Source organism: Leptodactylus fuscus, chromosome 2 (genome assembly GCF_031893055.1).
Source record: "Leptodactylus fuscus isolate aLepFus1 chromosome 2, aLepFus1.hap2, whole genome shotgun sequence".
Classification (NCBI taxonomy): domain Eukaryota; kingdom Metazoa; phylum Chordata; class Amphibia; order Anura; family Leptodactylidae; genus Leptodactylus; species Leptodactylus fuscus.
In genome coordinates, this window is record NC_134266.1 from 258,970,008 (window position 1) to 259,114,186 (window position 144,179).

At 43.9% G+C, this 144,179-nt stretch overlaps 1 protein-coding gene and 1 non-coding gene across 2 annotated transcripts; one reads left to right on the forward strand and one right to left on the reverse strand.

Annotated features, from left to right (window-relative positions):
- Positions 1–2,069: 2,069 nt before the first annotated feature.
- Positions 2,070–105,699, forward strand: TRPC6 (transient receptor potential cation channel subfamily C member 6). Its single transcript, XM_075266119.1, has 12 exons — positions 2,070–2,350; positions 49,491–50,265; positions 60,742–60,930; positions 62,135–62,299; positions 65,157–65,373; positions 73,269–73,502; positions 77,287–77,551; positions 79,220–79,415; positions 85,500–85,703; positions 104,170–104,253; positions 104,500–104,575; positions 105,468–105,699. The coding sequence occupies exons 1-12, from the start codon at positions 2,211–2,213 to the stop codon at positions 105,605–105,607; spliced, it is 2,685 nt and encodes an 894-aa protein (XP_075122220.1). The 5' UTR covers positions 2,070–2,210; the 3' UTR covers positions 105,608–105,699.
- Positions 98,337–98,418, reverse strand: TRNAS-CGA (transfer RNA serine (anticodon CGA)). Its single transcript has one exon. It is a non-coding gene; the product is annotated as a tRNA-Ser (tRNA).
- Positions 105,700–144,179: the final 38,480 nt, after the last annotated feature.

The window sequence follows — 144,179 nt, forward strand, 5'->3', positions numbered from 1 at the left end:
GTCAGGGCTCCTAGGAACCTATGTATAAAACATAGTGTAGGACACTGTCAGGGCTCCTAGGAACCTATCTGTAAAACATAGTGAAGAACAATGTCAGGGCTCCCAGGAACCTTCAGTCCCCAGAGTATAATGGGTGTAGGAATAGGGGAGTTGTAAAAATGGAAAAAGTTAATTATCTGCCTCCTGGGTGATCTCATGCAACTAGGGTTACCACTGAGGCCTGTGATTGGGCCTCACCAGTAACATGACGTCATGACACTTGGCAAGCCCATGTGACTGTCGGTGGTGGTTTTTATTTTTCACACCTCCACTGGGCCTCCACTTATTATATTCTCGGGACTCAAGAGACCACAGAGCATAATGCGTTGGCATTTTTGTTTGGCCTACACAAATCTCCAGACAAAAAACCCCAATTTGGAATATCTGGGTCGCATCCGGCTTGGTAAGAGTTGTTTTACCCATCTCTAATAATCATTACTAGAGATGGACGATTGCAATGACATTTGGCAAATATTAATGAGATTTGACCCGTTTTGGACTGATCTTGTTTGACTTGAACTGAAAGTGCTATTATTATACTGTTGATCTTTTCGGACCCCAGAGTATAATAAGTAGTGTTCCAGGGGACCTGGGCATTCTCGCACATCCAACATCTCCTCGATGCCCTCTTCTAACCATCTGTGCACAACTATTGAAGAACAAGATCTATTATGTCCTGTCAGATTTAAGGGGTTATTCCGGGAGTGCTACTGTTCTTTAATATCTATTTGGGTTAACCCTTGGGTTTCCAGGCTTGTTCCAACCCCCGAAACTAAATCCAAAACTATGATTGCAGAAGCAGAGCGGGTGCCATATTTAAGGTGCTGTATGGATATTGGCAAGGGGTTAAATTTGTGAAGAAATCTAAAGCCAGAAAGTCACCACCAAAGATGTCTACTGAGAAAGACTTACATAAAGTGGAAATGACAGGAACGTTGGAGATCATACATGGTGGAAGCAGGTGGAAAAAGCCACAAGAAATGGTGTAGAACATTGGAGACAGATTGTTGTCATCTCCGAGAAAGTCTTTGCACAATTTGGCCTACCCCATCTTCAGGTATCCCGAGGGTCTTCGATGCATGAAATGAATGGTCCTGAGCATTTGTCGCCAACTATCCAATTATACTTGATGTCAAGTGGTTTACAGATGACGCATGGTCTCACTTAACCGGTTATGTAAACTCTTAGAGTACAGGGATGTGGGCAGCTGAGAATCCTAACGTAATCCACAACATCCCTCTTCACCCTGAAAATAATTGACATTGGCGGTCCGCCATATAATAGCGACTAATAATTTACTGCATCTTTTTTGTATGTGGAGATGTTCTTGTCTGTCCTCCTCCCCTGGAGCCATGTGTGCGTACCTTCACATAACCATTGCTCACAACAGCATAGATGGTAGACAATTTGTTGAAATACTTCTCCCAGTCCAAAGACCATCCTCTCTCAAAGTCTACATTGTAAAAATGCCTAGAAGTCAATGATGTCTCATCAAGATGTACACTACCCAAAAGTAGCCTCTGAGAACCTTATTATGGGAAGAAAATCTTTTACATCCTCTTGTGGCAAGACCCAGTTTCACACCTGATCCATAACTACATCCCCAGCTTCGCAGCAATCCAAGATTCCTATCAGGGAGCATTATTTTTATTTTTTTGTCAATGAGTGCGCACTATGAGCCCCCTGCGCACCTGCAAGCAAAAGGGGGCCAACACCATAATCATCTCTCTATTAGATCGCATGTGAAGGGTTCGTGCAGGCTCATCCTGATCCAGAATATCTCTTCACCATGCATTAGCTCTGGCCGCTGATCACAGTTTTATCTTTCCAATCATGTCCCAAATTGGGAAAAAAATAAAAACCTATTTGTGTCCATGATGGCAAAGAATAATGAGATCTAAGAATCCAGCTGCAACCAATCCCTGCGAAGGAGCTTGCAGTCTACTCTCCGCCACTAGAGGGCGCCTGGAGACAGAAAGTCAGAAATTGGAGCTGGGGGACCAGATAGAGGGAATAAAAAGCATGCAAGGGGCTTGTGGAGGAGCAGAAACTGCCTGTGCTCCTTATCTCAGGATACAGGGAGCATCACCGTCCTCTCTGGGGCTGAGGCGCCTTCTGTTATATGCCTGTGCCGGGGAGAAGAGTTTTCCAAGAGAATTTTTGGAATTACCATGAGCCACTGTGAGCCCTATGTGACCAGGAATAACAACTGTCCCATCACAGCGGTGAGAAATGAGAGCCAGGACTACCTGCTTATGGAGGTGGAGGACGGGGCGGACAACTCTTCACATCACTATGGATATTGTCACATGTAAGTGCCTTATACTATATGGGGTGAGGGATCTATAGGCGGATCTATAGGCTACTATGAATATTGTCACCGCTGCGTTACAGAACTACAACTCCCAGCAGATCCTGCCTGTAAATGCATGCTGTGACTTGTAGTTCTACCCATTGCCACTTATCTGTATTGTTCTGTACGATGTGGACCAACTGCTAAATTGATAGGCTCATGGGATAATTACACATGTCATTAGCATAAATGAATATTAATGAATGGAAGCGTGCCGCTGGGTTGTACGAGGATGGAATAGACGCTGTATAGAATAAATGAGGGGCTAAGCAGGGGTTAATAGTTAATCCGTATGTGTAACGTGACCACGATGCTATTGCCGTAAACCAACTGGAATTGCAGTCGTGTATACTGTCGAATAAAAATATATCGTATAGGATTTTTAATAGGAGTCATTGATAGGCGTGTGCAAATGTATAGGCACCTATATATGGGGGGGGGGAACACCTGAGACGTAGCGTGATTGCAGTGTAAGAGGTCTCTGTATCCAATACATTGTATCACTGGGACTTGTTGAATACATAGTATTATTGTAGCAAATTAGATATATGTTGTATGTATATACTGTATATATCCTGCATAGAGGGAGCGTCTGTCCCCGGCGCAGTCATGTACAGGGATCTGATGAATGGGAAGGTAATTCGACAAGTAATATACATGATAGAAATAGATATAACATTTGAGAATATATTCAATAACTTACAGATGTAGCAGAGCTTAGGCGTGTATGTCACATGGCACACCCATCTGATGTGATGGCGATCTTTAGGATTACAGGTTACCATACTGCATGATATTGGCCCCGCACAGACATACTTATCAACATTGCAGTCTGGGGAATACGGGTGTGTTGGTTTCCTTTTTTTTGGCTGGGACGTGTCGGAATTTGCTGGGATTGTTAGTGAAAATTTCATATAGTCTGCGCAAATTGGGACAAGTCGACAAGTATGGAAGCTGAGCTGCAGCACCAGACATGACCAAAAGTGGCGCTGTTTCTGCGGATAACTGCATTAAAGGGCCATTCACATGGAGGAATTTGAAGCTGATTTTGAGATGGTTTCCACCTCCAAATGAGCTCCAAATCCATCCAAAATCTTGTTTTGAATGAGAGTCCTGCTGAATATTTCTGTGGAGTCCGTGGCTGATCCAGCCAAAATCCCGCGGCGCGAGACTCACACCAAAGTTCTCCAACCCTGTGGTCACCACCACTTTCAGACGTATTTGGAGAGGAGTCCATGTTGGAAGACTTCCTCAAATTCCTCAACAAATTTTTCTCCCTATGAACCTAGAACAAGGCTCCAGGCACACAAATGTGCGTCCGGGGCAAAATTAAGGACAAGTCCTTATCCTGTCTGTTTAGCAGCCCAGGCTCATGGATAGAAATGAATGGGTCCGTGTCATCCATGTGCGTCCTGGGTAATTTCCCCACAGACACGTAGTTGCACACATTCATGTACATGTAGCCTTAGGCTGGGGACACATGGTGACAGATCTCAGTGGGTCAGACACCACAAGCTACATGGATAACTGCGTAGTGCAAACTGGCCCGGGTTGCAGTGCAAAAGTTGAATGCTGCTGCTAGTGGTGTAACTAGGAATTGCTGGGACGCAAGGTGAACATTTGACCTCCCCCGTACAAACCGCATTCGTGCACACACTATGATGCCCCATAGTGGCCCCTGCACACAGTATTATGCCCCTTAGTGGCCCCTGCACACACTATTATGCCCTATAGTGGCTCCTGCACACAGTATTATACCCCATAGTGGCCCCTGCACACAGTATTATGCCCCATAGTGCCCCCTGCACACACTATTATGCCCCATCGTGGCCCCTGCACACAGTATTATCCCCCATAGTGACCCCTGCACACAGTATTATGCCCCATAGTGGTCCCTGCACACAGTATAATGTCCCATAGTGGTCCCTGCACACACTATTATGCCCCATCGTGGCCCCTGCACACAGTATTATCCCCATAGTGACCCCTGCACACAGCATTATGTCCCATAGTGGTCCCTGCACACAGTATAATGTCCCATAGTGGTCCCTGCACACAGTATTATGTCCCATAGTGAACCCTGCACACAATATTATCCCCCACAGTGGCCCCTGCACACAGTTTTATCCCCCCTAGTGGCCCCTGCACACAGTATTATGCCCCATAGTGGCCCCTGCACACAGTATTATGTCCCATAGTGGTCCCTGCACACAGTATTATGCCCTATAGTGAACCCTGCACACAGTATTATGCCCCATAGTGGCCCCTGCACACAGTATTATGCCCCATAGTGGCCCCTGCACACAGTATTATGCCCCATAGTGGCCCCTGCACACAGTATTATGTCCCATAGTGGCCCCTGCGCACAGTATTATGCCCCATAGTGAACCCTGCACACAGTATTATGCCCCATAGTGGCCCCTGCACACAGTATTATGTCCCTTAGTGGCCCCTGCACACAGTATTATGCCCCATAGTGGCCCCTGCACACAGTATTATGCCCCATAGTGGCCCCTGCACACAGTATTATGTCCCTTAGTGGCCCCTGCACACAGTATTATGTCCCTTAGTGGCCCCTGCACACAGTATTATCCCCCATAGTGGCCCCTGCACACAGTATTATGTCCCATAGTGGCCCCTACACACAGTATTATGCCCCATAGTGGCCCCTGCACACAGTATTATGCCCCATAGTGGCCCCTGCACACAGTATTATGTCCCTTAGTGGCCCCTGCACACAGTATTATGTCCCTTAGTGGCCCCTGCACACAGTATTATGCCCCATAGTGGTCCCTGCACACAGTATAATGTCCCATAGTGGTCCCTGCACACAGTATTATGCCCCATAGTGGCCCCTGCACACAGTATTATGCCCCATAGTGCCCCCTGCACACACTATTATGCCCCATCGTGGCCCCTGCACACAGTATTATCCCCATAGTGACCCCTGCACACAGCATTATGTCCCATAGTGGTCCCTGCACACAGTATAATGTCCCATAGTGGTCCCTGCACACAGTATTATGTCCCATAGTGAACCCTGCACACAATATTATCCCCCACAGTGGCCCCTGCACACAGTTTTATCCCCCATAGTGGCCCCTGCACACAGTATTATGTCCCATAGTGGTCCCTGCACACAGTATTATGCCCTATAGTGAACCCTGCACACAGTATTATGCCCCATAGTGGCCCCTGCACACAGTATTATGTCCCATAGTGGCCCCTGCGCACAGTATTATGCCCCATAGTGAACCCTGCACACAGTATTATGCCCCATAGTGGCCCCTGCACACAGTATTATGTCCCTTAGTGGCCCCTGCACACAGTATTATGCCCCATAGTGGCCCCTGCACACAGTATTATGCCCCATAGTGGCCCCTGCACACAGTATTATGTCCCTTAGTGGCCCCTGCACACAGTATTATGTCCCTTAGTGGCCCCTGCACACAGTATTATCCCCCATAGTGGCCCCTGCACACAGTATCATGTCCCATAGTGGCCCCTACACACAGTATTATGCCCCATAGTGGCCCCTGCACACAGTATTATGCCCCATAGTGGCCCCTGCACACAGTATTATGTCCCTTAGTGGCCCCTGCACACAGTATTATGTCCCTTAGTGGCCCCTGCACACAGTATTATCCCCCATAGTGGCCCCTGCACACAGTATTATGTCCCATAGTGGCCCCTACACACAGTATTATGCCCCATAGTGGCCCCTGCACACAGTATTATGTCCCTTAGTGGCCCCTGCACACAGTATTATCCCCCATAGTGGCCCCTGTACATACTATTATGCTCCATAGTTGCCCCTGCACACACTATTATGCCTCATCGTGGCCCCTGCACACAGTACTATCCCCCATTGTGGACAATGCATGAACAATTACTCACATAATGATGCCAGCCTGGCCCAGGTGACATCTGGGATGTCAACAAACAGGCCTGAAAACTTCCATAGCAAAGGAGAGGTAAGTAACAGTGTTTTTTTTATGTTCCCTCCGATCATTATACTCAGGGATCTGAAAAGGCCTCAGAGTATAATGATAGCAGTGTTTGAGGGTTTCGCAGGCCTGCAGCCTTACTTACCGACCTCCGCTCCTGCTCACAGCTGCCTCCGCAGAAAGGGAAGCAAAGGCAGCCGTGAGCAGGAGCGGAGATCGGTAAGTAAATAGGGCCCGTTACTTGCTGGGGTTACTCCAGCAGGTAATGGCCTATGAAAAAAACTAACAAAAACCATCAGGCCTGCCAGGCCCCCTAATGTCCTGGGCCCTGTGGCAGCCAATATCGCTGCTACCCCGGTATTTACACCACTAGCTGTGGATACTTGTAGAACTCCCTGCAAAGGTGCTGTTGCAAAAACACTTAATTTTAGGTAGTTTTTGTTGTCTCGTCCTTCAGGGAAACATGCAGTTGACTTTCCCAGATGGGAATGAGTCTAAGGCTAAGCCCCACTTTGCAGAAAAGTTGCTATTTGCTGCAGAGTTTGCTGTGTTTTTATGTATTCCTCTTTCCTTTTGTTGCCACTCCTGGGTTTTGCTCAAAAATTGCAGCGAAATCTCCAGCAAAAAAAAAAAAAGCTGCATTTCTGCAACGTGGGACCTTGAAGTCACATGTTGTGGAAAAGCTGCATTTTTTATAGGTTTTTTTGAGCCTGGACCAGAAAGGAGACAGGGATTTTAGGCAGAATAGCGATCTATGATCCCGGGAGATCCCGCGGCTTGACTGTCCCACACAATATACAGACAGGGACTCTGGGCATAGATCACTATGGTGCAGGGAATCCGGGTCTCCAGGATGAGGTTGGGTCAGGATCCGGCCGATGAAATCTGGTCGGGATTTGTCCATGTAGATTTGTTACAGACGTTTCTCCGACAGTCCCATTCATCTTAATGGGTTAAAATATTGTATTTGGATTGCACACAGCCCTATTGTTTTTTTATGTAGATTGCGAGCCCCATATAGGGATCACAATGTACTTTTTTTTCTCCTATCAGTATGTCTTTGTAGAATGTGAGGAAATCCACGCAAACACGGGGAGAACATATAAACTCCTTGCAGATGTTATTCCTGGTGGGATTCGAACCCAGGACTCCAGAGCTGCAAGGCTACAGTGCTAACCATTTGGCCACCGTGTTGCCCCTTCACACAGCCCTGTTCTTGAACCCCTTTCACACATATGGTACTGATTTCCAGTTTCTGCAACAAAATATACCCCAAATCATCTAACATATCTACTGTATGTAGAGCCCAGGTCTTAAGAAACTGCAGCAATGTCGGTAAGCTTTTGCAAGGCCCTATAGAGCTATCAGGTTTTCATATACTTAGGTATAAAGAGATGTAGCAGAGCTGAATGAATCACTTTAGAGCTGCGTTATTTGTGCATTGTGATGACAATATGAGTGTATGACAAAGTCAGCTCTGCTACATCTGTTCAGTATATGGCGTGGTAATAGCTCTCTACCATACATGGACATGGCGGTTGTGGATACAGTGCTCTGGAGAGTCATCTATGAGATCTCTGGAAAGATTTTGTATGTCAATGGTGCAGATATAGGAGATAAAGCAGGTCCATTAGTGTGAAGAGTAGTGTACGTAACGTATGGCAGGAGTCTCGGCCTCCAGGCTAGTAGGAGATTTACTACTCATATCCTCATCTGCGCAGCCTTCTGGCGCTCCAGCAATTTACAATGAGTAGTGATATAAGTGCAGGAATAGCAGCAATGAGTGGGGCCTGGACTCTGACCCTATATGTCTATAGGGGCCCTAAATGTATCAGGCAGAGCCATTATGTACATTGCTGCACTAACGTTATCCACAGATCCTACTAATATTCTAAGTGTGAAAGTTTGTGTGTTTGGATGTTTGGATGTTTGTGAGTTTGGATGTTTGTTCCTCAATCACGCTAAAACGCCTGGACGGATTTGCATGCAATTTTCCACAAACATAGTTTTCCCTTAGGATTGAGTCACAGGCTACTTTTGGTGCCACTAAACAACATGGCTTCCTAGCAGGAGACTCACAAAAGCAGGACTCCTAGCCCCAGCTATAGACTCACACACACTGCCTGGCATTTCCTGCCTCAACCTGCCTGCACACTCCTTACTGTCACCTCAGGAGTAGCCCTCACTCTACTCACTCACATTTACATATAGCTTTCCACTATATAACACATCACATTGTCTGTATCACTACATACACAATACGACACATCACATTGTCTGACACAATACAACACATCACATTGTCTGTATCACGACATACACAATACAACACATCACATTGTCTGACACAATACAACACATCACAGTGTCTGACACAATACAACACATCACATTGTCTGTATCACGACATACACAATACAACACATCACATTGTCTGACACGATACAACACATCACAGTGTCTGACACAATACAACACATCACATTGTCTGTATCACGACATACACAGTACAACACATCACATTGTCTGTATCACGACATACACAGTACAACACATCACATTGTCTGTATCACGACATACACAGTACAACACATCACATTGTCTGTATCACGACATACACAGTACAACACATCACATTGTCTGTATCACGACATACACAATACAACACGTCACATTGTCTGTATCACGACATACACAATACAACACATCACATTGTCTGTATCACGACATACACAATACAACACATCACATTGTCTGTATCACGACATACACAATACAACACATCACATTGTCTGTATTACTACATACACAATACAACACATCACATTGTCTGTATCATGACATACACAATATAACACATCACATCACATTTGCTAGCCCACCAAACTTTTTAAAGCACTTTTACAGTTTCACACGTCTGTGTCCGCACAATTCTCAAATCACTGCAGACGAAGTCGCGGGTAAAAGCGAGTATAACTATAATGTGCAGATCTATGGTGGCATTACTGATCATTCATGAGCCCATATCTTCTGCTGTTATGGAGGTAACTACTGCAGGAGGATTGCACCAACAACTAAAGGGCCCATCGTTTCTCAGATATACAGTGACGTTACAGGGCGATGGAAAGGGTCGTTGGTCAAATGTGACATCATTTGGGGGCAACATGATGACTCAGTGGTTAGCACTGCAGCCTTGCCGTGCCTGGGGTCCTGTATTCGAATCCCGCCAAGAACAACATCTGCAAGGAGTTTGTATGTTCTCCCCGTGTTTATGTGGATTTCCTCCCATACTACAAAGACATACTGATAGGGAGGAATGTACATTGTGATCCCTATATGGAAAAAATGTGACATTATTTGCTCATAATAACTGCATGGTGACATCATTATGTTATTCCTTCTGGCGCTGTGATGTCACTATATATATATCATCACCATCTGTGTTCATTGTGCCTGTTCTATCATTGCCTGATGGGCCTTATCCCTGTTATGTGACATCACTAATTCCAGAGCTGTGATGTCACTAAGAAGGTTAGACCTGTTCTGTGACATCACTGTGTGAATTATCACACTATTATGACATCACTATATGCATTGTCCCTAATCGTATGTTTTTCATGTACAAGGTGCTGATGAAGGAGGCCATGATGGTGTTCTCCACTACTGTTGTGGAGTTGAGGCAACTCTTGAACCATGTGCAAATCCCTGATCCTGGGAATGGCTTGTGTTTTTTTTGTTTTTTTTATGTAGATTGTGAGCCCCATATAGGGATCACAATATACATTTTTTCCCTATCAGTATGTCTTTGTATAATGGGAAGAAATCCACGCAAACACGGGGAGAACATACAAACTCCTTGCAGATGTTGTACCTGGAGGGATTCGAACTCAGAACTCCAAGCCACCGTGTTACCCCTGGCTCGTGGGTTTTTTGAGAACAGTATAGCCTCTGCCACACTGCCTGCCCTCATGGTGACATCCTCCTCCTGAATGCTACCAATTAGGTGCTACCAGCAAAGGACATATACAAGGGCTAGGTGGGCACTAAGATGGACCCAGTGTGGTATTGTGGACGTCTCTATGATGACTGGCCATTGGGCAAATCTAATAGGGTTCCCCAATTCCAAATCTTCATTGAGGCTCCCGGGACATGAGCAGTTCCCACTAAAATGTGATCAGAGTGCACCAAAAATTATCAAATTGTAAGTCGAAAGGGAAAAAAAATCACTTGTAGCAGAGCAAGAAAAATAGCAAACTGAGATATTTGTGATGTGTGATCCATGGTTGTGAAGACCCCTATTGCTGGTTGAAGACCCCTCACAATCAGCTGTTTGGGCTGGATCGCTGGACAATTGACAGAACATGGAGCATATCAAATTTGGTTAAAATATAACTTTTTTTGCCAAGTCCTTGGGGTGGTTTGGTGCACATTTAATATACTTAGCTAACCTATCTAACTTCCTTTCTATAGAAAACAGGCAAAAGTTCTGCTAGCAATCTCTAAGGATTGCCATTTAGATTCTGTCCGTACACCTGTACTCACCTAGAAAACCACCTAGAAAAATGGTTCTGGCATCACAAGGAAGCTGAGACCAATGGAGAAATCACTAGTTAAAAACATAGTCGGGAATGTGATGTATATATGTAGCATGAACTATTAAAATGCTCTACATACCGGTGATACAAATGTGTACGGATTTTCCTTAGTAACAGTTCAGTTATCGGATTACTATGAGAATTCTAGAGCCTGTTTTCTACAAAAAGGAAGTTAGATAGGTTAATTATGTGTATTACAAAATTGTATATCAATCATATGCCGACTGTACTGTTCAGTCTTGTGCATGTAGCCTTAAAGGAATTTCCAGATTTAGAAACCCTGGTGGATTTTTTCATTTGTTGTTGAATAATTGGGGCTAGGCTGCAATACCGGAGACAGCCTATGGACAAAAGAGGCGCTATTTGTGAGAAAAAAGACAGCATCTAATAAAGGGGGTACGTAACCCATTTCTGTGACTATACGGCATCACTTGCTGCCCTTCTTCTGCGGTCTTGGAGTACACTATGTGGTTTTCATGTGATTGCAGCAAAGATCCCTTGAGTTTTAGATGACGCCGTCCTGACAAGTCTGTGATTTCCATTAATATTTTTATTATAAAAGCCATTATGACTTGTACACATTATACCAATTCCTGGAAGTGGGCAACCTAAGTTTTTGTGGATGTGATGTAATGTTTTTGGAAATCCACTAATTGACAATGTAGACAAGGTAATGAGCGGCTCTAATGATGTCGGTTTCGCATCTCAATGATAATTCCTGATATTAGGTTTATTATTCGTCCTGCTTTTTCCTATAATACAGTAACCTCTAACCAAAACTACAACTCCCAGCATGCTGGAGAGCCGCAGGTTACAGATCTCCTGGAACAAAAAAAGGGGAGACAATTGTCCTCTTGGAATTGCGGGCTTCATGGATTGTTCTGTGTGTCTATACAGAGTAAGAGTCGGGATCATGGTCTGAAAAAGGGGAGTGGGTTGCAATATGGGGATCTGCTTACGGAAACCAAAAATTGTTAGTGCCCTTTGAATGCAGCGTTGTTTGCCGTCCCAGGTGCTACTTTCCAAAAGTTTGCAAGTATACCTATATTTTTCCTGTTATACACTTTGCATCTTTGACCTAAGGTGGTCATGTACCATAGAAGAGGCCATAAAAAAGAGAGATCATATACTCTGGGGGGTAAAAAAGGGGTTATATAGTGTCTGGGGGTCATAAAAAGGAATCATATACTCGGGCGGTAAAAGAGCCGGTCATATACTGTAGGAGGCCATAAAAAAGGGGTCATATACTGTAGGAGGCCGTAAAAAAGGGGTCATAATGTAGGAGGCCGTAAAAAAAAGGGTATCACATATTGTACTGTAGGGGACAAACAAAAGGTAAACAAAAGGAGGTCATATACTGTTGGGGGGGCGGCATAAAAAGAGGTCATATACTGTTTTCAGGCATAAAAAAGTGGGGCATATACCATTGCGAGGGCAGAAAAGGAGATCATATACTATGTGGAAGACAGAAAAAGGTGGCTGTATACCATTTGGAGGCCAAAGAAAATCTGAGATGGGCTTAATCCTTTAAATGGTCATTAACATTTCAGATAATTTAGTCTAATTTCATAGAGGATGTGATCTGGACCAACATATAATGCACTTTAATTAAAAATGTCACTGCCTTTAGCCTGAAAAACCTGCCACTAGGTGTCTCTGTGTTGAATGCAGAGGGGAGGGGCTGATTCTCTGCACAGCCTCATATAAGTCTGAAAATTACATTGACTGAAGATTCTGCACATCTCACAGCTTATAATGTAAGAAAAAAGTCTTCTATGTACTCGTATCTACTTCTGGCTACTTGTGTGGTTACAGATGGGTTATTATTCACAAAGAGCAGCAGCTTTACTGACTGCTCATTTATTGCTCTTTTCCTGTGTCATGCCTCCATGGTAGATAATAGAATGGAGTGAGTACCTGCACATATCTGCCCTGTATTTGCAGTTCACTGTTCCTGGATCACCTACAGTTGACTTTTCTCAGCAATTTTTTTTTGATCTTGTACAGTTACTCCTGGCAGAACACACCAAACTAGTTATAATGGAGAGGGGAGGGGCACAAACAGCTCCTTGTTGTACATGCCCAGAGCCAATTAAATGAAAGTTTGTTTGTTTTTCATTGGCTTCCTCCATGTCAAAAATATACTATTAGGTTAGTTGGCTTTGCGTGAAACAACTGACCCTTGTGGGTGTTGGGGGTGAGCACCTGTGCTACTGTGCAACGCTCCCTGCACTTTGAGTCCCTTGTGTGAGAAAAGTGCATTGCAAATATTTGTCGTTTCGAAATTTTTTGCGCAAAGCCACATCCTCTTTGGGCTTGGCTATGCCCATTTAAGATATTCTATTGCCCCCTTCTGTGTAACACCATGTCCCTTTGGGCACTAAATGTGCTGACTGCGCCCCTTTTATAGGTGGGACCATATAAAGTACCTGTCACATATAAAGAGACGGCTATCCTCATGACTAAGGAGCTATATCTGCTCTTCTAGGCGGTCTTTTTCGTGAGTCTCTCGGAGGAAGATTGGCAATTTGGCAGTTTGCTACTTTTAAACATGCCGGGAAAAAGAAAATCTAATTTGTTGCAAAATTCTAAGACAACGACAGCTATGAAGGTAGCCAGAAGTCACAGAGTTCTCCTCAAGTGGAGCTGACGGAGATCATTGTCGTCAACAACACGCGTACCAGCGAGCTGCTGAGATGCTGGAACAATCACGGGCACAGCTCGAGGAATGCATTAAGTGGAATGCCAGCTTAACAGCTGCCGAAACGCTGGAGCAGGTGGATCATCAATGCCAACAACACGCTCATTATATGGCGTACCAGCGAGCTGCTGAGATGCTGGAACAATCACGGGCACAGTGCAATGAATGAGTTCAGCGACAGGCCAGCTTGACGGCTTCCGAAATGCCGGAGCAGGCTGATCCTCAACACCAACAACACGCTCATTATATGGTGTCCCAGCGAGCTGCTGAGATGCTGGAACAATCACAGGCACGGCGTCAGGAACAAGTTCAGTAGCAGGACAGTTTAAGAGTTGCTGAATATAGGTGGATCATCGACGCCAACAACACGCATATGAAGTCGCAGGCAGAGACACACACAAACGACATACAAAATAGACGAGTACAAAACTGGGCAATTCTTATGGGGCCACTACACAAACAAAAAATGAAACATACCCGTGCGAAGCCGGGTCCTCCTGCTAATATATATACAATATATATATATATATATATATATATATATATTCATATAGCCATATCTCTATATAAACATGTGTATATCTGTAGCTTGCACATTCTGGGATGTTTAGACATGGCGGCACATCAAACGTTCCTCCCCGCTCATGTCTACGTTCCGCACTGTTCTAATGACAGACTATTCCACACAACCTGCCGCTGTCTCGTGCAGACATTGCACATTCTCGTTGGGTTTTGCTTGTACATCAAAGAAGACAAATGAAGTATTTTTAGTCTTCCAAAACAGAGGCGTGCGGGGAGCTGGGGAGAGGATCTGCCGAGGAACAGACCAGTCCTAGGTCATTTACTGATAAACAGAACTAAAGAGGAAATGCAGAGTCTCCAGGCTTCTCCCATAAGACTAGGTCTGAGTTCAGAAAGGCGGTAATTTCGGGATGGGGGAAGGGAATATCCAGAGTAAATCACAATGTGCGAGTGGTGGTTTTACATGGGACTGCTGGTAAATTTTGCTATGTTAGTTTTGCACAGGGGACTGGTGTTTCATTCGCCATTGGATCCTCTGTGCGGCAGAATGGAGATGGATCGGATATATTAAAAGGTACATAAACTGGTATTCCTGGGGATAGGCGCGGCTAGTGTATAGAAAGGTCGGCTACCTGCTTCTCCCGGTACAATTCTGCCCAAATCCCCCCACCACCCTTTACTTCCTGGTGTCTCTGGTTATACGGGAGATGCCCAAAGGTGTAACATTAAGCTCTTGGGCCCAAATGCAAAATCTTTACCCAGCCCAGCAGTGCCATAGGATTGAATGGAGTATTAACGCGCATGCGCAACTGGCTGCTTCATTCACCTGGGGTTCAGGGGATCCCATTCTTGTGATTAGTGGTCCCACTGCTTGCACCCCACCGATCAGATACTGTAGCTGTCTCTTTACTACAATAATTCCATATCCTATGGTAAGTAGATAGCTTGTAATTACTAATATACTCCTTTAAAGGGGTTACTTATTGAGCTATCCTTAGGATAGATCATTAATATAGGATCAATGGGGGTCCAATACCCAATCAGCTGTTTGCAGAGGCCTCGTCCCTTTGCTGATGACATTTTCAACAGCTGCTCAGTCCCATTCAAGTGAATGGGGCTGAGCACCAAGACCAAGCCCAGCCCCTACACTATATACAATACTATGCTTATGAAGAGACCCGAATTTTGTGGCCCCTTTAACAAGCTGCTATGTCGGGGTCCTGGGTGTCACATAAAGTAAACCCCTAACGTCTGCCATGTAACGGAGCTCCAGTTTGTTTAAGCAGCTACTCTCGCTCTCCTTACACCCTGTTATATAATATCCAGTCCTCTCTCCCCATCGCAATTTCTTCCGTGTTAATGATATTTAGTGTCGCTAGCTGTACAATAACGGTGATGGATGCGCGCTGTAAAAGCTCTCACATGCACACAGGGCACTCAATGACTTGCCCTTTGCTATAATGAATATTCCTAATGCTGAAAACTTGTTTAATAACCATCATTTCTCTGCTAATAAGTGCTAAGTAAAGTCTAGCGGCCCGGCCTGCGCCCAATGATGCCGCGACGATGGCGAGTTTACACCTCACCTATTTCCTTCCGCTCATTATTACAGTCCATTAGATATACAGTGACTCCATATAATAGACAGCAACGAGAAAACTGATACAAGTAGACTATCGCATGGGCGGTGTGTAAAGTGGCGGTCAAGTTTACACTTTGCCAAAATGGTTGGGACCATAGTGGTCGAAACAGCAGATTTTTATACTTCCTCCATCGTGGCGCCGTACACTACATGGTTACAAATTAGATTACAAATGTCGCCCCCCCCTTTGCCCCCAGAGGAGATATATATCTGTTTATTTTTGCCATATATCATGTTCTACATCTCTTCCCCTATAATAGCATTACCGTTGCTATATTTAGCAGCCATGTAAATAATGTGACCACGTTAATATAATCCACTTAGCGTTCCTCGCCATCGCCATAAGTACCGTCAGACGATGTTACATTAAGCTCCATTTACTGAGAAGGAACATTTACTGATATGTTACATCTCGAATATAGATGCGGCAATTTCATTAATATGTCATTTGCTTGTTGTGTTAGTCATATGGTAAATTGTGCGCAGGCCTTAAAGGGGAAACACATTTATGGATTAGCACGGCCTGAAAGATCTTACACAATTGCAACATATGGGGAGTGAATTTTGGGGTACCGTATATCGCATGGCTCTGTAAAGGAAATGAACAGAAGACAGTTTGCGCCTCTTTGTCAAATGGAGATTGCTTTAAGGTTGCTATGCCCATCAGTCATACTTTGGCGGGGTCTGTTCAGTCAGATGTTTGAGATGAAGAGCGAATCAGGGCTGTACTTCAATGACCAGTCAAGGGTTAAAGGGGTTATCCAGGAGGTACAATTTTGCTGCAAGGAGGTTGGGGATGGGGAAAAATATAAAAAGAAAACCATACTCACCTGTCCGGGGTACTCCGGTGTGCCCTGCCGCTTTCTGATCTAGTGCATCTTCCATCGGAAGAAGCACTTGGAGCAGCAGGACCGGACCACTGTGAGAGACACGAGACCACCAAGGACAGGTGAGTATATATTCTTTTCACTGTCTCCAACCGCCTTATGAAAAACTGAATATCCTGGACATCCCCTTTAAGGCCAGGTATTTTAACCTGACAATTTCCTTACTCTGGTGCCTGTGGTTGCATTAGTTTTCTAGGCTCTGTGTTCTCAGAACTCGCTCCCACTACCTTTCCTTGTTTTTTTACTGATTCCCTGGCTTACTGATTTTGGTTTGCTTTCCTGGTTTTTACCTCTTTTGCTGATTTGGCTTTGTCTGGGGCCTCCTGAAGTTGACCATGGCTGGACTTCATATCATTAGTCTAGCCATGGTCAACTTCAGGAGGCCCCAGACAGAACAACTTCAGAAGTCCAGCCTTGGTCAACTTGGAGGTCCCCTGCTTTTGTTTTGGCCACTCTCATACGATCCACGTTTTTAGCCTTGGCTTGTGTATTACTCTCTTGCACACAGTTACCTTTCTGGTCTGGCCCTTAGCCTGTAAGTGCACATATTTTCTGGCATCTTGTTCTGGACTTGCAACCTGGGTCCGAAGCTGCAAAGTCCATCCTGCCGTGTGACTGGCTCTGGTGAATATCTTGGAGTAATGCTTAAATGGCAATTCCATAACAAATTGCGTTGTTAGACACAGTCACTGGTGATATAAGCCAGAATACAGTCTCTTACAAACTGCTCCTCATGGTCCTCTTTCTCAAACAGAGTGCCCGCACGTCCTGTATGTCAGAGGTTTCCAATGTGTACGCTCTGCTCTCCCCAGGGGTACACGTTGCAGTGAGAGCCACCCCCATAATGGTAGTTCATAGAGTTCGCCATCCACAATCTACTATTATACTCTGTAGTCTCCTCAGACCCTCAGAGTATTATTAGCAGAGGCCTGGGGATAGGGGAGTAAACATAATAAACAATGTTACTCACCTCCCCCGGGCTCCAGCGTGGGCCTCTTTTTGCCTCCTGAGTGATGTCAGGGACTACTTATTGCTGTGATTAGATCTCAGTGGTCACATGGTTATATGTCATTACACAGAGGGCAGGGGCACACGAATCCCAATTTATTAACATAGGAGCCAGTATAGGGCATTATATTGTATTGGGGCCACTATGGGACATTATACTGTACTCGGGCACTATCTAATATTTTACTGTATGGGGGTCAAAATTTAACATTATATTGTATAGGGGCCTCTATGAGATATTATACTGTATGGAGGCCAACATGGGACATTATACTGTACAGGGGTTTTATGTGATTATATTGTGTGGGGGTCACAATAGCTCATTATACTGTATAGGGGCCACTATGAGACAGTATACTGTATGAGGGCCACTATGGGACTTTATACTGTATGGGGGCCACTATAGGACATTATACTGTGTGGGGGCCACTATGTGACATTATACTGTATGGGGGCCACTATGGGACTTTATACTGTATGGGGGCCACTATGGGACATTATACTGTATGGAGGCCACTATGGGACATTATACTGTATGGGGGCCACTATGGGACATTATACTGTATGGGGGCCACTATGGGACATTATACTGTATGGGGGCCACTATGGGACTTTATACTGTATGGGAGCCACTATAGGACATTATACTGTGTGGGGGCCACTATGTGACATTATACTGTATGGGGGCCACTATGGGACTTTATACTGTATGGGGGCCACTATGGGACATTATACTGTATGGAGGCCACTATGGGACATTATACTGTATGGGGGCCACTATGGGACATTATACTGTATGGGGGCCACTATGGGACATTATACTGTATGGGGGCCACTATGGGACATTATACTGTATGGGGGCCACTATGGGACATTATACTGTATGGGGGCCACTATGGGACATTATACTGTATGGGGGCCACTATGGGACATTATAGTGTGTTGGGGGTCACTATGATATTTTATACTATATGGGGCCACCATGGAATATTATAATTTGTGGGGAGCAGTATGGGACATTATACTGCGTTGGGGGCCACTATGGGATGTCATACTGTGTGGAGGCCGCTATGGGACATTTGTCACAGGGATCTTTGGAATGAATGGGAATACATTTTGAACAATCCAAGACCATGGACGTTAGTCTGCCCTGGTGCTAAGTAATGTATGTATATTACCACCTGTTTCTGAAACATTATTGAGTGGGGGGTCATTTTATTATATGTGGGCAGGACTGTGGGGGTCATTATTTTCAAACGTGTTGGCCATTACATTACTTAATAGCCCATGGCTATCATCCAAATAACCTTAAACAACCTAAGGCCTCATTGCTTGGCGTTTTCTTTGTTTACAAGGCGCACAATGCCCCAACTCCTTGTAAGTCCCTTCCTAGGGATTACAGATAATGTAATTGATTTAAGAAAATACTGTGTCAAGTATGAAAGGTTTACTTTATGTTAAATAATCACAATCCTCGTGAGCGCCTCCCGTTGGGTTGTATAGTCATTACATGGGCCTTCCTGCTGCTCCAGATCCATTCAGGCCTTGAGCTGTCCCATATGGAGCTGCAGGGAATGAGTGGCGTGCATATTCATACCATTGTAAATGGCGCGGGCCCGCAGAGGCCGAGGGTGGCAGGATTATTACAAGCATTGATGAAGTATAGAAGCCCACAGTTGTTCTATGACTATAATCACACGGCCTGCCGAGAGGGGGGAGAAACAAACAAGCCCAAAATAAATTCACAGAGGTGGAAAATAACCCCCCAGTGAGGGGGCTTTGTATCTGCACATATCTGCTCGGGGAGAAAAGTACAATTAGCGCAAAAGCTACCAGCAACGTAGCATATGCTTTACCCGTGTGTATGCCAGGATGATATGCCAATTATTGTGCCAAGCTCGGCTTCAAAGCATATGCTGAAAAATACTGAAACACATCCAGAGGTCTGCGGTAGAGAATCCCGAACAACAGCATCAGGTAAGAAAACCTCCAGAATATTATATCCTTATATCCAAATCTTTCCGGAAGATCTTCACATTGATTATTAGGAGCAATATAGAAAGAAGATCTCAAGGCAAACTGCAGCTATGGGGATGTGACAAGTAAGATACCTGTGATCTGAAGTCTAGAATCAAGTCTATTTCATATATATCTCCTATCTATCTATCTATCTATCTATCTATCTATCTATCTATCTATCTATCTATCTATCTATCTTCTATCTATCTATCTATCTATCTATCATCTATCTATCTATCTATCTATCTATTATCTATCTATCTATCTATCTATCTATCTATCTCCTATCTATCTATCTATCTATCTATCTATCTATCTATCTATTATCTATCTATCTATCTATCTCCTATCTATCTATCTATCTATCTATCTATCTATCATCTATCTATCTATCTATCTATCTATCTATCTATCTATCTATCTATTATCTATCTATCTATCTATCTCCTATCTATCTATCTATCTATCTATCTATCTATCTATCTATATCTATCTATCGTCTATCTATCTATCTATCTATCTATCTATCTATCTATCTATCTATCTATCTATCATACATTGCTATACTGCACCTGTACATTGCTATACTGCACCTATACATTGCTGTACTGCACCTATATATTACTACACTGCACCTATACATTGCTGTACTGCGCCTATACATTGCTGTAGTGCACCTGTACATTGCTATACTGCACCTATACATTGCTATACTGTACCTATACATTAATATACTGCACCTATACATTGCTGTACTGTGCCTATACATTGCTATACTGCACCTATACATTGCTGTACTGCACCTGTACATTGCTATAATGCACCTATACATTGCTATATTGCACCTGTACATTGCTATACTGCACCTATACATTGCTGTACTGCACCTGTACATTGCTATACTGCACCTATACATTGCTATATTGCACCTGTACATTGCTATACTGTACCTATACATTAATATACTGCACCTATACATTGCTGTACTGTGCCTATACATTGCTATACTGCACCTATACATTGCTGTACTGCACCTGTACATTGCTATAATGCACCTATACATTGCTATATTGCACCTGTACATTGCTATACTGCACCTATACATTGCTATATTGCACCTGTACATTGCTATACTGTACCTATACATTAATATACTGCACCTATACATTGCTGTACTGTGCCTATACATTGCTATACTGCACCTATACATTGCTGTACTGCACCTGTACATTGCTATAATGCACCTATACATTGCTATATTGCACCTGTACATTGCTATACTGCACCTATACATTGCTGTACTGCACCTGTACATTGCTATACTGCACCTATACATTGCTATATTGCACCTGTACATTGCTATACTGTACCTGTACATTGCTATATTGCACATTTACATTGCAGTACTGCACCTGTACATTGCTATATGCTACCTGTACATTGCTATATTGCCCCTACATGCAGCACAGTCACAGAGCTTTCTTAGACACAATCCTTCCATGTTCCATATATTTTTTTACCTGTTTGCTATGTGTGAATGTGATATGCGGCTCAGCCCGTTTAGCATAATGACTGGAGCCTGAGATATCCTGGATAATGTGTTAGGTTATTACTAGTCAACACTTACACCTTAGTCATTTGCTATCGACGTCACTTCTGTGCATAAGAATGTCACAAGTATCACCTTGTAGTGTCAGATATGACACAAGTGGGCTGGTAGGATGTGTAATATGAAAGGCAGGGAGGAATCTGCTCTTATACCACCTGGTAGTTTAACACTTCATGGTAATAACATGTTCCAAAAAAAGGAGCGGAAATGTTTAGGATTTTTGTGTTTAGTTTTACCTCCCATAGAGACAAACCATGTAGTTCAGATTAAGAACATGGGACACAGAGTAGCTATAAGGGATAAAAGGCAATTGGGCTAAAAATATTGATGGACTATCTTAAGGACCGGTCATTAGTATTAAATTGGTAGCAGCTGACAGCTGACAACTTCATTCTTCGTATAGTAGTCAGAAGTGGTCCTGCAGATCAGCTTTGATTCCCTTGAATGGACACTAAGCTGCAGTGACTCAGTTCAACCACTATACAGAAAACAGCGCTGTCTGCTTCCTGCCTCATCCATGTTGTCTCATACATTATGTAAATGATGCAGGCACCAAGTCTTTTACCTTCCTGTTGCTCACCGAGATGGTGGGATAGATACCGCTGCCTTCCACTCTCCTTGTAAATAATGTTGGCACAGATAGCACTGTCTCCTTGTTTCTCAATGTAATTGGTGTAAATGATACAGGCACAGGTCTCCTCCCTTTCTGTCACTCATTGAGATGGAGAATTAGATAGTGGAACTTCTTCCTTCCATTTAAATAATGTTAGCACAGATAGTATCACCTCCTTGTTTCTCCATGTCAATGATGCAGGCAGCAGGCTTCCTAACTTTTTGTCACTCATTGAAATGGAGGAATAGATAGTGGTACTGGCGTCCTTACATGGAAGTAATGTTGGCACAGGTAGTACTACCACCTTGACTCTTCATGTAAATGATACAGGCACCAAGTCTCATACCTTTCTGTCACTCATTGAAATGGAGGAATAGATAGTGGTGCTTGCGTCCTTACATGGAAATAATGTTGGCACAGATAGTACTGGCTCCTTGTTTCTCCATATAAATCATGCAGGCAACATCTCTACCTTTCTGTCTCTTATTCAGAGAGGAGAAATAGTTAGTGCTGTTTCCGCCCTCCACGTAAATAATGTTGGCACAGATAGTATTCCTTCCTTGTTTCTCCATGTAAATGAGGCAGGCACCAGGTTTCCTACCTTTCTGTTGCTCATTAAAATGGACGAATAGATAGTGTTTCTTCCACACTCCATGTAAATAATGTTGGCTCAGATAGTACTGGCTCCTTGTTTCTCCATATAAATCATGTAGACTCCAGCTCTACCTCTCTGTCTCTTATTCAGATTGAGAAATAGATAGTGTTAGATAGATAGTATTCCCTCCTTGTTTCTCCATGTAAATGACTCAGGCACCAGGTCTCCTAACTTTCTGTTGCTCATTAAAATGGACGAATAGATAGTGTTTCTTCCACCCTCCACGTAAATAATGTTGGCACAGATAGTATTCCCTCCTTGTTTTTACATGTGAATGACGCAGGCACCAGGTTTCATACCTTTCTGTTGCTAATTGAGATGAAGGAATAGATAGTGTTTCTTCCACACTCCATGTAAATAATGTTGGCACAGATAGTACTGTATTCCCTCCTTGTTTCTCCATGTAAATGACTCAGGCACCAGGTCTCCTACCTTTCTGTTGCTCATTGAGATGAAGGAATAGATAGTGTTTCTTCCACCCTTCATGTAAATAATGTTGGCACAGATAGTATTGCCTCCTGGTCTCTCCTCTTGAGGAGAGAGCAAATGACTATAAATAAGAACAGGTGATTGCACTAGTAACCACAAGATCCAGCAAGAGCGCTATAATTCTAGATACAAGTATGTAAAGCAACAATGGGTTAAAAATCCACGGACAGAATTCGGAATCATGACCGTAATATTTCATTACAAGCTTGATGAGGCTTCTCCGCTCATGCATGGCAAAAATGTATTGCAAACAGCCAGTGCCCTGTTCACAGATAGGACCAGAAAATGAAAACTTTCTGGACAGATAATCACTTTGTGGTACGGCTGGCGCGCAGCTCCCTCCTCCGATTTATAGCAGTCTCTTAGATGAAAACAGATGAACAATACGATTCATAGAAATGGCTCGCCCAAACCGGCTAGTTACAGAGGAGAGCTGGATCAATAGATGCTAAATTGTCATCCATCATCTGCTGCTCAGCTCTTAGACGGCTTGTAGGATCATAAAAGGAAAAAAGCAGGAGAATAATACCGCCTGATTCTTTTTTGATGGACGTTTAACCCGCCTAACACGTCTGAAAGCTGGGAATTAAAGGGGAACTGATCACTGGCCCCTTATATTAGGATCATTTTATTATAGGTCTGCTGAACCAGGAGCACAATGTCTAAAGTTAAACTACCAATGTCAGTCTCAAAATGTCCTGGAGACCCCCAGAAATGAGGGTGATAATATTTCCATTATTTGGAGTCTACATCTGAAATATAGATCTATATGTTTCCATGGTAACAGACTACAGTGAAACCTTATGTCAGGGGTCCTCAAACTTTTTAAACAGGGGGCCAGTTTACTGTCCCTCAGACCATTGCAGGGCCAAAATATAGTTTTAAAAAAAACTAAGAACAAATTCCTCCCAACACAGTATTAAATGCTCCACAGTAGCCCCCTTCCCACACAGTATTAAATGCTCCATAGTAGCCCCCTCCCCACACAGTATTAAATGCTCCACAGTAGCCCCCTTCCCACACAGTATTAAATGCTCCATAGTAGCCCCCCTCCCCACACAGTATTAAATGCTCCACAGTAGCCCCCTTCCCACACAGTATTAAATGCTCCATAGTAGCCCCCTCCCCACACAGTATTAAATGCTCCACAGTAGCCCCCTTCCCACACAGTATTAAATGCTCCATAGTAGCCCCCCTCCCCACACAGTATTAAATGTTCCACAGCAGCCTCCCTCCCACACAATATTAAATGATCCATAGTAGCCTCCTTCCCACACAGTATTAAATGCTCCACAGAAGCCTCCCTCCCACACAATATTAAATGCTCCATAGTAGCCCCCTTCCCACACAGTATTAAATGCTCCACAGTAGCCTTCCTCCCACACAATATTAAATGTTCCATAGTAGCCCCCTTCCCACACAGTATTAAATGCTCCACAGTATCCTCCCTCCCACACAATATTAAATGCTCCATAGTAGCTGTACTCTCCACACAGTATTAAATGCTCCATAATAGCCCCCCCCCCACAGTATTCACATACACATACTGTATACTTACCTGAAGTCCCATGAAGAGCTGGTGGGTGTCCCCCTCTTTCAAACTGCAGGCACTGATGACTTACGTCATCACGCTTGCGCTGGGGCAAGGTCACACTCTGTAGTCAGTGTAGGCTGCTCTTGCTGAAAGAAGGGATTGCTAACTAATGAGTTTGCAAAGATTCTATTTATTTTCTTATTTTCGTGCCAGCAGAGAGGGCTCTGCCTGCCTTCTATGGGCAAACATGCCATAGGTTCACCATCACGACCCTAGGAGTTTCATTATTGGTGTGCCTCGGCCTGAAGTCACCTTTTTGATGGACAGTTGCCCTTTTTGCGGTCCAAATAACCCAGCCATACATGCATGTTTTACTGTACATAATGCAGCATTATATGACATTGTACCATGTTTTAGGATGTGGGTAACGTTTTCAATCGATCGCATTGACTTGTTACAAAATTTTTTAGACAGATGGTTATTTGGTACAGATGGTGATTGAACATGAGAATGCATTGAATAGTCGTTCTGTAATCCCGTCTATCCAGGATGTTGGACGTGAAGTCTAGTACTGCCTGTTGAACTGGAATCTGCTCAGTGAGTTGCCTCTTCCAACTCATCAAGTTGATTCTAGCCAAGAGACTAAGTCAGAATTCCTTACAAGAAACAGAACTGCAAAAATACAGTCTAAAAAGTGGAACCAAATGAAGAATTGCTTTGACAGATGGGCAGGTAGAGAGCCGCTCTATTAAACATCAGCTTTAAAGGGGATCTATTTTTTGCAACCAGTTTTAGCACGTTTGAAACAACAACAACAAAAAATCAAATGTTTTTGTATACAGCTCCTATGCTGACCTATGTGTCTCAGTGGTAATAGCTTACATATGGCACCAATCATGTTGTGGGGCCTGCGACCTTAGGTACCCAGTGGGCCCCTGCTGCTGCTTTTTTTTTCAGATAGGCTGGAATAACTCCAGTTGGTAATGGGTCCTATTTACTTAGCCCCCGTTACTACCCACAGCCACCTTTGCTTCCCTTTCAGCCCTCCAGGGGGCCCTGTGCCTATGCTTCCCTTTCAGCCCTGCAGGGGGCCCTGTACATCACATCGCTGACACTGAATAGTTTCAGGACATTGATAACAGTGATGTGATATGGCACATTGGGGGCTCCCCATGACGGCTTAAGGGGAAGAGGAGGTGGCTGAAGGCAGGGATCTGTAAGTAGGGCTGCAGCAAGAATATTTGTTGGCTGATCCTTGCGAGATTCATCTCACAAGGTTTGCCTAACAATTTCTTCAGGACTGAATGTATCCGAACCAAAACTACTTTGGACCTCAGAGTATAATGAATGGAGGCCTGGGGAAGGTGATTATAAAAAAGAACTGTTTTACTCACCTCTTCTGGGCTCTGGTGTGATGTCACAGATGTCACATGGCCCAGGCCAGAGTCACGACGCATAATGAAGCTGGTGTAGCCCTTGTCTTTGATTTCATTGAAGAGGCCCGAAGACCCGTGCAGAAGCCCAGGAGAGGTAAGTAACACTTTTTTTTTTTATGTTTGATCACCTTACCTGGGCCTCTCATTATTATACTCTGGGATCTGAAGAAACCACAAAATATAATAGTTTTTGGGTGGTGAACCACCAGAATTTTTGCACCATTTGTCTGGATGTGGGACATTATACTTTGTGGAGGAGCCACTATGAGACATTATATTGTGTAGAGGAGCCACTATGGGACATTATACTGTGAGGAGGGGCTGCTAATGGACATTATACTGTGTGGAGGGGCCACTATGGGACATTATACTGTGTGGAGCGGCCATTGTGGGACATTATACTGTGAGGAGGGGCTGCTAATGGACATTATACTGTGTGGAGGGGCCACTATGGGACATTATACTGTGTGGAGCGGCCATTGTGGGACATTATACTGTGTGGAGGGGCCACTATGGGACATTATAATGTGTGGAGGAGCCACTATGGGACATTATACTGTGTGGAGGGGCCACTATGGGACATTATACTGTGTGGAGGGGCCACTATGGGACATTATAATGTGTGGAGGAGCCACTATGGGACATTATACTGTGTGGAGGGGCCACTATGGGACATTATAATGTGTGGAGGAGCCACTATGGGACATTATACTGTGTGGAGGGGCCACTATGGGGCATTATACTGTGAGGAGGGGCTGCTAATGGACATTATACTGTGTGGAGGGGCCACTATGGGACATTATATTGTGTGGAGGGGTCACTGTGGGCCATTATACTATGTAAACAGGCCACTATGGGACATTATAATGTGTGTAAATGGGGCGTTATACCAGAAAAGGGGAAAAATGCCGTTTGGTGGTAGGGGGCCCAAGTCAAGTTTGCTATTGGGCCCAGTTACACTAGTTACGCCCCTGCATGGCACCCATGTGTAGTCTGATCTTGCAATCATGTGCTACCGCCCTATTGCCTTTCTTTCAGTGTCTACAGATAGAAAAGGGATTAGGTGGTTTGGAGTAATACATGACAACAGGATCACACAACAAAGTCGTCTGCAACCATGGGAATATAGTACTGTGCAAAAGTTAAAAACAGGTGTGGAAAAAAGCTACAAAGTAAGAATGATTTCAGAATCAGAAGGGTTAATAGCTTATTTTTGTCAATCAACAAAATGCAAATGAATGAAGAAAAGAGCAATGTAAATCCCATGAATATTTGGTGTGACCTTTGCCCTTTGCCTTCCATCAGTTCTTCTCGGTACTTGCAGACAGTTTTGGCAGAACTCGGCAGGGAGGTTGTTCCCCCCCATCTTGGAGGACTAAGCACAGATCTTCTGTGGATGTAGGCTTGCTCCAATCCGTCTGTACTTCATGTTTTCCCAGACAGACTGGATAATGTTGTGATCAGGGCTCTGTGGGGGCTGGATCATCACTTCCAGGACTCCTCCTCCAAAGGGCAAAGGTCACACCTAATAGTGTTGAGATTTTCATTTGGCAGTTTTATCCCTACACAGTTTAGCACACAAGCTGACTGTTAACCAAGGGAATAATAAGTCTAAGCTGTCACTATATATATATATATATATATATATATATATATATATATATATATATTTATATTTATTTCCAGGATGGATAACAGAGGAACAGCACAATATAGAAGTTCTATTGAAAGATGCTCCGGCATTGTTATTTCATAGGAAATTCTAGACATGTCCCCTTTAAGCTTCTGTTTAATCTTCTCTTGAGCGTTGTCCACAGTATGAGAGCTCAGCATTTCTAATTTATTCTGTGGTTATTTATCCAATTATTTGATAATGGAGAGAATAGAAAGAGGAGATGAATGATATGAAGATGACTTTACATTGTTATGTGGATTGCCAATAAATCCTGAATATCGTCCTCAGATCTCTCCATAGTCCCCTGTGCTGCATTGTACAAACATTGTTCCAAATGCTAATTTCAACCTTAAAAGAATTTCCCAACCATACAAATTAAAGGGGAGTGGGACCCTCATTCACACCAAAGATCGCACCGCGGCCCTCCACGCAGTATAATGTCCCATAGTGGCCCCCACACAGTACAAGGTCCTACAATGGTTCTGATTATAATTTTTCAAAAATTTTGGATTCAGCCAAACCTGTAATTTTTGGGATTTACCACCCACAAACTACTATTATACTCTGAGGTCTCTTTAAACTGTACATAACAATAGGCAGAGGCCCAGGAGAGGTGAGTAATTATAAAAAACAGTGTTACTCACCTCCTCTGGGGCCTTAGCTTGTGTGCGCTGGGTTTGGGTATGGGGTCTGAGCCTTGTAGCAAGCCTTGCCAGGGTGGATGGACAAAGATGTAAGATTTTGTCCAACAACTCAATAGTTGTGGATATAGCTGTGCAATTGGTCGGATTAACCAAGGCAGATTTACGCTCTTGGTGCTGATAGATTCCCACTGGGTCAAGAGTAGGGTTGACCCAATCTTGAGATTTCAGGGTCGATTTTAAAATCTAATTTCCGATCATTTTCCAGACGATCCCGATCGTGAAATCTTTTCCGATCCCGATCGCTCAACCCTAGTCAATCCTTCTCTATGGGAAAAGTCACTTTTAGGGTTGAGCTGATCTTGAGATTTCAAAATCCGATTTCCGATCATTTTCCAGCCGATCGCGATCGTGAAATTTGCTCGATCGCCGATCGGGATCCTATCTTTTCTGATCCTGATCGCTCAACCCTAGTCAAGAGATTTATTATAGCACCAGTTAGTCTATCTTCTTCTTTTAGACCTAGGACTCTCCCCTAGGATCTAAATCTAGTTCTTAATGTCTTGGTAATTCACAGAGGATCAGATACCACCTATTAAATATATGGTCATAGAAATGTGGGGTCAACAGAAATCCTAAAACACGTTTATTAAATATTATTGTTCTTAAAATCCTCATTGACAGTATACTGTATTTCTATAGCCTAGATCAGGGCTCAGCAACCTTAAGCACTGCAGCTGCTGTGAAACTACAAATCCCATCATGCTCCATTCACTTCCATAGGAGTTCCAAGACCAACAGAGCAAGTATGCATGTTGGGAGCTGTAGTATTACAACAACTGGAGTGCCGAAGGTTGCGGACCCCTAGCCTAGATAAGGCCTGCGGATAGAACATTCAGGAGCCAAAAGCATAAAACTTCCTGGATTCCTGATACAAAGGTCTATGCTGAGCTTAGATATATCTGATATTCTCCAATTCACAGTTGGCTAAGAATTCTAATATATTGGATTCCTATTCATTCTATCACGCGCACTAGTATATACAGTATATCTCATCTGAACAAGATAATTAGCCAGACAGACTCAAATCTATAATATTCTTATTTAGCCTTTCATGCACATAAACATTAATATCTCTACGCATTTTGTCAATATTCATAGGCTCAATAGGAGATATGAAGGCACTGATAAATGCCCTGCCTATGTTATAAATACAACTGCAGGTCCCGGGACCATGATGGTGGGTGCCGGTGCTTAAGGGTTAATGCCATGGTCACAGACCCCTTTGAACCTCTGGGGCCCAGTGGAGGTGAGAAAAATAAACCTCTCTTGGGCCTCCTCACGACACTCGAGACTCTTCTGTTATTGACTCCGAGCTCAGTCCTGTGATTGCACCTCGGCGGTCTTCCCATGTGACCACTGGTGGCCCAATCAAAGGCCTTAACTGTAACCTTGGGCCAATGATGTCACAGAAGAGCACCGGATGTCACAAGGAAAGTGCACGATGTCACAAGGAGACACAAGATGGAAGTTAAGTATGAAACTTTTTATTTTTTACACCTTCCCTGAGCCTCGACCCAGGGTATAATAATGTCATATTTCACTTTGACATAACTTCGATTGTGCTATAGAGAGCTTAGAGAGAAATTGGATAGTTTCCTAGGAGCCCTGACAGTGTTCTACACTATGTTTTATAGATAGGTTCCTAGGAGCCCTGACATGGTTATACACTATGTTTTATAGATAGGTTCCTAGGAGCCCTGACAGTGTTCTACACTATGTTTTATAGATAGGTTCCTAGGAGCCCTGACAGTATTCTACACTATGTTTTATAGATAGGTTCCTAGGAGCCCTGACAGTATTCTACACTATGTTTTAGAGATAGGTTCCTAGGAGCCCTGGTGGTATTCTACACTATGTTTTATAGATAGGTTCCTAGGAGCTCTGACAGTGTTATACAGTATGTTTTATAGATAGGTTCCTAGGAGCCCTGACAGTGTTCTACACTATGTTTTATAGATAGGTTCCTAGGAGCCCTGACAGTATTCTACACTATGTATTATAGATAGGTTCCTAGGAGCCCTGGTGGTATTCTACACTATGTTTTATAGATAGGTTCCTAGGAGCTCTGACAGTGTTATACAGTATGTTTTATAGATAGGTTCCTAGGAGCCCTGACAGTGTTCTACACTATGTTTTATAGATAGGTTCCTAGGAGCCCTGACAGTGTCATACACTATGTTTTATAGATAGGTTCCTAGGAGCCCTGACAGTGTTCTACACTATGTTTTATAGATAGGTTCCTAGGAGCCCTGACAGTGTTCTACACTATGTTTTATAGATAGGTTCCTAGGAGCCCTGACAGTGTTCTACACTATGTTTTATAGATAGGTTCCTAGGAGCCCTGACAGTGTTCTACACTATGTTTTATAGATAGGTTCCTAGGAGTCCTGACTGTGTTCTACACTATGTTTTATAGGTAGGTATTATCCTTGCTTCATTGTTTCAGGAAGTAGTGTGTCCTTTTTTTGCTCCAATATGAGTGTGAGGGAAAAATTGTTTCATTCACGGGTTGTTGGGAACTTCTTATTTAAATACTTAGAGGTTTCAATATCTTGGAGTAAAACTTTGCAGCTTATAGTTCAGTTCTGTGGTCCTAATAAAAGGAAGTTTTAACTCTTCCCAGTCAATAGCCGGACGGATTAAGACAGCTTTTTGTTTAGCCTTTTCCTCATCAGGTTGTCCTGTCCCTGAAGAGCATCATTAGAGCAGATTTACAAGTCTTCCCCTCTTACGTTTCTTCAGACATTATTAGCTGCATCTGCCATGCGGTGATGGGTTGTCCTTTCTAAGGACGGTGTTACAGGAGGTGTTCCATCCCTATTCTAGCCTATTTTCTCCGGGGGTGCACTCATTGCTCCTTGTAGATAGTGTGCATGTATTCATGCCATGTTAAAATTCCTTGGATTTTGCTAAAGAACAGGAGAAGAGGAATAGCCTCCCTGGTTTATAGAACTCCCAGTTCTTAAGGAGGAGGCTGTCTCTCCAAGGGTGCTGTCGTTGACTCAAGGAAAAAAGATTACCCGTAAGTAATTTCATCTTTCTATGCACATATATAATTGTACCCACTTTGCACTTTCCATCTTCCCATTTGCTGGTAGTTGTCAGAATTGCCTACCCCATTACAGGCCTGATACTTAAAGCCATAAATTACAGTCATCGATCAAGGATCGCCCCCTGCTCCGATACATTCAATCTTCCATCTCATATTGATCTTGCCCACATCTCGACCATCATTTACCCTCTCCCTATATGTGTCATTGTCTGTACGGGAAGGTCGCCGCTCTAATAAATCAACTCGTCCTATGATCCCTTATGACAGCTGGCGCCGCGCTCTGTGTGATGTTCAGCTGTCATCCTGATATCTGCCTCTATTCTGCTGAGAGGAATCCAGGATAGCTGTCAGGAGCTGTCAGGGTTGTCATCCAATAATGGGGAATCTTCATTCTGACAATAGGCGTCTATGACTCAGAAATGACCCTTCCAACGCTCGCCTCCTTTATAGGTATAGTACACGTAAAATGCTGAGCTTCTGCTTTTTATGTTGGCTCACGGCAAAGAAAGTTGTAGAAAAACTTTAACACCTATATTTTTAGTTCTACCTGACGGAGGCAGCAGGAAAATGAAAAGTCTGAGCCTTGCATTTGCTGCTGAGCTTTGCATGAATGATGTTGTTCCTAAGAATACCCCATTGTATCTAGTATGATGAAAGGGAGACTATCACCACCCAGATCTCTTCGAAGCCACTTACATGCTGTGGTGGGGGAGGTTGGCGCCATGGTGTACGTACCGATTTGTGTCAAAGTTCAGTGTTGTGGCCGACTGTAAACCCTCAGCTATACCCTGGTGGACTATCTGCTCATCTACATGTGGTTTCAATGATGGTGGTCACTCTTGAATTTTTTGTCGTAAGTCCTATAATCTCCAGCAGTCCCACCGAGAGCGGAGCGACACTGTACATGTGTGCTGGTCCATTAACATGGTGGGGCTGGAACCCTGTTCTTGTGATCGGTAGGGGTCCAACCACTGGGTCAGCCAATCCAGTGGATGGGTCATAACTAGTGATGGGTGAATATTGGTACCATCCAAGACAGTGCTATTATTATATGCTGGGATCTCTTCAAACCCCAGCGTATAATAATAGGACTCAACTCAATTCACCTCTACGCCATCCAGTCTCCTCTCAGACTCTTGGGTATTAGTGATCTGGGTAACTGTTGAGGTCAGGCTGCGTTGACATCATGGCAGACCCCAGTAATGATGTTTAGTACGCATGACCTCAAATGCGGACTATGTAGAAGATGCTGAAGAGAGTCAGATGACGCGAGAATGCCCAGACATGAGGCAAGGTTATTTTAAACTGACTCTCCTTGCATTCTTATTATTATACTCTGGGGTCTGAGAAGACCCCAGAGTATAATAATAGCACTGAAACAAAGCGGAGGGTTAAACCTCACAAATATTGGTCGAATTTTGTGGGGTTCACCTGAATCAGCTCATTATACTGTGTGGGGCAACTGTGGGGCATATTATGCTGGGTGGGGGCCACTATTGTACTGTATTGAGGGTCACTGTGGAGCATATTGTACTGAGTGGGGCCACTGGGGAGCATATTATACTATGTGTGGGACACTGTGGAGCATATTGTAATGTATGGGAGCCATTATATAGCATATGTTAATGTGTAGTGGCCATTGTGGCTCATATAATACTGTGTGGGGCCACTGTGGGAGAACATACTACTGTTTGGGGCCACTGTGTAACATATTGTACTGTATGTGGGCCCCTGTGGAGCATATTATACTTTGTGGGGGCCACTGTTGCTTATTATACTGTGTGGGACCACTGTGTGGAGCATATACAGTAATACTGTGTGGGGGCCATTGTGGAACATATTGTACTTGTGGGGGTCCCTGTGGAGCGTATTATACTGTGTGGGGGCCACTGTGAGGAGCATATTGTACTGTGTTGGGCCACTGTGGAGCATATTATACTGAATGAGATCACTGTTCAGCATTTTATACTGTGTGGGGAGTCACCATGGAGCATATTACACTGTGTGGGGCATCCTCACACGCTATCTGTTTTATAGCAAATGTGTTATTATTACAGGCTGTAATTACTTTAAACGATGACTAGAAAACAGATACTGTGCATTGTAAATAGCGAATGGGTCACAGTGCTGGCAAAAGCACTGCAAACCATTCAAAGAGTTCATTGGCAGGGGCCGTTGGTGTTGGAACTGTACTTATCCCTTAGATCTTGTAGACTGTTATGACTCCGCAGATCAAACGTTTCTCAGTACATGCAGCATCTAGGATTGTTTACATGGCAGGCACTACTCACTCATTGTATTCTTGATAACTGCCCTTTCAAGTATCTGAGATACCACAGCAGCACCCATAAGCATCACTATCATGACTATGCTCTAGAGATGCGGTAGGTGGCCCCAGACAAAGGTGGCACCGAGACTCACAAGACATTAGTTATACTACTGGGAAGGACTTATACTTCTTCCTTCTGCTAAATCCAGAGCTTTGGATCAACAAACACAGCAAAATCTGCAACTAACAGCACAGTACATATTGAATATAAGATCAGCTAGTCACATGACCTATGTTAACAATATGTGCCATGAATAAATCTGTGAAAAATAAGAAAGATAAAAAGATTGGACCGTTAAATCGCAACAAGCTCAAAATTGTATTCCAAGGTGCAACAACTAAATTTTCTATGAATATTTTTCTGGACGTGCTGGGGATACTGGAGCCTTGGGGGACGCAAGCAAGCCAATTAAATAACAAGAAAACCCCAGTCATGACTCCTGCCTGGTGGAAAAAAGCAGAGGTGTCCACAATATACAATCAAATGCTGCATATATAATTAACTCTCTGTCCCAATTATAATATAGCCCAAAGACATAAAAAATAACAAAGAGGCCCAGAGCAGAATGTACTGCACAATCATAACCATCATCTCATCAACAAGTAAGAATTTGATAAGATTATGAATTTTTGACACAGTGATGTCACAGTACAGGGATAATACACACAGTGATGTCACAGTACAGAGATAATACACACAGTGATGTCACAGTACAGGATAATACACACATTGATGTCACAGTACAGGATAATACACACAGTGATGTCACAGTACAGGGATAATACACACAGTGATGTCACAGTACAGAGATAATACACACAGTGATGTCACAGTACAGAGATAATACACACAGTGATGTCACAGTACAGGATAATACACACAGTGATGTCACAGTACAGGGATAATACACACAGTGATGTCACAGTACAGAGATAATACACACAGTGATGTCACAGTACAGAGATAATACACACAGTGATGTCACAGTACAGGATAATACACACAGTGATGTCACAGTACAGGACAATACACACAGTGATGTCACAGTACAGAGATAATACACACAGTGATGTCACAGTACAGAGATAATACACACACTGATGTCACAGTACAGGGATAATACACACAGTGATGTCACAGTACAGGGATAATACACACAGTGATGTCACAGTACAGGGATAATACACACAGTGATGTCACAGTACAGAGATAATACACACAGTGATGTCACAGTACAGAGATAATACACACAGTGATGTCACAGTACAGAGATAATACACACAGTGATGTCACAGTACAGAGATAATACACACAGTGATGTCACAGTACAGAGATAATACACACAGTGATGTCACAGTACAGGGATAATACACACAGTGATGTCACAGTACAGAGATAATACACACAGTGATGTCACAGTACAGAGATAATACACACAGTGATGTCACAGTACAGGACAATACACACAGTGATGTCACAGTACAGGACAATACACACAGTGATGTCACAGTACAGAGATAATACACACAGTGATGTCACAGTACAGGATAATACACACAGTGATGTCACAGTACAGAGATAATACACACAGTGATGTCACAGTACAGAGATAATACACACAGTGATGTCACAGTACAGAGATAATACACACAGTGATGTCACAGTACAGAGATAATACACACAGTGATGTCACAGTACAGTGATAATACACACAGTGATGTCACAGTACAGGGATAATACACACAGTGATGTCACAGTACAGGGATAATACACACAGTGATGTCACAGTACAGGGATAATACACACAGTGATGTCACAGTACAGAGATAATACACACAGTGATGTCACAGTACAGGGATAATACACACAGTGATGTCACAGTACAGAGATAATACACACAGTGATGTCACAGTACAGGATAATACACACAGTGATGTCACAGTACAGAGATAATACACACAGCGATGTCACAGTACAGAGATAATACACAGTGATGTCACAGTACAGGGATAATACACACAGTGATGTCACAGTACAGAGATAATACACATAGTGATGTCACAGTACAGGATAATACACACAGTGATGTCACAGTACAGGGATAATATACACAGTGATGTCACAGTACAGGGATAATACACACAGTGATGTCACAGTACAGAGATAATACACACAGTGATGTCACAGTACAGGATAATACACACAGTGATGTCACAGTACAGGGATAATACACACAGTGATGTCACAGTACAGGATAATACACACAGTGATGTCACAGTACAGGATAATACACACAGTGATGTCACAGTACAGAGATAATACACACAGTGATGTCACAGTACAGAGATAATACACACAGTGATGTCACAGTACAGAGATAATACACAGTGATGTCACAGTACAGGGATAATACACACAGTGATGTCACAGTACAGAGATAATACACAGTGATGTCACAGTACAGGGATAATACACACAGTGATGTCACAGTACAGGATAATACACACAGTGATGTCACAGTACAGAGATAATACACACAGTGATGTCACAGTACAGAGATAATACACACAGTGATGTCACAGTACAGAGATAATACACACAGTGATGTCACAGTACAGAGATAATACACACAGTGATGTCACAGTACAGTGATAATACACACAGTGATGTCACAGTACAGGGATAATACACACAGTGATGTCACAGTACAGAGATAATACACACAGTGATGTCACAGTACAGGGATAATACACACAGTGATGTCACAGTACAGAGATAATACACACAGTGATGTCACAGTACAGGATAATACACACAGTGATGTCACAGTACAGAGATAATACACACAGCGATGTCACAGTACAGAGATAATACACAGTGATGTCACAGTACAGGGATAATACACACAGTGATGTCACAGTACAGAGATAATACACATAGTGATGTCACAGTACAGGATAATACACACAGTGATGTCACAGTACAGGGATAATATACACAGTGATGTCACAGTACAGGGATAATACACACAGTGATGTCACAGTACAGAGATAATACACACAGTGATGTCACAGTACAGGATAATACACACAGTGATGTCACAGTACAGGGATAATACACACAGTGATGTCACAGTACAGGATAATACACACAGTGATGTCACAGTACAGGATAATACACACAGTGATGTCACAGTACAGAGATAATACACACAGTGATGTCACAGTACAGAGATAATACACACAGTGATGTCACAGTACAGAGATAATACACAGTGATGTCACAGTACAGGGATAATACACACAGTGATGTCACAGTACAGAGATAATACACAGTGATGTCACAGTACAGGGATAATACACACAGTGATGTCACAGTACAGAGATAATACACACAGTGATGTCACAGTACAGAGATAATACACACAGTGATGTCACAGTACAGAGATAATACACACAGTGATGTCACAGTACAGAGATAATACACACAGTGATGTCACAGTACAGGGATAATACACACAGTGATGTCTCAGTACAGAGATAATACACACAGTGATGTCTCAGTACAGAGATAATACACACAGTGATGTCACAGTACAGAGATAATACACACAGTGATGTCACAGTACAGGGATAATACACACAGTGATGTCACAGTACAGAGATAATACACACAGTGATGTCACAGTACAGGGATAATACACACAGTGATGTCACAGTACAGGGATAATACACACAGTGATGTCTCAGTACAGAGATAATACACACAGTGATGTCACAGTACAGAGATAATACACACAGTGATGTCTCAGTACAGAGATAATACACACAGTGATGTCACAGTACAGAGATAATACACACAGTGATGTCACAGTACAGGGATAATACACACAGTGATGTCACAGTACAGGGATAATACACACAGTGATGTCACAGTACAGGGATAATACACACAGTGATGTCACAGTACAGGGATAATACACACAGTGATGTCACAGTACAGGGATAATACACACAGTGATGTCACAGTACAGGATAATACACACAGTGATGTCACAGTACAGGGATAATACACACAGTGATGTCTCAGTACAGAGATAATACACACAGTGATGTCATAGTACAGGGATAATACACACAGTGATGTCATAGTACAGGGATAATACACACAGTGATGTTATAGTATAGGGATTATAAACACTACATGATGTCCCATTTAAAATAATGCAAAAGGTAACGGACACATGCTAATGTTAGCATCGGAAAATAGGTGTCGGACACCGACGCTAGTGTGAACCCTGCTTAACAGTAACTATGGGGTTTGATACTAAAACAAAGTTTAGGGATTGATTCACGACTCCAGACTCCTCACATCGTCATAGTTATCTCTCTGTGATCCTTACGGCTGAGTACAATGTCCCCCTGGTATTTCTGTATGTAATAAAACATTTCCTGATAAATAAAGGGCATGGTAGGGATCGCACATCATCCTACTGCGCTAAATGCAGATGGTAAAAGGTCAAGCGAGGAATGAGATCTGTCAGCAGAATACTGTGCAATGGAGTGAAAACAATAGTCGATATAATCAATGAGCCGGCCCGTGCGTGACCTCCTTCATCACACCTAATGGTCTGTGGTAGTTGCCCAATTTGTATAATGGGTCATTAGGGATTGACGCATTGATTCATCGAGGAGTCATTTGTATTTACTGCATTTACATAGACATTCAGTATCCTTAGTATAGATGTGTGCAGTGGTTCTGTAGAGAACAGGGATACTTGTATATTCACTATAGTATTTATCACTTGATGGTCGGGCACTCATAACATGGCAAAACTGCTACGTCTATTACAATAGATGTGTATGTAATGAGTCACAAGCTTTGGATACTACCCATGCTCCGACTACGCACATGCTCCGACTCCTGTTACCCTAAAGGGTCAATGCTCACCAAATGCCCCTTTTTTCAACCAATGCATAGATATTCCAGGCTTTTTTGGGACCTGTCCTCCAAAATTCAGTACTTCAGTGTTAAAGAGGAGCTTTCATGTCCTCTGGCACTAATGCTAGAAATCTGACAGTGCTGTGAATTCAGCTTTCTTGATAGGCACCTGGGTGCCGGAGATATTGGTGCCGGTAGTTTCAGCACCGATATCTCTTCACTGTCAGGGCCTTATAGCTCAGCATCTTCACTGGGCGTTAAGGAACACCCTGCCACGACAGTATTCTTCCATAGCCTTGTACAGGGGGTAGGAGTGTTCCTTACCTTACTACCATTACAAATGTCTCCGAAATCCAGGCACGTACCGTCAAAGCAGACAGTTTGCTGAATTGAGTGCGCTGTCAGCTTTCTAGTGGTATATAAAACTGATGGTACCAGAGGACATTAAAAGATCCTCTTTATGGTCACTAAGTTTTCATACAACTTAATCTTATTTCATAGAGTATGGGATTCTGGACCAAACTATAATATACTTCAATCATAAATGTGGCTGTTTTCTGCCTGAAAAACTCTGTAAAATTCCTGCCACTAGATGTCTCCCTTCTAGATAATTTGCAATTCATTCTTTTGTTACCAAGGAAGTCTGTCCGCAAATACCAGATAGAGGCAAGACAGAAAGGCAGTGAGAATAGAGATCAGTCCTTTTCTTGCTTCACACAGTGACTGGAGAGGGGAGGGGTTGATTCTCCTCAAACCCTGCACAGGCATATACGCAAACTGCTGTGTACAAAAGACTGAGTAATCTGCAAATCTCACAGATTGCAATGAAAGAATTTTTTTTTCTATACCTGTATCTACTTCTGGCTTCTTGTGTGTTTACAGATGGAATAGCATTCACAGACAGCTAGCAGCTTTACTGACTGCTCATATGTTGGGTTTTATCTGCTTGGTTGCATGTATTTGCCTTGTATTTGCAGTCGAGTGTTCCTGGATCACCTATATTATGGACACTTGGTCTTTTCTCAGCTATGTGTTTGCAATTGCAGTATGGCAGAACATTATCAGTGATGGATGGGGAGGGGGCAGACTGCTCCTTATTGTACACCGCCCCGGCTGAGAGATGAATGTAAACTGTGCTTCGGCCATAATGTAATTATTAGCAGCAAAAAAACTGATAGGACATGATGTATGAGGATTATACCGCCATAGAACAGACTGCCCAGCAAGACCCTGCCCATAGCTCAACATTCACGAAAACTCAAGTGCCCTTTAAGGTCCTTCTGGTTCCTGGAGTCAGCATTGGTATGTTTGTTCGTGTTCAGTGTATTGACCTGACTTGTATACTTGACCATGTCTTCTTCTGTGTGTGTTTTTGACTGAACTCCACTTGTGTCAACCTGTGCCCCATCTGGTTATGATTCCCGCTTGCTCTCTATTTACTACAACTGGGTGTCTACTATGGATGGGTGAATTGGTTTGTACCAAACCAGGTTTGTGTGGAATATTCCAATGTGCTTGTTTTTTTACAAAGCCGATCAATTGGAAATTCATTTGGACTAACAAAATTGGCCAATGCATTATACTCTATACTCAATATAATCTCATTACCCAGGCTCAGATCTCCTTGACATCGGTGGCCGGAAAAGTCCTGTGTACAAAACTCCCCCCCCCCACGACTTCAGACAGACCCTGCACCAGACGGACACTGGTACAGATATAAATGTAGCCTTAGTTGGAATCTATGTATTCACCATATTGCGCTATTATTTTCTGCCACTGTGTGACGCTATTATTTACGGAATGTTACCTGGAAGTTCCAAATACCTTGGTTACTCCTGATAATAATAAGCAAAGGGCATTGTATTGCTGAGTCTTCTTTGCTGATCCAGTTAGATCCAGACACGGAGAACGAGGGCGGCTCAGACTGTAAATGTTTCCCTTATTACTACAAAATTTTAATTAAAATTTAATATAATATTGTCCACGTAGTTAAAAGTCCTAAATCGTCCTTGTGCAGCCGCTATAATTTCCAGTCCTATTACACTCTCATTGTATAATAATTCCATTCCCACCGAGAAGCTTCATTGCACGATGTAATTAGCAGAAATAAAATCGTATCAAGAGGAGGCTTTTTTAATTAGGTATAAGCAGAATTACACGGAGATATTAATTCTCCGTCTAGTCCTCATACAAGATGTTGTTTGCTGGCTTATGTCTTAATTAGGATTTCCAGATTTACCCTCAATCATGGTAAGTATACTAACAATGAGCTGTTTATTTCAATTATATTTCATTTAATCTTCCTGAAATTAAAGGGGATGACTAGGATTGGAAGAAAACAGCGCCACATCGGTGTACAGGTTGTGTGTGGGATTACAGCTACTTGTCTGATCTGCAGGGAGTATGTTACAGAGGAGGAGCAGTCAACATGACTCTGCCGCTAATAAGAGCTCTGTGATGCTGAACCTATCATCAACTGCGGAGGGATATTTAAAGTCTGTTCTCAGATTGCCATGTGCCTGCTATTAGTTAATTCGATATCAGAGAGAATAGGCTACACTCCCATGAGGGTAGAAAGAAGATCCTGACCCAGACAGTATAGTAGAGAAAGGATTTCACACTCCAAAATTTTTGGGATTGAAAATTTGAACATGGTAATATCCATGTAGAGTAAGCTCAGAGCGATATTTCGTTCAACACAGTGACCTTCATTAGACTCTACAATAGGCACAAGAATACAGAGCGAATATATAGTGCCAAACATACATCCGTATACAAACAGTAATCTATACAGTAATAGACTGAAGTCGGGTGAGACGATAATCAATAGAAAATTAGGTAGAGAAAATCCAATGGTCTGGTCAACTTCCATACGACATGCGTGTCCCGATTGTATCGTAGAATACAGCGATGCTCAGTGCGTACAGTGATGTGAAGATCTCTAGAAAAACTGTAACAAATAGGGGCTAAGTAGGAGAAAATCGATCAACAGGGTCAGGAGATCATTAAATGAGGAGAACAAAGAATTACATAATGACAATAGGAATATACAAGGTGATATGTGCCACGTGTGATTAATAAATTGCACAAATAGAGTGTAAAATCCTTACATATCTGTTGGTTTACTGTACTCCTGCCCTTGGCTAGTTTACTGGATATTCTCTTTATTACTGATTTTGGCTTGGCCGTTAACTCTCGGATTGACCTTGTTAGGCTATATTCACTTTTTGCTCTTTTAGAGTCCAATATAGGACCCACCCCAATGCAGAGAATGAAGGATCACTAGTGCAGCACTGCTTCCTTTTCACTGTTTTCCCTGCACAGGAAACTGCAGCATGACCCCATTCCAGTGAAGGGTGCTCAGAAAACTGAGAAGAGACGCAATACCCTGCATCACCTCTTCATTCTCAGTACTGGTGAGGGTCCCAGTTGGACCCCAAAAGTGATGGCATATCCAATTTTCAAATACCCCTTTAAAGAGCACTTTTCACCACCTCCAACATCTCCACCTCTTTGCATCGTTTAATAGGCGCTGTTCCATTGATTCCACCATTCCTTTGAAATCAATGCTGCTAGTTTCAGTACTTAGTATGCTAAGTAGTCTATATACGGCCAGGTGGGCGGTGCTGGTCTGGAGCAGATATTTTTGGACTTCCCATATGACAGTAGAAAGTCTAATAGATCTATTGAGTACTGAAACTAATGACCCTGATTGCTCAGGAATGGTGGGGGCTAGACAAAAAATTCCAGCTGTGCCGAAATCAGTAGTGTGGAATCTATTAGTTGGATGAGGTGGTGAAAGGTCCTCTTTAACATCAGTTTTGCACCTTTCACAAGAGCCCACAATCAGTATAATAGAGAATAGGACACTCATGGCTGAGACTATATACAGATAATCTTTGGCGTAAAAATAAAAATATTCCAGTTTTCCAGTAGTTGAAATTTTGTATTAGATATAAAATGATATATAAAATTCACATTACACAGAATACTTACCATGTGTACAATTCCCGTGTCCTATCAACTTCACAGCAGATATGTCAGTAATGTATAAAGAGAGGAGCCCATATGTCTTCTTCCTGAAGGTCTTCTGCTATGACGGCAGGGCTAAGATGATAGTTGGTATAGTCAGTGACTGATTGTGGTCCATCGGGGTAGGAAATTTGTATTGCAAATCATGGAGAAGTAAAAGCTCCCGGTGTATGGTGACAGATGTATATCTAGGAGCAGCCATCATTCATGTATTCATGTAATGGGGCTGCCGGCTGGATGGTGGAAATAAGATACATGGCAGAATTCCCGGTGGACGCGACGACCATCATTTAGTATACTTCGCTTTATCAAAAAGGAGCAATCTGATAGGAGCTGAGAGCGAAATAAAAAATGATCATAGTGTACATTGAAGTCAGCTAAAAATGTCATTGCAATGACTAATGAAATAATAAACATGCTATAACATAGGTATCTGTATACTGTATATGTAAAGGGTTAACCCTCCCTTTCGGGATGCCCATTGTCCATGAGACCAATCCGTGGCCTCACCAGTCACCGGTAAGGAAAAAGTGACATCACCAGTCCCTCTCCAATGACTGCTAAGGACACTGACTGATCTCAGTGGTTAAATGGGGTCCATGGAATGAGACTGAATAATGATTGGCAATGGAGACAGGTAAGTACGTATATATTTTTTTCTTGGTTACACCTGTCCTGGCCTCCGCAATTCCTGGACAACCCCTTTAAAGGGATCCTATCATTACAATGCTATTTTTTCTGACTAACACATAGGAGTAGCCTTAAGAAAGGCTATTCTTCTCCTACCTTTAGATGTCTTCTCCGCGCCGCCATTCATTAGAAATCATGGTTTTCTTCAGTATGCAAATGAGTTCTCTCACAGCACTGGGGGCAGTCCCCAGGGCTCAAACAGCACTGGGGTCGTCCCCAGTGCTGTGAGAGAACTCTCCAGCGCCGCCTCTATCTTCGCCTGGAACGGCCTCTCCCTGTGTCTTCTTCTGGCACTGTCTTCAAACTTCTAGGCATGTGCAGTTGGCTCTGCCATTGGGCCACTTACCCCAGCGTACTGTGTAAGCAGCCACAAGAAAATGGCCGCTTACACTAGTTTACTGTGTAAGCAGCCACAGGACGGCTGCCGGCATGCGCAGTCGGCTCTGCCTGAGGTCCGATGGCAAAGCCGACTGCGCATGTGTAGAATTTTGAAGCCAGCGCTGGAAGAAGACACAAGGAGAGGCCGTTCCAGACAAAGATAGAGCTGGTCCTGGAGATTTCTCTCGCAGCATTGGGAACGCCCCCAGTGTTGTTTGAGTGCTGGGGACCGCCCCCAGTGCTGCAAGAGAACTCATTTGCATACAGAAGAAAACCGGGATTTCTACCGAACGGCGGCGTGGAGAAGACATCTAAAGGTAGCAGAAGAATAGCCTTTCTTAAGGCTACTCCTACATGTTAGGGACAAAAAATAGCATTTTAGGGGGCCACACGGTGGCTCAGTGGTTGGCACTGCAGCCTTGCAGCGCTGGAGTCCTGGTGCTCAAATCCCGCCAAGGGCAAAAAACCATGTGCAAGGAGTTTGTATGTTCTCCCCGTGTTTGCATGGATTTCCATCCCATATTCCAGAAAGACATACTGATAGAGAAAAAAAATGTACATTGTGAGCTCACAATCTACAAAAAAAAATAAAATTGCATTTTAATGATAGAATCCCTTTAACAATGTAACTAAGACTGTGCAATACACAATACAGCCACTAGATGGCCACACATATGTAGGATAGACATCTCATGACAAAATATCGTAAAAATCATGGTCATCTTGTGCGACACCTCTCAAGGTAAGCAAGGACACATCTCACTTATCATAAACAATTATTCATGTTTTGGCACGTCAAATTTGTTGAAATAATTTTTTTATTGGCCATATATTAAAAGTCCCTATAGCCACGGCTACTGAATAATTGGAATTATAATAATTCGCTAATGAAAAATTTGATCAAAACTCTTCGTAGATCACGGTTAACTATTCATGACAAGATTTATTACAGTAATAAAGGAGCTAAAATGTCCCATAAATCTGAGATGAATAATATTCTTTGGTTGATTCATTGCCGTAACACAATTTTGCTTCCGTATAGTTCATGTATTGTCGTTGGACTTGAGAATTAAATGGTGTTTTTGGCCCGATCTGCCAAGTCTTTGTCCCATATTCTTTAGCCTAATACATAATGTACCCAAGACATAACCTAACAAGTTCCGTCACTTTATGGACACGTCCTGAGATCTCTGCCATACAAATATCCAATAAAAGTTTAATATCCCTTGTAATAATATAATGAAAAAGGAAATGGAACATTTTAGGGAATATTTTAGAGCCGAATACATCAGTGTTGTTATAGATGGTATAATGACACGTGAGACGCCTCTTTACCACGTGGACCACCCTGTAATGGAAAAACACTCCGAAAAAGTGACTCCCATTCTCCGTGGCACTTATACACTGTCTACCAATAAGTATTTGGACACTTGTGGTCCGAGCGACACCAGCAGCAATTACAGCCTCAACCCTCCGGGGCATGCAAGTCCTTGTATGACGGCTAGTGGTATTTTATTCCATTCAGCTTGGAGAAGACAGGTAAGTCCTTTCACCGATTTTGGACGGCTGCTGCACCCTTTGGTTCAGCGATCCAACTCGTCCCAGAGGTGCTTGATAGGGTTCAAGTCTGGTCTCTGGGCAGGTCAGTCCAGTCGGTTAACCTGATAGTCACTGTATCAAGCTGTGGTAGACCTCGCTACATGATAGTTAGTGTTGCCATCCTGGAAGTAATATTGCGTCACCCTACTGACTGAGCCACAGGTACTTCTAGGACTACTAGAAGTACCTGTGGCTCAGTCAGTAGGGTGACGCATTAGTATGTTTGCATGCACTGTGTCTAGAACTACCTGTGGCTCATTCAGTAGGGTGATGCATTAGTATGTCTGCATGCACTCTGTCTAGAAGTACCTGTGGCTCAGTCAGTAGGGTGATGCATTAGTATGTCTGCATGCACTGTGTCTAGAAGTACCTGTGGCTCAGTCAGTAGGGTGACGCATTAGTATGTCTGCATGCACTGTGTCTAGAAGTACCTGTGGCTCAGTCAGTAGGGTGACGCATTAGTATGTCTGCATGCACTGTGTCTAGAAGTACCTGTGGCTCAGTCAGTAGGGTGACGCATTAGTATGTCTGCATGCACTGTGTCTAGAAGTACCTGTGGCTCAGTCAGTAGGGTGATGCATTAGTATGTCTGCATGCACTGTGTCTAGAAGTACCTGTGGCTCAGTCAGTAGGGTGACGCATTAGTATGTCTGCATGCACTGTTTCTAGAAGTACCTGTGGCTCAGTCAGTAGGGTGACGCATTAGTATGTCTGCATGCACTGTGTCTAGAAGTACCTGTGGCTCAGTCAATAGGGTGACGCATTAGTATGTGTGCATAAACAGCAAAGGTTTAGTTACATGTTAAAGGGGTTGTCCAGTTCCTTTTTTTTTTTACTGAAGACCGATCCTCATGGCAAATCATCAATAAAAGTGGTTAAAAGTGAAGTGGTTAATAGCAATGATGTACAAAGTAGCTCCAGATAATGAAATATACCTCCTCAGTGCGGTGGAGCCTGTAGACGAGAGTCCCTTGGGGGCGGTATGACTTCTACGTTCTAGTGTTTGCTTATGTCTGTAGTATCAGGTACGTACTGGAGATTTCACTTCATTATAATGGACGGAGACCTCTGAAGCTCTTCCTGTCGATAACTGGCTCTGCTCTTCTTAACAGACGGATTTTCTATTGATATTAAAGTAATGACTGTCAAGGGACAATAAATGTTGGAAAGCATCTCAAGACTTCAATTAAACAGAGCAGATAGTGCGGTATATATCACCGCCAGATCCCTGTGCCATGTTCCAATCAATCAGACCTATTAAGGATTTGTTATAATGAAACGAGGTAGAAACGTGACAGGTGTCTTTATATGGGATGTATATTATTTTATGTTAGATATATAGATTTTATTTATGCCATAGACTTCATAAAAGTCTACCGTTTTTTGTATACAGCTCTACCAGAGATCGATGTCTTCCAAGAATCATATTATTAACCCCCATCATAGGCCTTAATGAGTAAACCATTTTTTTTTTCGATCACTTTCCAAGACTGATAACTTTTAGAGATGAGCGAGTACTATTTGGATCAGCCGATCCGAACAGCACGCTCGCATAGAAATGAATGGACGTAGCCGGCACGCGGGGGGTTAAGTGGCCGGCCGCCGTCAAAGCGGAAGTACCAGGTGCATCCATTCATTTCTATGGAGCGTGCTGTTCGGATCGGCTGATCCGAACAGTACTCGCTCATCTCTAATAACTTTGTTTTATTTTTCTGTTAATATAATTATATAAGGGCTTGGTTTTTTTTTTGGGTTTTTTTTTAAGTAGAGGGTTCACAATGTACATTTTTCCCTATCAGTGTCTTTGGAGTATGGGATGGAGATCAACGCAAACACGGGAGAACATACAAACTCCTTGCAGGTCGTTTATTGCCCTTGGCGGAATTTGAACCAAGGACTCCAGTACTGCAAGGCTGCAGTGCTAACCACTGAGCTACCGTGTGGCCCCAGGGTTTGTTTTTTGTGGGACAATTTGTAGTATGTAATGTCACTATAGATCTCATTGATTAAGTCCGGAAATGAATAGAAAAAAAAAACAATTTTGCCATTTCCTATTTACCGTATATTCTCGAGTATAAGCCAAATTTTTCAGCACAGTTGTTGTGCTGAAAAAGCCCCCCACGGCTTATACTTGAGTCAGCAAAAAAAAAAAAAAATTTTTTTTTTTTTTTTTTTTTAGTGGGGAGGTCTATGACCAGCAGCAATATCAATGTATAGAATCTCCCATAAAATAGTGTAAAAAAAAATAAAAAAAATTAAAAGTTGTATATCCCTCCTTTCCCTAGAATAGACACAAAAGTAGAAAATGACTGTGACACACATACACATTAGGTCTCCCTGTGTCTGACAGTGCCCGGTCTACTGAATATAGGGTATCTGCAGTGCTCCTGTTCCATCAGGAAGGGGTTAATAGGAGCACTGCAGATCCCCTATTGTCAGCCAGGCTGAATTCCAAGTGGGGGAAAAAACCCAGTCCTCAAGCTCAGGGAAGGGGCAGACAGACAACCAAAACACCCCCTCCCCTTCCCCAGCAACTACTGCACCCAAAAACTCCGACCATTTTAATTTTTGAAATTCTCCAGTAGCTGCTGCATTTCCCCCCCTCGGCTTATACTCGAGTCAATAAGTTTTCCCAGTTTTTTGTGGTAAAATTAGGGGCCTCGGCTTATATTCGAGTCGGCTTATACTCGAGTACATACGGTATGTTAAAAATTTGTCCCCATTCACCTTGTAGCGTAATAACCTTATACATTTATTCACGGGGTCTACACGATTACCCTTTTGAAACCGCAATATGTAAATTATTGTATTGTTAATGACATTTTTTGAGGTCTTATTTTTTTGCGACTTTGGGGAACATAACACTTTCGATCATTTTTTTTTTCTGTTAATGGTAATTCGGGAGGAGCTTATTTTTTGCAGGAAGACCTAAAGTTTTCATCCATGGCATTTTGTGGGACATAAGGCTGAGTTCACAGTTTTTTGGTCAGGATTTTGAGGCCGAATTGTAATCAATGGGAGTCGGTCGTTTTTTTTTTCCGGGAGCTGTTTGTTCTGGCTCCTGGAAAAAAGAATTCGCGAATACGCGAATTTGCCTGAAGACACTCCCGACTAGGCCCATTCATTTGGGCCTAATCTGAATCGCAGTGCCGTGACTGCACCAGCATCCAGTCGCAGCTGCCTCTTATCTTGGACCGAAATCCGAAGTGGCCTCCGCATCAAATTTCGGTCCAAAATACTCCATCTGAACTCAGCTTAAGGGTGCATTCACACGGAGTAACGTGCCGCGTGACCTGGCACGTATACGCCGTGTGAGATTTTGAGCGCCGTATACGCTCCCATCGCAAAATCACGGCCGCAAAATAACGCGGCGTATACGATCCAGGCTCCCATTGAAATCAATGGGAACGTATACAGCGCTCAAAATCTCACTTAGCGTATATGTGCCAGGTCACACGGCACGTTACTCCATGTGAATGCACCCTAGCTCTTTTTTTATGGCTTTTTGTAATGTTTTTCAGTCTCCATCAGTCAAAAAATGGCAATTTTGGCATATTTTTTTTATATATTTTTTTTTAATATTCACCGTGCAGAGAAAACAACATTACAGTTGTATTGCTCGAATCATTGTGAATGTGGCAATACTCAAAATGTGTGTTATTTTTTTCTATCATTTATTAAACATTATGGGTTAGGGGATTAATTTGTTAGGATTTTACTATGTAAATGCATCAGACCAAAATTTATATTTGTATAGTGTATAGCTCTGTTTTTATTAGTTATGACTTTGACAAATGATATAATTCTGACTGCTTTCCACTACAACTAGATGGCGCTATCTGTATATGGCTTTATAGATCTAGTATTGCTCTCTATGGTAGCTCTATGTAGTGTGCTTCCCCTAGTGGCACCTGAAAGTAACTACTACAACATCTATCCCAGGACTCTTTCCATCAGTGAAGTGTCTAGCTTCTATTGCAGGTACTGCGCTGGTTCTAGGTTGTTTTTTATGGTTCCTAAATTTTTTTTTGTCTTCACAGGCGTGCCACTGACAATAGATTATCTCATAGACGGCAAACGTTACTTCGAGAGAAGGGCAGAAGACAAGCCAACCGGGGCCCGGCTTATATGTTTAATGACCGATCGACCAGCCTTACAGCAGAAGAAGAACGTTTTTTGGACGCAGCAGAATATGGTAACATTCCTGTAATACGGAAAATGATGGAAGAGTGTCACACGCTAAACGTCAACTGTGTGGACTACATGGGGCAGAACGCTTTACAATTAGCTGTTGCCAACGAGCACTTGGAGATTACAGAACTATTACTTAAGAAAGAAAACTTGGCCCGGGTGGGGGACGCTTTACTTCTAGCCATCAGCAAAGGATACGTGCGGATAGTAGAGGCCATATTGGGGCACCCATCATTTGCCGAAGGGAAACGGCTCACCACGAGTCCAAGTCAAGCCGAATTCCAGCATGACGACTTCTACGCCTACGATGAAGATGGAACGAGGTTCTCTCAAGACATCACCCCCATTATTTTGGCGGCTCACTGCCAGGAATATGAGATTGTTCATACACTGCTACGGAAAGGAGCCAGGATCGAGAGGCCTCATGACTATTTTTGTAAATGCGGTGAATGTAGCGAAAAACAAAAACATGACTCTTTTAGTCATTCCAGGTCGAGGATTAATGCGTATAAAGGTCTCGCCAGTCCGGCCTATCTGTCTTTGTCTAGTGAAGATCCTGTTATGACGGCTTTAGAGCTCAGCAATGAGCTGGCTGTATTAGCAAATATAGAAAAAGAATTCAAGGTGGGTGAAGTCTATGGGTGTCAAGAGAATTTACAAAAATATATATAGAACCTTGGATAGGATATTGTATTGGTGAATAGAGGTCAGGTGTCTATGAGATCAAATATTACATCTTAAAGGGAGTCTGTCACTACAACCTAGCATATCAACCCAGCCCCCCGATAGATAGGTTAGGCTCACCTGAATCAAATTTTGTATTCCCCCTTCTCGGTACATCCATTGCTCCTATTGGCTGAAAGAGCTAATTTGCATATTGACAAAAACACCATTTGATTCAGGTGACCCTAGCCTATCTGTCTGCGAGACTGGGTTGCTATGTTGGGTTCTGGCGAAAGACTCCTTTAAGAGTATTGGCCCCCTACCTGACTGATAGAGGGCCAACACTCAGGCCCCAGACCGATCATCTATACGGAGCTTTATGCTTCCACAGATAATCGGTACTGGTGTCAACCCGCTATCAATAATATATGTATGGCCTATCACCAGGATTAATCTCGGACAACCCCTTTAAATGAAGGCTACTGGCTCTCATAAATGGCAAGAAGAGAGTGTATACAGAGAAACTAGGATGCAAAAATGTGTATTTTTACTTGTGACTACATTGTGTATGGAGCTGTACAGATGGTTTGGTTAAGGACTCCTATATTTCAGGAAAGCAATGCAATACAATATTGTGGCATGCCCACGAAACTCATAAAGGTTGTAATTCACAGCCCAGTAATTGGGTGGACACATATAGAGATATAGGATAGATATTCATGTCATTGGATAGCACTTTGTGATAATATATTACACAAATCTTTCCATGCAAACATATAGAAAGCCTGTGAGTCCTGCTCCCCCCACCACTCATAGAGAAAGCCTGTGAGTCCTGCTCCCCCCCACCACTCATAGAGAAAGCCTGTGAGTCCTGCTCCCCCCACCACTCATAGAGAAAGCCTGTGAGACCTGCTCCCCCCACCACTCATAGAGAAAGCCTGTGAGTCCTGCTCCCCCCACCACTCATAGAGAATGCCTGTGAGTCCTGCTCCCCCCACCACTCATAGAGAAAGCCTGTGAGTCCTGCTTCCCCCACCACTCATAGAGAAAGCCTGTGAGTCCTGCTCCCCCCACCACTCATAGAGAAAGCCTGTGAGTCCTGCTCCCCCCACCACTCATAGAGAAAGCCTGTGAGTCCTGCTCCCCCCACCACTCATAGAGAAAGCCTGTGAGTCCTGCTCCCCCCACCACTCATAGAGAAAGCCTGTGAGTCCTGCTTCCCCCACCACTCATAGAGAAAGCCTGTGAGTCCTGCTCCCCCCACCACTCATAGAGAAAGCCTGTGAGGTCTGCTCCCCCCACCACTCATAGAGAAAGCCTGTGAGACCTGCTCCCCCACCACTCATAGAGAAAGCCTGTGAGTCCTGCCCCCCCACCACTTATAGAGAAAGCCTGTGAGTCCTGCTCCCCCCACCACTCATAGAGAAAGCCTGTGAGTCCTGCCCCCTCCACCACTCATAGAGAAAGCCTGTGAGTCCTGCTCCCCCCACCACTCATAGAGAAAGCCTGTGAGTCCTGCTCCCCCCACCACTCATAGAGAAAGCCTGTGAGTCCTGCTCCCCCCACCACTCATAGAGAAAGCCTGTGAGTCCTGCTCCCCCCACCACTCATAGAGAAAGCCTGTGAGACCTGCTCCCTCCACCATTCATAGAGAAAGCCTGTGAGTCCTGCTCCCCCACCACTCATAGAGAAAGCCTGTGAGTCCTGCTCCCCCCACCACTCATAGAGAAAGCCTGTGAGTCCTGCTCCCCCACCACTCATAGAGAAAGCCTGTGAGTCCTGCTCCCCCCACCACTCATAGAGAAAGCCTGTGAGTCCTGCTCCCCCCACTCATAGAGAAAGCCTGTGAGTCCTGCTCCCCCCACCACTCATAGAGAAAGCCTGTGAGTCCTGCTCCCCCCACTCATAGAGAAAGCCTGTGAGTCCTGCTCCCACCACCACTCATAGAGAAAGCCTGTGAGTCCTCTTTCCCAGCCCTCGCTGACAGTTTTGCAGACACTATTCTATCAGCTCTGTACATGAGAATACAGGACAAGATAATAGTTACACTGGTATATACTATACATCCTGGAGTTCTGTTTCTCCCTTTTTATCTTATACTTTGCTTTTAAAGTCCTGATCGATCTGCTTTCAGCTGCTGATTATTGACCTGTTATGTTTTTGTAGTTTGGCAGTCCCTGGATAGTTTATCAGACTTTCATATTAGCTAGATATAGAAATTCTGTATTCTAAGAAGCTAATTTTATTTGGCCAATGGGATAATTTACTATTTGCTAAACCTAGTATACCTGTAAACCAGCCGTGACCACACAAACTATTATTGTACTCTGTGGTTTCTTCAGTCCCTCAGAATATAATTAGCAGAGGCCTAGGGGAGGTGAATAGACATAATAAACACAAAGAGTGTTACTCACTTCCCATGGGCTTCCGTAGCGTTGCAGCAAATCCTGAGATCTGTGGTGTGAGATAACCACCTTTTAAAAACAATATAGTTTTGCAATACTTTATCATGAGATGATTATCCTATATGTGTCTATGTATTGCCACCTAGTGGTTGTGTTGTGAATTACAATCTGTCAAGAATTTTGCTAGCGTGTCCTGATATTCTATTGAATTGGTTTTATGAAGAGCTGTTCAATTCTGAAAGCACAATGAATGTAAGAGATTTCAATAGGCAAACAAAAACAGTATCACACAGTATAATTAATTCTGTCTAACATGATATGTGACCAACAATAGTGTCTCATTTGGGACAGACGGTACAGGGTCATATAAGAATTCTGGGTAACGAATATGCCAATAAGGCCTCATTTGAAGCAAAGAGGAAATTGCTACTAACACCACCTATTGGAAGGTAGCTCCCTATAGATTAATGCATGGTATTCAAAGATAGCTAAGGCCTAATCTGAGAGTAATAGCCAAGCCAGAATAAGTCCTCCAAAAGGAAAAGGTTCCCATATGCAGAGAGCTGTTTCGAGGTTGTTTCCACTCTTCAGTGTAGAGCAGGCTGGCAGTGTGAGAGGTCCTCGATGTGGGACCCTCTTCCTTTTGGAGGAGTTATTCTGGTTTGGCTAGTACTCCCAGATTATGCCTTTAGGTTTCTTTGAATACCATACTTTAACCAGTTCAGGACTGCCCATTGACATTATACATTCGGGTGATCCACTCTTAACTCTGCAAGGACGTACCTGTATGTTAAGCAGCTGAGGAACCAGCTGTAAGAACAGTCAGAGGTGCTACCTTCCAAAAGGTGGCGCTAGGTGCAAATTCCTCTTTTTCACCAATGAGATCTTATCTTATTTACATATACATTAAGAAAAATAATGAAAATGAATTGAGGATCTCTCAAGGACTTTATTATTTATTGCGACCACCAAACCTCTCCATAGTCGTAAGTGCAGATTTCTCTAAAGTGCGTCTTTGTGTAATTCGAAAATGTCATTTTTCACGCCACGGTCCGTGAGCGCGCATATATTGTCGCCACTACAGTGCTGCGGGTCCTTACGTAAGCCTCTGTGTGATGCATTGTCGGTCAGACCTTACTTTTTAATGTAGTTCACATAGATCTTAGTATAAAAGCCTCGCTGTGCGGAAGGAATCACAGCGGAGATGGGTGAAGTTTACTTGAGAAGGTCACGTAAGACTTTACTAAACCTCCGAGCAGATAAGAAGGGATTTGCCAGACATTAAATGGTTCATTAATATGCAAACGACGCTTAATGTTTGCATTGGGATTTTTGGCTTTGCTCGATACAGTATCCATTGTGGTCGGATCAGAATGTAATTACTGTCGGGGTTGTAAGGGCAAAAATAACTTCTCGTGCGTCTAATAAATGCCCTGGAAGTGTAAAAACGGCGCACAAATCCTATCGGCTAAAACGGAAAATACGGAATTATCTGAACTAATTTTTGGAATGGTTATCATGAGGTTGGGTGGACACTATTCCTCTGTTATTCCTCCTAGAAATTTATATAAGACTGTTACTACTTGGGGGCGCGTCTCTTTCTGACACTGTCCAATCAGGGCGTGTCTCTTTCTGACACTGTCCAATCAGAGTTCCCATATCAAACTGTTCAGGGACACACCTCCCTGAGGAGGGAAATGGTGACATAGTGAGTTCCTACACTTCCAGGAGGAATAACAAAGGGACGGCACAACACAGACTTCTAAAACAAGACGTTCTAGAATAATTATTTCATGCAGAATACAAGTAGTCACTGAAATAGATGGGCAGTGGGTCCCCTTTAAGGAGTGTAGGTCTATACTATAGACCTACAATAGGTTAAATGGCGACTTTACGGTGATATATGACTTTAGGTGATAAAAATGGATTTGTCTACGCCTTATTGTAAATTATTAGAGTCCCAGAGTAATCCAATGGCCGTATAAAAGCACAAGGTCACTTTCTGTCCTAGAACGTATTGACAAGCCATTTCATCAGTCAGCAGATGGTCGTAGTGCTTGTCCATTGCCCCCTCCTTTTCTTCGAGGCGATGTATACTCGTGACTATCTTTTATCGCTCCAGTGCACCATAAGATGAAAAACGAAACAACTTTTAGACTTGATTTAAAATGTCCTATTGAGTTGGACATCTATAGGCGTGGCTATATGGGGTGCAGATGCTACTGGGCCCTGGATCCTGGGGGGGTAACAAAGTTTCCTCTCCTACATATAAGATACTGCTTTTCTAAATAGCATAAGGTAGATAGGAGCCCCATTAAAGATTATGCATTGGGGCTCAAGTTACACTCCAGCAAACAGGGGCCCCATAGTTCAGGGGGGCCCACACTGACTGTATATCGACCATATGTCACATTAAAAGGATAGTATACTGTGTGGGGGAACTAGAGGTCAGTTACTATGTATCGGGACAATACGGGGCAGTATTAGGGGTTCCCCATATATAACCTTGTTTGTGGTCCCAAAAATGTCAAATCCGTCCCTGGTTCCACCCCTGTAGGCAGTACAGTAGGTTGTCAGGAATAGAAGGCTGATGGACGGGAGTCAGACATGATCGCAGGATTATACTATTTTTTTCTAATCTACTGTATAAGTATAAAGGCCCATTCTGTGGTCTTCATAGGAGATGGGCACACAAAGTCATTACAAGTTATTGATGCAGTGCATGTAGGAGTTAGGGAAGTTCTTCAGGTGCTGTGGCATGTATTATAAGGCGAGGTATATTTCTCTACTTCTTGTATAACCACAGGAAGAAAGGAAGCTTAAAGGGAGTCTGTCAGAAGCAGCATATCATCCCCGCAGACAGATAGATTATGATTACCAGACCCAGCATATCACCCCAGTCCTGCAGATAGATAGGTTATGGTTACCAGAACCAGCATATCAACTCAGCCCCGCAGATAGATAGGTTATGGTTACCAGAAACAGCATATCAACTCAGCCCCACAGATAGATAGGTTAGTGTCACCAGAACCCAGCATATCACCCCAGCCCTGCAGATAGATAGGATAGTGTCACCAGAACCAGCATATCACCTCACCCTGCAGATAGATAGGTTAGTGTCACCAGAACCAGCATATCACCCCAGTCCTGCAGATAGACAGGATAGTGTCACCAGAACCAGCATATCACCTCACCCTGCAGATAGATAGGTTAGTGTCACCAGAACCAGCATATCACCTCACCCTGCAGATAGACAGGATAGTGTCACCAGACCTCATTATATCACCCCAGCCCTGCAGATAGATAGGTTAGTGTCACCAGAACCAGCATATCACCGCAGTCCTGCAGATAGATAGGTTAGTGTCACCAGAACCGGCATATCACCCCAGCCCTGCAGATAGATAGGTTAGTGTCACCAGAACCAGCATATCACCCCAGCCCTGCAGATAGATAGGTTAGTGTCACCAGAACCAGCATATCACCCCAGCCCTGCAGATAGATAGGTTAGTGTCACCAGAACCAGCATATCACCCCAGCCCTGCAGATAGATAGGTTAGTGTCACCAGGACCAGCATATCACCCCAGTCCTGCAGATAGATAGGTTACTGTCACCAGAACGCACCCGATGCCCATTTAAGTGAATGACAGGTGTCACGGACACAGCTAGTGTCCGCTCCTAATGTCCGTGACAGATTTTGAGTGGACACTAGGAGCGGATACTACCTGTGTTTTTTTCAGCCAAAGTCTGGAGTGGATTGAGCAGAAAGGAGAAGTATAAGGACTTCCTATATATTTCCCATTCCTTTTTTAGCCATTCTTGGCTTTGGTTCAAAAAAACACAATAAAATCTGCAACAAAACAAAGCTGCATTACCGCAACGTGCCTAAAAGGGCAAATTTGGCCTTTGAGGAAAAGGAGAAGCAATATAGTAGAAGGACACAATGAAATGTGGCATGTTCGGCTTTCAGGTCTCTAAAGATATTCAGCACTGGATCCTCTTATTTCTTGGACTGGATATTTGATCAAATACATTGCATGAACTTTTGGGCCTTTCATGGAGTTCCTGGCATTGAGTGTCATATGCAGCTTCTTTTTTTTTAGTTTTGTTTTTAAAATCTTTAAAATCTACCACCATCTTATCTTATAGATGCCAGATTCTTAAATCACTGTCTTACACCCTGTGTTGAGTTGTAATGAGACAAAAAATGACAAATATATAGCAAAAATTAATAAAATATAAATAGTTGAAGGGAGTCTATCCCCAGAACCCAGCTTCAACTCAAATGTCCGAATAGATAGGTTAAGGTCACCAGAACCAGCATATCACCCCAGCCCTGCAGATAGATAGGTTACTGTCACCAGAACCAGTATATCACCCCCGCCCTGCAGATAGATAGGTTAGTGTCACCAGAACCAGCATATCACCCCAGCCCTGCAGATAGATAGGTTACTGTCACCAGAACCAGTATATCACCCCCGCCCTGCAGATAGATAGGTTAGTGTCACCAGAACCAGCATATCACCCCAGCCCTGCAGATAGATAGGTTACTGTCACTAGAACCAGCATATCACCCCAGCCCTGCAGATAGATAGGTTAGTGTCACCAGACCCAGCATATCACCCCAGCCCTGCAGATAGATAGGTTAGTGTCACCAGAACCAGTATATCACCCCAGCCCTGCAGATAGATAGGTTAGTGTCACCAGACCCAGTATATCACCCCAGCCCTGCAGATAGATAGGTTAGTGTCACCAGACCCAGTATATCACCCCAGCCCTGCAGATAGATAGGTTAGTGTCACCAGAACCAGTATATCACCCCAGACTTGCAGATAGATAGGTTAGTGTCACCAGAACCAGCATATCACCCCAGCCCTGCAGATAGATAGGTTAGGGTCACCAGAACCAGCATATCACCCCAGCCCTGCAGATAGATAGGTTAGTGTTACCAGAACCAGCATATCACCCCAGCCCTGCAGATAGATAGGTTAATGTCACTAGAACCAGCATATCACCCCAGCCCTGCAGATAGATAGGTTAGTGTCACCAGACCCAGCATATCACCCCAGCCCTGCAGATAGATAGGTTAGTGTCACCAGAACCAGCATATCACCCCAGCCCTGTAGATAGATAGGTTAGTGTCACCAGAACCAGCATATCACCCCAGCCCTGCAGATAGATAGGTTAGTGTCACCAGAACCAGCATATCACTCCAGCCCTACAGATAGATAGGTTAGTGTCACCAGAACCAGCATACCACTCCAGCCCTGCAGATAGATAGGTTAGTGTCACCAGAACCAGCATATCACCCCAGCCCTGTAGATAGATAGGTTAGTGTCACCAGAACCAGCATATCACCCCAGTCCTGCAGATAGATAGGTTAAGGTCACCAGAACCAGCATATCACCCCAGCCCTGCAGATAGATAGTTAGTTTTACCAGAACCAGCATATCACCCCAGCCCTACAGATAGATAGGTTAGTGTCATCAGAACCAGCATATCACTCCAGCCCTGCAGATAGATAGGTTAGTGTCACCAGAACCAGCATATCACCCCAGCCCTGTAGATAGATAGGATAGTGTCACCAGAACCAGCATATCACCCCAGCTCTGCAGATAGATAGGTTAGTGACACCAGAACCAGCATATCACCCCAGCCCTGTAGATAGATAGGATAGTGTCACCAGAACCAGCATATCACCCCAGCTCTGCAGATAGATAGGTTAAGGTCACCAGAACCAGCATATCACCCCAGTCCTGTAGATAGATAGGTTAGTGTCACCAGAACCAGCATATCACCCCAGTCCTGCAGATAGATAGGTTAAGGTCACCAGACCCAGCATATCATCCCAGCCCTGCAGATAGATAGGTTAGTGTCACCAGAACCAGCATATCACCCCAGCCCTGCAGATAGATAGGTTAGTGTCACCAGAACCAGCATATCACCCCAGCCCTGCAGATAGATAGGTTAGTGTCACCAGAACCAGCATATCACTCCAGCCCTGCAGATAGATAGGTTAGTGTCACCAGAACCAGCATATCACCCCAGCCCTGTAGATAGATAGGTTAGTGTCACCAGACCCAGCATATCACCCCAGCTCTGCAGATAGATAGGTTAGTGACACTAGAACCAGCATATCACCCCAGACCTGCAGATAGATAGGTTAGTGTCACCAGAACCAGCATATCACCCCAGCCCTGCAGATAGATAGGTTAGTGTCACCAGAACCAGCATATCGCCCCAGTCCTGCAGATAGATAGGTTACTGTCACCAGACCCAGCATATCACCCCAGTCCTGCAGATAGATAGGTTAAGGTCACCAGAACCAGCATATCACCCCAGTCCTGTAGATAGATAGGTTAGTGGCACCAGACTCAGCATATCACCCCAGCCCTGCAGATAGATAGGTTAGTGTCTCCAGAACCAGCATATCACTCCAGTCCTGAAGATAGATAGGTTAAGGTCACCAGAACCAGCATATCACTCCAGTCCTGAAGATAGATAGGTTACTGTCACCAGAACCAGCATATCACCCCAGTCCTGCAGATAGATAGGTTACTGTCACTAGAACCAGCATATCACCCCAGCCCTGCAGATAGATAGGTTAGTGTCACCAGAACCAGCATATCACCCCAGCCCTACAGATAGATAGGTTAGTGTCACCAGAACCAGTATATCACCCCAGCCCTGCAGATAGATAGGTTAGTGTCACCAGAACCAGTATATCACCCCAGCCCTGCAGATAGATAGGTTAGTGTCACCAGACCCAGCATATCACCCCAGCCCTGCAGATAGATAGGTTAATGTCCCCAGAACCAGCATAACAATCCAACTGTGCAGATAGATAGGTTAGGGGCACCGGAATCAAACTATGATCTCCCCTTTTGAATCACTTCCTCCATTCCTTTTTTCAATATGCAAATGAACTGTTTGGAAAAATGCTGTTGCTCCAAAGAGTCTATTTGCATTGATAAAAATGCTGATGTCTCAGCAACGGAGGCAGCGATTCACTATCTATCTGTGGGTTTGGGTTGATATGCTGGTTCTGATTACCCTAACCAATCTATCTGTGGAGATGGGGTGATACTAACCTATCTATTTACAGGGCTGGGTTGATCTGCTGGGGTCTGGTAACCCTAACCTATCTATCTGCAGGGCTGACTTAACATACTGGTTTTGGTGACCTTAAACTATCTATCTGCAGAGCTGGGTTCATATGTTGGGATTTTATGATACTAACCTATCTATCTGCAGGGCTGGGGTGATATGCTGGTTCTGATGACACTAACCTATCTATCTGTAGGGCTGGGGTGATATGCTGGTTCTGATGACACTAACCTATCTATCTGCAGGACTGGGGTGATATACTGGTTCTGGTGACACTAACCTATCTATCTGTAGGGCTGGGGTGATATGCTGGTTCTGATGACACTAACCTATCTATCTGCAGGGCTGGGGTGATATGCTGGTTCTGATGACACTAACCTATCTATCTGTAGGACTGGGGTGATATGCTGGTTCTGATGACACTAACCTATCTATCTGTAGGGCTGGGGTGATATGCTGGTTCTGATGACACTAACCTATCTATCTGCAGGACTGGGGTGATATACTGGTTCTGGTGACACTAACCTATCTATCTGTAGGGCTGGGGTGATATGCTGGTTCTGATGACACTAACCTATCTATCTGCAGGGCTGGGGTGATATGCTGGTTCTGATGACACTAACCTATCTATCTGTAGGGCTGGGGTGATATGCTGGTTCTGATGACACTAACCTATCTGTAGGGCTGGGGTGATATGCTGGGTCTGGTGACACTAACCTATCTATCTGCACCGCTGGGGTGATATGCTGGGTCTGGTGACTGTAACCTATCTATCTGCAGGGCTGGGTTCTGGTGACAGACTCCCTTTAACCATTTTAAAGACCCAGCACACTGGATGAGCAGGAACCTGTGATGAGTTGCCCTTATTATTTTGCATGTTTTGACTATTTCTAGTCACTTCTCCAATATGTTTTACATGTTTTTTAGAATGACTACAAAAAATTGTCTATGCAATGCAAGGACTTTGTTGTTGGACTTCTTGATTTGTGCAGAAACACAGAGGAGGTGGAAGCGATATTAAATGGTGATGTAGACACGAACCACAGCTCTGGAGACGTCAGCGGGCGGCCCAGCCTCTGCCGATTAAAGCTTGCTATTAAGTATGAAGTGAAAAAGGTAGGAACGAGGTTTCTAGTTTACTTACTTATGCATAAATTATTATGTCAAATTAAATGGAAAATTTGGTCATCTGTAACCGAGTCTACCACCGGCGCCCCCACTGATCAGTTTTTTGAAGCAGCAGCCGTTCAGTGAGCCCTTGTGAGGTTTCATTGGATACATGACTGCGGTACAGTCCCATACAAGTGAATGGGGCTGCATTGCAATATCAAGCCCAGCTACCATGGCTATGTAAGAGGCTTGTTCAAATAGCTTATTGGTAGGGTTGTCGGGTGTCGGACCCTCACTAACCAAATATTGGTGGCCTATTGTAAGGATAGGTCGTTGATATCATCAACCTCCCGATGATCAAAACCGCGATCCCCCATAGTCCTATCATAGGGTACATGAACATCTAGCTTTTGATGTGTCATTCAGATACAGCACAGATATAGACTTGCTAAATTTATCTCTTGGCTAGACATACGGTATCCCAAGATGTGTGGTGCGAGAAAATAAAAGTGTGATTTTGCAGTACTCTTTCAGAAGCTGCTTACACTATATGGCGCAGACTTATCTTTCCTTGTACGCCAATATTCTGGCATAGAAAACATGAAAAAGTTGAAATTTTTTGGATACATTGGGAATTTGTGCCAAAAAGTTGGGACAGATAGGGATCACAACGTACATTTTTTTCCCTATCAGTATGTCTTTGTAGAATGGGAGGAAATCCAGGCAGACACGGGGAGATCATACAATCTCCTTGCAGATGTTGCTCCTGGCAGGATTCGAATCCAGGACTCCAGCACTGCAGTGCTAACCACTGAGCCACCATGTTGACCCAAGTTTTCTCTTTTATCCTACCCTCACCAATGTCCATGAAGACAGTGTGACAGATTTATATTTTACCCCAGTCGCAAAAATGAACCAAAACTATCTGGACTGTACTGCTTGACCCAAAATGTTTCACTGTTGCACCCATTGTTCGCCCATTGCCAATATCTAGTATACCAATCCCTTTAACAATATGAAGTCCATGGTGATGAGACCATAACTGGAAGCCATGGTCAACACAGAGTGGCCTTCTCGATCACCATAGATATTAATCACTTCGTTTCTTATTTTTGGGGAAAATGGAAAATGGTCAATTTGTAGTCAATGAAGGCAAATGGTTAATGCTTAGTTGTATACTTTATTTATATTATTTTTATTACTTTTTTAGTTCGTGGCTCATCCTAATTGTCAGCAGCAGCTTCTTTCCATCTGGTACGAAAATCTGTCTGGCTTGCGGCAACAGACCACAGCAGTAAAATTTCTGGTTGTTCTGGCTGTAGCGGTCGGGTTGCCATTTCTTGCCATGGTTTACTGGGTCGCACCGTGTAGCAAGGTAATTATTGTATCGCATTACCCTTGATGATGTAATACATTCTTGTCACTCAGTTGCATTCACAGGGGTGGGATTTGCCATTTGGCTACGTTTTTGGAAAAGTAGTCCAACTTGGGTTGGGTTCACATCTATACCAAGCTCTTTGTCGTTCGGGTTCACCGGGGGACCTGAACGACAAAGAGGTGGACCACTAAAACAGTGTTTATACGTGGACATCGATGCACCCCATTGACTTTAACATGGTCCACTTGGTTTCTGCATTTTCATACTGAAACCAGTGGAGCGAAAACTCGCCCATGCAGGACTTTTCTCTCCACCGAGTTTTGGAGATTTCTGTGGCTGAACCTCCAACAGAGATGTGAACTTTGCCTTAGTAATCTAAAAAAAAACATACTTGACAACTCTCCCAGAATGTCTTGGAGTCTTCCAAAAACATTTTGGATTTCCAAAAGACTGGGCAAATTTGCGGGGGCCTATAGGATAGCTCTTATATCTGATGGGCTCTCTGTAGTTTGGTGTGTTATGTCGGGGCATGAAGGAGATTAACCAGCACACTAACCTGTCCATGTCACAAAAAGGCACGTAAGACACTAAAAAACGGTGCATGAAAACCAAAATTGGTTGAAACTCAGCAAGAGGGACTTCGGCACAAAATTTTCACTAGCGTTCTCCCAGATACTCATCCTACCCTGATGGCTAGTATGCCAATTGGCAAGACAGGTTATCATTGAAGAAGACCACGTTACACTGTGCCAGTCACATGGTTGTACGTAGTGTACTATAGCATTGGTCATGCCCATATTATTGATCAGGTGGGCTGCCCACACCCCACCATATACAGACACCCCAATACATGGATATTAGTCACAATTTTGATCAAAATATGCAACCTGCGTCAAGGGTCCTCATTGTGTTCCTTCCTAAACTTGAGACCCTGGACGAAAATTACTGCAATCGGGTTTACCTCTGCTAAATAAGTTTGTAACATACAGTATGAAACTACAGATCCCAGTGTAACCTGAGCAATGGGTATGCCGGGAATTGTTGTGTCACCCATCATCTTACAGTAGACTTTTACATTTAGTGACTCTTTGGTGACATCTCTGATTGTTGTCTTTCTATATTTTCGACATTTTGCTCACACCATTATAATTATATTCTGCATACTGTATACCTCATCTCTGCAGAATTTGCTGCCAAGTTGTCTTTGGCTCTTTGCATTTGCAAAATATCCTTAGGCCTGGTTCACATCTGCATTTGGCAATCCGTTTTGGGGGAGTTTGCATGGGGACCCTCTCCGAACGGAATACCAAATGCATTGGCAAGCGGTGTGCAGTGAAAGCACACAGACCCCATAGACTATAATGGGTTCTGTATTCTTTCCGCACGGTGTCCGTACGGAACATGCGGGCAAAAAAGTACTTTGTGATCTACTTTCATGTCCTCATGACTGGTGCTGGCAGCTGCATGGAAAGCACACGGACCCCATTATAGACTATGGGGTCCATGTGCTTTCACTGATCACCACTTGCCAATGCGTTTGGTAGTCCGTTCGGGGGGTCCCCATGCAGACTCCCCGAATGGATTACCAAACGTAGCTGTGAACCAGACATCACTTTTTGTACTAAGACAAGTTGCCCATAATACTACACACTGTGACCCTGAATATAATACTACTACACACTATGCACCTGTAAACAATACACTGTATCCCCTCCGTTATGTAATAATGTCACAAAATGTTCCTTCTGAATACAATAGTGCCGCATACCATGCCCTGTAAAATAAGTAATACAGTACACCTAGACCCCTGAAATAAATAATACAATATACTATGCCCCTGAAATAAATAACACAATGCTATGTGACCCCTGAAATAAATGTATAGCATAGTATATAGCAATTTGTATGTCGACCTGAACTAAATACTGGTGGACACACGTTCTCAGTCACTCTCCTCACAGGTGTCTATACAGTGATCCTCTGCAGGGCAGCCAATAGAAATAACTTTCTGCCCTGCTTGTCAGGGAAGGCGCAGGAACCTCTGTAGTACCATGGTAATATAGATGAGAAGTCTCCTTTTGTAGAGGAATATACTATCAGCTGCCAGAGGGGGGAGGAGACTGATTCTGTGTAGAACATGCACTAGAAGGGGAAGGAGACTGATTCTGTGTAGAACATGCAATAGAAGGGGAAGGAGACTGATTCTGTGTAGAACATGCAATAGAAGGGGAAGGAGACTGATTCTGTGTAGAACATGCAATAGAAGGGGAAGGAGACTGATTCTGTGTAGAACATGCAATAGAGGGGGAAGGAGACTGATTCTGTGTAGAACATGCAATAGAAGGGGAAGGAGACTGATTTTGTGTAGAACATGCAATAGAAGGGGAAGGAGACTGATTCTGTGTAAAACATGCAATAGAAGGGGAAGGAGACTGATTCTGTGTAGAACATGCAATAGAGGGGGAAGGAGACTGATTCTGTGTAGAACATGCACTAGCATCAACAATGCATCACATGGAAGCAAAAGATTATTGAAAGGTTATTTTTATGCTAGAAACACTGAAAATGACTGTAAAGCAGCTACTAACATGTTTTAATATGACAATGATTTATGGCATAACCTCGTATAACAACATATAATCCTATGGAATTGAACTGTCAGTCTTCTTAGGAGAAACGTGCACTCACTTGCTTTTATTTGCATGGGAATCTTTATTATCATTATTACCATTTTTACCGCCTTCATATTTTTGGTGACAATATGACCCGGTTGCCTTGGCAATGTTATTATATCATGGACAAGAAGCCCCATGCATAATTTATGAGTGTTTATGTGATATCTTGTCTTTTACAGCTTGGTAAAATAATGCGGGGACCTTTCATGAAGTTTGTAGCTCACGCGGCCTCATTTACTATTTTCCTTGGTCTGCTAGTGATGAATGCAGCCGACAGATTCGAGGGCACCAAGATCCTTCCTAACGAAAGCATCACCGATAATGCAAAGCAGCTATTTAGGATGAAAACCTCGTGCTTCTCCTGGATGGAATTGCTCATTATCTCCTGGGTAATAGGTAAAGACTTTTTATCCGTTCCCGACTGCCAAAACGTCAATTATTTTTAGAACCTCTGCCCGTAGACTGTGGAAGTAAAGAAAGGCCAAGTGACCAGGTCCTAGTTATCTTATACTGAATGTCAGCATCCTTACGGGTTTTTTTTTTTTTTTCTTCTAGATTCAGGTTTTACAGTACTGTGTGACAGAAAGGCTAGGTACGCCATAGCAACCATTTTTATTGCAAAAAAATATAGCATTAGATAACTTGTACCCCTGAAACAAATAATAGAATATACTGTGCCCCTGAAATAAAACAATGTACTTTGCACCTAAAAGGAGTAATGCACAGTGCCCCTGAGATAAATAATACACTGTGACCCCTGAAATAAATAATACACTGTGCCCTGAAATAAATAATACTCTGTGCCCCTGAAATAAATAATACACTGTAGCCCTGAAATAAATAATACACTATACACCTGAAATAAATAATACATTGTACCCCTGAAATGAATAATACACCGTGCCCCTGAAATAAATAATACAGTGTGACCCCTGACGTAAATAATACACTGTAACCCTGAAATAAATAATACACTGTGCCCCTGAGATAAATAATACACTGTGACCCCTGAAATAATACAATATACTGTGCCCCCCTGAAATAAAAAATACACTTTGACCCCTGAAGTAAATAATACTCTGTGCCCCTGAAATAAATAATACACTGTAGCCCTGAAATAAATAATACACTATACACCTGAAATAAATAATACACTGTGACCCCTGAAATAAATAATACAGCGTGACCCCTGGAATAAATAATACCCTGTACCCCTGAAATAAATAATACACTGTGCCCCTGAAATAAATAATGCACTGTACCCCTGAAATAAATAATAAACTGTGTCCCTGAAATAAATAATACACTGTACCCCTGAAATGAATAATATACTATACACTTGAAATAAATAATACACCGTAACCCTGAAATAAATAATACACTGTGACCCCTGAAATAAATAATATACTATACACCTGAAATAAATAATACACCGTAACCCTGAAATAAATAATACAGTGTGACCCCTGGAATAAATAATACCCCGTACCCCTGAAATAAATAATACACTATACACCTGAAATAAATAATACATTGTACCCCTGAAATGAATAATACACCGTGCCCCTGAAATAAATAATACAGTGTGACCCCTGAAATAAATAATGCACTGTACCCCTGAAATAAATAATACACTGTACCTCTGAAATAAATAATGCACTGTGACCCCTGAAATACATAATACATTGTACCCCTGAAATAAATAATGCACTGTGACCCCTGAAATACATAATACATTGTACCCCTGAAATAAATAATACAGTGTGACCCCTAAAAAAACCCCAAAATATACTGTGCCCCCTGAAATATATAATGCAATTTAATGTGCCCCTGAAATAAGTAATACACTGTCACCCCATAAATAAAAAATAGAATAAACTGTGCCCCTAAAATATAATAAAATGTACTGTGCCCCCTGAAATAAGTAATGCAATTTAACATGCCCCTGGAATAAATAACACACTGTGACCGCTGAAATAAATATTAAAATATAATGTGTCCCCTGAAATAAATAATGCAATTTAATGTGCTCATCAAGTAAATAACACCCTTCGTTCCCCTAAAATAAATAATAGAATATACTGTGTCCGCTGAAATACATAATGCAGTTTAATGTGCTCCTGAATTAAATAATACACTATAATGTGCTCCCCTAAAATAAATAATACACAATAATGGGCTCCCCTAAAGTAAATAATACAATGTACCCCCTGAAATAAATCATACATTATACTGTGCGCCCTGAAGTAAATAATACAATACTCTGCGCCCATTTATAAATGGTTTAGCAACCATTTATATTGTAAAATAATACATGAGGTAGCTTTGAAAATGGTTTCAGTTTCTTCAATCTGTTTTGTGTATGCAGCTCCAGTGCTAAAACAGTGGATTATTAACACAAGGAAGACAAACGGTGAAATTATTGGTGCTTGATACTATCAGGCTCCTAGCTACCAGTAATAGCCTGTGACAGCGCCCAGATCAGTATTCTCATGGATTTTAGTTCTGACTTGGTGTGAAGGATATCGCCCTGTCAAAGCCATTCTGCCACACCTGGCGATCATCCTTCTTCCTTACTTTCCGCTCTCGCCCCCAGAGTGTGACCGGGCCTCGTAGGATAATACGAAATGAGCTTTCTAAATTTTATATATTTATTAACCCGAGTGATTAACATACCGTATACAGAAATATATATTAGTGGGTGACAAACAAATACAGTTACAAAGCATAATACAATACAATAAAATAAAAGGGAATAGAAAAAAATAGAAAAGATATAATACCAAACAAATCTCCTAGGCTTCAGGGCACACACATATTCACTAAGAGTTTCTTAGTCTTCTCACAAGGATTCCAGCAGTAGAACTGATTTGTCTCTTATGCCTGCTTTGAGTTGTGTAAGATTTCAGCCAAGGAACATGTACCTCATACCAGTAGTGATTGTCTCCAAAATCACCTTGACCTTCTGCTGGAGAGGCCAGTCTGACCCTGGAATATGAATGTCTATCACATCTGAATCTGCTGCAAAGCTACATTTGCAACATCCATAAGACAGACTGGGCCACAACTAATAAATACACAGTGCAGTCACATTGTAGCCGTCACTCATTAGTAACCTAGAAGATCAGAATCTGTAGCAGAACATTAATGAGGATAAACCCAAGTAAGAAAGACTATTAGCTCTGTCATATTATATATGAGCTGCGCCTCTCAGTAACACTACCGCCTTATAAATAGAATTGAATTGTAAATAACAGCGATTTTTCCAATGTCTCATTCCCCGTAATGAGAAAACAGATGGAGTCATGCACCCAGAACCATAACTGGTTATTACAGTCTGTGGTCTGAATACCAAACGCCGGGTAACATCTGATAAGTACGTCTTGTGAGATCACGTATCCCTCATTGTCTGCAGAGGCTCATAAAACAGAAGTAGAAGTAAACTGGTATCTAGATGGTACGGACGTTTAACTCGATATGAGAACATCATCTATTATATGAGTAGCTAAGGGGGTCTTTGGAAGTCCCATACAGAAGAATGGAAAATCTGCTCACATTCTTGACCGCTGCTCCATTCATACCAGAAGAAACGGGCCATCCTGTGATTGGATCGGACTACGATGTCATCTCCTTGCTTGGCGAGGGTGGTGTTATTGCCCCAGGACTACATTACATGGAACGATAGAAAGTACAATCCTCCGCTAAAACTTTTTGAAAATTGTACAATTATATCTTGCTAGGTTTTCCCAGTTCACATGTTTTATCTTGTTGAAATATCACCTGTCACCTTAAGTAAATGGAACGTCTATTAAAAGGTCATTGTTATGTCAGCTGAGATCAAGAAAACCTTCTAGCTCAGGAAAGAAGTCAATGCTTCGGGTTGTACGGTTCAGTAAAAAATGGTGAAAATTCTTCGAGTCAATGAAGTATAAAAACTCCCTTACAATGGAACCTCTCATGGCCTACGTATAGGATCCATATGATAAAAGGGTTCTCTCGTTACATATACCCCCCTCAATCTGACAGCCATGGCAGCTAAAGATTCTGTGATTGACTATTGATCGTGATCTTGTCCTGCTTTCTACCCAAATGAGATCTCCATCTGTCCTTGACCTTGTCCTGACCCTTTGGCTTGTTTACGACCTTGCTGCCTGCCAATGATCTTTGGCCTGTACTTGATGATCTTTGCCTGATCCTCTGGTGCTTCGTATCGGAGTATGTCTGGTCCTGGGTTAGCTGCCATCTACACTGGGACCACTCTGAAAGTTAGTGACCTGGTGGTCTCCCTGCAGCACAGACCTGATCCCCGATCTGGGACAAGACCAAGGTGGCTGGCTAGATAACACCCTTGGGAGTGGTCCACGTTCCAGTGACAGTGGCCATGAGTTTGATCTGATCAGCTCCTTGTTTTCACATTCAGATGAATGGTCATCTATATAATACATTGACAAATGAAATCCACCAGACTTAGGGCCACTGCCCTCCCCAAGCTTATGGAGATGGGTTCTGAACAGAGTGTTCCCGAATATGTATGATGGAACAAACCAGACTCCTTGAATAACTACGGACCCCCAGCCAGACTCCCTCAGTGACTGTAGATCCCAGACCTCCTAAACAAATACAAACCACATCCACTAAATACAAATCTCACATAAGACCGTCTTAAATACAGACTTTGGACTGGATCTTCTGAATACAGACCCAGAGACTTAAAACAATTTAGAACCAAGACCAGACCCCTTAAACTCACAAACCTGACCAGATTCCCTAAACTATTACACATCCCAGGCACCTTCAGAATATACCATTACTCAATGTTTGTTCAAATCAAATCAAATAGGCTTTATTGGCACGTCGAATGGATATTTGGCATTGCCAAAGCTAGTGAAGTGTGTGTGGGGGGGGGAGTTGGATTCGAGGGGGAGAGTATGGGGGGGGGGTGGCTGATTTGGGGTATAACAGTCCGTGGAGTCTCATCTTCCTCTTGTTTGGTGACAGCTGACAGCAGAATTAGAACCTGCACATATGTGGTCATGTGACTGTATCTGTATGGGTCCTTCAACAGTAACAGAACCTGCACATGTATGGTCATGTGACCTTATCTCAATGGGTCTTTCTACAGTAACAGAACCTGCACATTTATGGTCATGTGACATTACCTGTATAGGTCCTTCTACAATAACAAGACCTGCACACACATCATCTCAATATTGGAACCTGCATATATAAAATATTTCTGTCCTGTCCATAAACCAGAAGTAGCTAAGATGGAAATATCCCTTTAATGTTTTATTTTTACTTTCTTGGTTGTGTGGAACACAATTGCTCTCTCTTTGAAAGATAAAGCAGATTACTGTATGATCAATGGGGTTGACAATCCGGTCTCCTTGTGGATAAACAATTTGTACTTTGCAGGATTTTAACTCCAAATATCAATCAACCTTGTAACTCAGAAGGTCCAAGACATTCTCCAGCTTCTCCTCCTAACTATTTCTTTGCTTATTTCCTTCCATATATCCATCATGTGCAATTTATGTAAATAGCCTTCCTTTATCTGCATTTTTGGCCTCTAGATGTTTTTTTCGCCTTTCCTCTATGCTGGCACCTCAAACTGTAATCTCAGGAAAACATGCATGATGTTATAAGCCTCTTTCTTAATATTATTGCAAGTATGTGCAAAGGCGACTAATAGTGGTGCACTGCTTATTGAGGCCCTAAAGACGAAAATCCTCATAGTATTGGGATTATTCTCTGCCAAACCTTCTGGAGTCTGGCAGCCTTTCCATTCTGTTCCGATGACCTGGAGCAGGATAGGACCTGTTCTATAATCTTCTGTGTTGGCATGGAATGGACCAGAAGTCCCCACAGACGTGAATCCATCCAAGTGCATTCCACTGCAAACTCAGGCCCATTTTGGAAGGACAAGCTCGTGTGCATGGGTCCTAAGGGTTACAAGAGGCAACCAGCTTGGCAGTTGCAAACAGTCTCTGAAAAAGTGTGCTGGCTATTGACCGCGGGATATAAGGGCTGAAACGTTCAACCACTGATCCTGGGCATTAGGAGCAGGTGCCAAGCAGTGAGTACACAGTTGGGCACCCACTTCTGAGAATGTGGGAGACCCCATACTATTACACTGCAGATGATTTAGAAAATCAGTTGCTTCGACATAACTAGTGACCGCTATGGGAAGCCTATACATCAGTCACTTATGGGTTAAAGGGCTTATCACTAATGGGTCCCTGTTGGTCTTTGCTTTCTTGTCCCAAATCAACATTGGATTTTCCCATGTGTCAAGAAGGAACCAGCAAGCAGAGACCAGCGGGAACTCGGTAGGCATCAGAATGGGACTGGTGAGAGATCAGGGAGGTGGTGAGTACTACTTGTGTTTTGTTTTTAACCCATTGTGAGCACGTTTGGAAAAAAAATTCCACTTTGCTTCCATTTCGAACTGGACAACTCCTTCAATTCTGTGCTTATAGTGTCCTTATAGTAACATGGAAAGTAGATCAAGGGTGTCTTTGCTGGACATATCTTGACTAAGTGATGTTATAAATAGAAATAAGTTTTTGATTAATGGTCAGACTTCCTCTAAGGTCCTTCTCCTTTGATGCTATTTGCCACAGATCATCAGTTAAAAGCCCTGGCGGAACATTGACAGGAGTCGGAGGTTTATATCATGTGTCAGCGGATCTATCCGACAAATAACACCAAGGGATAGAGGGCTATGTCATGTCAGAACGGAGGGTGCCGGCGGCTGCCAGAGATGTGGCATTTCCATAGAAAATTGTATCCTCCTAAACGAAAGTGAAGTCGCTTGACCGTCCCCTCACTTCTGTACCGTGACCCTTACTTAATGCGCTTGTCAACTAATAGCAGGTTGTGTTAAATGGTGTCAGGACGCGCAGTGCAAATACACGGATCTGATGCATTATTTCAGAGGATTTACACTCAAAATATAAAATCTGGGAACACATGAGAAGTGCAGCCAGTTTTGCAAAAATTGACAACAGAATGTGCAACCATATTAAGTGAAAAATCCTGTATCTGTGAGCAGTTTAGGGCGCAGTGATTCCTTGCCATGGTTCTCTGGTATCCTGGGGTTCCTTGGAATCTGGTAAGGCCTTCCCCAAATGCATGCAGCAGCAATAGCAAAAAGTTTTACAATTGGGATGGAAAATTTAGCCTTCACATAGATCCTAGATGGCCGCTTTAACCATGGGGCAAATGGTGCAGTGGTAGCCCCTGTCAACTGTTCTGCCATGTCTCAGTTTCAACTCCATCCTCAGGACACAGATACAGTTGTATAATGGTGGGACAGGAGGTTGTAAGCCCCTTCTCCATCGTTCACCCTCTGACTACTGTGTGGGGGCCACTAAGGGAGCATTATACTCTTAAGGGGCCATTCAACTATGCGGGAAACCAAAGGAAGCATCATTATGTTACATACAAGATGGGCGTTATTACTATGGGCACAAAGGAACTCCATGGAAATGGAGAAGGTGAGCAAAATCTGCCTCAAAATCAGCGCCAAATTATGTATCAACAGTGTTTTCCTGCTAAGCAGAGGTGACCATGAGAGAGCAGATATAACCAAGAGAGACTAGGTTGCTGAGCTAACCCTGAGCTGCTCTAAGTCTAAGACTGAGGTCATGCTAAAGTACAAGAGCCAACACTGCGTTGCACATTTCGACAAAGTGTCACAAGTTCAAGCCGACCCGTTGCCTCCTATAACCTTGTTTTGTCCAATAACTACCACACTCGTTGCCTCTGTGGAGGTTGTAACGGTCAAGTTTGTTGAGAAAAGTTCTTGGGTTCTCCAGTTCACCAAGGCCTGTTAGATCCTGGTCATTTAAAGGGGCGCACCATGCCAACTTATTTCCAATCCCTTTTTGTGTTCAACATCATGGATCGAAGCTAGTTTATATTAAGGACCGACCACCAGTACCGTAAATGTAGGGTGGCTTGGTGAGATCTTCGGACTTGTTGTGCGTCAATGTCTTCAGAACTGTATCCACGTCAGGATAGATTATAAGTATAAACATTGGTTATGTCTTGTACGTGCGTTTTATTGTCTCTTCATTGCAGTTATACTAATGTCACTTCCAAGTATCTCCGGCAATAATCCTAATATTTACGCGTCCATCTCCACTTATACGCGGGCCTATCCCAAATGATTTGCATCCTCTGGAAACAGACTAGGCCGACATCTGTTCCTAGGGCTATGTTTAGTATCCGAGCCGCTTTCTAAGTGTCTGACATTAATTGCAGGATGTTATTGTGATTTCCCGCAGGCATGATCTGGTCCGAATGTAAAGAAATTTGGTCACAAGGGCCCAGGGAGTACATGTTTGAGCTATGGAATATCCTGGATTTCGGGATGTTGGCCATCTTTGCCGCGTCATTTATTGCTAGGTTCATGGCTTTTTGGCACGCGTCCCGGGCACAGAACTATGTTGATGATGATGAGAACATCAAGGACGTGACAAGTGCCACGCTGCCCCCTGAAATAAAATACTACACACTGGGTGAGTAGACTGCAACGTATTATTCATTTTACTAACAATCTACGATGTGCACCCGTCTCGATCACAATTGACTGGGGGTCTATCAGGTCTAAAATACCTTCAAAATCAAGAATAGGGATGAGTAGGGGCCTATAGGAGCAGTAACAAACCAATGAAACAATGCAGAGATATTCAATGAAGGTATTTTGGATCTGATAGACTCACTTTAAAGGGCTACACATATTGATGATCTATCCTAAGGATAGGTCATCCATATCAGATTGGCGGGGGTCTGAGATAAGAGACCCCTACCAATCAGCTGTTCTGGAAAGCTGATACACAGAGGATGGAGCAGGAAGCAACAGCGCCATTCATTGTGTAGAGGCCAAACCAGAAATGAGAAATGCAAATCCCATCAATATGTGACCTTTGCCCTTTGGAGGAGGAGTCCTGGAAGTGATGATCCGGCCCCCGCAGAGCCCTGATCTCAACATCATCCAGTTTGTCTGGGATGACGTGAAGAGACAGAAGGATTGGAGCAAGATTACATCCACAGATCTGTGTTTAGTTCTCCAAGATGGCAGCGGGAACAACCTCCCTGTTAAAAACTGTCTGCAAGTACTGAGAAGAACTGATGGAAGGCAAATATCACACCATATATTGATGGAATTTAGATTTCTCTGTTTTTTCATTTACAAGATTTTATTAATTGACAAAAATAAAATAGTAGCCCTTCTATATCTGGAATTATTCCTACTTTGCATTTGTTCCACACATACCTAAAACTTTTGCACATTACTGTATATTGAAGTGTCCTATGCTCAAGGATGGGGCACACCATTATATAGCACGAGCACCAAATCCTCTTTTGCCTGTTAAATTTTGGTCATAATCTTACATAATTTTATACTTCTAAACTCTTATATACTTTTATATACTTATATAGTCTAATATACTTCTATATACTTGTATAGTGTTATATACTTGAACAGTCTTATGTAGCCTTTAGAGATGAGCGAGTAGTACTTGATCGAGTAGGTATTCGATTGAATACTACGGTATTTGAAATACTCGTACTCGATCGAGTACCACTCGCTGCTCGAATGTAAAAGTTCGATGCAGAACCAGCGTTGATTGGCAGAATGCTATACAGTCGGCCAATCAACGCTGGTTCTTCTCCTACCTTTAGAAGTCTTCTCCGTGCAGCTTCCCCGCGGCGTCTTCCGGCTCTGAATTCACTCTGCCAGGCATTGGGCCTGGGCAGAGCCGACTGTGCATGTCCGGCTTGTAGTGTGATGCCTGGCAGTGTGAATTCAGAGCCGGAAGATGCCACGGGGACGCTGCAAGGAGAAGACTTCTCGGAGGATCCAGCCCGACCCTCACTCGTGGACTTGGTAAGTATAATTTGATCGAATGTTGCCTACCCCTGAAATGAGCATTTTCCCCCCATAGACTATAATAGGGTTCGATATTCGATTCGAGTAGTTGAATATTGAGGCTCTACTCGAAACGAACATCGAACCTCGAACATTTTACTGTTCGCTCATCTCTAGTAGCCTTATATACTTGTGTATTCTTATATACTCGTAGAGTCTTATATTCTTGTATATACTTCTATATTCTTATATATTTCTATACTCTTCCATACTTGTATACTCTTATATATTTGTATAGTCTTCTAAACCCTTTATAGTCTTATATATTCTTGTATACTTATATATACTTGTGTAGTCTTATATACTCATATATTTCTATACTCTTCCATACTTGAATGGATCTTCTCCTTTGTCTGGCTGATTGCTTGGGACTTCCTTATTGTTTGCAGTAAATAAGCATCGGCCTCTATTATTCCAGACTCCATCCGCGGAACAGTAGCTGAAAATCATAAAGAGACTTGAAAGACGTCTCATCTTTCCTTTACTGTCTCTCGCTGTCAGTCGGTTTTGGGTTATTTTATGTTATTTCAAAGGCAATCAATTTGATTGTGAATCCACGAAAATCCTTTCTGAATACAAATAAATTATGAAGCAAGGAGGCAAAATGTGCTACAATGTGTATACGGAGGACAATCCAGATACTAGAGGGTTACATTGCACCAAATACTGGAGCTCGTAACATAAATGGTTTATCGTACTGTTCTGGGGCCCTTGTGGTCATCACTGAGGGACCCCAACATCCATATTGAAGTTATTTTAGACCATTATGGAACTCAAAAATGTAGTTGCACCCCAAGTTTGGGGTGTTGTCTTGTCGTTGCGTCCTTGCTATACATCGCAACCTTTCAGATTCCCAAAATATGGGATGAAGTCTTCATGGCGATCTGGGAATCGTAAATGCTACTAATAGATAGGAGCAGGTCTTAAGGAGAAGTTGTGCGGGGGCCTAATTAATCCTTTGCCCCAGAACCTATGGGTCCTTTGTTATGCCCCTGTATATTACTCAGAGTCAGGGATTCAGCTGTAGATTCATAAGATGTCCCAATATAATGCTCAATCCTGCCATAAGGTGCTCAGCTAATACCCCGCTATAGTGCTCATTCAATGCCACCACACACAGCTCAGTTAATGCAGTCATTTGGTGCTCATCTACCGCCATTTCAAGCCGTATTAATGCCGCTATTTAGTGCTCAATGGGTTCAGTTAATGCCATACACAAGTTAATTGATTCTGACATCCATTAATCATTAAATACCTGCATGTGGTGCTCAATTAATTCCGCAATCAGTGTTTAATTACAGATGCCGCACAGAGTTTAGATTGTGCTGCCATTCAGTCCTTATTTACCATCTCAGCTTAGTGGTCCTAAGCAGCACACACATTTCCGATTACTCCTACAAATGGCTTTGGAGGATAATACATACCCAACTAATTATACTCAAATACTGTCCTCCATCGCCAACCAATAATACCGCCATATAGCATTTAAATGATCTCACCATAAAGTGGTCACCTAATACGACCGTATACTGTATGTCTAATTTAGTCTTCAAGGGTTGGATCCTGGGCAACTGTCTAATATGCCATCAGGGCTGGTTAACCAATAGAGCATGAAGCCGTCTTCATGGTCGAAACACCCCGTCTCCTGGGGCAGGAAGGACCAATAAGTCTTCAGCCTTACATCCTATCATTATAAGGAAAGAAATGCAATGAAGCATCCATTGGATCACAATCATTGGTTTATTAATGCTGCGGTGCTCATGGGCGGGTTGGAGGAGCTGTATAGTGTCACCGCCCCCATGTGGAAGGGAGGAGCTATCAATTCTGACATATGCTCCCTTTGTCAGTCACTTGCTGGTTAGGCCCCTGTATGGATTCCATATTGATGTTACCAGTAATAGTAAGATTCTACTGTAGTATCCAGTCACGAACCACTCCACGCATTATAATCTGGATTAAAAACCACCAAAAATTAGACTTTATCCTAGATTTATGCAACATGTTGCACATGGGTAACAATAAAACACATTGGTATATAATTACTGCACGTCATAAATTGCTCTTACAAATATACTGTATATCATTTTAATCATTCTTAGAAAGGAATAAGTCCTCCTTATTGGAAAAGGAAAACTTGCTCTAGCTCCACCTTCTGGAAGGTAACACCCTATAGATCAATGCCTGGTTTTCCTGAAACCTAGTGTCATGATCTGGGAATAAAGCCAAACCAGAATAACTCCTCCAAATGGAAGAGGAACCTATTTGGATACGGATATTTCAAGGTTACAGGGTATAGGTTGGATGAGATGTCAGACATGCGTCAGAAGGTGTATTATGTCTTATCTCATTCTTGTCATTCTTTCTTCTAGCCAGAATAAAATGGCTGCCGTCAGATCCCCAGATCATCTCGGAGGGCCTGTACGCGATAGCTGTAGTCCTGAGCTTCTCCCGGATTGCCTATATTCTACCAGCCAATGAAAGCTTTGGCCCTTTGCAGATATCCCTGGGAAGGACGGTGAAGGACATATTCAAGTTCATGGTGATCTTTATCATGGTGTTTGTGGCCTTCATGATCGGAATGTTTAACCTCTATTCTTATTATCTCGGAGCCAAGCAGAATGACGCCTTCACCACGTAAGGGTTTGTCAAATTTATTACAATGTGCTTGTCATAGACCTTCATATCTTATCTGACAATGTTATATTTGAACCTAGGGCAACTCTGTTTTTCTGGATTGATGAATGATAATATTCTGGCTGCAGTCATCCACCACTAGGTGGAGCTATAGATGTGTCCTTCCTTACCTTTGGCTTTTGGCTTGGTATATCCTGAGATGAGGAGCACTAGATGACCAGCATTGAAAAATACATGATTTCGCGATACTCCGTTGGGAGTTGTTTATGCTCTATGTGTCTATACGTGGCCACCTGCTGGTTGTGTTGTGATCTGCAGCTAGTATTATTTTGTTGCCATAGTGTACTGAGTATTATTTTGCTGCCATAGTGTACTGAATTTGTATTGTAAGAAACTGCAATACTTGAAATTTACAGGTGGAAACATCTGGACTACATAGGGATTGTTATAACATGAATTGAAAGGGCAATGTTTTCTAATATGTTTTTATTTTCTGATTGTATAATTTTTTTATTCTATTTTCTGTACATGATGTGGGGAGGGTAGCTCAGTACACAAAATCTGGAGCACTACAAGTTTATTTAGAAAAAGAGAAAAATAAATAAACCTTCACGTCAGGTACAAAATTAGCAACTTAAAATACAACCTTAACTTCAGGCAAAAACATCAAACAAAACCCTGCTCGTCCGAGCACTAACTAAACGGTATGAAGCTAACTATACATATGGCCTACTACCAACCACACAAACAAACAAAATAGCTCAGTATGGTCTCACCAGACTCTCAGTTTTGTCAAGACAGACCCAGGCGCCTCCTTTCACTCACAGGATCTGCCCTGAAGTGCAGGATCTTCAGCCTTTTATGGCCAAGTAACAAGCCCAGGACCCACACCTGGGCTGAGGCCTACACAAGACCCGCACTGGACCACACATATGTTAGAACCTGGGGGAGATATACCATGATTCCAGCAGACTGGCTGTCACCTTCTCACAATAATTATAGGGCAGCCATCTTGTCTGAGCTTCTCCCCTGCTCTGTTAACAGCATTTAGTGATATGCTTTACAGCAGTCTCATGGCCATAGGCAGCAATAGTCTGGAGCCAGTTCATTAAGGTCTATGTAAAAAGTTTTCTAGACGTGTTCTGTGTAGGGGAGCGGTATAGATACGCTTTGATATTATCTACTGTCAGTAGTGGATGCAGTGATGGGTCAGTGGTGTTCTCTATAGGGGTGTTATCTTTTATTGTAATCTTGTCTGAAGAGAATTAGCAAGTATCAGTCTATTATTAAGCTTAGTGGCTAGAGTGAAAATTGCAGGATGTCATTTTTTAAAAAAATATAGATAAAATGGAATTTTTTTAAATAATATATCAAAAACTCTTATATTTAGAAAAAAATAATTTTTTTTTTTTTTTTCTGGTTCTTTAAGTTTTTTCCTTTGCACATATTGTAACCAAAACACACAGCGACTGCATCCCCAAAGAGTTAAATCGGAGGCTCAGCTCTGCTACATCTGTAGAGCGAAAAATCTATTGCAGGATGTGGTTCCAAACCTCATGACATTGTAATATAACCCTTATTGTGACCACAACCCATAAAGAATTGTTGGTTGAACATTGCTGATTTTCCACAAAGATAAAGATTCTCTATTTCTCTTCTTCTTTTAAGAGTTGAAGAAAGTTTTAAGACTTTATTCTGGGCTATATTTGGACTTTCTGAAGTCAAGTCGGTCGTCATCAACTATGGACACAAATTTATAGAAAATATTGGCTACGTCCTGTATGGGGTGTACAATGTTACCATGGTCATTGTCCTATTAAACATGCTGATCGCCATGATCAACAGCTCCTTCCAAGAGATTGAGGTAAGCGCGGCTGCTCGGAAAGCTGTATATGTAATAATCCTCTCATTAATAACTGGTTACCAGTAGTAGTAGTAGTGGATTTTATAAACTGCAATCCCTTTGGGGCTTGGTAGACTGGGTTACTGAGGTCACCTGTTTTTTGTGATGCATTCACCTCTAGGGGGGGCTTCCGATCCATTCTGTACCGATGGCTTGGATTATTATATTGAAGGTCCTGTCCTGATCCCTGCCATGAGAACAGAATGGATCGTAAGCCCCATAGAGGTGAGCTAAAGTAAGGCCTTATTCACACAACCGTTCTATTCTGTCCCTTTTTTTGACATACGGGTTAGAAGGTCCATCAATAAAACGACATGTGAATAGACATATTCCTTATCATTGTCTTTAAAATACGTTTCACACTGCTGTATGAATAAGTACTAGGGTTGATCAATCGTGTTCGGAAAAGATCGGATTCCGATCAGCGATCGAGAAAATTTCACGATCGCAATCGGAATTCCGAACACGATCTTTTTAGGTGGGATCGAGATTGGTGATTATTTCCCACAATGCTTTGCTGCTGGCCAAGCATTGTGGGAAAAGCTAACAATGTTAGCCTTCACACTGAGTATACGCTCCGCTCATTCTAAGGGGAGTGTATACTCAGTGTGAAGGCTCCGCTGCGGTCCCGTAGGAATGAATGGAAGCAGTCGGCACACAGCGTTAACCCCCTGCGCGCCGGCTGCGTCCATTCATTCTAATGGAAGACTAGCTAACATCTCTAGTAGCTACTTACCTGCAGAGATGGCTGGTCCGGTGCCCGGTGTTTTCGTTCTTCTTCGCCTCGCTGCCCCCGCCTCCCAGGTTAGTGTTAAAGAGCTAGGAAGAAGGCGGGGTTTGTGGCTTAGGAGAGTGTGGGCGGGTACAGGGCGGGGAGACGTGACGTCTCCCCTCCCAGTACCCGTCCACACTCTCCTAACCCGCCCACACTCTCCTAACCTGGGAGGCAGGGGTCAGCGAGGCAAAGAAGAACGAGAACACCGGGCACCGGACCAGCCATCTCTGCAGGTAAGTGGACACCAGGGGGGACTAAGTAGCCAGAGGATTAAAAAAAAATCCTCTGGCTACTTAGTGATTAAAAAAAATCACTACACGGCGTGGATTCTAACTATTAAAGCGTTCAATTGTTAGATTCCATGCTGTATAGCGAATAGGATTGTTTTTAAAATCCGACGTCCGATTAGTAAAAAAAATCCCATTGACTTGCATTGGGATCGGAATTGGGATCGAGATCGGGTTCGAATGAAAAATGGGTACTATTCCGTTATCGGGCCAGCAGCAGCGCAGTTCAGCAGCAGCTTTCGGGACAGCAGTTCAGCAGCGGGAATTACAATGACATCCGAGGACTGCTGGCCCGATGCTTGTGCCCAGTAACCAGTACATCGATGACCCCCCTCCCCCATCCTTCTCCTCCTGCCAGTGCTGCCCCCCAGCTCTCCTTACATCTTCCCCGTACCCTCTCCCCGCCACACGACTAGGCCTCACCTCAGCGCTAGTACCGAGACCGAAAGGAAAGACACCGGGGCTCAATCCAGGCCCTGACAAGAAACACGCCGACTATAGGAACGGTGAGCTACAGCGAGCCGGAGGGACAAACTTTCTGCAGCGTCCGGCGGCTATCTAGTAGCATTCATTGCTCAAGATTTACGGTGAGGCCTATTACAGGGAGAGGGTACGGGGCAGATGTAAGAAGAGCTGGGGGGCAGCACTGGAAGGAAGAGGAGGATGAGGGCATCGATCGATGTACTGCCTACTACACACAAGCACGGCCTCTATCATCGGGCCAGCATCGGCTTAGTCATGTGGCGGGGAGAGGGTACGGGGTAGATGTAAGGAGAGCTGGGGGGCAGCACTGGAAGGAGGAGGAGATGGAGGGGGGGTCATTGATGTACTGGCTACTGGGCACAAGCATCGGGCCAGCAGTCCTCGGATGTCATTGTAATTCCCGCTGCTGAACTGAACTGCTGTCCCGAAAGCTGGTGCTGAAATGCGCTGCTGCTGGCCCGATAACGGAATAGTACTGAAAAATGATCGGAAATCAGATTTCAAAATCGATCCTGAAAAGTCAAGATCGGCTCAACCTTAATAAGGACTCTCTTTACATTGACGCATAGGGACTTACCTGCCAATAGATGGCGCTAGAAACAAGGACATCTTTTTCTTACATATCCTTATATCGAATCCAGGGCTTTTATATTGGTCACCATAATATAGGCCATCCACATGTGATTGGTATGGATCCTGTTTGAAGAGGTCTCTTCCATATGCCAATGACATCACAGTTCCATAGTTGATCGGTCTCTGGGGTTCATCCGATCTTGAGATTTCAGGATCGATTTTAAAATCCGATTTCCGATCATTTTCCAGCCGATCCCGATCACTCAACCCTAATTGTATATTGTATATGCAGTGGGGTTGAGCCGATCTTGAGATCCCGATCACTCAACTCTATCGGTCACATAGTACAACAGCGGCTCAGTCCCATTCAAGCGAATGGGGCTGAGCTGAAATAGCAATCACAGTCCCTACAATATGTACAGTACTGGATGGGTGTCAGATGGTAAGAATAGGCCATTTTCCGCTGCACAGATATTTTTGCAACGTGTGGATGGGATTCTCTAGGGACTGCACATCGTTCCTTGGCCTTAAGCAAGGTATTGAGAGCAAGACATACAGTAATTTGTATCTAGTCCCCAGGGAAGGGGGGTGAATTAAATTTACCTAAAAAAAAGTTCTTGCTTCATCAAGTTTAGAAGTTGGATACATAATTCCTGACACATTCGCTTCCAGATCCCCCGTCTGTCATTCTCGTCTTCCCATGCTGGATGTCATGTACCGTATTTATATTAGCACATCTCCAATTTGGCGTCTTGTTCAGCTGGAGAGGTGACAGATTCGTGTCATTTAACAACCACTTTGGGGATTATTAATCAGTCCCCGGCGCGGTGAATGACACCCACTGATCACATCATTATCAGGTACCACATTTGTCTCCGTTCCCTCCTCAAATGAACTAAAAATAATTGGCGCCGCTCCGTAAGGTACACATAAGATCTGAAAAATGGCCGCTGTCTTGTGAATTAACGCCAGGAACATTGAAGCCATCGCTCATTGAAGTCGTGCCCGACGGTTGCGGCTCCATCAACGTCTGTATAAAACAATACTACAAAGTCACGGGTATCAATAAGAAGAGGCAGATAATAAAGAAACGCCGCTCTCATAATAGCGATACTCGAGACGCTGCCAAGAAGCTACGAAGACGAGGAGGTGGAAGTCGATTTGTCACATAAACAGGGTCTGCGCGGTGTCAAACAGTAAATACAACCTTTATCAAAGGGAAGCATCAAAACCGCGCGAGCACGTACCGCCGCCAAGGAATAGTACGGAACATAAACAGTCACATGGCAAGTGTTTGAAGTTTTTTTTGGGTTGTCAGTAAAGAATAGCTCTTCTTAAAGGGGAATGTCATATGGTTGGTTGGCAATAATACCTTCTCTACAGTGACTCGTACTCCTTAATGACCCTTAAAACAAGGTTCCATTCTATAGATAGTACCACTACTTCCCCACAGGATAATTCTAATTTTCTTTTATAAAAGTAACCACTAGGGGGAGCTCACTGCATATTGGTTTGTAACAGTTTTCCAGGACGATTGATATTCACCTGTCCTCAGTCCTTTGTTCGGGCGGTGCATCCGTCCTCCCCTCTTCAGCCAATACTAGTCAGGCCAGAAACAGCCAACATGTGGCCACTGAGTCTACTGATTGGCCACAGAGGTCACGTAAGTCTCTGCACTTCAAACCAGTGTGAAGAGGGCGTGCACAACCCAAATGGAGGCACGGGGGTAGATGAATAATTAAGTTTTATGGCATCATATTAAAAGTCCTACATGTACATAATATGGTATATTGTTGTCGTACATAGTATGGCGTAGTATTAACATTCATACATTTACATAGCATGGTATAGCAATAAACCTTTCACCACTTCCAGCAATTCAAGTTCTTAGCATCTGTTAATAGCAGCTGCTCTACTGATTCCAGCACAGTTGGAATTTTCTCTCTAACCCCCACCATTCCAGAGCAATGATGCAGGGTGTTTTGGTGCCTGATGTGCTATGTAAGCTCTGTAATGTCAAGTGGGCGGTGTCAGGCAGGGGGCGTGGCTCAGAGCTCTAATCAGAGGCAGCCAGTGTCAAAACTCAGAAATACAACCCTTGTCTGCTCCTGCCTGACCCCGCCCTCCTGACAGTACAGAGTCTAAATAGTATATCAGGCACCAAAAGTAACAGCATTGATTGCTCAGGAATGGTGGGGGCTATTATCATGGATGAGCCTTATCTAGTAATAGGGAGTGAACAGCAAATTATCTAGAGACACCTAGTGCTACAGTCCTATAGGTCCATGTACATAGTACGGTATAGTATTAACAGTCCTATAGGTCCATGTACATAGTACGGTATAGTATTAACAGCCCTATAGGTCCATGTACATAGTATGATATAGTATTAACAGTCCTATAGGTCCATGTACATAGTACGGTATAGTATTAACAGTCCTATAGGTCCATGTACATAGTACAGTATAATGTTAACAGTCCTATAGGTCCATGTACATAGTATGGTATAGTATTAACAGTCCTATAGGTCCATGTACATAGTACGGTATAGTATTAACAGTCCTATAGGTCCATGTACATTGTATTGTATAGTATTAACAGTCCTATAGGTCCATGTACATTGTATTGTATAGTATTAACAGTCCTATAGGTCCATGTACATAGTACAGTATAATGTTAACAGTCCTATAGGTCCATGTACATAGTACGGTATAGTATTAACAGTCCTATAGGTCCATGTACATAGTACGGTATAGTATTAACAGTCCTATAGGTCCATGTACATTGTATTGTATAGTATTAACAGTCCTATAGGTCCATGTACATAGTATGATATAGTATTAACAGTCCTATAGGTCCATGTACATAGTACGGTATAATGTTAACAGTCCTATAGGTCCATGTACATAGTACGGTATAGTATTAACAGTCCTATAGGTCCATGTACATAGTACGGTATAGTATTAACAGTCCTATAGGTCCATGTACATTGTATTGTATAGTATTAACAGTCCTATAGGTCCATGTACATTGTATTGTATAGTATTAACAGTCCTATAGGTCCATGTACATAGTACAGTATAATGTTAACAGTCCTATAGGTCCATGTACATAGTACGGTATAGTATTAACAGTCCTATAGGTCCATGTACATAGTACGGTATAGTATTAACAGTCCTATAGGTCCATGTACATTGTATTGTATAGTATTAACAGTCCTATAGGTCCATGTACATAGTATGATATAGTATTAACAGTCCTATAGGTCCATGTACATAGTACGGTATAATGTTAACAGTCCTATAGGTCCATGTACATAGTACGGTATAGTATTAACAGTCCTATAGGTCCATGTACATAGTACGGTATAGTATTAACAGTCCTATAGGTCCATGTACATTGTATTGTATAGTATTAACAGTCCTATAGGTCCATGTACATTGTATTGTATAGTATTAACAGTCCTATAGGTCCATGTACATAGTACGGTATAGTATTAACAGTCCTATAGGTCCATGTACATAGTACGGTATAGTATTAACAGTCCTATAGGTCCATGTACATTGTATTGTATAGTATTAACAGTCCTATAGGTCCATGTACATAGTATGATATAGTATTAACAGTCCTATAGGTCCATGTACATAGTACGGTATAATGTTAACAGTCCTATAGGTCCATGTACATAGTATGGTATAGTATTAACAGTCCTATAGGTCCATGTACATAGTACGGTATAGTATTAACAGTCCTATAGGTCCATGTACATAGTACGGTATAGTATTAACAGTCCTATAGGTCCATGTACATAGTGCGGTATAGTATTAACAGTCCTATAGGTCCATGTACATAGTACGGTATAGTATTAACAGTCTTATATACAGGAATAGTATATTCTAAACAGTTCCATATCTTATGATTTTTCAGGATGACGCTGATGTAGAATGGAAATTTGCGCGGGCCAAGCTTTGGTTCTCGTACTTTGAGGAAGGACGGACCCTTCCAGTACCGTTCAACTTGGTTCCAAGTCCTAAATCATTTGTTTACATTGCGCTGAAGATAAAATCGTTCCTTCCTAGAATATTTTCCTGCCACTCCAAAGGTTTACAGGAGGACTCGGAGATGAACAAGGTAACAGGGATATATGGGCCAATGTATTTTTTGGATTTATTATTATTTTATTTTTGTTCTTGTTTTACAAATTGTCTGCAACTTGTTATTGTCTACATTCAAGCAGGGGCGTATACTGGGAAGGGGAAGGCAGGGGATGTGCCTTAAGAGGGGGTGCCAGGAGGAGCTACTGTATGACTGCGAAAAGCTGACCATACACCGCTCGTTCAGCTATTCTATCCTTCTCCCATACATGTGCATGCTCATCTATGCCAGAGACCTCTTGCATGGACTTTCATCCCTGTGAGATCCTTAATATGTCTGACTCCTCCCTGATATCAAGATAAAAGATACAAACGTGCTTTATTAGCATAACCGAAGAAAAACATTTGGTATTGCCAAAGCAAAGAATGGTTGGGGGTGGGAGTGGGCGTGGGGTGTGTGGTTTGGGGGTACGTGCGTCCTTGGGGTCTCGTCGTTCTTGTTTGGGAAGTGTGGGTATGGTTTGGCGTAGAGTGGGTGGGTGATGGGTGGGTGGTGGAGTTTAAAGGTCTTTGGCTGGTGGGTGGGTGGGGGGGGTTTAATAGTCTTTGGAGTCTCATCTTCCTCTTCTTAGGTGGCAACTGGACACGCATTGGGCAGCGATCTCCACAGTGGGCTCCTTTTCTCCCAGTAGGATGTAGAGTTTCCTCTTCTCGTCTCCATCTATGCTACACATTAGATCAGGGGTGGGCAATTAATTTTCCCATGGGGCCGCATAAGAAATTGAAACTATGCTAGAGGGCCGCACCACTGCAAATTTAGCTCCACCCACTTCTACGTTGACCCCGCCCATTCCCAATCATCTTTCCATGTGCCCCCACACAGTTCAATCCTCCTACAGTCACCCGTACATTATATGTCCCAACATTATAATGTTCCCCTCCAACTGCAGTATTAAGTCCCTCTCCTGGTGCCCCAGTATAAACTGATGGAAACTAGAGGGGACATGAAACTGGAGCAGCTGGAGGGGGACATTAAACAGTAGGGGTAGTTGGAGGGGGGCAATAAATTGACAGCTGGGCCGGATATGGCCCGGGGGCCGGACTTTGCCCAGGTCTGCATTAGATGATCGACCAAATCGCCTTGTCTGTGGTGATACCTTCTTTCCTCAACATGTACTGAATGTCTTATCTTGGTTACGGACCTTGGTATAAATAGGCCATTCAATATTCCTACATAGTATTTTGGTCACCCTCATGGTTGTCCCCGAAAGCTAAATGGCCCCAGTTTAAGAGTATTTCATAACAAGAATATATTGAAGCTGCGAGGAGTCCCTTGGAGACAGGATTTTGGCCCCTTTATATATTGGATGGCGAGTAAGGATGGGCAAACCACTAAACTGTTCAGATCCCTGAGTATAATAGGTGGAGGTCCAGGGGAGGTGTAAAAAATAAAAAAAATACTCACCTTCCCTCACCTCTTCTCGGCCTCCTCACAACGTCCTCAGCTGTCTCACGATGATTGGCGCGCCCAACATGACCGCTAAGGCCCAATCATAGTCCTCAGGGGTGACCCGAGGAGCATGGTGTCACCCAGAAATCCAGAAGAAGACCCGGAGAGAGCTGTGAATATCGTTAGGAGCCCCAGAGAAGGTGAATATAAATGTTTTTTTTTTACATTTTCCACCTGAGACTTCAGAGCATAATAACTTCACTTTAGGTGAGAACCCCCAAAGTTTTGGAGCAGGGCAAACCCAAAACTTTTGGAATATTCGGATCGCATCTGGTTCATTACGAACCAATTGTCCCATCACTGGTGGCTACAGAATTCCTCTCTACAGAGCCCTTCCATCCTGGCTGGTGACAGCCAACACCATAATGGGGGCCCATTTGTATCTTAGCTATGGGCCTAGCCTTGCAGCGCTCGGGTCCTGGGTTCGAATCTTGCCAAGGACAAAACATCTGCAAGGAGTTTGTATGTTGTATGTTCTCCCCGTGTTCGCGTGGATTTCCTCCCATACTCCAAAGACATACTGATAGGGTAAAATGTACATTGTGAGCCCCATATACATAAAAAAATATATTAATTTCACACCTACATCTCTACGAAATTCTTGGAAAATGTTCACACTTGTCTTATTCCCTACCAAATCCCCATTACAGATGTGTTTGCTTTCATCCTATCCGTTCTTATCTCTATAGAACATCTCTCCATGGAGGACAATGACTGTAATTACTTGACTTATCTCCGCGCTGAACTTTACCCCCGCGTTGGCCGAAGGAAATGACACGTTGGCTTGGCGGGCCTATGACGTGTGATGGCCGTGTGGCGGGCCAGCTGTATTTGTTCTCTGCCGTGTAATTAAAATCAGGGCTCTTGTGTTCCCCTTTATGGGTTTTATGTTTTCTACAATTTGATCCCGTTCAGTTTCGGGAGATCGTATCTCTTCTTGACAAAAGGAAAATGGACGTGATTGCCGGTCTCCGTATCTCGGTATATCGGGGTCACGCTGAGCACTTTGATAACGTTCTTTCTATCTGAACTAAAGTATCCGTTTCACAAGTTTATGTTTCTGGGTCTTTTGATTTTTTTTTTTTTTTACAGCTGAGAATTTATTCCTCGCAGCAACACAAAGAGATTCTTATCATGTAACTAGCACAAATACTCATTTCCAGATAAGGCCTTGTGCACACAGCTGGTTTATGGCTTCCTACAAGTTGCATGGAGATGAGTTGTCACATCTTGTCCTCCGTTGATGCAAGATGTGTTCAGTTTGGAGATGAAAAAGTCCTACAAGTTTGACTTTTTGTCCAGAAACTTCAGTTTAAGGCTGCGTTCACAAGGAGTAGAGCGCCGCTCATTCTGACACGTAAACACGTGTCAGAGTGAGCGTTGTACAACAGAATCCCATTGACTTCAATGGGTGCCGTCTTACACGCACTACACATTGAAATCAATGGGAGGCCAACGTGCAAGACGGCACCCATTGAAGTCAATGGGATTCTGTTTTACAGCGCTCACTCTGACACGTGTTTACGTGTCAGAATGAGCGGCGCGTTACTCCGTTTGAGTGCAGCCTTAATAACCGGACACCTGATGGACCCAGTTAATGGGTGGATACCATTCTTTATGTAGCCACATTTGAAACTCAGCAAAATCTGCAACAAAAAAAGCTGCATTTCCACAATGTAGGGCCTCAGCTGTATAAAGGAGTTGTATGCCAGTTCCTGACTAGACTTCCATTCTGACACATCCGATTTATTCAGGCCGTGTTCAGGCAGAGTTTTTTGGTCAGGATTTTGACACGGAATCTGCGTCAAAATCCTGCTCAAAAAACCGACTCCCATTGAAGTCAATGGATGCCCTTTCTTCAGGCGGATTCTGCGGCTGATTCAGCTGTGGACATCCGCCTCACGACACCTCCCACCCGACTAGGCCTATTCATTTGGGCCTAATCCGGAGTGGCATGCTGCGACCAGATGCCAGTGCACTGTACTAGCATGCAGGTGCGGCTAGCAGTTTTTTGGTCTGCAATCTGTGGCGGCCTCCGGGTCAAATCCTGGACTAAAAAACCCTGTCTGAACCCGGCCTAACGGCTTGGATCCTCATGATAATTCAGGCGTGCGCTGCGCTGGTCGGGGCCTTTATTAAGGCTAGGTTCACACCTGCGCCCAGTCTACTATCTGGGGATTCGGTTGCCTATTCCACTTTAAAAATGCCTATGGGGCAGTTTATGGGGTCTGCAGGTTTCCGAGGTGAATTAGGTTTCCGTTCGAGGGCTCTAAAGAGATTTTTGCTGGCATGTTATGCTAGCATATTTAACCGAATTTGAGTTAAAGGGATTCTACCGTTAAAACCCTTTTTTTTGTGGATAAGACGTCGGAATAGCCTTTAGAAAGGCTATTCGTCTCTTACCTTTAGATGTGATCTCCGCCGCGCCGTTCCTTAGAAATACAATTTTTTACCGATATGTAAATTAGTTCTGTCGCAGCGATGGGGGCGGGCACCAGCACTGGAAATGCGATGGAGGAGTCCCCACTGCTGCTCGAGAACAGGCTCCAGCGACGCCTCTATCTTCGGCTGGATTCTCCCCTTCTTTCGTCGGCTTTCTTCAGCGTCACCTCCGACGCCCGCGCAGTTGGCTCTGCCAGTGAGACACTAGTAGAGCCAACTGCGCACGCCAGCTGCTGGCCATAGTTCCAAGGCCGCAATTGCGCACATGCGCAGTCGGCTCTACTAGTGTCTCACACCCAGTTGTCAATTTATTTATACACTACCAGGAGGAATAACAGGGGAACTGCAGAACATAAGAGCTTCTAAGAAAACAGGATCACTTGCATATGCTTGCTGGAACTTATTTACCTGTGCTATGGAGTATGCGGAGGAAGTGTGTGTGTGTGTGTGTGTGTGGGGGGGGGGGGGGGGGGGGGGTTCTTCTAAAATTTTGCAATGTACCCCCTATACAGTGAAAAGGAAGATGGACCTGAATTGGGGCTCTTCTGCTCCATGGGTCCTAGAGCTCCATGAATACTCTCCTCTATGGTTCCTACAACATGGTATATAAGATACGTGTTTCATTGTTTTCAATAGCGTACCGCTTGGGTGCCCCCTTCCCCCTCCCAGGTGCCCAATACGTTAATAATCTCCCATAATCTTGCCTAGACGGACAAGATTTCCTTCAGAAGCCGTTGCCTGTTGCTAGGCTCATAGCTGCACAGTGTGAATGACTGTCTGCGAGGTGATGAATACAAATCTTATAATGAGAGGATTGAATAAGAAATAATTTATAGCGCTAAGACAGTGATTTGCCTTAAACAAGGTCACAAACAGCCGCCGGGGTATCCGTCATTCACGAGCGGCGCCGATCAATACCGATATTAGCGTCGGTAGTACAGGAAACATTGTAGCACGTAATGGTAATCCATATCGAAATAGGTGGTTTTGTTTATTCCGAATTGTTTCCCCATCGTGATTTTCAATTTTTCTTTTTATATATTGGTGACATCTTTGTTTTTTCCCCCTATGCTCACTGTCGCCCCCTGTTGAGGTATATTCAATGCACAATCTTCAATTTCTATCTAAATTTCTTTATACCCTCAGAATTGTCTGCCGTCTTAGTTATCTTATTTATATAGCGCCAACATATTCCACAGCGCTGTACAGAGAGTCATCGCTCATAAACCCTGTAAAATCTAAATTCCGAGTTCTCGTTTCTGAGACTTATCACGGGTCTCATCTGGGCTCCGATGCTTTTTTATCTAGCTCGTCACCGTGTAGACATCGCCCCCTGGTGCATTGGGGGTATACACTGCACTGCACTGTTTAGAGGATAGGACTTCTCTGTACAGACCCCCGTTCCAACAGGTTGACTGGCAGCAGTGAGAAATGGCCATGTATTTATCTCTCTCTATTGGCTTCTATAGCACTTCAAATACAGTTAAAGGGGTTATCCAGTTTTGTAAAAAATATTGTCCATATAACAGGTTGCAATACAAAACACTTCCTAATATATATCCTATTTAGCCGTTTATCTGATTTATTTTCAGGTCATTAACCACTGCTGTAACGTTTTGTTTACAAGCTCACTACCCCTCCCCGTGAGCAGTGCAGCCAGCAAACGAAACGTCACAGCAGCAACCCTTTAAGCCACTCATGAGAGCGATGAGATATGTGGAGGAGAGCAATGCTGCAAGGACTGAAAAAGTGAGACACAAGACAGACCCTGGGACACAAAAGAGATCAGGGAGGGGATTTGCACATTCGGGAGCGTGACAACGGGAAGGGTACACATAGAGAGCAGGCAGATGAATCATGGGAAATGTAGTTTGTTCACAGATTCACTACATGCAAATAACAGGGATACATGGAGCAGCAAGTAAAATAAAGCCAAGCAAAGGGAGTGCAAGAGAAAAGTGAGGATTTAGCACTATTTAGATCTATTCTCTCTGGCTGCAGCATTAGTCGGACCAGGGGCTTTGAACCTGAAAAAAATACCCCATTTGACCTTATCTATAGGCTTTGTCTGGTATTACACCTTATTACTAGAGATGAGCAAACACTGTTCAGATCAGCCGATCCGAACAGCATGCACCCATAGAAATGAATGGAAGCACCTGGCACGCAGACTTTGCCGGCGGCCAGTCGCCGTGCCAGGTGCTTCCATTCATTTCTATGGGTGCATGCTGTTTGGATCGGCTGATCCGAACAGTGTTTGCTCATCTCTACTTATTACCCCTTCAAGAAAATGAGGCTGAGCTGCAATACCAGACACAACCTGTGGACAGAAGTGGCGTTGTTTCTGCCACCATCAGAAAAAACACTTTACATTCTTGTTATACTACTTTGAAGCAGCCACAATAACCAGAGGCAACAAAGGAAGTCATAAAAAGCCGTGGTGGTCATATAAAAACCAGATTATGAATAAATGAATATTGTGGCTACACAAAGAGCCCGAAGCACAATGACGGCAATGTAAATATTTAACTACATATCTGAAGCCAAGTACAAATTGCTTTCTGCATGGGAGATGAGAGCGCTGTGCACATAGGTATTCAGCTGACGGTCAGGTTTATTAGCGGCGTCCGCGCTCGGTGCACATAGTGGGACTTGTATGTGACAGCTGCCTGAGAGCTGATTAGGATGAAGCTGCAGCGGTGCGTGAAAAGATGAGTATTATAATACCGTAAATTACACAACAAAGGAGGCTCCGTCTATGGTGCACATCACAGCCGAATCTCAGGGCTAGAAGTGATTTCATTTGGCTTGGTAAATACATCAATGGAAATGATTTGCGGAGAATCTGTCACCATTGTCTGTCTCCATAGAGTTATATAATATCCTAAGGAGTGACCTCAGGGTGGTGTAAAGAGCTCAAGCGTCCGTATAATATGATACCTGCAGTTTTATATAGGACCAGGGATGTAACTACGGTATCGGCTGCCACGGGGCCCGGGACATTAGGGGGCCTGGCGACAGCTGCTACCGCTGCGTATAATAATTGTTTTTGGGTGTCCACAATGGGGCATAATACTATGTGCAGGGGCCACTATGGGGTATAATACTGTGTGCAGGGGCCACTATGGGGTATAATACTGTGTGCAGGGGCCACTATGGGGTATAATACTGTGTGCAGGGGCCACTGTGGGGTATAATACTGTGTGCAGGGGCCACTATGGGGTATAATACTGTGTGCAGGGGCCACTATAGGGCATAATACTGTGTGCAGGGGCCACTATGGGGGATAATACTGTGTGCAGGGGCCACTGTGGGGTATAATACTGTGTGCAGGGGCCACTATGGGGTATAATACTGTGTGCAGGGGCCACTGTGGGGTATAATACTGTGTGCAGGGGCCACTATGGGGTATAATACCGTGTGCAAGGGCCACTATGGGTCATAATACCGTGTGCAGGGGCCACTATGGGTCATAATACTGTGTGCAGGGGCCACTATGGGGTATAATACTGTGTGCAGGGGCCACTATGGGGGATAATACTGTGTGCAGGGGCCACTATGGGGTATAATACTGTGAACAGGGGCCAATATGGGGCATAATACTGTGTGCAGTAGCCACTATAGGGCATAACACTGTGAACAGGGGCCACTATGGGGTATAATACTGTGTGCAGGGGCCGCTATAGGGCATAATAGTGTGCACAGAAATGCAGGGGGGGTCGGTTGGTTGAGGTCTTTTGCGTCAGTCAGCCCCGCCATTCCTAGTTACGCCACTGCATAGGACTGCAGACCAAGGTTGTACATCCGCTATCACTAAAGACAGTGCCATCTCAAGTATCCTATCTATACTTCTAGTTTATGTGGATTTAAGACTTTTCCTAAATGCATTGCTTTATCAAAACTGCTTTGTTTAGCTGCTATCTTAATTTATTTACTTCATTGTTTACACTGCGTTTCCAGGCCTGGTGATGAGCTTATCTCCTCAGTCCACAAGTGACTAGCTCCCTGCTCTCAGGGAGGGAGGGGAGCTGAGCTTGTATTTTTGAGCTCTTTATGTCTCTACCACAGACAAGTAAGGGTCCATTCACACAAAGTAAACGCGCACTCATTTTGGCAAAATACACAAGTAAAGAATACACGTGTAAAAAATGTCATTGAAGACAATGGGAGTCTGATTTTTACACGTGTATTCTTTACACATGTATTTTTCCAAAATGAGCGTGCGTTTACTTTGTGTGAATGAACCCTAACGAGTGATTATGAAGATAATCTTGTTTCCCTTAGTCCTAACAGCGGCACAATGTGGGGGTATTTCTGCCCCTGTGTGCTGGTAGGACAGGCGGATATTTAATTAGCCAATCAAATGCGTGGCAGGCCCTATAAGAGGGCACAAGAACCTCCCCTCTGCGTGTAAATACAAAAATACCTCCATTACATTTATATACAGTTTTATACATAAGATATGATTCCCAGGGTGGGAAATCTTGTGCCGCTGTTAGGACTAAGGGAAACAAGATTATCTTCATAATCACTCGTTCCCTGTCGTCCTCAACAGCGGCACAATGTGGGGATATAGCAAGCAGGTCCCCAAGATGGGTGGGACAAACCCATGACCGAACTTAAACTGGTCTGGGCAAAGGCAGTGGAATCTGCCACTTGGTCCTTCAGGCGGTAATGCCAAATGAAGGTGGATTCAGATGCCCAAGAGGCAGCTGCATATATTTGGTCCACAGACAAAGCACTTCTTTCTGCCCGTGAAGTGGACACTGCCCTGGTTGAATGGGCATGAAGGAAAGATGGAGCCGACAGCCCTTGGGCGGTATAGGCGACTCTAATAGTCTCGGTAACCCACCGGGATATTGTAGCTTTGGCGGCTTTGGCGCCCTTGTTTTTCCCCGTGTAGTTGACCAACAGGTTTTCAGTCCACCTAAAGGGGCGAGTGCGCTGCAAGTAGATCTGCAGGCATCTAACCACATCCAGCTTGTGCCATCTTTCTTCTTCAGCAGAAGAAGGGAACGGAAAAAATACTGGAAGGGAAATCAGTTGGTTCCTGTTTACAGCAGATGGCACCTTGGGACGAAACCCAGGGAGGAACCTAAGCTGTACATGGTCAGAGAAAAAGGTGGTATATGGCTCTTCAGCGGACAAAGCTTGTAGTTCACTAACGCGTTTGGCAGGTGTGACTGCCAATAGCAGCGCCATTTTGCCGGTTAGCGACTTGAGGGAGACCTCTTCCAGAGGTTCAAATGGCTGGCCACATAGGGCGTTCAGGACCGGAATAAGGTCCCATTGGTGGACAGGGGTGTTTACCACCGGTCTCAGCCTAGTTGCCCCTTTAATAAAGGTGCTCACTAAAGGATCCTGAGACAAACGCCTCCCCAGATAGGCGGACAGGGCCGCTACGTGTACCTTGAGTGTGGCCGCAGCAAGACCTCTGTCTAGTCCGTCTTGAAGGAAGTCCAGGATCGCCTCCGTAGGGGGATCGGTGGAGTCCACTTGATGCTGCAGACACCAGGCATTAAAGATGTTACCTATTCGACGGTAGTTCCTGTTAGTCGAATCTGCTCTGGCGCTGGATAGGGTCTTCAAGACGGCTTGTGACAGTCCTCTATTTCTCAATAGGGACTGGTCAACCTCCAGGCTGTCAGGTTGAGTCTCCTCAGATCCTGGCATCTCAGCTCTCCTTGGGTTACCAGGTCTGGGAGTGGGGGAAGCCTCCAATATATGCCCTGACTCATTTGTATGAGCTGAGCAAACCAAGCCCTTTTTGGCCAGAACGGGATTATGGCTATTCCCGAGGCTTGGTCCTGTCTTATTTTTATCAATACCTTCGGTATGATTGGAATTGGAGGGAATATGTAAAACAGCCTGAACCTCCATGGGATGGACAGGGCATCCACCGCCAAGGGATTGTCCTCCTGGTACAGAGAGCAGAAGGTCCCCACCTTGGCGTTGAGTCGGGTAGCCATAAGATCGACCTCCGGGAGACCCCATCTCTGGACGATCTGTTGAAATACGTCTGGATTGAGAGACCATTCTCCTGATACGGTAATACCCTGACTCAGCTGATCCGCTACTATGTTCAGGGAGCCCTTTATGTGAACAGCGGATAACTGGACCAGATTCTTCTCCGCCTAGGCAAATATGAGATTCGTCTCTCTCAGCAAGGTTGGTGACCTGGTGCCCCCTTGTTTGTTTATATAGACTACCACCGTCATATTGTCTGACCGGTTTTTGACAGACTTGCCTTTCAATTCTGGGGCAAAGTGTACTAGGGCCAGGTACACTGCTCTGAGTTCCTTGAGATTGGATGACCCCAGCTCCGGACATCTCCATCGTCCTTGTACAGTTTTGTCTTGACAATGGGCTCCCCATCCCCACTGGGATGCATCTGTTGTCAACAGGGTCCACACTGTCGGGACCGTGGACCTTCCGTCTTTCAGGTGTATCCACCATCTGAGGGAAAGACGGGTAGCGGGAGAAAGGCAGATCTTCTTGTGCAATCCCCGTGGAGACCTGTTCCAGGTTCTCAACACTTCCATCTGCAGGGGACGCAAATGCCATAAAGTCCAAGGCACCGCCCTGGCCGAGGATGACATCAGGCCCAGGACTCTCATGGCGGTCCGGATGGTTACCTGCCAAGTGCGCAATAGGAATCGTGCACTGGCTTGGATTCTTTCCTTCCTTGGACTGGAGAGGAAGATCTGCATCGCTTCTGAATCCACTATAAATCCGAGGAATTTTCTTCAGGTGGATGGAACGATTTCGGACTTCTCCCAATTGATAATCCTAACTCCTGTAGGAAGTTGATGGCAAGGTTGAGCTGCTGGAGGAGGGCAGCAGGAGACTGAGCTTTCAGTAGCCAGTCGTCTAGATAAGGGACGATGAAAAGACCCTGAAGTCTGAGGGCCGCGGCGACCGGAGAAATCACCTTGGTGAATACCAGTGGGGCGGATGTGATGCCGAATGGCAGAGCTGTGAATTGATAGTGCTCCCTGTGGCCGGCCATAGCGACGGCAATCCTGAGGAACTTCCTGTGGAAATGAGCAATGGGGACATGTAGATAGGCGTCCCTCAAATCGAGGGTAACCATCACCTCTCCTGGCTGAAGAAACACAGCCACGGAATCCACGGTTTCCATTCGAAATGACCTCTTCCTGATAAACCGATTGAGGTACCTCAGATCTATTATCATCCTCCAGCCCCCGGTGAACTTGGGGACCAGAAAGACGGGGGAGTAGACTCCCAGACCGAGGTCTGAGGCTGGTACCTTCTCCAGGGCGCCCTTGGTAACATATTCGGCAACCAAGGCTTCTAGACTGGCCTGCTGAGAAGGTGGAAGAGTTTGGGTGGAAACGAACCGATCTGGAGGTGGAAGATGAAAGTCGATGTGATACCCGTGTTGTATGATCTTCAACACCCATGGGTCTTGGATATGGGTGAACCATGCTCTGGAAAAGGAGGAAAGACGTCCTCCCAGGAAGGGGGGCCACAGGGAGCTGCCCCACGTCAAAACTCAGGCTTCCTCTTGGTGTCCTCCTTGGAAGCGCCACGACCAGCTCCCCTAGGGCGATATCTAAAACGCCGTTGTTGGGAAGGGCGTCTATAATTAGAGGAAGAACCTCTGCCTCTAGAGGGAGCACGTCTGCCCCTGGATGCTTGAGGTAGGGACCTTCCCCTACCTTCAGCTAATCCCTCCATAATGGCGTCTAAGCTTTGGCCAGACACCCTTCCCGGCTCAAAGGGGAGAGCACAGAGTGCTGCTTTAGACGCAAAATCTGCCCGCCAAGGCTTTAGCCAAAGGGGTCTACGGGCCGCAGTAGACAACGCCATAGATTTGGCGGAGATTTTTAATTGATGGCAGGAGGATTCCGCCAAATAATCTGCAGCCCTATGAACTCTTTTCACCATAAGGTCGGTCAGCGTGGCGTCCGCATGGAAGGCAATATGTCCCCCAGAGGCAGACGTGGAGGCTTCCCCGTCAACATCTCGGCCCACTGTAGACCGGATGGACTTCAGCAGCCTGCCCGTTTGTTCATAATGGAACGCAGTTCTGCTGGAATAACTGAGTCGTCCTCGGAGGAATCATCCTTTGCCACCCGCAGGTGTTACAAGGGGGGGGGGAGAGACGAGGAACGGAGCTCAGAGCATGGTCTCCTGGTGAGCTGAGACAAGGTGCAATGGATCCCTTTGAGGGAATCATCCTGCAAAACAAAAAGGAGAGTACAAGCAAGGGAAAAACTATTTACCCAAGCGATGCCCAAAACTCACCATCTCCTTGACCCAGGCCATCATATCTCTGGGAGAGGGCTCCACAGGTGGAGGACCTCTGCACCCGCGACAACGGGCCCACTCATAGCCTGAAAATAGGCAAGTTATAGGACCAGTAGTACCCCGCAGGGCACAACCTTTCAAGCCGCTACCTACCATCAGGGAGCGGTGTGTCGCAATCGAAGCAGGAAAGATGTTTCCTCTTGGAAGAGGTTTTCCTCCTACCATCCCCAGGAGGGGTAGTAGAGGATGACATATCCTACAGAGAGAGATAATAGACCATGCAACACTGTCACCATGACATCATACCAGCTTTTAAAAAAAGGGTAAATCTTACCAGGTCCAGTAGACCGGACAGCGAGGTGACTTGGCGCCCAACGTGCGACTCGAACCCACGACCTTGAGATTAAGAGTCTCATGCTCTACCGACTGAGCTAGCCGGGCTGGCGCTGTGAACAGGATCTGAACCTGTGCGGGGAGACCCCATTGGATTTCGAGTCCAAAACCTTAACCACTCGGCCATCACAGCCGGTTCCCAATAAAGTTTGCAAACTGGAAAAGAGTTCAAGATCAATGAACACCACAATCGCACGCCTTCAGCAGATACTGCAGGAAGGTCTCTGACACCAGGCCAGCCAGCCTCTTAATTCTGGCCGGCTGGAAGTGGGCGGAGCCACAATCAAAGCAGGTGAGGCAACCTGCCCAGACAACTAACCCTGTAATCAGGGGTCTGCAAAGATATACGTTCCCCCTCACCAAGAGGCCCTTAACACGGGCACTTACCCCCACATCTCCCCGTCTTTTCCGGCCTTTAATAAGGCCTGAATCTTCCCTGAGTGAGCGGCCGCCAGCGCCAGGCCGTTGCCATGGCGCTATGATACTTCCGGCGAAACCGGAAGTGCGCGCTTACAGCGGCCGGCGGGGAACAGGATACACAACAGTGTGGTTCCACCCGCCGGCAGTCCGTGCGGCCACCAGAGGCGGCATGCGGAGTCCCCGGACTCTCACCAAAATGTCAGGTAAGTCACAAGGAGCAGGGGAAGCGGAGGAGAGGGGGGGCAGGGGGGATAGAGGGGGGTAGCCACACATGGCTAACAAGCACCTTCTCCCCGCAGGGCACAGAAGGTGACAAGAAGAAAACAACCGCTCAGGAGGTGAGTGATCCTGCTGAGCTTCTCAAAGAGGACACAAGTCCTCCCACCTGTCCTCTGTCCACACAGGACAGAAAAAAACACGCAGAGGGGAGGTTCTTGTGCCCTCTTATAGGGCCTGCCACGCATTTGATTGGCTAATTAAATATCCGCCTGTCCTACCAGCACACAGGGGCAGAAATACCCCCACATTGTGCCGCTGTTGAGGACGACAGGGAACAGAGCTTCTGCTCTCAAATAGGGAAGGAGAGGGGTGAGTGCTTGTGTTTCTGAGCTGTTTATCTCTGGCTCTTCTAGTTATCAGTGGGTTTAATTGAATTTGGCTGATAAGGAGTCTGTTACCTCTGTATGTAAACACAGACCTAAAACTGAGTTTATTGCAATTGTCAGGGTCTGGGGTTGCTAGGTGGGGTGGCGTAGACACACAAGTCCAGTTTATTTAGTCCAAAACAATAGAGTTTTATTGTCACTCAAAAAAGGTAGTGTAGCAACAAAAGGAAACAATACGAAAATAAATACATGTCCGTCTAGGCTCTAACTAAACACAGAATAGGTTACCTCACCTAGAATCACAGAAATCAAAAGCCAGTTGAATAATTCAGGACACAGCTCCAAAAAAAATGAACCTCGCTGTTTGGCACTCCAGCCAAGCTCTGCCAAAGTGTTGTTGCTGGAGCTGGCTTCTTAAGCCTCCTTGACGAGGAGACTCTCTGCAGCTGAGTCGCTGCCGGAACATCCCCAAAGTGTGGACTGGAGGGGGGTGGAATGACAGGTCCCACTACCAATCCTATCTGTCATTCCTAAAAATCCAGCCCAGTAACCGGAACTTTGAAATAACCCTCAGCAGACAATAGTTATCTGCTGAGAAATATTCTTTCTGGAGTTTTCTCATCTCACCCACCTTAGTAGTCTGAGTGAGATGTACCATTCTCCATTACCTGACCAGCCATCGGCTTACACAATCAAATCCAGCTCTGCTACATCAGCTTCATATTGTGCATCTTCCAGTGATATTGTGCTAATGTATGTACAACCAATCCCTCATTACTGACTGCAAACATGTACTGCTATGAAGAGAGATAGCAGAGCTTTGCCTGGGAGACAGCAAGTGAAACCCCGCCCACCAATGTACTGAGAAAACCAGAAAGTGAAGAGAGCACACAGCATGCAGGTTGCTGAACAAGCCAGTTGGGAATACCCCATTAACCCCTTCCCCACCATGCCATTTATCATTTTTACATTTTTGGTTTTTGGACTCTCGGGCCTTCCAGAACCCATAACTTTATTTTTACCTTTATAGACAGAGCTTATTTTTTGTGGAACAATTTGTACATTCTAATGGTACCATTTAATATTCCGTACAATGTACTGGGAAGCTAGAAAAAATTCAGATTGGGGTGAAATTAGAAAAAAAAATCACAATATTGCGTAATTTTCTTTCAGGTTTTATTTTTACAGCGTTCAATATATAGAACAAATGTCACATTAGCTATAGTCTACGGGTCAGTACGATTGCTGTGATACCAAATTTATATATTTTTAATGTGTTTTAATACCTTAAAGAAAATTTCAAAACTGCGAAAATAGGGAATCTGGCAAAAATTCAGATCGGGGTGGAATTCCGACCCCCCCCCCCCCAAAAAAAAAAACGGCAGCGCTTCATATGGGATTTATCTTTACAGTGTTCACTGTGTGGTAAAGGAGAAGGTTTGAAGGAGATGTTGGGGGTTATGGGGGGGGGATTAGGACCAGAGGGCAGAAGGTAAGTAGGGGGGCCCCAATTGAACATGGGAACAGGGGGGGAGAAGGTAACCGGGGTCACAGGTGGGTAAGGGGGAGAAGGGGGCTGGGGACGCGGATGAGGGGTAAGGGGAGGTCCGGGGGTGCGGGTGGGGGAAAAGGAGAAGGCCCCAAGCGCAGCAGCGTGGCCGTTGGGTCCCAGCCCACCGTTCTGTGGGAGGGACCGCGCTGGCCGCAAGTAGAGGGGTGTTGGGGCCCACGGGCCGCGCTGCAGATGGTTTGCGCAAGGGGGGCGCCGACGAAGTTGCGGGTTATAGCTAGTTATTCTTATATTTTATAGTAAGGGTGTTTTCGGACATGGGAATGCCTAATATATGATATAGGGAAATGGGCCTGATTTAAATTTTTATATATTTTGAAAAATATTTTTCAAACTTGATGTTGGGAAGGGGTTAAAGTAAGAATCAAAAATTAGTGGTTCATCCAAATACAGAAAATGTAGTGACATGCCATGTATTTTATGACAACTAAGGCTCAAACGACCGTGTCCGCATTTTAGCATCTGTGTTATGGCCACAAATTCATTGAACCGAACCAGCAGCTTTGTAGGGATCTGTGATGCTGTAAATTCGGGCCATTAGATATTTCAGCCTGTCTGATTTTACGGGTATGTTCACATGGTGGAAAATGAAAATGAATTCTGAAGATTTTAGCGTCCCGCTGCGATGAGAAGCAGATTCAGAGTGGAATCCTCCCACAAATCCGTGACAAATGTGTATCCTAAAGAGGACCTGTCACCAAGTCTGAAAAGCCTATTCAGATCGGTGCATTTTGGCATTTTATTTATCCAAATCCATTCAGCTATTCCAAAGATATAAGCCCGGTTATTATTGATGTAAATTACGGCCTATTAGCCAAGTAGGTGGTAACACTGTGGTTCCTCTGGGGCGGGGTCTCTATGTACTTTATGTCATGCAGTGTTACCACCTGCTTGGCTAATAGGCCCTAAATAAAGCATAGTAACGTAATGTAATGTATACATACAATATGTTCTCTATTATGTCCTGCATTGCTGCTGTGATCACTCGTGCCTTGTGATATATGACGGCACGCTCACTGGTAAGGGGCAATAAATCCGAACACCCATCTAAATGGCGCTGAATACAACACAAACGTCGATGAGGTCCAGTGCACACTAATATACTCAGTGCAGTATATAAAGTGATGTGTGACCTCCACCTAGTGGTCGGAAATATAACAAGCGTCTACCGCTATATCTAAGGAGACATCTGGAAATGGACACTAGCTTCCATTTCTGCCAGAAGGAGTGTTACTAATTTTTAAAGCAATGGCGTATCATTAGGCTATATCTGCACTATATTATAACCAGTAGTCTGACCTGCACAATTTTTCCCCTGCGCGGCATCACCTTGACCACTCACCGTGCAAGGATTGCAACGTGCACCCATTTAGATCAATGGAACCAGGTGTAATTTCCTGCAAAGTTGGGTGAGAAAAGTGCACTAAGTGTTCACACTACCGTCTGTGTCCGACAGGTAGTGTCCGCTCCTAGTGTCCGCTCAAAATCTGTCACGGACATTAGGAGCGGACACTAGTTGTGTCCGTGACACCTGTCATTCATTTCAATGGGCATCGGGTGCGTTCTTTTGCACTCCATGCCCGTCCGTTCCCTGTCCACAAGTGAAGATGTCCGACTTCTCAAGCGGACAGAAAAACCCTGCATGCAACGCCCCCGTAAGAATATTGCACCAAGAAGTAGTTGTTGGAATGGAATGACACGCTCTGTGTGACTGTAATAATGTATATATGTAATATATAAGATATATGTAAGTGATAAAGGAAAGGTTACTGGGGAAACCTGTACAATTGGGCAGAGGCTCTAGTACCCCTTTGGGTCACCTCTAACCTGGATACAAGATGTGATACATTTGGACATGGAGGTATACAAGTTCTTTGTGGTATCTGGTGATACATTTGCCCACAGATGTTGCCGCTGGGGCTGTAGATCCATCCTACTTGTAGGTTGCCGAATATGGCGTTCCAGCTGGTTCCAAGGAAATGCTGCAATCTGGTGCGAGCATTCCTGGTAGACTCTTACTATGTGTGGGCGAGCATTATCCTGCTGAAAAATACCAGTTGTTCACCCTGCCATGAGAGGCGACACATACAGCCACAGGATGTGACGCCCGGGCCATAAGCTGTTAGTCTCCCTTATATCACTATTGGGGGTGACCGACTGTCTCCTTATAGGTGACGGGTTCACCTATCATCTCACCAGTAGTTGGGGCAATATGTCACTTCACAGGAGAGGAAGGATTGAACCGCTCGCCAGGAGGTCTCCATACTTGAATCCAACAATTACCGTATCCTGAGCTCAAATTGAATTCATTAATAAAGAAAGGTTGTGTAATGAAGGCGCCCCCTGTGTCAGAATGGTGGAGAAGGAAACTGGGAGCAGCTCACACTTGTCAGATCAAATGATCCTCTACTGGTGGTCTGAGCCGTCCAGAGCCTGTTCTGTCTGTCTGTTCCCAAAAAGTCTTCAAGTGTGTTGTAGAGGAATGTCCAACTCAACCATCTCTCATTATAATGTACACTATCCAAAAGTAGCCTCCAAGAGCCTCTCTCATTATAAGGTACACTACCCAAAAGTAGCCTCTGAGAGCCTTTTTATAGGACAGCTGGGAATCACTTTCACGCCCTCTTGTGGCAAGCCGCAGTATCTAACCAGACCACAGCTGTAGTGATTTACATTTCTGCCAGAGACGTATCTGCATTCTCTCTCTGGGTGGGTTATTTTTTTGTGAATGAGTGTATAGTGTACATGTATATGATGTAACATGTTACTCGGATATATGACTATTCATGTGTATGTAAGTGGTTTGTATTAATGAGGACTGACGTAGTTATTTAGCATTGGCGTATTCCAGATACAGACCATTGTGGAGGATTGGATAATGTCGCGGACAGTAATTACTGATAATATTATTCTGCAGACAGGCAAAGTGATTGAATAAATTAATAATCTTCATTATTGTCATTTATCAAGAGGCTGAATGGGAATGGACGGTATATAAGTCAGCAGCGGTGTGTGACTGCCACCTAGTGGTGGAAGGGAGGAAGTATCTGACTACACCAGGCGTAGTCTGAAGCAGCAGCCATGAGTCCTGTCCATCATGGCGATGGGTATTCATTGGACTGACAGTTCCTTCTCTTCCTCCTCCAGGCCCCAGATGTGACTGTGACCTCTACCCCCGATAGCTACGGGCCTGGTATTAGACATAATGGTCCATGCTGTATGATTCACCTTATGTATTGTGTATTCTATGCAATAATATTAATAGTATATGGGTTTCATTAAATTGCAGCTTGGTCACAGTAAACACTCGAGTATACGAAGTTCTGAGGATGGAAACCTAAACAACATAAGTCACCCACCCACCAGGTATCAGGTAAGTTGTCTGCTCCTATTATACTGTGTTTGAGCCTTTGTAGATTCAGAGATGCTTTACACTGCAGCGCTGCTCCTTCAGATTGGTTTTTGCTCTATGCAAACACAAGGCCTTCAAGAAGTCATTCATCCCCTGCAATGATGGAGGAATGGGGGCTGTAGCGCACAAGGCTGCTGGCTAAGGACTGGTTTTGCGTTTCTTATTACGGTTTGCATAAATTTTATTAAGATTTTTTCTTCCTTACAGAAAATAATGAAGCGTCTTATCAAACGATACGTGCTGAAAGCTCAGGTCGACAAGGAGAGCGATGAAGTCAATGAAGGTAAGTTGGCATCATGGTCGCCTCTGACAGTGCCTTGGTGTCCTCCTCCAGGCCTCTGGCTGACATCATGCACCCCTATGGTGGTCACTTGGTGCACGCCATTGTCATGATACTTTGACCCAATGGTGACCCTGGGGTGCGTGACGTCAGGAAGAACTCGGAAGCAGAGACCCCAGAGTATGACAGTGACGGACTCTAACCAAAACGTTTGGTAAATTTTGGCCAAATCCAGTTTGATCTGAATCAAACTGGTTATCGGATTGGACATAACCAGGGCCAGATTATGGTTGGACATAATATTTAGTGGAAGGTGTTGCTTGGATGTCTGTGCCCAGTGGTGTTGTAATAGTCTAAAAAGATATATGTTCCCCTAAAAATATGTACCCCAGATCTTGACCATGGATTGCCACCATATAGTGATAAAATAATACCACCATACTGGTGCTAAATAAAAGCCGCCATACAAAGTAACGCCATACAGTGACCATATACTAAAGTGGTAGACACCAATCCTACCCAAGACCAAAAAAGTTAGAACCAATGATTTACAGATGGCGGCATCTCTCAGTGGAGTTGTTGACTTTTCTTTTTATTTCTCCATCCGGCCCTGAGCACCATGACAACTTCTTCCCCTCATCTTTGCCAAGCTTTAATTGATGACCTGTCTGTAGGATAGGTCATCAATTATTTAGACTGGAAAAACCCCATTAAAGGATCCATTGACAGCGTCTTGGGGTGAGATACTACAGGGCACCTTCAGAGGTCTTGTGGAGTCCACCAGATGAGACCAAGACGAGGGAGTTCTACATGGTTATAATATTATGGCTGACCTGTGTACGTATCATGGTCTGTATCGGCAGAAGACAGAACTCACGTCATTGTTTTTTTACAGGTGAGCTCAAGGAAATAAAACAAGATATTTCAAGTCTCCGCTATGAGCTCCTCGAAGAAAAGACTCACAACACCGAGGATCTTGCAGAACTTATTCGAAAACTTGGAGAAAGATTATCTATGGACCCCAAAAGATCATAGTGGGACAATAGGCCTGGCAACGCTCCTCCTGGCATATTCGCTGCCTTAGCTCACCATACTGACCTGTCTTCTGATGGAGAACCTCATCTTTGGGATGGACCCAAGCTCACCTCATTGTCTTCTGCAACAAGTCGCTCTTCTCTTTTTACGGAGTTAGGCCTCATGTACAGTCAGTGTGCTAGCCTTGGCCTATTCATTGTATTCAGTGTATTTTCACGGTCCGTTGTATGGGACTGTGAGTTTTTAGTAAAACTCAGGATAGGTCCTATTCCTTTCCGTTTTGCAGACCGTGCCCAATGGACTCAATGAATGGGACCACAGAGGCATGGGCGGAACGGCACGGATATCATCCGTGTGCTGTTCAATCAGTAGTGTACATTTTGCCTTATTGAGTGGCAAGACCATTGTTTATTTCCCATGTCCTTCCAGAAGAAACTCCTCCATGATGGACCTGCTCACAGTCTCCACAGCTATAGGAATCCCCAAAAAGTCAACTTAGGGAGAAGATAGCAGTAGCAAGGCTAGGATGAGGTGCAAGAATCCTATAGATGGTGCCATGTCATGGGGACCATTGATCTGGTCGTAATCTTGATCGTATGGTCCTGCTCCATGGTGGCGACTAGAATCCTATAGCTGGTGGCATCTCATGAGGACCATTAATCTTCTCCTACTCTTACTCATATGGTCCGGCTCCTACCATACATTTAGGTTAGATAGTGGTGACTAGCATCCTATAGCTGGTACCATCTTATAAAACCATTGATCTGGTCCTACTCATACTGGTATGGTCCTGCTCCGACCATACCATGTTAGATGATGGTGACTAGAATCCTATAGATGGTACCATCTCCTGAGGACTATTAATCTGGTCCTACTCTTACTCGTACAGTCCGGCTCCTACCATACACCTAGTTTAGATGGTGATTAGAATCCTATAGCTGGCACCATCTTATAAAACCATTGATCTGGTCCTACTCCTACTGGTATGGTCCTTCTCTGACTATACATCTATGTTAGATGACGATGACTAGAATCCTATAGATGGTACCATCTCCTGAGGACTATTAATCTGGTCCTACTCTTACTCATATGGTCCGGCTCCTATCATACATTTAGCTTAGATAGTGGTGACTAGAATCCTATAGATGGTACCATCTTATAAAACCATTGATCTGGTCCTATTCCTACTGGTATGGTCCAGCTCCGACCATACATCTATGTTAGATGATGGTGACTAGAATCCTATAGATGGTACCATCCCCTGAGGACTATTAATCTGGTCCTACTCTTACTCATATGGTCTTGCTCCTACCTAGTTTAGATGGTGACTAGGTTGTCAGGTTTAAAGAAAAGAATGGCCAACCATGGACAGCTGGTAATATGGAGAGTCAGCAAGAGCAAGACTAACATGGAATCCACAGGTCTTGAGAAATCTCCCCCAGTGGGTCTGTATCTAAGGGCCATCATTAGGTTGATCAGTTTTGACGTCTCTTGAAAACAGACCAATACGTCCACCCTATGACCACAAAAAGTCTGAAATTTTTGCTTTGGCCAGGTAGGTCCTACGTTGGTTGAGATGATCCTTGGAACCTTAGTCCGGAGTCTTAGCTATACAGATTAGATGTCAGTATATCCCGTCAATTTCGAGATGAACGGCCGAATATCTATTGCGTATGGAGATGGGACAACTCTCCCTCGGCAGCAGAAGTTGAAGGGAGATTAGTTGCCGCCTGAGGCGTCTGCTACTTCACTTTACCAGCGTGCAGGTGTATAGGCAACGTTATTGAATTGGCGCTGCGTTATCTACTCTCTTACCCATCCTCAAAGGCTTTCTCTCCAAAGATCATGTATATCAGCTCGTACACACGTACCGTACCATATCTATTTTACGTAATTGTAACCACCATTGACTAGATCATATTATGTCTACGAGACAGCGGGAATGTGATGACATCCATCATGTAGGATAATTATAGTCTTACCAATTATATAGTGCCCCCCCCCCCCAAGTTATATTGATGCTTATCTAGACAAAGCCATATACATTATCTACATAGGGTATGATAACCGATCATTGTAAGATACCTACAAACTGCAAATACTACTGTATACATAGCGCAAAGATGGATCTTATACATACAAGCTCAATGTACAGAACACAAAGTTGTATTTTTTTTTGTAAAAATTGAGTTATTAAAGCTTTATTGAATAAACCGAGCAAAAATCTCTCCTTACCGTCAATATAATAATATCGCTATAATATGCAATTCATGGAAATGTAAGTGTATGAATAAGCCTCACATTGGGATGATTATACAGAGATAAGCGGCGATACCTTATCCTATATATGATCCGAAAAACTAGGAAAATAGAAATGTCACTGCCCGTTGTTGGCTATGGGCGTAATTTGTAAGCAAGGGCGCCATCTAGTGTCTTCGGAATGAACATCTATATGTGACGGATGTAGGTTTAACCCTAACAATCCTGAATCCTTGGTGATCCTATGACCAGGCCAGATTGGAAGATATGGTGCGATCCTCCCCTTCGTTTTGGTCTGGTCTTGTTTGGATAGAACTGGAAGTGAAATTTTTGTACTCTGGTCTCTTCAGTCCCCAGAGTACAATAGTTGGAGACCCAGGGAAGGTTACAAAAATAAAATAACATTTATATTCACCTTCCATTTCCGCTTTTGGGCCTCCTCGATGACATCTTACGCCCTCCTGTCCTGTTATGCACCATGGGTCACCGCTAAAGCCTGTGGTTGGATCACACATCAGCGCACCTACAGTGTTGGCCAAAAGTAAGGACATCATGGCTGGTTATCAGGAGACTACACTACATGTACAGTGTTGGCCAAAATTCTGTCAGATAATACTCAGTTTCTTCCAGATAATGATTGCAATCACAAATTCTTTGGTATTATTATCTTCATTTAATTTATCTTCAATGGAAAACCACAAAAAGAATTGTCAAAAAGCCAAATTGGATAGAATTCCACACCAAACATAAAAAAGGGGGTGGACAAAAGTATTGGCACTGTTTGAAAAATCATGTGATGCTTCTCTAAGTTGTGTAATTAACAGCACCTGTTACTTACCTGAGGCACCTAACAGGTGGTGGCAATAACTAAATCACACTTGCAGCCAGTTGAAATGGATTAAAGTTGACTCAACCTCTGTCCTGTGTCCTTGTGTGTACCACATTGAGCATGGAGAAAAGAAAGAAGACCAAAGAACTATCTGAGGACTTGAGAAGCAAAATTGTGAGGAAGCATGAGCAATCTGAAGGCTACAAGTCCATCTCCAAAGACCTGAATGTTCCTGTGTCTACCGTGCGCAGTGTCATCAAGAAGTGTAAAGCCCATGGCACTGTGGCTAACCTCCCTAGATGTGGACGAAAAAGAAAAATTGACGAGAGATTTCAACGCAAGATTGTGCGGATGGTGGATAAAGAACCTCGACTAACGTCCAAACAAGTACAAGCTGCCCTGCAGTCCGAGGGTACAACAGTGTCACCCCGTACTATCCAGCGTCAGCGTCTGAATGAAAAGGGACTGTATGGTAGGAGACCCAGGAAGACCCCACTTCTTACCCAGAGACAGAAAAAAGCCAGGCTGGAGTGAGACAAAAGTAGGAAAAGGCATCAACATAGAGTTTACAGGAAAAAAAAGAGAGGCCTTCAAAGAAAAGAAGACGCCCCCTACAGTCAGACATGGCGGAGGTTCCCTGATGTTTTGGGGTTGCTTTGCTGCCTCTGGCACTGGACTGCTTGACCGTGTGCATGGCATTATGAAGTCTGAAGACGACCAACACATTGTGCAGCATAATGTAGGGCCCAGTGTGAGAAAGCTGGGTCTCCCTCAGAGGTCAGGGGTCTTCCAGCAGGACAATGACCCAAAACACACTTCAGGTCAGCACTAGAAAATGGTGGTGAGAGAAAGCCCTGGAGACTTGTAAAGTGGCAGCAATGAGTCCAGCCCTGAATCCCATAGAACACCTGTGGGGGAGGGGGAGAGATCTCTTGGTGGCAGTTTGGAGAAGGCCCCCTTCACATCTCAGGGGGGACCTGGAGCAGTTTGCCAAAGAAGAATGGTCTAAAATTCCAGCAGAGCCTTGTAAGAAACTCATTGCTGGTTACCGGAAGCGGTTGTGCGCAGTTATTGTGTCTAAAGGTTGTGCTACCAAGTATTAGGCTGAGGGCGCCAATACTTCTGTCCGGCCCATTTTTGGAGTTTTGTGTAAAATGATCAATGATTTGACCTTTTTTTCATTCTCTTTTGTGTTTTTTTCATTGCAAGCAAAATAAATGAAGATCTTACCAAAGAGTTTGTGCTTGTAATCATTTTCTGGAAGAACACGAGTATTATCTGACAGAATTGCAGGGGGGCCAATACTTTTGGCCAACACTGTATGTCACCACCGTGGCCCAATTATGGCTGACCCCGTGTGCATGATGTCACAGGATAGAGATATAGTGCCGAATGCGGCATTGAGGGCCTAAAAGAGGTGACGGAAGGTGAGTATATTTTTGTCACCTCCCCTGGGACTACACCTTTTATACTCTGAGTTCTGAAGAGACCCCAGAGTATAATAATTTACCATAATGCAAGGGGTGAAAGCCATTTTAGTTTATCCAAAACAAATCCCAAAAAACTAATACTTTGCAATCTTCAGGTCACATCCACTTTATTATAAACCAGTTGCCCACCTCTAGTCACTACGTGGCCCCTGCGTGCTTCCAAGCTACCACTGTAGATGAGTCAATGGTGATACAGTGGACGGCTCATTTGATTTAGGCCAAGGCATACAGTCCACCGGCTGGGACAGTGAGACATTACTCAAAATCTGGGATTGTCCCACTGAATTCAGTACAGTTGGGTGGCATGCAGTGAATATTAGTATTTGAGGTGGGAGGGGGGAGATGCAGCTGCAGTTATACTGATAAAGCCTGGTTGCAATGGAGGAGAAAAGAAGCAGCACGTGAAAGACATCTGTATTTATTACAAACAGCTGTATCTGTATATAGAGGCAGGCGGAGATACATTAGAGCGGTCTATGGGTATGTCACTAATCCGTAATTCACAACTGTCTGATCTTTTTTGTAACAATACATAAGAACCTTCATTACTCCGGCTAATAGGCCATTCTTCCCAGCGACCAAAATATGTTTTTTAATCTACTCTTGCATAATAGAATAAAATTCTACTTCAGGCCGTATTGAAATTGTTTTATGGCCTTTTATAACTCTTTTATGATAATGGCCTCTGGGGGGAATATTAAGTCTATCTGAAATTAAATAGCTTACCGACTAGATCTGGATATTGTTGGAGACTCATTTTCACATTATAACCATCAAATGAAATTTTTTTTACATAATATGCAGAATTTCCAGTTCATCAGCAAAGAACAGACTGTATAATGGTAAGTTACTGCCTGTAATTTGTACTCTGCCCCTAGTCAGATACGCTATTACCATAAGATGCGGGGACAGTATTAAAGGACCAAGCCATTCGTTTCATTCATATCCAGCCAGTAGTAAAACATAAGAGTGCTACAGCATTGTCTATAGATAAAGTGCAAGGAACAATACAGATGTTTCCTTCCTTACCTGTACTCATGGTTGGACATGTCCTGATATGTTGGTCACAAGATGAAAAGCTTTTCAAGATAACGTGATTTCAACACATATTCAGTATTGTGTCACAAAATGATACGCTATATGTGTCTATGTGAAGACACCCGGTGGTTGTGTTGTGAATTACAGTCTAGCAGACATTATAGCATAAGGCCCTGCTCACACGGGGAGCGGATTGGCGGATTTTGGCTCTCCGGATTAGGCTCAAATGAAAGGGCTGCCACGAGGCGGGTGCTGGGGCTGATTCAGCCACGGAGTCCGTCTCAAGAAAGGACAGTTCGTTTCTTGAGCATGTTGCCGCTCACGGAAAAAAGTAGACATAGACCTCCATTGTGAGAGGGCGGATTATGATTATTATTGTTTATTTATATAGCACCATTAATTCCATGGTGCTTTACATTTGGGGGTTACATACAATACACAAAATATACAGGTACATATCATACTAACAGTGATCGGCTGGCACAGTGGGGTAGAGGGCCCTGCCCACGAGGGCTTACAATCTATGGGGGAAGGGGTAGAGACAGACGGAGAGGGGGAGACTGTACAGATGGTGGAGCGGTGATAGTGTTATTGGAGGTTGTAGGCCTTCCTGAATAGATGATTCTTCAGCGCCTTCTTGAATCCTGTGATTGTGGGGGTCAGTCTTATGTGTTGTGGTAAGGGGGGTGCACTGGAGAAGTCTTGGAGACGGTTGTGTGAGGAGCGGATGAGGGCAGAGCGGAGTAGGAGGTCATTGGAGGATCTGAGGTTACGTGTGGGCCGGTAGCGGGAGATGAGGTCAGAGATATATGGAGGGGACAGGGTATGGATGGCTTTGTATGTTAGTGTTAGTAGCTTGAACTCAATTCGCTGGGCTATGGGTAGCCAGTGGAGGGACTGGCAGAGGGGAGCAGCCGATGAGGATCGGGGGGTGAGGTGGATTAAGCGAGCAGCGCAGTTTAGGGTGGACTGGAGGGGGGCGAGGGTGCTAGCTGGGAGTCCATGGAGAAGGGTGTTGCAGTAGTCTAGGCGGGAGATTATGAGGGCCTGGACGAGCATCTTGGTAGTTTCTGGGGTGAGGAAGGAGTGGATTCGGTGGATGTTCTTGAGCTGGAGGCGACAAGAGGTGTTGAGGGTTTGAATATGTGGTTTGAAGGATAAGTCGGAGTCCAGGGTTACCCCAAGGCATCGGGCCTGTGGGACAGGGGTAATTGTGGTTCCATTAACTTTGATAGATGGGTCAGGTGGTGGGGCCATACAGGATGGGCTGAAGATGATAAACTCTGTTTTCTCCATGTTGAGTTTGAGAAAGTGGGAGGAGAGGAAGGAGGCTACGGACGCTAAACAATCTGGAATTCCGGCCAGCAGGGAGGTAATGTCTGGTCCAGAGATATATATTTGGGTGTCGTCGGCATAGCAATGGTACTGAAAGCCATGAGATTCTATGAGTTGGCCCAGGCCAAGGGTATAGATGGAGAACAGGAGGGGTCCTAGGACGGAGCCCTGGGGGGCACCTACATTATGATGTGAATTCAGCATCATAATCCGCCCCCTCTTGCCCCATATGAACGGGGCCTAACAAACTCAACATTGCCAGAGGAGTGATGGTACCAAATGCATACAATCTATCAGGAAGTAAAGAGTATTTGTTTTGCAGAATGGTCTAACCCTAAATCCTATCCACCTTCCAATAGCCATAGTTTGTTTTTTGTTTTTTTGGTTCACATCATGGCTTATTGTTTGTGGGAGAAATTGTACTTTGTAATGGTCCCATTCAATATCCTCTTCAATATACTGGGAACCTGGAAAAAAAATCAGAACGAGGTGGAATTGGAAAACAATATTCATGAAAGTGTACATGTATGGGTTTTTGAGAAGAGGGAACAGACAGCACATCCATTTGCTGTTCATGTTTTGGGTGGACCCATACATTTCGGTGGATGGGTCTAGACTGCATAGCGGACATAAGGCCTGTGCTAAGCTTTCCATTTGAGCTCATGATCCCCCGCATCCATGGACCTGTGAAAAACAGCGTCTGACCTGACAAGACCTGCTCTCATTTTTTGCACTTGAGAAAGAGCCAGTTTTAGGCGCGAAACGCGTCGTTCTGTATGCTGTATTTTAATCCATTCAATAAATCGTATTTATCTGGATCCCGGTTCATCTCTTTCCTGCACACACCAGTGACTGTGGTTCTTCCTCAGTGGACCCTTGGTTCCTTACCCTTCTTCTGTGAAAAACATGAGCGTGTGTATGGGGACACAGCAAAGAAAGGGTCACAGTGTTATCCATTAAAAGGGCTCTATCAGCAAAATCATGCTGATAGAGCCCCACATATGCGTGTATAGCCTTTCAAAAGGCTATTCAGGCACCATAAATGTTATATTAAACTACCCTCCAGTTTTAAAATAATATCCTAAAAAAGAATGATCTACTTACGCATTGTGCACGATGGGCGGGCATTCAGGGTCCGCCGTCTTCTTCATCCACGCCTCCTCTTCTTCCGATGTCCTCGGGTCCCGTCTTCCTCCGGCGCTTGCGAACTGACATTGATAAAAAAAAAATGGCCTGGGCGCATGCGCAGTAGCCGTAGTAGAAGCCGCATGCTACTGTGCATACGCCCAGGCCATTTTTTTTTATCAATGTCAATTTGCGAGCGCTGGAGGAAGACGGGACCCGAGGACATCTGAGGAAGAGGAGGCGTGGGTGAAGAAGACGGCGGACCCTGAATGCCCGCCCATCGTGCACGATGTGTAAGTAGATCACATTCTTTTTTAGGGTATTATTTTAAAACTGGGGGGTAGTTTAATATAACATTTACGGTGCCTGAATAGCCTTTTTAAAGGCTATTCACGCATATGTGGGTCTCTATCAGCATGATTTTGCTGATAGAGCCCCTTTAAGAAAAAGGAACGGTAACAGACCAAAATTATATTTGTGTGCATGGGCCCAAGCACTATAAGAGACCCCAAAAATAAGCTGATCCCAGTAAATTCTGCTGCTCTGATCTTCAGCAATCAGCCTTATTCTACAAGAGGAGCTAGCAGGAAGTGTTCAGTTGTCTAACAGCGGCCACTTAAGGTGGAATTAAACATTACACGTCGTCCTGTAAATACAATAGGTTGTCTATGTAATGCACAGGTTGGCAGGTCCTCCAGAGACTCTCTTAATAGGATCTCTGCAACCAAAACAGCTATAGAGATGAATGTTCTTACCATATACAGAACCTAAATACTTGGTGCTCAGTTTCCACACTGTTCAATAAAAATCTGAGATTTACAAGTAAATTATCATAAAACTTTTGACTTTTCATTAACAACTTTCCGTGATGTGACTTATATTCACTTTTGATGCCAAAATTAAGCAAATGTGAAATACAATCCTCAGGTACCTTATAAAGTTGTACTAGTGGCTGAGATATTGTCAGATGTTCCCATCTACGATAATAAATCTCATAAGATCTGTATAGGTCCAGACAATCCAAACAGGAGAAGATTCAGAGGTGACGTAAACCAGAAGATGTCCCACTGTCACATCATCAGGGGCTCATGTTACTCCTGTCGAGTTATAGGAATCGGGGCATTTACGAATTGGCTCGTCTTCTTGATGTTGGTGGGATTCATGTATTTATCAAGTAAATACATGAAAATTTAAAATGAGTCTTTAGAGCCGACTCTGCACTGCACTCACAGAACTCAGCAATACTCCTCTGCAGAGCCTTTGCCCTGTCGTATGGAGAGGCGTTGTGATTCTACAAGTCCAATGTGATCTTGTTCAGCATAAATGCAGCCCAGGCAGTATCGGACTGGGATGTCTAGGGCCCTTCAGTGGATTTGTTTCTAGGAGCCCACTGACAGGACCCCAGCAGATCAGCTTTACTGAGACAGTGCAGCTACAAGTAATAATGCCATGCTGCTCACCCACCATATGATGTGCACCACTGCACTGCCTAAACCCACCACTGCACCCTGTATGGCAAGTGAATTGTTGGCATTACCTGTATCTGCACTATCCTAGAAAAGCTGATCTGCAGAGGTGCTGGCTGTTGAACCCCCACAGATGTAATATTGATGGCTTATCCTAAGGACAGGCCATCAATATTAGAAAGCTGGATAAATCCTTTAAAGAGGATGAACGGGAATTTAAGCAACCCATGTGGTGAACAGGAGGTATAAAATAAAAAAAATAAAAAAAAAAACATACTCACCTGTCCCCTGCCTACCACCAGAGTAGGCGTGACATGTTTTCAGACCCCTGAGTATAATAAGCGGAGGCCCAGGAGAGGTGAGAAAACATAAAAAACAGTGTTACTTACCTCTCCTGGCTCCAGACAGGTTTCAGACCTATTTCTGTGATATCCCTGATGTCACATAACCAGGGCCTGCGTCCCAGGTCATGTGACATCCTGGACATCATTGAAGATGGCCAACACCACTGAGGACTGCAGCAGAGCCAGGAACAGGTAAGTAACTGTGTTTTTTTATGTTGGTATTCCCCTTCGCACTCCGTTTATTATATTCTGGGGTCTGAAAAGACCCCCGAGTATAATAATTGTTCACTGTGTGTAGGGGCCACTATGGGGCATAATACTGTGTGCAGGGGCCACAATGGAGCATAATACTGTGTGCAGGGGCCACAATGGAGCATAATACTGTGTGCAGGGGCCACTATGGGGGATAATACTGTGTGCAGGGGCCACAATGGAGCATAATACTGTGTGCAGGGGCCACAATGGAGCATAATACTGTGTACAGGGGACACTATGGGGCATAATACTGTGTGCAGGGGCCACTATGGGGCATAATACTGTGTGCAGGGGCCACTATGGGGGATAATACTGTGTGCAGGGGCCACTATGGGGCATAATACTGTGTGCAGGGGCCACTATGGGACATAATACTGTGTGCAGGGGCCACTATGGGGGATAATACTGTGTGCAGGGGCCACAATGGAGCATAATACTGTGTGCAGGGGCCACAATGGAGCATAATACTGTGTGCAGGGGACACTATGGGGCATAATACTGTGTGCAGGGGCCACTATGGGGCATAATACTGTGTGCAGGGGCCACAATGGAGCATAATACTGTGTGCAGGGGCCACTATGGGGCATAATACTGTGTGCAGGGGCCACTATGGGGCATAATACTGTGTGCAGGGGCCACTATGGGGCATAATACTGTGTGCAGGGGCCACTATGGGGCATAATACTGTGTGCAGGGTCCACTATGGGGCATAATACTGTGTGCAGGGGCCACTATGGGGCATAATACTATGTGCAGGGGCCACTATGGGACATAATACTGTGTGCAGGGGCCATTATGGGGTATAATACTGTGTGCAGGGGCCACTATGGGGTATAATACTATGTGCAGGGGCCACTATGGGACATAATACTGTGTGCAGGGGCCACTATGGCGGATAATACTGTGTGCAGGGGACACTATGGGACATAATACTGTGTGCAGGAGCCTCTATGGGGCATAATACTGTGTGCAGGGGCCACTATGGGGCATAATACTGTGTGCAGGGGCCACTATGGGGCATAATAGTGTGTGCAGGGGCCACTATGGAGCATAATAATGTGTACATGAGTCACTATGGGTTATAATACTGTGTACATGGGCCACTATGGGGCATAATACTGTGTGCAGGGGCCACTATGGGGCATAATACTGTGTGCAGGGGCCACTATGGGGCATAATACTGTGTGCAGGGGCCACTATGGGACATAATACTGTGTGCAGGGGCCACTATGGGGGATAATACTGTGTGCAGGGGCCACAATGGAGCATAATACTATGTGCAGGGGCCACTATGGGACATAATACTGTGTGCAGGGGCCACTATGGTGGATAATACTGTGTGCAGGGGCCACAATGGAGCATAATACTGTGTGCAGGGGCCATTATGGGGCATAATACTGTGTGCAGGAGCCACAATGGAGCATAATACTATGTGCAGGGGCCACTATGGGACATAATACTGTGTGAAGGGCCACTATGGCGGATAATACTGTGTGCAGGGGACACTATGGGACATAATACTGTGTGCAGGGGCCTCTATGGGGCATAATACTGTGTGCAGGGGCCACTATGGGGCATAATACTGTGTGCAGGGGCCACTATGGGGCATAATAGTGTGTGCAGGGGCCACTATGGAGCATAATAATGTGTACATGAGTCACTATGGGTTATAATACTGTGTACATGGGCCACTATGGGGCATAATACTGTGTGCAGGGGCCACTATGGGGCATAATACTGTGTGCAGGGGCCACTATGGGGCATAATAGTGTGTGCAGGGGCCTCTATCGGGCATAATAGTGCCCACAGGAATGGGGGGGGGGGGTAGTTGGTCGGTCAGGGTCTTTAGCGTCGGTTGGGGGGCCACATGTCAAAAGTTCGCCACGGGGCTACGCCATTCCTAGTTACGCCACTGCATGTAAATGTGGACTTTGAATCCCAATCTTTATACTGAATCTTTATGTTATAAAGCTGTAGCTGTCTTATACATCCACTAGGGGGAGAATACTCCATATTTATTTTAGGTTCTGTTCACATCTGCATTTCATGTTTGGTTATAAATGAATGTCAGGCCTATTTCAAGCTAGACAACAGACAGTTAAAGATAAAATTCTGTTCATTTGTTAATATGCATTATGTTTGAGAGAAGATTTAACGCAATAGTGGAAAAAATGGAAAAAAACTAAAGCCTGACATTTTGCAGAACGCCACCATGTGGCAGCATCATCTTACATTGGTTCAGAGCTGGATACTGGATTACGTGTCTATGCACCATTCATAAATATTGCAAGAATCTGTATTCTAATATAGATTGTTTTTACATATTTGTGAATCGGTGACTTTTCCTTACAGATGAGCGAGTAGTCAAATATTCGTTATTCGATATTCATTTTGAGTAGCCCCTCAATATTTGACCAAATATCGAATCCCATTATAGTCTAAGGGGAAAAAATGCTTTGTTTCAGGGGAAACCACAATTCGACTAAGGAGAGTCACCAAGTCCACAATGACACCCCAGGAAAGGATGCCAACACCTCTGGAATGCAACTGGGACAGCAGGGGAAGCACGCCTGGGGGCATCTAACAAGAACAAAGTCCCAGGATTACCCCACTATCACAGCCTATCAACTAGACACTTTCCACACTCAATATGGAAAGTGGAAAAATACTTGGAAACCTTCTTTCCTCTACATTAATATGGACAGAAACACAAATTTAAACCTAAAGAAACATTAGCGTGTGCTCATCAAAATTTCTGACTTGATAGCTGCGTTAAGTAGGGTGCAGGCTACAACGATGACGATGTCTAGTGAGGAAAGCAGTGTAGATGTGGAGGCAAGCTAAGCAGGAAAAAGGTGGCTAGAGGCAGAGGCATGGACAGGGGTGATGGCTAGGGGCGAAAGCAGTGTAGATGTGGAGGCAAGAGCAGCAGCAAAAAAGGTGGCTAGAAGCAGAGGCACAGGACAGTCACTCATTCCTGTATACTGTCATATGGTATATAGGAGCTAATATACACTCAATATATCTAGCCTCTGTGTATACCCTAAAAAGCCTAAGGGCCCCTTCACACTACGGATACGCTGCCTGATTCTGAACATTAAAACACGGTCAGAATCAGCGCGTATAAAGCAGATCACATTCATTTCAATGGGAGCCGGCATACGAGCGCTCCCCATTGAAATGAATGGGCTGCTTTTCACTCTACGAGCGCTCCCATTGAAGTGAATGGGAAGCGCTCGCGTGCACGGCTCGGACTGAGCTGAGCGCCGGGCCCCTTCACACGGTGAGCCATACACGTGAGCGCTTCCCATTCACTTCAATGGGAGCGCTCGTAGAGTAAAAAGTAGCCCATTAATTTCAATGGGGAGCGCTCGTATGCCGGCTCCCATTGAAATGAATGGGATCTGCTTTATACGCCGCTGATTCTGACCGTGTTTTAACATTCAGAATCAGGCAGCGTATCAGTAGTGTGAAGGGGCCCTAAGTGGTATACAATCCATGATTTAGTGAAGTCACTCATTCCTGTATACTGTCATACACTCAATATATCTAGCCTCTGTGCATACAAAAAAAACCAACATTTGTATACATCACAAAAAGGGTAGCTCTAAGGGACGTGGACGAGAACATGCCCGGGGGCGTGGAAATGCAGCTGGGGAGCAAGGCTGAGGTCAAGCTACAGCTAGAGGCAGAGGCATGTCCAGAGGCACAGGACAGCTGCTTCACAGAAGCCAGGCCAGAGCCAGCAAGGCCCAAGATTTTCCCTGTACTAGCCACTCGCCCATGTTGGCCACCTCCCTCGATGTTGTGTAGATTTTGCAACGTATGTGTGGAGGACAAACTGAGGACGTTTTGTGAAATTTGAAACTAAATAGGGGCTCTGAGAAAAGCAACGTGAACACCTCAGCCATGCGCCGTCATTTGTAAGGCAAGCACTGGGCTCAGTGGGAGAGAGCAAACGCAGGACAATCGTTGGCCGGAGTTGCCGACACTGCCTCTTCCACTGTTTCCAGTGCTGGTGCTGCAGTCCAGACCAGCAGCCAGGACACCTCCACATCTGCGTCTGACACTTTGGGGAGTTCACCCTCATCTGTCCCTTTTCCTGCCTCTGCTCCTTTTGCCTGCACCATCATGTGCCTCTTCCCATTAACTCTCCATCTCCCAGGCGTTTTATTGCAGGCAGAAGTACAATGCATCCCACCCACATGCCCAAGCCTTCAATGGCCTCATCTAAAAACTGCTGGCCCTGGAGATGTTGGCGTTTATGCTAGTGGAGAACCCGGCTCAGCCGCATATGTGTCAGCGAGAGAGGCTGTGTCAGCGAGAGAGGCGGCAGCGGCGATGCGAGGAGCTGACACAGGTGAGCTCCTCGCTTCACCGCTGCCGCCGGCTACCCGGCAGTGTAGACGCGATGTGATGATGTCACATCGTGTCTACAACTGTGCGCCAGTAAGAGAGAGAGGCGCGCAGAGAGCAGCGGGGGAACGAAGGAGAAGGTAAGTGTAATGTGGAACGTGAACCTGGGGGCAGATGAAGGAGAGGACGGCATGACACTGGGGGCAGAGATGGAGGGACATGAATCTGGGGGCAGAGATGGAGGGGACATGAATCTGGGGGCAGAGATGGAGGGGACATGAATCTGGGGGCAGAGATGGAGGGACATGAATCTGGGGGCAGAGATGGAGGGACATGAATCTGTGGGCAGAAATGGAGGGGACATGGATCTGGGGGCAGAGATGGAGAGGACATGAATCTGGGGGCAGACGTGGGGGGACATGAATCTGGGGGCAGAGATGGAGGGGACATGAATCTGGGGGCAGAGATGGAGGGACATGACACTGGGGGCAGAGATGGAGGGGACATGAATCTGTGGGCAGAAATGGAGGGGACATGAATCTGGGGGCAGAGATGGAGGGGACATGAATCTGGGGGTAGAGATGGGGGGACATTAATCTGGGGCAGAGATGGAGGGGACATGAATCTGGGGGCAGAGATGGAGGGGACATGAATCTGGGGGCAGATGAAGGGTGTATATGAAGCTTGGGGGAGAGACGGAGGGGGACATATAATTTATGGGTGACTGTAGGAGGATTATACTGTGTGCGGGCAAATGGAAAATTAATGAGTGGGCGGGGTCAACATAACAGTGGGTTGGGGCTAAATTTCCCGCGGGGCGCAAAGCATTTTGTCCCTCTTTTGGTTCTTCAAAAGTTGGGAGGTATGAGTGCAGGGGGCAATGGAAAGATGTTAGAAGGTGGACGGGGGGGGGGGGGATTGTTGGGGCATCGGGTGTGCGGCACTGCGGAGAGGGAACTGGGGCAATAATATATAATATATAAGTTTTTAGCTGGAGAACTACAAAGCGCACAATGCCTCCACAGGTATGTGTGCTTTGTATTAATAATGATGTTGTAAGTGGAGGAAATGGAGAGTGACCCTTACAGAAAAGTCATGCCAAGTAACACGCTGGCACACATGGCTGACTTCATGTTGGGTTGCTTTTCCAGAGACAAAGGCATTGTTCACATCATGGAGAACAACCAATACTGGATTTTTGCAATCCTCAACCCCCGGTATAAAAATAACATGTCGTCTTTCGTTCTGGTAGGGGAGAGGAACAATTGCATAAATGATTGCCACAAGCACCTGGTGCAGAATATGATGGAAATGTTTCTGTCAACCCTCACCGGCAGCAGAGAGGCATTTTCCTCAAAGATGCTAACAACAGCCACAACCACCAGGGGAACACTCTCCAAGGTCTGGTACATGTTAATGACCCCCACCCTTCCCGGCCAAACTACCGCCACTGAGGGGCCTAGTGTCATCAGGGGGGAAAAGTATAGGTGCATGTTGCTAGAGTACCTGGCCAACCACAGCCCTGTCCTCTCCGATCCCTCTGCACCTTACACGTATTGGATGTAGAAGTTGAACCTGTGGCCCTTGGGGTGAGTGGAGGCTTCCCTCAGCTGAGGTTTGGGTGAGTTTGACGAGGGGGTGCAAGTAGGCCCCCCTGTTAGTCTTTTTGGTGGCATACAGTGTACACAATGAACCCCAACTGTCACTTGCTGAGCCACTCTTCTACTTGTAACTACATGATAGTACCTGCGTGTCTAGGCTTCTTTTCAGTTCTACTTAGATTTGTGCACCTGCATTTCAAGTTTATGCCCCATTCTTTTGCATTAGGCCACAAGCTGAGATTTTTTTTCTTGTGCCCCTCTGTGCCAATTCACCCCCAGTAGGCATTCTTTCATCCCTCTTTTCACTTGTGACTTGCCAAAGCAGTGTTTACAGTCTCATTTTTAGGGCACTATTTTATGTTTTGAGACTCTACTTCGTTTCTCACTAGATGTTTAAAGAGGACCTTTCATGTCCTCATGTACATGCGGTTTTACATACCGCAAGAAAGCCCACAGTGCTCTAATTTTAGTGCACTGTCGACTTTCCTGTTATGTGCCCCGGGGTTGGAGCTCTCAGTGTCGTAAATTTTGGCACCAATCTCTGCCTACTATCCGAAGGTCGTGTATAACTGGGCTGTGGGGAACCCACCCCTGACAATACTCATCCATAGCCCTGTACTGTCAGAGGGGGCGTTTCATACCATCCTCTGGCGATGGTGCTAAACTGTCAGGAACGCCCTTCTGACAGTGGGCCGAGATCAGGGCCAAAAGTAACGACACCAATATCTCCAGCCCAGAGCACATAACGGGCACTGTCTGCAGGAGGGCATGAAAGATCCTCTCTAATGTATAGGGAGATTAGTAGAATATACTGGTGAGAGGGTTACACGCAGGGGCTATGTGGACAGGGTAGATAGGGATGTAAGACTAGGGTTGAGCGATCGGGATCAGGAAAGATCGGATCCCGATCGGCGATCGAGCAAATTTCCTGATCGGGATCAGCTGGAAAATGATCGGAAATCAGATTATAAAATCGATCCTAAAATCTCAAGATCGGCTCAGCCCTGCGTAAGACTTATAGATCAAAGGCCATAAACATGAGATATTCCTACTAGCTGTATCAGGAATGGTCCTCATCTCTGGGGCAATGTAACTGATAGTGCCTATACCGTCTATCACTGTGTCCTCCTCAGACACATTCGTGGTTGAGACACCAAAGTCAGCGATCTTGATGTGTCCGAGGTCATTGAGGAGAATGTTGCCAAGCTTCAGATCACTGGAGAGAGAAAGAGCAGATGGTTATTTTCATGGATACTTCTCTAAAAGATCTTCACACCATCTATGGTGGCATCAATGGTGATCTGTTATGTCTGACTTACCGGTGTACGACGCCATTCTCATGTAGGTACTGAAGTCCACACACCATCTCTGCTGCAAAGAGTTTTTGGGTTAGGAAGAAGAGGATCGATCACTGGTCATACTGTATATATCATTGGAGGTTCTTAGCTCAAGAACCCCAATATCTCAGCAATGAAGGAACCGATTCCAAGGGGGAAAACACTGTTCTATGCAGGTTACCCTAACCAATCGATCTGCTATTATTATACTCTGGGGTCTCTTCAGAGTAGGAGGGAGGAGGGAGATGCAGCAGCAGCTGAGTTCTGGTTCTGGTTACGTCCCCTACACTTGGTTCCTGATGTGGTCTTCAGAGGCAGTATGGAATTCTTTCATGAGGATAGGATAGGCGTGTTACTTTGGCCCTTGGCAATCCATGCCCCGCTGTATGACGTTGCTTTTCTATTGTCCCATGTTTGTCTATGACCACATAGGCTTGGCCATATAACGTTAGAGCGGAGCAGTTCTGTAAAAAAACATATGATAGTTGGGGGAGTCCGATATTACATTGGGCTCAGAAGCCCAATATAGTTTTATTACTATAGAATTTATTTTCTTACTCTTCCGTCTATAATATACTGGTATTAAAGCCTCGGAGTGTGAATGTATTTACTGCTCACATCTTCATTTCAAGAAAACAATGAGGTTCCTGACATCCTATATGTCTCCCATAGGTGTGCTCAGCCATTCTGCAGTTGGAGGCTACCCGTAGCGCAGACCCCATTCTGGCCGATATACACAGGGACATAAATAAGTTTTATTATTTTATTAGCTGTAACCACACAGAAGGCTTGTTATAGATGAAGCCCAAGCCGGAGTCACCTCTTACAATATACTAGGGAATTATATCAGTCAGTGGTGTATGTACCAGGGTAGTCGACATAGCGGCTGCCAGAGGGCCCGACATTATAAGGGACGGCATTTTTTTTAAAAAAATAGGCGTCCTACATCACGTCACAGGGGCCCCCTGGAAGGCAGGAGGGGACCCAGAGGCGGCTGTGAACAGGAGTAGGAGTATTTGTTGGATGAAACCCTACAAATCCTGCTATTATTATACTCTGGAGTCTCTTCAGAGTAGGAAGGAGGAGGGTGATGCAGCTGCAGCCAAGTCTTTCTCACAGTGTCTGTGTCTTATGCTGTGAGAGGGGAGGAGATGCTTCAGACCGCAGAGTATAATAATTAGGGGCCCAGGGGAGGTGACAAACATAAAAACCAGTATTACTCACCTCTCCTGGGCTCTGGCATGACTGCCTGTCTTCTTCAGGCCTCTTTAGTGACGTCACAGACGTCACTTCGGTCAGGCCTGCTTCACTACACATAATGACGTGAGAGTAATGATGCGAGGGCCGAAAACAGCATGGAGTCGCGATGGAGCACAGGAGAGGTGAGTAGTTAATTATTATACTAATACTAATTATTATACTATGTGGTTTGAAAAGACCCCAGAGTATAGTAATAGTTTGTGGGTGTCTGTATGCCGGGTCTGTAACTATAATGGCACCGGTCACCATATCAACCGACACCTCCACTGTAAATTTTACCGCGGTAATGTTGGAGCTCCCTGCAATCATGCCTGCAATCAGAGATTGCAGGCATGGGGAGCTAGGACTTCTCCGCTGTAAGTGTTACAGCGGAGATGCTCTACGATGTCCCGGTACGAGGGGTCCGGGCAGGTGCCGCCATGCTGCTGGAGAGAGGAGGGAGCGGGCGTGACCGCTCTCTCAAGTGCGATCCTTTAGATAGGAACTGCGGCCAGCTGCCGGCAGAAGCGCTTCTGCCGGCCGCCGGCAGAAGCGCTTCTGCCGGCGGCCGGCTGCAGTTCTCCTTCAGCCTGCAGCCTGCAAAAGAAATGACAATTTTTGCATTGTATTGCAATGCATTAGCATTGCAATGCATTGCATTAGTGATCAGACCCCCTGGGGTTCAAGACCCCTAGGGGGTCTAATAAATGCAAAAAATAAATAATAAATAAAAATAAAGTATTAGTAAAGTATTAGTATTAGTAAATAAAAAGTATTAAAAATTCAAATCCCCCCCCCCTTTCCCTAAAACACATATAAAACTAATACTGCTAATACTGTGAATCACATACAGGTTAGTTATCCCTGTGTCCAAAAACGCCCGCTCTACAAATCTGTAAATATATTTTTCCTGTACGGTAAATGCCGTAGCGGGGAAATAAATTGTCTAACTGCCCCTTCCCCAAGACTAAGTCCCCCCCCCCCACACACTTGGAATTCAGCCTGACTACATCCAGGCTAAATATAGAGGATCTGCAGTGCTCCTGTTCCATCGGGAAGGGTTAATAGGAGCACTGCAGATACCCTATAGTCAGCCAGACTGAATTCCAAGTTGGGGAAGAAAAAAAACAGTCCTCAAGCTCAGGGAAAGGGCAGACAGACAACCAAAACACCCCCTCCCCTTCCCCAGCATCTACTGCAACCAAAAATTCCGGCCATTTTAATTTTCGAAATTTTCCAGTAACTGCTGCATTTTCCCCCCTCGGCTTATACTCGAGTCAATAAATTTTCCCAGTTTTTGTGGTAAAATTAGGGGGGATCGGCTTATATTCGGGTCGGCTTATACTCAAGTATATACTGTACATTACGGTTGTGTGGTCTTGTGTGGCCTAAGACTCACACAGACACTGTGGGAAAGATCTGGCTGCAGCTACATCTCCCTCCTCTTCCCTACTATTTTTTTTTAGCACTCACCAGTTTCAGGGAATTTCTTTTAGTGAAGCACAAGATTTCTACACGTTTCCATGTTGGATAAAAAGAGGCTGCTGAAAAGTAGAGATTTTCTAGGCAAAACATCTTTTTTTTTTTTTTTTTTTTGTTAGTGCAATTAATAGGTTAATAAATGCAGCCAAATAAGTTTTTGCAGTGTTTTATAAATAATTTTATTCTGTTTTTGTTCTCCGATGGTAGATTTTATTTCTATTTTCTGTACGATTATTATCTTGCTCTGCTCTGTTTAGTGATCACAATTAGAGATATTCTTTACGGCCTAGTTATAGCCATAGGCAGCAAAAGTCTGAAGATGACTCACTTAAGTCTATGGGAGATTTTTCTAGATATGTTCTATGCAGAGAGTGGGAGGAGCTAAGCTGTGACAACATCTATTGATTGAAGTGGATCTAATGATGGGTCAGTGGAGTTATCTATAGAGGTGTTATCTTTTTTTTTTTTTTTTTTAAATGTAGATTGTGAGCCCCACACATAGAGCTCACAATGTACATTTTTCCCTATCAGTATGTCTTTTTTTGGAATATGGGATGGAAATCCATGCAAACACGGGGAGAACATACAAACTCCTTGCAGATGGTTTTTTTCCCATGGCGGGATTTGAACACCAGGACTCCAGCGCTGCAAGGCTGCAGTGCTAACCACTGAGCCACCGTGTGGCCCCCTAGAGGTGTTATCTTGTATTGTATTCCGGCTTGTGATGGAAATGAGGTGACAGAAAATGTTCACTCTATTATTAGGCTTAGAGGTCAGAGTGAAAATTGCAGTATATAGTAATTCCTTAAGAATATGGAAAGCGACATGTAAAATAACAAACACTGGTCTGGCGCAGAGTCAGTGGCGTAACTAGGAATGGTGGGTCCCTGTGGTGAACCTTTGACATGCCCCCCCCACACGACGCTGAACACCTCGGCCAACTGACCCCTAACGCCACCCCCCCTTCCCCGCGTGCATTTCTGCGCACACTATAATATCCTATATTGGCCTCAGTACACAGTATTATGTCCCATTGTGGACACCCATGAATAATTATTATACTCTGGGGTCTTTTCAGACCCCAGAGTATAATAATCGGAGACCCAGAGACATACAAACATAACAAACTACTGTTACTTACCTATCTCCCGACTCCCCATGATTCTGCGTCGCAGGTCATATGACGTCACGCAAGTAGGCCGAAGCCTGCCTGGAGCCTGGAGAGGTAAGTAACACAGTTTTTTATGTTATCTTACCTCTCCCCAGCATCCAATCGTTATACTCGGGGGTCCGAAAAGACCACTGAGTATAATAGTGCTTGTGGGGCCCACGCCGTCACTTACTGATCCCAGCCCCTGCCAGAGTCGGTAAGTATATAGCGCCCGTTGGAGTAACTCCAGCCGGTAACGGCCTATTAAAAAAAAAAAAAAAAAACGCAGCAGTAGCGCCTGTCACCGGGCCCCTAATGTCCCGGGCCCTGTCGCGGCTGCCTCTGCTGTTACGGCGGTAGTTACGCCACTGCGCAGAGTATTAAACATGTTGTGGTATCACTGACCAAACATTTATCTATGATGGGGACGTCGGAATCGGGGGAATCCTATCAATTGCCATTCAGTGATGTCATCAGTGAGACCGGAAGTAGCTAACTTCTCCAAACTAATCGCTAAGATAAGGGTTTGTAATAACCGGATATACCAGATTATTGCACAGTACACTGAGGCACATCATTGCCAGGAGGTTTTAACCCGTTGGTCTATAGAGAGAATAGCTGGTGCAGGTTTCTGGTATATTATTATTAAGGGGTTAATGGCGAGTTCAGTGCTGTAAATGAAACAAAACACCGCACCACGCCTCACCGTTATCTTGTGACTCAGGTTGCTGTGGTTACCAGTACCGGGGCAGCGTGACCCCATAACTTCATATGGCTTTGTAGACTGCTTCTTGGCACACGGTCTGAAGCCGCAAGAATTATATGAGATTAAATGAAGAAAACTCCTTTAGACGTTTCCTGCATGAAAACATATTTAGAAAAATCCGCTCAGCAACGAGAAGAAACAAACAATTAGCCGAAGCCATCAGACGCAACCGCGGCGCGCACCTCGCCATTATCCTATTAGCAAAATGTCAGATCGGAGGCTAATGAGGAAAACAGAGGCGAGATAGGAGAGACCCCCATCTGGATGTCATGCTGGGAGTTGTGGTGACTACCTGATGTTTAACCACTTCATTGCCCACAATTTACAGCAACAATTCGCAAAACAAACTTTTTGATTTACTTGTTGGGGTGCACAAAGAGGAAATTCAGTCAACAGAGGGTTAAATCTGGCCCCGCTGCTGTCAGAGGAGAGCTACAGAAAGACCCCCCCCCCAAAAAAAAAATGATACCCAACCCGGCTATCTTTGATTGCATGATGGGGCCTCCTAATGAGGAAATGCCCCCCATCAGCAGGTCAAAAAATTCCCTTATTTGGCCCCCACATAGTATAACCCTCTTTTTTTTTTCAACCACTCGAAATACAGCCCCGCTTTTATGACCACCACTTGATATACAACCCCCTTTTTCTCGCCCACCCATACAGTATGGCCCCCTTTTTCCAAACCACCACACGGTATAGGACCCCCTTTTTCTGGCCTTCCCACAGGATCACCCCTTTGTTATGCCACCCCACAATACATGACCAATTTTTAATGGCCCCACCACAATATATGACCCCCTTTTTATAGCCCTCCCTTAATATCAATATATTACCCCCTTCTTTGCCCCCACACAATTTATGACCACTTTCTTTTGGCCCCCTCCACAATATATGACTCCTTTCGTTTATCCCCCTTAATATAGGATCCCTTTCTTCAATATACATTATTATCCACTTTTTTGCCCCCTACATAGTATGATGACTTACTTTTGCCCCTCCACAATATATGACCACTTTCTTTTGGCCCCCACACTATATTACCTCCATTATTCCACCCACACAGTATATGACCCCCTTTTCTACCCCCAACTACGGCATAAGATCCCCTATTAATAGCCCCCACACAGCTTAAGAACACCCTTTTATACCCACCACACAGTAATATGACCCTTTTTCAAAACCCACACGCAGTATACAACCCCCTTTTATTACACCCCACCTCCTCTAACATTAGACTCCCCTTTTTCCCCCGGCCTCACACAAAGTAGCGGCCGATAACTTTTACTCATATGAGCTTGAAGAAATCCTTGACGAAAAACTGCATGGATGACTTTCATCTTGCAAACTGAAAGGCACCGTAGAGGATACCAAATGGCATACCTCCCAACCTTCCCGATTTCCGCAGGACTTTCATGATTTCGGTAATGTGTCCCACGGTCCCGGTTGGAGGGAGGTATGTCCCGATTTCAACTCAGATCTGTGTCTGAAGGACGCAGATTTGAGTTGAACACATACGCGACTAAAGCAAGGAACTGTCACAGCTCAGCTCCTTGCTTTGCTGCTGCACTCCGGCTAGTGACTGTGTAGGCGCGATGTGATGACGTCACATTGCACCTTCAATTGTGTTAGCGAGACTGCGGAGAGAGCGGCAGGAGAGCGAGGAAAAGGTGAGTGTAAGTGTTTTTTTGTGTGTAGACATTGAGTTGGAACATGAAACTGGGAGCACATGAAGGAGGGGACGGCATGACACTGTGGGAAGAGATGGGGGGACATGAATCTGGGGGAAGAGATGGGGGCATGAATCTGGGGGCAGAGATGGGGGGACATGAATCTGGGGGCAGAGATAGTGGGACATGAATCTGGGGGCAGAGATGGGGGGACATGAATCTGGGGGCAGAGATGGTGGGACATGAATCTGGGGGCAGAGATGGAGAGGACATGAATCTGGGGGCAGAGATGAGGGGACATTAATCTGGGGGAAGAGATGAGGGAACATTAATCTGGGGGAAGAGATGGGGGGACATGAATCTGGGGGCAGAAATGGAGGGGACATGAATCTGGGGGCAGAGATGGAGGGACATGAATCTGGGGCAGAGATGGGGGGACATGAATCTGGGGGCAGAGATGGGGGGACATGAATCTGGGGGCAGAGATGGAGGGACATGAATCTGGGGGCAGAGATGGGGGGACATGAATCTGGGGGCAGAGATGGGGGACATGAATCTGGGGGCAGAGATGGGGGACATGAATCTGAGGGCAGAGATGGGTGGCATGAATCTGGGGGTAGAGATGGGGGACATGAAACTGTGGACAGAGATGGGGGGACATGAAACTGGGGGCAGAGATGGAGGGGGGACACAAAACTGGGGGGAGATGAAGGGTATATATGAAACTGGGGGAGAGATAGAGGGGGGGACATATAATTTACGGATGACTGCAGGAGGATTATACTGTGTGGGGGCACATGAAAAATGAATTTGCCACATTTTGTCCCTCTTTCCGTTCTTCAAAAGTTGGGAGGTATGCAATGGACCCCATAATAGGCAACTACATTTTTGGGCTCCATTGGATCCCAGCAATGGACAGATGATCTATTTTTAGATCTGTTCTTCCTATAATGGAACAGAAACAACAAAATGAGTGTTGTAGGTGTGAATCCAGCCTTATAGGGTTCAGGGGGAAATTCGGGTGAAGGTATTTAAGTAGCATCCTCTTTAGCTCCTTGTTGCCCATTAGCCCCTACGCCCAGCTATACCATTGCAATATTAAAGAGGGTATTGGCTTAAAGTGGGTTAAAAAATTGGAATGTTCGCATCTAATTGTATCTTTTCATCCAGTGGTGTATTTACTAGAGCACAGCCCATTGCCTCATCCTGCGGGAAGGTACTTGAGATACTTTACATTCTGAGTATCAAGTGGATCTCAATACTGACAAATATTTGAGTCTAGTGCCTACAAGAATCCCAATACTATGAGAACGGCAATTGACACAACGTATTGTCCGCGAATACTTTTTGGAAAGGTCTTTAAAAGAAATTGGATTAGAAATGCGATAGGAACTGGGTCAGCGAGCGAATCCAAATAACAAGCTGATGATTAACAACATATTAACATTCCCACCACCTCTCCGGGAGAAGGAATATCTAATACGCCGCTGACAAAACTAATTAAAGCTGCCTCAATTTTTTTAATTTTTTGTTGCCTCGCAGCTCGTGAAAAGAGTTAAAGACGCTAAAATTTCCGGTGAGGCTGAAAATATATAAAAATATTAGTTTAGAAAAATCTCAAAACGTGCTAAGAACAAGGTGAAGATTAAATATTTACTATCTCAAACATCTTGTAAACCTTACTGCAGTGTATAGACTGAATGTGCATAAAATGTTGAGACATAGTGTAAAAATTTTACAATATTATTCCTGTTTTGATCCGCATTTGTATACTTTTAGACTCCAGAGCTGCACTCACGGATTGTATGGGTGGAGTCACCATTATATTGCAGGCTATGGTCACATCATTGGCATAACGAGGAATGGCGAGGCCCTGTGGCAAACTTTTGATATGGAGGCCGACCAATCAACGCCGAAGACCCCGACCGACGGACCGACCCCTTCCCAGCATTCCGGCATGCACTATTATGCCCCATAGTGGCCCCTGAACACAGTATTATGCCCCATAGTGGCCCCTGCACACAATATTATGCCCCCATAGTGGCCCCTGCACACAGTATTATGCCCCATAGTGGCCCCTGCACACAGTATTATCCCCCATAGTGGCCCCTGCACACAGTATTATGTCCTATAGTGGCCCCTGCACACAGTATTATGCCCCATAGTGGCCCCTGCACACAGTATTATGCCCCATAGTGGCCCCTGAACACAGTATTATGCCCCATAGTGGCCCCTGCACACAATATTATGCCCCCATAGTGGCCCCTGCACACAATATTATGCCCCCATAGTGGCCCCTGCACACAGTATTATGCCCCATAGTGGCCCCTGCACACAATATTATGCCCCATAGTGGCCCCTGAACACAGTATTATGTCCCCATAGTGGCCCCTGCACACAGTATTATGCCCCATAGTGGCCCCTGCACACAATATTATGCCCCATAGTGGCCCCTGCACACAGTATTATGTCCCATATTGGCCTATGCACGCAGTATTATGTCCCATAGTGGCCCCTGCACACAGTATTATGTCCCATATTGGCCTATGCACGCAGTATTATGTCCCATAGTGGCCCCTACGCACAGTATTATACTCCATAGTGGCCCCTGCACACACAATAAGATGCCCTATAGTGGTCCCTGCACACATTATTATGCCCCATAGTGGCCCCTGCACACATTATTATGCCCCATAGTGGCCCCTGCACACAATATGATGTCCCATAGTGGCCCCTGCACACATTATTATGCCCCATAGTGGCCCCTATGCACAGTATTATAGCCCATAGTGGCCCCTGCACACACAATAAGATGCCCTATAGTGGCTCCTGCACACATTATTATGCCCCATAGTGGCCCCTGCACACAATATGATGCCCCATAGTGGCCCCTGCACACAGTATTACGTCCTATTGCAGACACCCATGAAAAATTATTATACTCTGGGGTTAAGTAAATAGGGCCCGTTACCGGCTGGAGTTACTCCAGCCAGTAACGGCTTATTAAAAATAAAAAATAAAAAAACGCAGCGGTAGCAGCTGTCGCCAGGCCCCCTAATATCCCATTGGGGGACCAGAAAAATGGAAAAAGAACTATAAAAATAGCAGACATGAACAGATCCTTTGGGATTTCTTGACTATAATGTGTTGTGTTCGGTGGTTATTTTTTTAACTGAAATCACTAGACAAAAAAAGACAATTTCTGACAGATCATCCTAGAAGGATACGGGAAGGATAGAGCGACATTGCTTATTACTAAATCTGAGGTGCAACCTGTATTATAATACACAACTGGGTCAAATTTCTCATATTATACTGTTGCAGCTCAAATGTGTGGATAAAACTTCAAATTTTATTTGGAATAATTAAAAATTAATTAATTAATTATTCCAAATAAAATTTTAAGTTTTATCCACACATTTGAGCCACAACAGTATAATATGGCAACCTGTATTATGCTTCAGAGCTGTACTCACAATTCTGCTGCTGCTCACTGAAAACAGTAGATGAGGGGATCAATTTATCAGCTGCTTATGCCAGTTTTGTAGAGTAAAAATCTGCAAACTTTGAGTTTTTATGACTTTTCTGTCATCCGCCTCAGGCGGCAAAAAGGCTAGGTTCACCCCTGCGTGGAAGCCATGAGATCTGGACAAATATTTTTTTTATCGTCACGTCAATTTATTTTAATAAAATACGGATTCCAGTTATTCAGTCTCATATACTAAATAGATGGAGCTAAACGCTACACACTAAAATGCAAAACCAGAAGGATTGGGGCAAACCTAAAGTCTCGTCTGTGAGCAGTGCAGACCCATTCCATCTTACCTGCAATACCAAACACAACCTGTAAGCAAGAGAGGCACTATTTCTAAGAAAACAACAAACTTTTTGCAGACTTTTTTGCCTTCAATAACTTAATTTCAGCGTGCAATCTTCTTATAAAGACCAGTATAAGAATGCACAGCAAAAAGCCATAAATAAGAGCCATTGTTCTCCCCTTCGAAGATCATTGTCACCGCTTCCTACAGTCATACCTTCAGTGGGTACTAATGTGCTGTGAACAATGGCCCCGCAGGAGTCGGTGGAAGGATTTACATGCTGTCAAGATGTTCTGCCAGTGTACATAGAAGATAAGGACGCAGTGACAATTGTTAAATTGACCACTTTCCAAATAACACAGCGCAATTTATAACTTAATGTGTTTGTTGATGGGGCCGCAGACTTAACCTGCCAAAACTGTGCAAGGCTTTCATGTCATTTTCAGAACTGTTTGGATAAACACTATAACAATGGGGTTGTTAGGGCCCGGGCAGTGGATTTCCATTCACCGGCAGGTGAAAAACAAGTTTTGTTGTCGACATGGAAGACATATGACAATATATGCAATATATACAAAGCATAATATATTCAAAGCATAATATATGCACACCACCTCCGCCAACCCCAGCTCTTTGCATCCTTCAATAGATGCTACACCATTGTTGATGGTGCAGTTGCAATCTTGTCTCCAGTCCTCCCAGTCCAGGACCCACCCACTTGACAGTAGATAACCTAATTAGCATATTGTATAATGAAACTCAGCAGTTGCAAAATGACCCCAGTTTTTAGGCATACAAGGCATAAAAAGTTGCAGTGGTTTTGTGCAAAAAAAGTTGCCTTTGGCACCTTCCTGAAAAGGGGGCGTAGCAAAGATGTTCAGGGGTGGGTCTACTGACAGTAGAGGAGGTCGGACCAGGATTCGTTGCCTCTTTTGGACCTCCTTGTGGTGTCCAGTCGGTGATGTCTGGCAGTTTCTCATGACGTCATGTGCCAGGGGTCATCTCTGAACCAGAATTTCATTGGGGTTCCTCAGATTTCTGTGACTAGAGAGCTGACAACAATATGTCTGAGAAAATGTCAACCATGTTCTAAACTCTTAGAAGACGCTGGAAAGTCTTAGCAAACAATTGGAATCTACAATGAGGTCCGAGACGGAACAGTCTGAAAGATACTCGTATTTATTTGTCAAGAAGTTGACCACAGCTCGTGATGAAAAGTATCCATTAGGCCCGGTCCTAGGCCGGGGAGCCCTGCAGGCCTCAGAAGTGAGATTTAATGGTCATCCTGGAGGAAACATTGGAATTGCTGCATACATCATTATTAACGTGTCCTCTTAAGACGTCTTATTGCTCTATGGGCACGGAAGACATGTGGAGGATATAAACAAGCTGATGCTTTCTCCTGGCTATTAGGGCCGACAATAATGTGCAAACCCGCTGCGGAGAACAATCTCTGTTACTGGCACATAGTTCTCTCTACATGTTAAATATCTTGTATTTGCCGGTGAGACTTGTGTCCACTGTTAAATATCCGGACCTGGCCTTGTCCACGATAGGAAGAAGTCAGCTTGTTATAAATCAGTGTAGAGGTTTATTAATATCTTGAAGGAAAACACAGGAACAGGGAAAATGTCCAAATAACACAAATATCAGTCAATTGTCAATAGCTTACATCTTCAGAGAAGTTAAATCATCTGGATATCTTGTAGTTACAGCTTGGTTCATGCTTGTCATCTGGTTGGTGGACTTGGGATATTCACGACATCTTGTCCAGGATGACAGAGAGGGATGGCAGACAGACCTGCCATAGATTCCCCATGGATCCCCCTCATGGATGACGACGACGACGTGTGTGTCTGTCACTCATTTATATTCATGAGAGTGGGTGTTACCTTCCATGTTACAGCTATGTAGGGAGATTTCTAAAATGGTGTACTCTAACCGCACCCATGTACCCAAAATATAAGACTATGATGTCAGTAGAGTGTTAACCCCATGTCTGCTAGAGAATATTGTAAATATATAATATTTAACATTTCCCCCTTTTGAGAGTGAAATATCTGTTTGAACTCTCAAGATATACCATACGACAATATTCATACAATTAGATTATATCTTCTTTCTTCTTTGCTGGAACTTAATTTTCATTGATTGTCCATGTAACAATAATTTCATCAATTTGCAATACATTTTGACATTAATAAATGTTATGTTATGGTAAACTGTGATCAAAGATGGAAACAATTTGATCCACTATCTAACCTACACCTGATGAAGGCTCTTCTTTCATCGTCTGGTCTTCTGGTCATCTCTTCTTCCGTCATAATAGAAGGCTTATTACCACAAATGTAGTTCTTGACTTAAAGTCCTTTTAGATTTCCTCCGTGTTGTGCAGATATTATAACATTGTCCATTAAAGTTCATATTGAGAAGATATTGATATAACAGCAAAGTCCATATGTTATGTTTCACTTTACCAAGACATAGACTGTAGAGGAGTTTCCTTTGGTATTTACCTTTACCACCTGTCACTGTAGAACAACAATGTGACACTTCTGGAGCAATACTGCAAAAGCAAGGCAAGTGTGAATTCTGACATCATCCCTGCTGCTTGTCAGTAAGGTTCAGTCCTGGAATCTCAGTCTCTTGGATACACAATATCTGTATTCGGGTTTTATCATTCACAACCCTTTTGCTCACCAAACAACTTGAAGTCTTGAAATAGAGAGGATTCCACCAAACATTGATGAGGACGTCTTTATATCTGTCCAATCATCCGCTGATCAAAGGTTCCAAACTCCAGTAATAGTTTTTAAACACAGTCCTTGGCATAAGCTTAAGCATATAGCATCATACCTTCAGATTTTGTCTTTTCCCGCACATCTTCTTCTTGTAACTGTTAAAGGTCTTTTTATTAACATTTGATATCAAACTTTATCATAATCTTGGACTTGATTGAAGATAAGTTTTCTTTCCCTAATAGCTAAGCCAAACTAGGCAATTAACTAAACTATAATATCACAGTGTACCATACCACTCATTTATATATCATACTTCTCTTTACATTGTATCAATATTTATATTTGACTTATTAAAATATTGATATTCAATACATTTATCAAACTATCAGATAATAGTACTTTGGATACAATAATCTATATAAACATCATATATCAACATATATATCTTTATATCTATATGTATGAATATATATGTGTAATTTACTTGTGATGACAAATTGCAACATAACTCTGAAATATAATGTGATTATTAATTACCATTCTATAGACAATCACAATATTTATTCTTTAGTTAGAACTTTTCACCAATTATACTAAACATATGTTCCTATATGAATGTGTTATCATACTTATCATACATTTTCTAAAGTTTAATCACTTTATTTCCTTTTTAATAAGATATTATTTTATTTTAAACATTCATTTATTAAATATCATTGTGTTCTTTATCTGAGACACAATATTAACCTTTATTCATAAAAACGTATGTGCCTAAAGTTTCCTCTTAACACCTCGTCTCTTCACAGATTCCTGTGACCTTCTTAACCTTTCAGATACCTCCAATACCAAGAATAGAGACAACACTTGTGCCAACACACTCTTGTCTCTGTCTTAAACTTAACTGTATATATTCTTGTGTACTGGCTGTATATGAATACCATATATATGAAATAAGTATATAAATCATAAACATTTCAAAATATGTCACATCCTATAATCAGAAGTGTAAAGAATAAACCAGAGACTATCACTCTTGATATCCCATATACCTCTCCCTTCATGAAGATGATTAGCGTATCTCATTTGCATATAAGACATTTATGTTTTCCCGATGTTTGTAGATGTTGATGTGTGTAAGTGTATGCAAGTGTGTGTGTACATGTAAGAATACATAATGAATAATAATACAATAAATCAATACTGCAATACTGGCTATAGCTAACTAGATTTTCCCACCATAACTAATATATTTATTATCCCATGATCCAATTACCACAATAAACCTTTATTATTTGTCAGGTTTGAACAAATATATTGAAGATTATCTGTATCTTCTCAAAAGCTACTTTTTCCTACAGAATGTTCACCTAAAATAACTTTGCTTTGTAGTGCAGCTGTCACCTTTTCTCTCAGCTCATGTGACTTAAACACTTGGTTTTCCTGTAGGTATAAACATATGAGGTTCCTTTCAATGGATTTCACATATATTTGCTAATTTCCCAATTTAATATAGAGGATCATATAAGATAAAAAATAGAAAGAAATAGAAAAAGAAAATAGAAATAGAAAATAGAAAGAAATAGAAAATAAAAAGAAAATAGACGTCTCTTTGTTGGATATATTTTCCTTTTTTCCTTGTTGGATGCATCCTGATTTTCTTAGGCCTATTTGTGATGTCACAGATCTGTTGTATACACCAGTGGACACATAACACACATAACACTTATACTGACCAGCCCATCAGGGTCACAGGTCACAATGTGTTGCTGTCAATCAACTGACCACATGAACGAACACTTATTCTCACAGTAAGTAAGAGCTCCATGCCTAGTTGCATGCCTTTAAACAAAATGGATTATAACTTGAAAATCCTAAAAATATGGACTTTACATGAAACTATTGAAAAACATGCTTAAGGTAAGTTATAACTTATATCACTTTATCATGCATTGTTATTAGTCACACCACGATAATTTGTTTACTCATTAATAGTTAGACACTCCATGCATTCTTTTGGCTATAAGGAAAGAATGATGAATGAATGGACATCACTGATTGAACTGATCCATTTTTCCATATATCTATATCTGAAGAGAAAAAAATAGATAAACTTTAGCAAAAAAACTAATTAATACAATAATGATTTTAACCAATGGAAAATTTAATAACTTTATGGACTCCTAATACTATTTGATCATATTCATATAATGTACATAACATGTTCCTCCTCTCTCTGCATCCAGAGAGTGGACTATGACAAAAATCTGTCACCACACATCAGGCTCTCCTCCTATATGTGTGTGTATATATATAATAATATGATCCATAGTATTATTCACAATAGCATAATTAGGATTATTTTACAAACATTATCACATAATCATGTGGATTATACCTGATCATTGGACTTCTCCTCATATAAAAGGGATTTCTCTTTACATAGCCAGATAGTACATAAGTAAATACTCAATAGACAGTCATTCCTTCAGAGATACTTTTAAACTCGACCCCTGACCTTCCTGTCAATCACATCCCACAATAACTCCACCAGGTCATTAGAGAATGCCAAGCTTGCCCTTTTCCTAAAAATATTAGGTAGCTCAAATTCCTCTTGGTTACTGGGAAGATCTGACATTTTGGAGACAACTGGTACATTCCCAGATACATTCTTTTGCAGATACTCAATAGATTTGGCTGGCTGCAATTCTTTAATTTCAGTTAATAATGGAATTTCAATTTGTGGATTTTCTTGCATGGCATATGGTTTATATGCAACATGTAATTTCCTACGTTTCTCATAGATTTTGTCACTTTCCCTCCTATAAATAGGGGACACTTTAACATGATTTGACAGATGTCTCTTAATAGGCTTTGCTTTTTGCTTTGGACATACTCGATTTACATTTGACATATGTTTCTGATGTCTTCTGGCCATGTCCAATAAACTAGCAGCTTCAAATAAAGTCTTCTTATCTGAGGCACTGGCAAGGGTGACTGCATCCAAAAATTTGAACTTTTTAACAAAACTTTTCACCATAGATGAAGAGTTCACCTTTTGAATGACAGTTTTGTATGTTCTCTCAAATTTAGACATGAATGCAAATGTACATTCTTTTCTGCCAATCTTTATCTCATTCAGTATGTCAGATATTGGCATGCTGTCACCTCTAGTGCACCAGATTAGTTTCTTTAATCTCTCCACATCACTGTCTTTTAACCATTCATTTGACTCATTATCATAAGACATTTTTGCAGACAAACGTTCTGTAAAATCAATAGGAAGCCATAATTTAAACAGTTTATTTCTCTGTTCAATATTTAGATCAAATTTCTCTGCATGGCTTTCAAAAATTTCTGAGTTTCTACACACATGGATCTTTACATCATATGTGGGAATGGCTTTACTCAGACTGATCAAATATTCCTGAGATTTTAATTTCAATTTAGTTTCTTGTATCATTTGTTCTTCACCATCTATGGCCATTACTGCCACATGGTGCTCTTTATCAACATATTGAGATTTCTCATTATCTGTCTGAACAGATTTATGCATACTATTACTTAATTTCTTTTCTGTTACCACGTCATTAAAAATCTTTACCAAAGAAGCTATATTCCTAAATACCTGCTTCTCTTTTGTAGAACAAATTCTATTTTCAATCTTAGAATTTGCCTGCTCACATTGTGTATACAAATCTTGCCATATACTCGCTAAATTGTCACTAGACACAATTTTAAACTCAACGTTACACTTTTTAGACAATGACTCTAATTTTTCCATACTTTAAAAGTAAAATCTTTACTCACCACTGTAGAAAGCTTCACCTTTAGCTTGTCCTTGGAACAGTTGGTCCCTGTCATCAGAACGTCTCAGTACGTCTGGCACTTGTGGTCCTTCTGTATTTCCTCACTGGCTTTCCTCACACAGGCTTCCGTATCATATAACACGTGCAACAGTCATCTGTATCTCACCAATATAAGTTCTTTTTCGAAGTCTTCCTGAAGCTTGCAATTCATACAACTTGCAAAATACTCCTCTCTTCCCCCTTAATTGTAAGTGAACGGAACGAGAAAAACAGGAAAAAAACCAACCGTGCTGGCTCGCCACTGTTAAATATCTTGTATTTGCCGGTGAGACTTGTGTCCACTGTTAAATATCCGGACCTGGCCTTGTCCACGATAGGAAGAAGTCAGCTTGTTATAAATCAGTGTAGAGGTTTATTAATATCTTGAAGGAAAACACAGGAACAGGGAAAATGTCCAAATAACACAAATATCAGTCAATTGTCAATAGCTTACATCTTCAGAGAAGTTAAATCATCTGGATATCTTGTAGTTACAGCTTGGTTCATGCTTGTCATCTGGTTGGTGGACTTGGGATATTCACGACATCTTGTCCAGGATGACAGAGAGGGATGGCAGACAGACCTGCCATAGATTCCCCATGGATCCCCCTCATGGATGACGACGACGACGTGTGTGTCTGTCACTCATTTATATTCATGAGAGTGGGTGTTACCTTCCATGTTACAGCTATGTAGGGAGATTTCTAAAATGGTGTACTCTAACCGCACCCATGTACCCAAAATATAAGACTATGATGTCAGTAGAGTGTTAACCCCATGTCTGCTAGAGAATATTGTAAATATATAATATTTAACACTACATGACACTTTTTATAGACGTTCATGAATGTATGTGACTCTAGTGTATGAATATTAATGAGTGTTAACGGGAGTATGTCCGGTGCAAAATGGCTCCCAAACCAGGAACAGACTCCCTTTAAAAGGAGTTACCGAAACTCAAAATATCACCCCAGTCCTGCAGATAGATAGGTTAGTGTCACCAGAACCAGCATATCACCCCATCCCTGCAGATAGATAGGTTACTGTCACCAGAACCAGCATATCACCCCAGCCCTGCAGATAGATAGGTTACTGTCACCAGAACCAGCATATCACCCCAGCCCTGCAGATAGATAGGTTAGTGTCACCAGAACCAGCATATCACCTCAGCCCTGCAGATAGATAGGTTACTGTCACCAGACCCAGCATATCACCCCAGCCCTGCAGATAGATAGGTTACTGTCACCAGACCCAGCATATCACCCCAGCCCTGCAGATAGATAGGTTACTGTCACCAGAACCAGCATATCACCCCAGCCCTGCAGATAGATAGGTTAGAGTCACCAGAACCATGTCCTATGAGGTGCGGCTAAAAGAATTGGGATTGTTTAGTTTGCAGAAGAGAAGGCTGAGGGGAGATTTAATAGCAGTCTACAAATATCTGAGAGGTAGTCACAGTGCAGAGGGATCTACCCTATTCTCATTAGCACAAGGAAGTACAAGAAGCAATGGGATGAAACTAAAGGGAAAGAGATACAGATTAGACATTAGGAAAAACTTTCTGACAGTGAGGGTAGTGAGAGAGTGGAATAGGCTGCCACGGGAGGTGGTGGGCGCTCCATCAATGGAAATCTTCAAGCGGAATCTGGATAAACATATAGCTGGGATGATTTAGGAAAACCTGCACTCGCAGGGGGTTGGACCCGATGGCCCTTGAGGTCCCTTCCAACTCTACCATAAGATAAGATAAGATAAGAACCAGCATATCACCCCAGCCCTGCAGATCGATAGGTTAGTGTCACCAGAACCAGCATATCACCCCAGTCCTGCAGATAGATAGGTTAGTGTCACCAGAACCAGCATATCACCCCAGCCCTGCAGATAGATAGGTTACTGTCACCAGACCCAGCATATCACCCCAGCCCTGCAGATAGATAGGTTAGTGTCACCAGAACCAGCATATCACCCCAGCCCTGCAGATAGATAGGTTAGTGTCACCAGAACCAGCATATCACCCCAGCCCTGCAGATAGATAGGTTAGTGTCACCAGAACCAGCATATCACCCCAGCCCTGCAGATAGATAGGTTAGTGTCACCAGAACCAGCATATCACCCCAGCCCTGCAGATAGATAGGTTAGTGTCACCAGACCCCAGCCCTGCAGATAGATAGGTTAGTGTCACCAGAACCAGCATATCACCCCAGCCCTGCAGATAGATAGGTTAGTGACACCAGAACCAGCATATCACCCCCGCCCTGCAGATAGATAGGTTAGTATCACCAGAACCAGCCTATCACCCCAGCCCTGCAGATAGATAGGTTACTGTCACCAGAACCAGCATATCACCCCAGCCCTGCAGATAGATAGGTTAGTGTCACCAGAACCAGTATATCACCCCAGCCCTGCAGATAGATAGGTTACTATCACCAGAACCAGCATATCACCCCAGCCCTGCAGATAGATAGGTTAGTGTCACCAGAACCAGTATATCACCCCAGCCCTGCAGATAGATAGGTTAGTATCACCAGAACCAGCCTATCACCCCAGCCCTGCAGATAGATAGGTTACTGTCACCAGAACCAGCATATCACCCCAGCCCTGCAGATAGATAGGTTAGTGTCACCAGACCCCAGCCCTGCAGATAGATAGGTTAGTGTCACCAGAACCAGCATATCACCCCAGCCCTGCAGATATCATTGCTGTTTTTGTTAATAGGCAAATGAGCTCTTTGGAGCAACAAGGATGTTGTCATTACTTCAAAGAGGTATGTAACGATGTCAATGCACTTCTCAGATCTGGCAACCTGGCCCCGCCTACAGTGCACTTGCATACTGATTTGCATATCTATAAAAAAAAATTACCTTGCATTGCTTCATCAGTCTGTACCCATACTGGTATGTTTCTGCTTCTATTAAAGGCCCCTACATGGTGCCATTATTGATTTGGGAGACATTTTGATCTGGATAGACATACAGATGACAAATTTAGAATCTTATGAAACAAGCCGCCTATTGAGTGTAACAATATTGTTCCAAGATATAGCGGATGGAGTTTAATACTCTCCCCATCTCTGCTCCTGTTTAGGTCCCCTTCTACTTCGGCCTTCGGGGAGCTCTGAACACCTTGTCCAGATGCTGAATAACATTAGGATGTGATGTTGTGATTTCCGTTAGTAGTCTATGGTGCCCCCTCGAGACTGAATTGGGGGCAGGCCTGGACAGGAGTGGGGATCTGCAAGTATATATCAGGCGCTACCTGTTTAGTAGGGACCAGTAAAGAGGGATTTTTGACCTGCAAATAAGGGGGCATCTTAAGTAAAAGGAGCCCTAGACATTAGAGGAGCCCCAGACATAATTTTGCTTGGGACCCTCAAAATAGCAAGTCTGACCCTAAATCTTTGTGTTTATCATCCAGCCTCAAATTACTAAGGACATGAAATTTAGGGGACGGATATGTGGATGATAACTTAAGAATTCCTAAAATTTCTTTTGGGTCATTGGCGCTCAACCTGTCCAGAAGACTTTATGAAATGTGCAAAAATGCACAATCCTAACAATGTCATTGTTCCGCCAGTTACTTTTATGGCCAAGTCCTATTAAAGAGCACTTTGTAAGTCACAGGGTGTACTATAAGACACGATGAAAGGTTCTGGGAACATCACATCGCACGCTATGAAATTTCATGGGATTTTGAGAAACAATAAAATTAATAGTTTGATCTATTAAAGTTTTCCAGAAATCACATATTACTAAGATCAGCAGGACCTTCATCTTCGCAATCATCAAAAAGTTTATTGTCTGCAGACATCAAAGCTTCCCATGTAATGGGTAACGTTTAATCTCTGGTGACGGAGAAGGATTGGAGAGAGTCCCAGGAGTCGCTGCAGTAGTCAGAGCTCGTATGGGGAACTCAAGCCATTTGTACGACGACGATAAGGTCCAATGGAAGGCAACAGCAAGACGAGAGTCTTTGAGCTTCTCTTGTCAACATGCCCCGGTACATGCATGTTCAGTTATCCATCCCTTGTTGGAGAGAAGTAACTTGAAATATCCCTTTAAGGGGAACCAGTCAGCATGACAGTTTGAGTTATTAAGGTCATCAATATAAAAAAAATTGACAACCCATTCCTGACATTTGCCGTCATAGTATAGTGGATGTTGGGTATTTAATTATGGCGGGTGCTCAGGAGCTTCCATAGTCGCCGGGTCTCTGCTGTATTATCCAGCAGAGACCCGGCTCTAAAGCCCACAATCAATGCATTAATGCCCCCAGCATGCCAGTCAAAGCTGACTAAGGTGTCATTATCACAGTGACCCATGGGCACCACCATTTTGGGGAGACGCAGGGTTGTCATTTTGCAATTATGAAGTACGATTTGTCCCACAAAGTTCTCATACGGCTATGTGGTTGGAAAAATAAAAATGTATGG

Bases quoted from the DNA above. Each gene is read 5' to 3' on its own strand.
- TRPC6 (XM_075266119.1), top strand. From the start codon at position 2,211: ATGAGCCACTGTGAGCCCTATGTGACCAGGAATAACAACTGTCCCATC. The intron at 50,266-60,741 runs GTGGGTGAAGTC...CATGTTTTTTAG, and splicing joins ATATAGAAAAAGAATTCAAG to AATGACTACAAAAAATTGTC. The intron at 79,416-85,499 runs GTAAGCGCGGCT...ATGATTTTTCAG, and splicing joins GCTCCTTCCAAGAGATTGAG to GATGACGCTGATGTAGAATG.